This window comes from Sorex araneus, chromosome 4 (genome assembly GCF_027595985.1).
Source record: "Sorex araneus isolate mSorAra2 chromosome 4, mSorAra2.pri, whole genome shotgun sequence".
NCBI lineage: Eukaryota > Metazoa > Chordata > Mammalia > Eulipotyphla > Soricidae > Sorex > Sorex araneus.
Genome location: NC_073305.1, coordinates 205,012,821 through 205,131,909, shown reverse-complemented (window position 1 = coordinate 205,131,909; position 119,089 = coordinate 205,012,821). Strand labels below are relative to the sequence as shown.

At 50.5% G+C, this 119,089-nt stretch overlaps 6 protein-coding genes across 18 annotated transcripts; 4 read left to right on the top strand and 2 right to left on the bottom strand.

Moving 5' to 3' along the window:
- Positions 1 to 18,577: 18,577 nt before the first annotated feature.
- On the top strand, positions 18,578 to 63,319 carry SRCAP (Snf2 related CREBBP activator protein). Of its 4 annotated transcripts, none has more exons than XM_055137250.1 (34): positions 18,578 to 18,871; positions 20,290 to 20,360; positions 21,263 to 21,528; positions 22,920 to 23,171; positions 27,170 to 27,355; positions 27,587 to 27,727; positions 28,818 to 29,040; positions 29,156 to 29,430; positions 30,207 to 30,297; positions 30,414 to 30,503; positions 31,354 to 31,566; positions 31,661 to 32,004; positions 32,097 to 32,274; positions 32,893 to 33,029; positions 33,382 to 33,551; positions 33,672 to 33,864; positions 36,519 to 36,655; positions 36,745 to 36,931; positions 40,918 to 41,087; positions 41,462 to 41,727; positions 41,941 to 42,228; positions 42,859 to 43,020; positions 43,296 to 43,481; positions 43,694 to 43,960; positions 44,611 to 46,061; positions 51,615 to 51,880; positions 52,017 to 52,219; positions 56,564 to 56,733; positions 56,877 to 57,073; positions 57,170 to 57,284; positions 57,498 to 57,617; positions 59,748 to 59,942; positions 60,064 to 60,147; positions 60,256 to 63,319. In XM_055137250.1, exons 3-34 carry the CDS (start codon positions 21,475 to 21,477, stop codon positions 62,920 to 62,922), a joined length of 9,678 nt encoding a protein of 3,225 aa, XP_054993225.1. In that variant the 5' UTR covers positions 18,578 to 18,871; positions 20,290 to 20,360; positions 21,263 to 21,474; the 3' UTR covers positions 62,923 to 63,319. The 4 variants fall into 4 exon arrangements, with proteins under 4 accessions (XP_054993225.1, XP_004615939.2, XP_054993226.1 ...); XM_004615882.2 differs by having other exon boundaries at positions 42,856 to 43,020; XM_055137249.1 differs by lacking the exon at positions 18,578 to 18,871 and adding an exon at positions 18,984 to 19,154 and having other exon boundaries at positions 42,856 to 43,020.
- Positions 63,320 to 63,365: 46 nt separating this feature from the next.
- TMEM265 (transmembrane protein 265) lies at positions 63,366 to 68,265 on the top strand. 2 transcript variants are annotated; one of them, XM_004615883.2, is made up of 3 exons: positions 63,366 to 63,889; positions 64,865 to 65,035; positions 66,357 to 68,265. In XM_004615883.2, exons 2-3 carry the CDS (start codon positions 64,868 to 64,870, stop codon positions 66,516 to 66,518), a joined length of 330 nt encoding a protein of 109 aa, XP_004615940.1. In that variant the 5' UTR covers positions 63,366 to 63,889; positions 64,865 to 64,867; the 3' UTR covers positions 66,519 to 68,265. The 2 variants fall into 2 exon arrangements, with proteins under 2 accessions (XP_004615940.1, XP_054993228.1); XM_055137253.1 differs by lacking the exon at positions 63,366 to 63,889 and having other exon boundaries at positions 63,902 to 65,035.
- A 6,686-nt stretch (positions 68,266 to 74,951) lies between these two features.
- On the top strand, positions 74,952 to 85,935 carry PHKG2 (phosphorylase kinase catalytic subunit gamma 2). 3 transcript variants are annotated; one of them, XM_004615955.2, is made up of 10 exons: positions 74,952 to 75,084; positions 75,410 to 75,522; positions 77,851 to 78,026; positions 78,296 to 78,350; positions 81,658 to 81,723; positions 81,799 to 81,962; positions 84,689 to 84,779; positions 84,876 to 85,029; positions 85,102 to 85,227; positions 85,325 to 85,935. In XM_004615955.2, the coding sequence occupies exons 2-10, from the start codon at positions 75,428 to 75,430 to the stop codon at positions 85,613 to 85,615; spliced, it is 1,218 nt and encodes a 405-aa protein (XP_004616012.1). In that variant the 5' UTR covers positions 74,952 to 75,084; positions 75,410 to 75,427; the 3' UTR covers positions 85,616 to 85,935. The 3 variants fall into 3 exon arrangements, with proteins under 3 accessions (XP_004616012.1, XP_054991791.1, XP_054991792.1); XM_055135817.1 differs by having other exon boundaries at positions 75,067 to 75,084; positions 77,765 to 78,026; XM_055135816.1 differs by lacking the exon at positions 81,658 to 81,723.
- A 23-nt stretch (positions 85,936 to 85,958) lies between these two features.
- On the bottom strand, positions 85,959 to 89,978 carry CFAP119 (cilia and flagella associated protein 119). Its single transcript, XM_004615884.2, has 9 exons — positions 89,650 to 89,978; positions 89,402 to 89,433; positions 88,609 to 88,674; positions 88,315 to 88,484; positions 87,337 to 87,407; positions 87,091 to 87,207; positions 86,928 to 86,997; positions 86,612 to 86,698; positions 85,959 to 86,149 (listed from the first exon to the last, which is right to left on the bottom strand). Exons 1-9 carry the CDS (start codon positions 89,848 to 89,850, stop codon positions 85,971 to 85,973), a joined length of 993 nt encoding a protein of 330 aa, XP_004615941.1. The 5' UTR covers positions 89,851 to 89,978; the 3' UTR covers positions 85,959 to 85,970.
- A 305-nt stretch (positions 89,979 to 90,283) lies between these two features.
- RNF40 (ring finger protein 40) lies at positions 90,284 to 102,697 on the top strand. The gene is made up of 20 exons (XM_004615885.2): positions 90,284 to 90,356; positions 90,465 to 90,666; positions 91,414 to 91,581; positions 91,708 to 91,849; positions 92,418 to 92,624; positions 93,148 to 93,269; positions 93,513 to 93,659; positions 93,745 to 93,819; positions 94,877 to 94,996; positions 95,220 to 95,399; positions 95,550 to 95,685; positions 96,535 to 96,656; positions 96,741 to 97,168; positions 97,252 to 97,369; positions 97,464 to 97,613; positions 97,790 to 98,002; positions 98,082 to 98,207; positions 99,229 to 99,369; positions 99,473 to 99,574; positions 101,495 to 102,697. The coding sequence occupies exons 2-20, from the start codon at positions 90,538 to 90,540 to the stop codon at positions 101,669 to 101,671; spliced, it is 3,003 nt and encodes a 1,000-aa protein (XP_004615942.1). The 5' UTR covers positions 90,284 to 90,356; positions 90,465 to 90,537; the 3' UTR covers positions 101,672 to 102,697.
- Positions 102,698 to 105,985: 3,288 nt separating this feature from the next.
- On the bottom strand, positions 105,986 to 114,134 carry ZNF629 (zinc finger protein 629). 7 transcript variants are annotated; one of them, XM_055136206.1, is made up of 4 exons: positions 113,592 to 113,766; positions 111,873 to 111,997; positions 111,271 to 111,378; positions 105,986 to 111,159 (listed from the first exon to the last, which is right to left on the bottom strand). In XM_055136206.1, exons 3-4 carry the CDS (start codon positions 111,341 to 111,343, stop codon positions 108,659 to 108,661), a joined length of 2,574 nt encoding a protein of 857 aa, XP_054992181.1. In that variant the 5' UTR covers positions 111,344 to 111,378; positions 111,873 to 111,997; positions 113,592 to 113,766; the 3' UTR covers positions 105,986 to 108,658. The 7 variants fall into 7 exon arrangements, with proteins under 7 accessions (XP_054992181.1, XP_054992183.1, XP_054992184.1 ...); XM_055136208.1 differs by having other exon boundaries at positions 111,873 to 111,993; XM_055136209.1 differs by having other exon boundaries at positions 113,617 to 113,751.
- Positions 114,135 to 119,089: the final 4,955 nt, after the last annotated feature.

Below are 119,089 nucleotides of genomic sequence, written 5' to 3'. Positions count from 1 at the left end.
GGTATGCCTAATTTGTGTGTGTGTGTGCATATGTGTGTGTGTGTGTGTGTGTTTAATGTTGAGTGTGTTGGGGTCAAAGAAATAGTACTGGGGTTAAGGTACTCACTTTACATATGGCTGACCCAGTTTGATCCCTGGCACCACATCTGGTTGCTAAATGCCATCAGGAGTGATCCCTGAGTGTAGAGCTAGGAGTAAGCCCTGAGCACCACCAGGCATGCTCAAAAACACAAAAAAGATTTTGTTTTGTTTTGTTTTTTGGTTCACACCTGGTAAAGCGCAGGGGTTACTCCTGGCTCTGCACTCAGGAATTACTCCTGGTGGTGCTCGGAGGACCCTATGGGATGCTGGAAATTGAACCTGGGTCGGCCGCGTGCGAGGCAAACGCCCTCCCCACTGTACTATCACTCCAGCCCCATGAATAAATTTTAAAATAAGAAAAAGTGACTTCGCTAAGGATGCCAGTGAGGAGAAGGATGAACCAGGGGGTTGCTGGAGGGAGATCTGGAGTTGGAGCATTGAATGCCCAAAAGTCTGCTATTAGAGTCTTGTGAGAGCCAGGATAATGCCTGAAATGAGTCTGCCCAAGTTCAATTTCTGGTATCACATGGTCCCCCCACCCCAGCATCACCAGGTGCAGCCCTGAACGCCCCTGAGTATTTCTGGGTGTGGCCCTGGAGATCCCCCAATCACTGACAATTGGCCTGGGTATCCCGAGCACCACAAAGCCCAGCACCCCATAAGGTTCCCCCAGCCTGGAGTAAACCCTGAGCTCTGCCGGGTGTGGCCCCCAAACCAAAACCGAAAGAACTCACCTTAACACGGTTATGAAGGAGCACTTTGGGGAAGAGTATTCGGTGTTGAAACGTGGTATGTATACATGAACCCTAGCATTCACTGGACTGCAAATCATGGTGCTAAAAAAAGAAAACAAAAAAAAAGTTAAAACAATAAAAATTAAAATGGCCACGATGAGCCTCCAGCTCTGGCTTGCTGGGTTGGCTCTTCCCTAGGAGCTATGGAACGCTCGCCACCCTGCACGCAGCTGAGTCTGGGCTCCCCCACTTTGGACTTAGCACCCTGAGGCAAAAGATAAAAAGAGAGACATCTAAAGACAAAAAAATTCAAAACGGGCAGAATGCAGGGTCAGACAAAACCTGGGTCACATCCCTGAGTCACTGGCTAGTTAATTCTCCTCTCAAAAAATGGACAGTCAAGGGGCTGGAGCAATAGCACAGCGGGTAGGGCGTTTGCCTTGCACGCAGCCGACCCGGGTTCGATTCCCAGCATTCCATATGGTCCCCTGAGCACCGCCAGGGGTGATTCCTGAGTGCAGAGCCAGGAGTAACCTCTGTGCACTGCCGGGTATGACCCAAAAAGCAAAAAAAAAAAAAAAAAAAAAAAAGAAGAAGAAGAAGAAGGAAAAAAAAATGGACATGGACAGTCAAATAGAACATAAAACAAACCAAAAATCCAAAGGGGCCCAGTCTTGGACCTCACAGGGCTCTGACTAAGAAGCTGGAGCAGGAGAAAAAAAGTCTCCCGAAGGGCTTAGTGACCGTGCGGCGGGTGTCTAAGAGATTGAGGTGATTGTTGTGTAAATGTTCTGAACTCTAAACCGAGGAAAGGCTAACCCCGGGCTCACCCACACCTACCCCAGGGGGTCAGACAAGCGAGAGACTGTGTCTCTCCCTAATGTCAGTCTAGGGCCTCCCAAGCCCCCGAAGTACTGAGGTGCGAGTCCTTCAGTCATGCAAATAGATGTTGACTTTTTTCCTCTAGCAAGATAATGAAGTGCTAAATCGGAGAGAGATGAGAGGATGAGAGAGAGAGAGAGAGAGAGAGAGAGAGAGAGAGAAAGCAGAAAAATGTTTGTTTGTTTGTTATAAACATAGCATTTTCTACATGTCAATAAACATTTCCTTATTTTTTTAAGTTTTGCTTTGTCTTCTTTGGTGGTCCCAGGAACTGAGCCCAGGGTTCACATGTGCCCCCCTGCTGCGCACCGTCCGGGCTCCTTTCCCAAGGCCCGCAGGACCATCCCCAGGGGGACTGTATGTAACCGGGGGCCTCACGCTGTTTCTGCAGAAAGCGGGAACAAAAGAGGATGCTAATCTCAGGACCCCAGCTGGCACTGATGAATAGTGGGTAGGTACCTCTCAGAAATCAAGCAATTGCTCTGACCCGCAGAAAGAAGTTCATTTTACCCCGAACCTCTCCACCTGTTCCTTGGCTCGAGAGAAGAGGTTGGAGACTCCATGTGAACCCCAATACTAAAGGTGAGAGACCCAGCCAGTCTCCCAGAGAGGACGCCGGAGAAGACACCGAGAGCCACAGAATAGAAGGGTTAAGTCAGTAGAGCAAGAAGCAGGCCCGGGTTCGATCCTCAGCATCCCTTATGGTTTCCCAAGCACCACCAGGAGCGATTCCTGACTGCAGAGCCTGGAGTAAGCCCTGATGCCAGGTGTGGCCCAAAAGCCAAAACCAGTCAACCAAACAACAGCACAGAGCCTGGGGAGAGCACACAGCAGAGACGCTCCTTGCACGCATGAGGCTGAGAGGTTGGGCCCCAATTTCTCCCACTGGTGCCAAGCACAGGCATGGAGCCTCTACTGCTGGGGACTTCTGAATTTTTTTTTCTTTTTGGGTTACACCCGGCGATGCACAGGGGTTACTCCTGGCTCTGCACTCAGGAATTACTCCTGGCGGTGCTCAGGGGACCATATGGGATGCTGGGAATCGAACCTGGGTTGGCTGCATGCAAGGCAAACGCCAATTTTGTATCAGTAAATATGATACAAAACTTTTATCATCCTGGGGGCTGGAGCCATAGCACAGGGGGGAGGGTGTTTGCCATGCACGCGGCCAACCTGGGTTCAATTCCCAGCATCCCATATGGTCCCCCGAGCACTGCCAGGAGTAACTCCTGAGTGCAGAACAAGGAATGGCCCCTGTTTATCGCCGGTGTGACACAAACATTTAGACAAATAAATAAAACTTTTTATCATTCCATATGGTCCCGCAAGTACTGCCAGGAGTAAATCCTGAGTGCAGAGCCAGGAGGAACCCCTAAGCATTGCTGGGTGTGCCCCCCAAAACAAACAATTTTTAAAAGTTCAAAATTTAAAACTGTCACTGTCACTGTCATCTCGTTGCTCATCGATTTGTTCGAGCGGGCACCAGTAATGTCTCTCATCATGAGATTTATTGTCTTTGGCATATCCAATACACCACGGGTAGCTTGCCAGGCTCTGCCATGCGGGCTAGATACTCTCGGTAGCTTGCCGGGCTCTCTGAGAGGGGCGGAAGAATCGAACACGTGTCGGCCGAGTGAAAGGCAAATGCCCTACCGCTGTGCTATCGCTCCAGCCCAATTTAAAACAATAAATAATTAAACTTCAAAAAGAATAAGGAGGGTTGGGCAGATGGCTCAGAGGACTAGGGTGCATATGGTAGGTCTGTGTTCAGACTGCTTGGAGCCTAGTATCTTCAGAAGCAATTCCTGCTGAATTCTGCTGGGTGTGAGCCAAAATCTGAGTCGGAGACAAAACAGAAAGAGGGAGAGAGGGAAAAGAAGAGTGCCTGAGGGAACAGTACAGTGGCTTGGAGCCTTCAACTTTATCTGTTGAGCTGGAGCTATGTTAATGGATAGGGCACTTGCCTAGCATGTGGCCAATTTGGGATGGATCCCCGCACCATAAATTCCGGTGCCCACCAGGAATAAGGAGTAAGTCCTGAACACTGCCAAGTGTGGCAAAAAATAAAAACAACCACGTTTTACACCCATGGATTGGGCCTGTTCTTCACACCAGCCCATGGACGGGCAGTTATAACCACTGTGATCGGCCCCTGACTTTCAATCTTGCCAGCCTGGAAAGTGGATGATCTCAAGTTCAAATCCTCGGTGTCCCACATGTGCCAAGCTGGATTCCATCTGCTCTGGTGGCTTTGATCTGCAGGTGCTGCCAGTGATTTCCAGCCACATTACAGCCAAGTATGTGGAAGGAAGCAGGTGTGTGTAAGCAAGTTGTTTCAAAGGCCTGGAGAGCATGACTGGTATGCAGTAGCCCCAGGCTGTCCCCGGGACCAAATGATCTCCTGAGCATGGGCTGGGGATCCCCTGAAGAGATAGCTCAGTGGGCTGGAGCTCGTGCGTTGCCAGCAGGAGGCCTGAGTTTGATCCCAGGCAGCTCTGCCAAGAGTAATTCCCAAGCACTAAATTAGGAGTAGCCCTGGAGAACTCCTGGTTACGGCCTCCAAAATGAACTCAATGGAAGCCTGAAGATCAATAAGGGACAATAAACCATTAGAAAACTAGGGACAGGATGCAAGCAAATTAGTTTTAAAAGGCTTAAATGCGTATTTCAAAGAAGGAAACGGGATTTAAAATCTCCTGAAGAGGGGCTGGAGCAATAGCACAGCGGGTAGGGCATTTGCCTTGCATGCGGCCAACCCGGGTTCGATTCCCAGCATTCCATATGGTCCCCTGAGCAACGCCAAGAGTAGTTCCTGAGTGCATGAGCCAGGAGTAACCCTTGTGCATCGCCAGGTGTGACCCACAAAGCAAAAAAAAAAAAAAAAAAAATCTCCTGAAGAGGGCCAGAGAGCTAGTACAGTGGGTAAAGTGCTTGCTTTGCATACAGCTGACCCACGCTCAATCCCAGCCCCATTAATGGTCCCCTGAGCACCACCAGCTGGGAGTCAGCTCCGACCTCAGAGCCTGGAGTAAGCCCGGAGTACTGCCATGTGTGGTCCACAAAACAAAAGAAATATAAATCAGAAGGGGCTGTAAAGATAGCTCAAAGCAGGGCCAAGTATAGCAGGCAGGGCACTTGCCTTGCATGCAGGTGACCCGGGTTCATTTCCGGGCACCCCATATGCTCCCCTGAGCACTGTCTGGAGTGATCTCTGAGCACAGAGTTAGAAGTAAGTCCTAACATACAGACACACACACACACACACACACACACACACACACACGATAATTCAAAGGACTGAGTGCATGCTTTACATGTCAGAGACCCAGGTTCAGGCCCTAGCACAGCTGGTCCTCTGAGCACTGCTAGGAGTGATCCCCGAGCACTTATTTGGGAGTAATTTCTGAGCCTGCTGGGTGTAACCCCAAAACAGAAAGAACATAAAATCTGCTGAGGGCCTAATCAGGGATGGGGGGGAGAGATAGCCCCTGGATTTTAGCAGCGCCACATCCCTGCCCCCACCCCATGGTAAGCTGTTAGTCTGGTTAGATGGATGAGAATTGTGGGGAGGGCTCCTGACTTCCTGAGCACTGCTGGGGGATGTTCAAGTGTGGGACCACATGTCTCCCAGGCCCAGGCCCCGAGCTCATCCTCCGCTCTGCATACTCGCCCTCCAGCTTGGTGATCCTCAAGCGTCACCAGGAATGATCCCTAAGCACAGCTGAGTGTATTCAATAACGAAGAATAACATGAGGTACTGGAGAAGAAAAACCGATCTTCTCTGTCTGTGGAGAACACTCAAGACTGGAATATATGCTTTCCACGTAGGAGACCTGGGTTTGATCTCTGCCACAGCATGATCCTCTGAGCAGTGTTGGGAGAAACCCCAAGTCAGAAGCAGCCACCAAGCTGCATCCCTCCCCCTAAAATCGATCTTCTCTACATTGTTGGCCAGAAAATGTCATTTTTTTGTTCATTTGTTTTGTATTCCGGTCAATGTTCAGGGGTCACTCCTGGCTCTGCACTCAGGAATTACTCCTGGTGGTGCAGTGGGGGTGGGGGCAGGGGGCATATGGGATGCTGGGGGTGGAACCTGTGTCGGCCATGTACACGGCAAGCACCCTGCGTGCTGTACTATTGCTCCAGCTCCACGTATGTCCTTACAGGCATTTTGAAAGAGTATTTATCGGGGGCTGGAGCGATAGCACAGCGGGTAGGGCGTTTGCCTTGCATGCGGCCGACCCGGGTTCTAATCCCAGCATCCCATATGGTCCCCTGAGCACCGCCAGGGGTAATTCCTGAGTGAAAGAGCCAGGAGTAACCCCTGTGCATCGCCGGGTGTGACCCAAAAACAAAAACAAACAAGAAAGAGTATTTATCATTTTCTTATAAAATTTAACATTTACATTACTTAAAACCAACTGCTGAGACCAGAGTACAGCAGGTAGGGCACTTGCCTTACATACAGCCCACTCAAATTCAATCCCCGGCATCCCCTATGGTCCCCCACCAGGAGTGATCCCTGAGTGCAGAACCAGGAGTAAGCCCTGATCTGGGTGTGGCCCAAAAACTTAAACAAAACCAAAAAAAAAAAAAAAAACCCAAAACCTTACTGTGCTGATTTTGGGAAAATCTTGCAAGTCTGAAAACAAAACAATCACATGTAACAGTATGGATGATTTTTATTAATATCAATTGAGTGTTAAAAAAAAACTAGACTTGAGGATATGGCTTGATGGGTAAAGCATGTAACATGTGGAAGAGGAGAAGAGAGACAGTGGCAGACAGGAAGAGAAAAGAGGCCTGGAGAGATAATATAGTGGGTGGGGTACTTGGCTCACACGTGGCTGCCCTGGGTTCAGGTCCCTGCCTCCATCCTTGAGAACTGCTAGGAGTAAGCCCTGAGCACAGCTGGGTGTGGCCCCGAAGCAAAAAAAGAAATGAGAAAGAAAGAAAGAGAAAATGAAAGAAAGATAAAACAATATCCAGAGAACTGCCTTTATCATGATTCTTTTCCAAAGATCATAAACAACTCGAACTAATAAATTGCTTAACCTTTATATAGAGGACAAAACTATAAAAAACTAAGGAAGAAAATAATAAAGTGGCTTTCTGATTTGGAGAGAAGTAACTTGAATGACAGAGGTAGAGCTCATCATAATATATGAATTATTGTCAAATTGCTGTACTATAATGATAGTGCTATTAGTAAGTAAATAAACAAATGGATAAACCAAGATAAATGACAAGCAAATATATAGAAGATTGTGAATTTAAAATAACAGATTAAAGGTTTTTAATTAGTGGGGCTGGAGAGATAGCACAGTGGGTAGGGCATTTGCCTTGCACACCACCGACCCGGGTTTGATTCCCAGCATCCCATATAGTCCCCTGAGCACCACCAGGGGTAATTCCTGAGTGCAGAGCCAGGAGTGGCCCCTGTGCATTGCCAGGTGTGACCTAAAAAAGCAAACGCAAATAAATAAATAAATAAATAAATAAAAAGCATTTTAATTAGTCTTGTTCTTTGTATTGGAGTCCTTTCTAATATGAGCGCGTACCAGGGCCGGAGCGATAGCACAGCGGGTAGGGCGTTTGCCTTGCACGCGGCCGACCTGGGTTCGATCCCCGGCATCCCATATGGTCCCCCAGGCACTGCCAAGAGTAATTCCTGAGTTCAAAGCCAGGAGTAACCCCTGAGCATCGGTGGGTGTGATCCAAAAAGCAAATAAATAAATAAATTAATTAATTTAAAAAATAATAAAATAAAATGAGCACGTACCATTTGATTCTAGTTATGGAGACATTCGTGTAAGTTAAGGTGCTTTCTTGCACGCATCCGGTTCTCTCCAGGGCACTCCACACAGACCCTGAGCACAGCTAGAAGTGACCCTAAGTATAGCCAGGGGTGGCTCCTTAAGTCCTAAAACCAAACCAACTGACAAAAAGGTTTTTTTTGTTTGTTTTTTGTTTTGTTTTGTTTTTGATTTTTGGGTCACACCCGGCGATGGACAGGGGTTACTCAGGAATTACTCCTGGTGGTGCTCAGAGGACCATATGGGATGCTGGGAATCAAACCCGGGTTGCTGCATGTGCAAGGCAAACTCCCTACCCGCTGTGCTATTGCTCCAGCCCCACCAACTGACAAAAAGAACAAAAAAGCAAGGATTTATCTTATATAAAGAGAGAAGGGAAGGTGTGGTGAGGTGTGGGGCGATGTATGATGGGTAGGGCACTTGTCCTGCATATAGCTAACCCGGGTTCAATCCCCAGCATCCTAAGGTCTCCCAAGCCCCACTAGAAGCGACTGTCAGGGTTTCTTTAACAAAGTTTTCCCTGACTGCTAAGTCTTGTTCAACTGCCAGTCTAGAATGGCATCTTGCTCGCCTTTTCACCTGCTTTCTCATCCGAGCCCTCATTGATCCCTGACTCTCTCTGATGCTTGGCTGGTTTACTCCCATTGGAATGGGTTCCCGTGTGAGTGGGGACTATGGGGAAGTTGAAAGACTGGCCACAGGCAGACTGACTTAGAGGCTGCTGCTGCAGATGCCCTAGTTCTGAAGTTTTTATTCAGCAGGACTATAGGAGCAGCTGTCTGGCTGTTAGCACAGGAGGTGGCTTGAGGACTTGACTCAGCTTGAAGCTTAATTTGCATAGCATTTTACATAAGACTGAGAAAACAGCAATTGCCCATATCAAAGAATGAGGTGCAGAGGCAGAAGAGCTAATGTTAGTGAGGAGGACCAAAGTCCCCAATCCCGGCAATCCTCAAGGGGCAAGGGTGTGGGACTCTAGAGAGAGGGATAAAATGAATGAAAGAGGAAGTTCAATTTTAGAAATTTTTTTTTCCTTTTTGGGTCACACCCAGTGATGCACAGGGGTTACTCCTGGCTCATGCACTCAGGAATTACTCCTGGCGGTGCTCAGGGGACCATATGGGATGCTGGGAATCGAACCCGGGTCGGCTGCGTGCAAGACAAACGCCCTACCCGCTGTACTATCGCTCCAGCCCCAATTTCAGAAATATTTAAGATGGAAAAATAAGAAGAAATATTTAAGCTGTAACTTCGCACTCTATTCTGGAGTCACCCACTTCCAGGTTTGGAGTGTATAATTTATCCTCCTTTCCTTTATAGTTCTCTTTCCCATCCTGTCCTCTTCCCCCTCATTTTTTCCTCTCTCCCTTTACCTCTTTTTCTAAATAATACTATTTACTTTAGTAGTAAAATGAAAAGAAGACTGGATAGTACAGTGGTTAGGTGTTTGCCTCGCACACAGCCAATCTGGGCTTGATCCCTGGCACCACATATGGTCCCCTGAGCACCATGAGGAGTGATCCATGGGAGCACAGAGCGAGGAGTAAGCCCTGAGCACCACTGGATGCAGCCCCCAAAAAATGGAGGAGAGAAGGAGGAGGAGGAGGAGGCAGAGAAGGAGGAGGAGGTGGTGGTGGTGGTGTAGAAAAAGTGCTTGTTTTGCATGTAGCTAACCCTGGTTTGATTCCTAGATTCCTCAGCACCACATATGATCTCCCTGACCACTGCCAGATGTGCCCTGCCCCCGACCCAATGTAGTGCATAAGACTTGGTGGCCAGATGTGATGGGAAGGAATGGGGATGGTATTATTTTTCTCCACTGCTCTGGAGAATATTTTGTGGCTCAGCTCAAGTACATGAGTTTCAGGTATATGACTTTCAGGTATGTGGGACGCCTTCAGGAGAAATCAGGAGTTAGACAGCCTGGTCTGAGGCTACCATTCAAGTCTTCAACTTAAGACATGGTAACTGGAATGTACAATGACGTCATGCCAAACTACTGGAGCCTTAGGAAGTAACACCTTATTTTTCCTTAAGCAATTGAGAGATGAATTCTGAGGAAATGCTTTCAAATGATGGATAAGTCTAGAAGTGCCTGTAAGGGAAGTGGATCACAGATTTGGAAAGGCTGGCTTCACACAAGGTAAGAGGAATGGCTATTTAGAGGCTCATTTCCTTATCTCTAGCAATCAACTGCCACCAAGTTATCTTAATTTTGCCTCTGCAATATAACTATCTCCACTGCCACCTGCTGGCCATTAACTCCTATTGCAAGTGATATTCTCACTGGCCTTACGCACCATCTTTAGACCCACACTATAAGTCCTTTTAAGATCATACTTCGGGAAGTAGAGACAAGAGGATACCAACCCTTGTTCTCCAGTTTTTTTTTTTGCTTTTTTTGGGGGGTCACACCCGGTGTTGCACAGGGGTTACTCCTGGCTCATGCACTCAGGAATCACTCCTGGCAGTGCTCAGGGGATCATACGGGATGCTGGGATTAGAACCCGGGTCAGCCGCGTGCAAGGCAAATGCCCTACCCGCTGTGCTATTGCTCCAGCCCCTGTTCTCCAATTTTCAGTTTTTTTTTTGGGGGGGGTCACACCTGGCGATGCACAGGGGTTACTCCTCTGGCTCTTCACTCAGGAATTACCCCTGGCAGTGCTCAGGGGATCATACGGGATGCTGGGATTAGAACCCGGGTCAGCCGCGTGCAAGGCAAACGCCCTTCCCGCTGTGCTATCGCTCCAGCCCCAGTTCTCCAATTTTCAATAGCTCTCTTGTACCTTCAAATATTCGGGTATACCAAAGAGGAATCTAAAGAGTTATGCTTGGAGTATCATGTTTCACTCAAGTGAGAGAAGGAATTCGGAGTTCCGACCTCTATTGACGACCAAGAGTCAGGGACTCTGTCTTGTTTGCCAAGGTGTCGAGAATCAGATGGGTCGGACACATAATTCGATTCAGAGGCGACCACTGGACTAGAGCTGTTATGAACTGGATTCCACGGGACGTCAAAAGACCGAGTGGCCGCCCACTACGAGATGGTCAGACTTCTCTGTCAAGACCCTGAATGAACAGTTTGAGGCTCTTCGTGTTCCTGGAGCAAGCAGATGCCATTGGGCTACACTAGCACTCAACAGGGACGAGTGGAGATGTTACTGGCGCCGACTCGAACAAATTGCTGAACAACGGGATGACAAGTGATACAAGTGATACCTTCAAATACCCAACTACTTAGTCTGCAGTGCTGAGCCTTTGGCTCCCTGGCTCTGGGTGACGGTCCTTCATAGAAAAGCTGATCTATTTCAGAGTCCCTTCAGTTCTCAACCTTGTGAAGACTGTGTCATCTTCTTGAAGTGTCTATCCTGTATGCTTCCGTTGTTTACTTGTTTTTGAGTTATACCTGGCAGTGCTCAGGGTTTAAGACCGATTCCTTGCTGAGCTCTCAGTTTCTTGCTCAGGGAAGAAATTCAGTGCCAGGTATTAAACCTAGGGCTCCTGAGTGCAAAGTCTATGCTACAGGCCAGTAAGCCATCTTCCTGGACCTCTGCTCTGAGTTTTTGGGGTGGGAGGTTGGGTCACATTTGGCAGTGCTCAGGGGCTTACTCCTGGTTCTGTGCTCAGGTATCATTCTTGGTGGTGCTCAGAAGACTATAAGTAGTGCCAGGGATGGAACTTAGTTCTGTACAAACACTCTTCCCACTATACTGTCTCTTCAGTCCCTGCACGGATTTTCTTTTTTCATGTTTGTTTTATGAGTCATGCCTGGAAGTGCTCAGGGGTGCACACCTGGCTCAGCACTCAGAAGTCACTCCTGACAGGGCTTGGGGGGACCATACGAGGTGCTGAGGACTGAATCCAGGTTGGCCACATGCAAGGTGAGCCCTGCCCATTGTACTAACTCTCCGGCGCCCTTACCCTGATTTTTAACCAGGTTAACATCTCCTAAGACTAAACTAATTTTTTTGCAGATCTGGGGATTGAACATAGGTCTCACAAACATAAGGTGTGATTTTTACCACTGAGCCACAATAGTAAATGAACATTCTTTTGTAAACTAAACTTTTTGGGGGGTTGTGTGTGGTATTGAATCTGGCGGTGTCTGGAGGCTATTCCTGGCTCTATGTTGAGGGGTCATTATCAAAAGCACCGGGGTTTAACCCGGGCCATCTGCCTGCAAAACATGTGGTCACCCTGTTGAGCTATTTATTCTTGCCTAAAAAAACAATAACAATGAAATTTGTTCTAAGAGACCTATGCCATCTTCCCTCTGTTGCTCCCAGTTCACCCAGTCCTGGGACTGACCCAGTGGGTAGAATAAATCCAAGCTGAGAATGCTACTACTTTCGTACACTAACGCTCGTTAAGTAGGAACAACAGTTCACAAATTCAACTGCCTTCAGGAGTCAGACAGATAGGTAAGACAAATGTGTGAACTTCCCCTAGTGCAAGTCAATTAAAATGGTGGGGTTTGCGGCAAGTAGGGACCTTTATGCTGCTACCTTAAGTATTATAACTACTCAAAACTTTAAGTCACTATGATAAACACTTTGTTGTTGTTCTTGTTTTAGGGCTACACCAGGAAATGCTCAGAAGATACTCCCAGCTTGGGGGTCACCCCTGGGTCTCACACATGCAAAGTATGAACTCTGAGAGCTCTCTGACCTCACCCCAATGTAAAGCATTCTGAAAGTGAAAGTTTGGAGGGGGCGCCCCCAAACACTGCCAGCGCTGGAGGCTCAGGGCTCACTCTTGGTGAAGCTCGGCTAACTGGGCCTGCAGGGTTCCACACACTGATGGGAGGCCACGTGGCACTGGGGACCAAACCTGGTAGGCTGCAGGCTAGGCTTGCACCCAAACTCCTGTACTAGCACCTGGTCCCTGAAGATGATTCATTCGAGCCACTGACCTAGATATCCAGAATACAAACTGCTTTAAGGAACTAACTACTACCATAGGTTGTATTTAATACAATCAGATTCTGGCTTCTCCTCCCTTCTGTGGGTGATGAGAAAAAAAAAGATCTTAAAAATGGACATAATTTACTTTACTAATAAACTAGTAAGGGGGCTGTGGCTTATAAAGAGAAGGCTTATAAAGTGCTGGAATCTATGCTTTGCATGCGGGAGGTCCAGATGGAGGCGCCTCATGGTCCCACAAACACTGCCAGGAGCGACCTCAAATAATGAGCTGAGAGTAGCTTTGAACTCTGCCAGGTGTGACCAAAAGAAAAAAAAATAGAGGATGTGGGGCTGGAGCAATAGTACAGAGGGTAGGGCGTTTGCCTTGCACGCGGCCGACCCGGGTTCGATTCCCAGCATCCCATATGGTCCCCTGAGCACCGCCAGGAGTAATTCCTGAGTGCAAAGCCAGGAGGTAACCCCTGTGCAATGCCAGGTGTGACCCAAAAAGCAAAAAAAAAAAAAAAAAAAAAGGATGTTTTTGTGGGGAGTAAGGGTGTTTGGGTCACACATCACACTTGATATTGTTCAGGGCTCACTCCTGTATTTAGGAATCACTCCTCGTTCTGCGTGGGGAACTATATGTGGTACCAGCATGGAACCCAAATAAGACTTGTACCAGCTCTATGCCCAAGGTATTTCTTGTGGCAGTTTTAGATTCACAGCATTATCTGGAAGGCCAGATAATTCATTCTTCCTGTCCTCACCCAAGCATAGCTTCTCTCAACAACACACCCCTCAGAGGGCCAGAGACTATCACTATTACAGCATGTAGGGCACTTGTCTACCCGGGTTCAAGACCTCAGCATCCCTGAGTCCTGCAGGAGTGAACCCTGAGTGCAAGGTCAGGAGTAAGCCCTGAGCACTTACCAGGGTGGCCCCCAAACCAAAACCCAAAACCAAACACAATAAAGCAAAGAGAAAAAGAGAACCTAACATTCTCCAGGAGAAGAATAAATTTGTTTACATTATGGCTCATTCTTGAGGTACCTAGTCTGGAGACAAATGTATAAAGACACACATCTACAATTATAGTATCAAGGCATTAAAAATTATATTTGCTTGCCCCACCCTAATTCCCAGCAAGCACAGTTCTTTTTGGCTCTTTCGGTGCCTCCCTGTGGTGCTGGGAAACACCAGGCTACACCCAGCTGTGCTAAGGAGGCCACACTGTGCTAAGGACTGAACACAGGCCTGTGCAGGCCAGGCCTTCCATAGTTCCAAATCTCTGAGCTATCTCCCAGCACCTACTACTGGTCTTTCTTGGGGAGTGGTATGTTTGGAATACACCTAGCAGTGCTCAGGGGCTAGTCCTACCTCTCCACTCAGGAAATTATATATGGGTGGCCAGGGACTCAAAGCAGGGTTGTAGCCACTTGCAGCCACATGCAAGGCAAGTGCCTTATCTCCTAGTGCTATCTCTCTGCCTCTGATCATTAATACTTTTTTTTTAATTGTCTTCATGTTCTGTAGTGTGTGTGTGTGTGTGTGTGTGTGTGTGTGTGTGTGTGTGTGTGTGGTGCCAAGAGACTGATTCTAGGATCTCAAATATCACATACAAAACAAAAACTCTGCTGGTTTTGCCTTTTCCAGGCTATCATAACCTTGGAATCACCAGGCATATTCCTTTAAGGATTTTTTCACTTAGTGTTAGGCACTGAAGTTTTCTCCGTATTTTTGTGTCTTGAGATCACATTTTATTGGGGGAGACCACATCCAGCAGTGCACAGGGGTTACTTCTGGCTCTGTGCTCAGTAATCACTCCTGGCAGCGGCCAAGGGACCATATGGGATGCTGGAGATCGAATTCAGGTCGGGAGTGTACAATGCGAGCACTCTACCTGCTGAATGACCACTCTGGCCCCCAGATCACTTGTTTTTAATGTTTCATTGCTGAGAGTGGTCCTGTGTCCCCGAAGCTGCTATAAACATCCACGTGCAGCTTTTTGTGTGGACATCATGTTTCAACTCCTTGGGCCCTACAGAAGATTTGGTGCTTGCCTTGCACCTGGCTGACCCAGGCTTGATTCCTAGCACCCCATCCGGTCCCCTGAGCCTACCAGTAATAATCTCCGCGCACGTTGTCAAGAGTAAGCTCTGAGCATGGCTGGGTGTGGCCCCCAAACCAAAAAGTATCAACTCTCTTGGGAGCTGAAATAAAGCATTATTGCTGATTTATATGAAAAGACTGTTTTCGTCAGAAACCTCAAAGATGTATGTACTACTTTGCATTTCCACTAGCAACACTTTCATTGTTCCACATTCTTATCGTTTGATGAATACTCATCGGTATTCTGGATTTGGGCCACTCTAGTAGATGTAGAGTAGTATTCATTTTCTTTATTTTTGTTTTGTTTTTTTTTTGGGGTCACACCTGGCAATGCACAGGGGTTACTGCTGGCTCTGCACTCAGGAATTACTCCTGGCGGTGCTCAGGGTACCATATGGGATGCTGGGATTTGAACCCGGGTCGGCCGCATGCAAGGCAAACGCCCTACCCGCCATGCTATCACTCCAGCCCTTCATTTTCTTTATTTACATTAATTGTATCATACTGGTAATGCTCGGGTTACTCCTGGTTCTGCACTCAGGAATCACTCCTGGTGGACTCAGGGGACCATATGGAATGCTGGGGATCGAACCTGGTTTGGCCTCATGGAAAGCAAGCACTCTACATGCTGTACTATCTCTCTGGTCTCACACTTATTTCTGTGATCACACCCAGCAGTACTCAGGGGCTATTCCTAGCTCAGTGCTCAGGAGTTACTCTGAATAGTACTTTGTGGACTATGTGGTGGCAGGTATTGAACCTGGGGCTCCTGTATAATGCTTTGCCACTGAGATACATCTTCCGCCCTCAATAGATCTTAATTTTTGGATTTTTGGGCCACATCTGGGGACGCTCAGGGATTATTTCTGGCACGGTTCAGTGAAACTTGCTGTGCCAGGTATTGAACAGAGGTCAGCTGCATGAGAGTCAAGTGCCTTAACTTGGCCTCTTTGGCCAGTATCTCATTTTTTTAAACGAATCACTGAGTTACAGTAACAGATTTACAAACTTTTCTGATTATATTTCAGTCATACAATGATCGAGTACCCATCCCTCCACCAGTGCCTATTCTCCACCACCTACATTCCCAGTATCCCTCCTGCCATCCCCCTTAACTCCCCCTGCCTTCGTGGCAGCACATTCCCTTTTACTCTCTCTCTCCTTCTGGGTGTTACGGTTTGCAATATGGGTGCTAAGTGGTCATCATGTTCAGTCTATAATCTACTTTCAGCACACATCTCCATCTTGAGCGAGCCCTCCAAGCATCATTTACTTGGTGGTCCCTTCTCTATCTCAGCTGCCTTTTCCCCCAGCATGTGAGGCCGGCTTCCAAGCCATGGAACCAGTATCTCATTTTAATTTGCATTTCCCTGATAATTTGTAAGGTGGAACATAATAGTTTTTCGTGTGTTTATTTGACATCTTTGGCGAGTTGTTTGTTTAGGTTTTTGGCCCTTTTTAAAATTAAAAAAAAATTTTTTATTATACCTGGTAATGCTGGGTTGAGAGGGTAGTGCTATTTTAACCCAGGTGGCATTTTTTGTTTTGGGGCCACACATGGGGATGCTCAGGGATTACTTCTGGCTCTGTGCTCAGGATACTTCTGATAGTGCTCTGAAGACCATATGGGATGCAGGGATTAAACCTGGGTCTGCTGCATTCAAGGTTAAGTGCCCTACCTGCCATACTATGGCTCTAGCCCCTCTCTCTGGCCCTTTTTTGAAATAGGTTTTCTTACTGTTGGAGGGTTTTTAGGTTTCCTGTTTTGTTTTTGGGTCATGTCCAGTGATGTTGGATGCATGGAGGCTCAGATTCCAGCTCCTTCAGTCATTTCCATGGTTCTTTTTTTTCCCTCCCATTTTTATTGAGATACCATGATTTATAATACTGTCACTGGTAGTTTCACTAACAGTTGCTCCAATACCACCTCCCAGTGCACACTTTCTTCTACCAAAGCCCCAAAACTCCCTCCCTTCTCCCACTGTTTTATTTTTTGGCTTTGGGGCATGCCTGGTGGGATGCTCAGGAATCATTCTTGGAGGGCTTTCGGGACCACTTGGGGAGCAGGGGATTTAACCCCTGTGAGTCACACACACTATACTACCTCTTCATCCCCTTATTGTTGAGTTTTAAGGGTTCTTTGTGTATTTTGGATAACAGTCCTTCATATGATCCATCATTTCCAAATAATGCCTCCTGATCTCTGGCTTGTCTTTTCAGTCTCTTAAATGTCTTCCCCAGAACAGAACTTTGTTATTTTCATTTTTTTGTTTTTTGTGTGTCACACCAGTAGATCTTAGAGATCGATGCCTGGCAGGGTTAAGTAAACCATTTGTGGTGCCTGGAATCAAACCTTTGTAAAATGCCTTGCCTGCTATACTATCTCTCCAACTTCTAACTTTATTATTATTGGTTTGGGGGGGAGCCACATCCAGCAATGTTGAGGGGCTACTTCTGGCAGTGGTAGGAACTATGTGGGATGCCAGGGGTCAAATCCAGGTCAGCTGCATGCAAAGCAAATGCTGTAACCACTGTACTACTGCTCCAACTCCTATTACTATTTTCGTGCCACATCCGGTAGGTTCTTGTGTTGCTCTGGGTAGTTCCTGGATTACCATGCATTCCCGGGATGGGGTAGGGGGAATCAAACTGGGTTGACTACAAGCAAGGACAGTGCCTTCATCTCTGTAATATCTCTCTGGTCCAAGAAGTTAAAGAAAAACGTGGTTTTGGGAAAGAAACTCAGGGCCTCATAACATTCAAGGCACATGGAGTAAGCACATTAAGTGCGCAAATAAGTGAATATTTGTGTATATTCTCAAAGATGTGATTTCACCTAGATCAAGATATAGAATGGGTCAGCAAACTTTTTGTACAGTTCCAGAGAGAAAGCCGTTTATTTAGGTTTTGGAGTTTCTATTGCAAGTACTTACTCATCTCCCAGGCCCCTGCTATCTCCTCCCCTTTTTATTTATTTATTTTTTGCTTTTTCGGGTCACACCCGGCAATGCACAGGTGTTACTCCTGGCTCTGCACTCAGGAATTACCCCTGGTGGTGCTCAGGGGTAATTCCTGAGATTTATGGGATGCTGGGAATCGAACCCGGGTCGGCCACGTGCCAGGCAAACGCCCTACCCTCTGTGCTATCGCTCCAGCCCCTATCTCCTCCCCTTAATGTAAGAAAAATAGAACTTTAAATCAACAACACAGGGGATAGATCATTAACTCTTTGACGAACAGAGGGAAGTGCTAAACTCTATGGACGAGGAGAGTAAACTGAAGGAGAAAGCACCCTAGCATGGACTCCCAGGGAGGTCTTTCAGTGGCAAGTTTTCTCTGTACATCCTTTGTGTCTCTGATCTCCTGGCTATGCAACTCAGCTTACTGGTGGTTAATCTGATACTCAATTCCTTTGTAAAATGAAGTATTGTTGGGATTAAAAGATTATGCACAGGGGCTGAAGAATGGGGTAAAGGTACGTGCCCCCGCCCCCCAGGTTCAATCCGGGCACCACATATAGTTCCCTGAGCCCGGCCAGGGGCCCACCTTTAGCACCTGCTGGGTGGGCCTCCTCCTCTCCCCCCCCCCCCCCCCCCGCTAAGATAACCCACGAAGCGGCATCACTAGAAGGTAGCTGCTGTTATCCTATTCGAGTGTAAATACCAGATTACTGATCTAGAAAGTAGGCAAACAGAGATGGCAGAGACGCTAGGAGACCCACTGGGAATACGACCACCCTTGTGTAACACTGAGGAGCCCGTAGACAAGAGGACGGCCAAGGGAACTTGCTGCGGATACCTAACAATCTGCCCCAGCTCTGGGCGCCGGGAAGCGGTCTATAAAGAAGGGGAGCACCGGTCCCGGCTGGCAGCCGCAATGCAGCTCCGGAGGCGGCTTCTCGGGCGGAGGGGGAAAGGCTCCGTCGGGGAGCCGGCGCAGGCTCCGGGCCGACTACATTTCCCAGCCTGCTGCGCGCTCGGCGGCGCCTGACGTTAGTACGCGAGCCTCCGCGCTCCCCCAACCTCGTTCCTGCCTCTCGCGAGAGGACGGGCCGCGCTGGCGGTAGCGATAGCGAGCTGTGGTAGTGCTGGTGGTTGTGGTGGCGGCCGAGGCGGCGGCGGCCATTTTGGTGAGGCCTCAGAAGCGGCGGTTCTCTGGGAGTAGCTTCTCCCGTTCTTCCCACCCACCGCCCCCGTCTCTGCTAGGAGAGGAGACTGTGGAGACCAGGCGGGGGCCGCGGCCGCTAGTCTCGGGGGGACCTACAGACCGCGCGGGCGGCGGCCAAGAGGGGGCCATCCCCCCTCCTGGAAGGGAGGGGGCGGCGTGCACGCCCCCGAGGACGCAGGTAAGGAGAGGGAGACAAGATGGCGGACGCCCCTCCGTCCCCCGCCCCTGCCGGTGACTGCGCGCGCATCTCGCCGCCGCCGCCTCCCCTCCCACCTTCCCGGGGTGCTGCGCGCGCACCTTCGGCCGGGGCCCCGGGGCCGGTGCGCGAGGCGGTCGGCGCGCGCCCATAGAGACAGGCGGAGGGGGGCCCGGCCGGCCGGCACCGAGCCCGGGGGCAGCGCGTCTCCCCGCCTGCGCACGCGTGCTTGAGCGAGCGAGGGAGCCCGAGAGGACGGACCCAGGTGGGCGCCCGCCCGCCCGCTACCCCGAGCCCCCCTCGGGCCGCGCGGGAAGAGGAAGAGGGGCGTGGGACGGGTAGTCGGGGCGCGCGCCCAGCAATTCCAGTCAGGCACCAGGACGTGGCGGCACGAACCCTGTCTTATTCGGCCTTTGGCGGTCTGGTGACGGTGGTAGGGGGGCTCTCCCCGACAGGCCGGGCGGAGAGGCGCGCCAGCCCGGCGACCCCGGTGTGCGTGGGCTCGGGTTCCGGCGGGAGCCCCCGGGCGGTGCGCGCTGCCGGCTCCCTCCGCCTCCGGCCGCGCACGCGCGGGCCCCTCCCCCCGCCGGCCGCGCACGTTGGGTGGGGTGGGAGCCCGGGGGGGCGGGGCTCGCTGGGACAGAGGTCGGGGGTCACGACGGGTCAGCAGGTGGGAGGGGTTAGAGACCAACGAAACCAGGGGTCAAGAGTTCAGGCCGCGGGAATTCTGCCTAGCCCGCGGGTCCTGCGTGGCTGTAGAGGAGGGCGTGATTCAAAGGCAGCTCCGTGGTTCAGGGATTTCCTTCAAGTCTGGGAAACACTTCCGGGCCTTGTGTGCGTTCCCCCTGCCGGTTTCCGGGGCATGGTTGGCGCCGGGCCTTCCTCCCATCCGACGGCTCCTCTGATGTGGCCGGTGCTAGTGTTTGGGGCAGTGTCTCCGGGCACAGGTATAGGTGTCGCAGGGCTCTTCCCGGAGGAAGGGTGGATTCTGTGACCATGATCAGCTTTTACCAGAAAAGCCAGCAAGCAGCCTGTGAGGACAGCAGCACCGTTTTGAGTTTCTGAATGTCACAGCTCTTTTTGTCCCTCCCCCTCTTTTTTTTTTTTTTTGGTTGTTTGTGTTTTCTGTTCCTTGGTCGGAGCCTTTTCAACTTCAGCATTTACTGTTTTTCTTCTCTTCCCGACTCCTCCCTCCAGCCAGAGTCTGATGCCTGTAGGGAATTCTGTTTTCACAAAACATGGTTTGCTTTCATTTTTCTAAAATGTGAGCGTTTCACACAGCTGCAACCCTTCAACTTTCAAAAGCATTTGGGTATATTTGAAAACTCTCAAAAGCTGGTGTAAAGAAGGCATTGGTGAATGTAGACTGCTTCCTCACTGCTGTTTCTCTTCTCTTTCAGGTGTGATTCTCATTACGGCGGCACCGTGGAAGTACAGACTTTCACAGGAGTTGTGGTCTCAGCTCACACAGGTGAGACTTCAAATACCGTCGTGTGAACTGGTGCTAATGGAAGACATGTTTGAGAAAATGAGAAAAATTATTGGTCAGTGTTGGCATTAAGGATTGAGAAAGATCTGATCACCTTGGATCTTCTAAGGAGAGTCACATGTTTTTTGTGGATTTGGCATTAGACTACCTAGCTTTAAGTCCTTATCACTTCCTGTGTGATCTCCTGTAAGGCATGTGGTCTTTGTCCTGGTTTCCTAACATAAAATGAGATTAGTAAAATGTTAGGTCACTAATCTTGCCTGCATGATTCTGTTTTCAGTAAATGGAACGAAGACATTTTGTGGAGTAAAAAACTTGGTTAATAAGATTAATGTGAAGACTATCGGACACATCTAGCAAGAACATGTAAAGCAGATGTGTATTTTGCGTGGGGGAGGGGGGCTGTCACACCTGGCTGTGCTCAGGGCTTGCTTTTGGCTCAGTACTCCAGGGTCACTTCCTGGTGCTCAGGGGATTGTATATGGTGCTGCTGATCAAACTGGGCTGGAATATGCCAGGCAAGTGATAATTCCCATATTATCACTTCAGATCCCATAGTAATGTGTGTGATACACATAGAAGTTTAAGAAATGTTGATTCAAGCCTGGAGGGAGCTCTGCTCATCATCTGAGCATATGCTGAGTAAGGAGGCAGACCTGGTTTGATCATTGGCTCCACATGGTCCCCTAGCACCACTGAGTGATTCCTGAGCATAGAAAGGATAGTTCTCAAGCACTGCTTGGTGTGATCAAAAACCTAAAGGTAGAGTACAGTGACTGCAATAATCTTTTTAAATGTTTCTCTCGTATTGTGTTTTTAAAAGATTATTAAACATTCCCCTCCTCCCCCCCTTTTATTTTTCACTCTATTCCACCATATTTTAGGTGCTTCAGAGACCCGTGGACCTGAGCGGAGGCTGGGACGCCCTAGTGGGCCCCGGGCCCTGGAAGGCGGGTCCCGGTGGCCGGTGGCCCAGAATGAGGCCAGCTCCCAGCATGCCCTGCAGCCGGACACCGCCAGCCCCTCTGCCAGTAGCAGTGGTGACAACGACCCAGTCATTCTTCAGGCATCCAAAGAGGAGCCTGGGAGTGGGACCATGCAGAGCAGTCCCTCCCCTGCTCACCCTCAGCTCCCAATCCTACAGACACAGGTTTGAAAGCAGAGAGGTTCCCGTTCTGTGAACTGTTGGTTCTGAGACAAAATAAACATAGGTTTTAGCTACATTTCTTTGATTATTATTACCTGTATAGCAGAGTTTGGAGAGTTTTTGGTGTTTAAATGTATGGTCAAGCTTATTGGGCATTCTTTTTGTTGTTGTTGGGTATTGGTATACTCGATCATAGTATTATATCTCAAGGTTTTTAAACTCCTTGTTAGGATACTTTGGAAATAGAGTTTTGGACCAGGTGTTTTAAGAATAGCTCAAGGTTGTTGTGTGTGGATTTTTTTTTTTTCCTGGATGGATATGAAATAAGCTCTGTGGTGGGTGTGGTATTATTCTTTTCTCATATCAAGGAAATTCAGGGAGTGAAAGAAATTGTTTTTGGGCCATACCGGGTGGCACTCAGGGTATATGCCTGACTCTGCACTCAGAGAGTTCGGGGGGCCATATGGAGTGCCGGGGATAGAACCTGGGTTGACCCCATACAAGGCAAGTGTCATACTGTTCTATCCCTCCAGCCTAGAAAAGTTTTGAAACTAAACAGATGTAGGTTTACTTAGGTAGGCATTTGATAGGTATTGATTTGGTATTTGTAGTTTTTCTAAGTAGGTGGGAGAATTTGTGATGTTCTCTGCTGTGAGGCATACTATGTGACATTACTGTGTTTATTTATTATCAGCATTCAAGTAGAACTTTGTTCTCCACTTAATGGATTGTGTAGTTAGTATCTTGTAAAGTGGTGAGTGAGTGTTTAAAGACAATGTTTGCCCTACTTTCCCATTGAATAAAACTACCTAGACTGGTCATGAATGTAGAGAAATTTAAGTTATTTTGAGATTTATGTGTTTGTGTGATGAATTGGGTAGTAATGGAGATTTATTTATAGCAATTAATTTCCCATGCTTTGAAAAAGAGGGAAAGGTAAGAATTTATGTGAATGAAATCTTTGTGATTTTGAAAGGGTCATTGAAATTTGGGCTTGTGTTTTAAATGTTAGGCTGAGTCCTGAGTCCTGTTGAATGCAAGCTTGGTTCTGTGATCTTGAACACCTTACTAAGACTTGATTATAAATGCTGTGTGCATTAAAACTAGGTTGATGCCTTATTACAGAGATTTTATTGGGAAAGAACCAATGTATTTAAGATTATTGGTGCAGGGGCTGGAGTGATAACATAGCAAGTAGGGCGTTTGCCTTGCACGCGGCCGACCTGGGTTTGATTCCCAGCATCCCATATGGTCCCCTGAGCACCATCAGGGGTAATTCCTGAGTGCAGAGCCAGGAGTGACCCCTGAGCATCGCTGGGTGTGACCCAAAAAGAAAAAAAAAAGATTGTTGGTGCAGTGCTAAGCATTTATATTACATATCTTCCATTTTCTAGATGGTGTCGGACGGCATGACAGGCAGCAATCCAGTGTCCCCTGCCTCATCTAGTTCTCCAGCCTCTAGTGGGGCAGGTGGCATTTCCCCCCAGCATATAGCTCAAGATTCCTCTCTGGATGGACCTCCAGGCCCCCCCGATGGTGCCACCGTGCCCTTGGAGGGGCTCAGTCTACCCCAAGCTGCTGACTTGGCCAACAGAGGTCCCAAATGGGAGAAGAGCCATGCTGAGATTGCAGAGCAGGCCAAACATGTATGTATTGGGATGGCCTGTGAAGATATTTTCTTCCTTAAACTTCTGTGTTCCGTGGTGATATTTTCTTTCCTTGGCACAAGTTTAGTTTTTAAATTAAAGACATTGATTTGGGGCCCACCTAACAGTGCTCAGGACTACTCCTGGTGCTGTTCTTGTGCTCGGGCACCATATGTGGAGCTAGGGATCAAACTTGGATAGGCTGCATGCTAGGCAAGTAAATTACTCCCTGTACCCTATGCCCAACCCAAGTAGGCAGATGTGACTTATTTATTTTATTTCTGGGTCATATCCACAATGCTTAGTACAGTACTCCTGAGTCTGTATTTGAGGATTGCCAGCGTGGTGATGGTTTACTTATCAATAGGTTTATAGAGTTTCCCAACTTAGCTTAAAGTCCCCTTTTTGGGAAAAGATTTACTTAGCATACTCCATAGCGTATTTGATATGCCAAAACAGTAACAAGTCTCACAATGGAGACGTTACTGGTGCCTGCTTGAGCAAATCGATGAACAACGGGATGACAGTGCTACAGTGCTACTCCTTCCTCATACCACTAGAAATCTGCCTGCTTGTTTGCTTTCTTTTCCTTTTCAAAGAAAGTTTTTATTGAATGAAACTTGCTTAGGAAAATGTGAGAGGGGCTGGAGAGATAATATGGCAGATACGGTTCTTGTTTGCATGCGAACAACAGGGGTTTGATCCCCAGCATCCCCTGTGGTCTCCTGAGCACCACCAGGAATGATTCCTTAGTCAGGAGTAACCCCCTAGGCATTGTTGGGCGTGACCTCAAAACCAAAGAGGAAAAAAGATATGAGAGAAAAGAGGGGATATATGTCTTTAAGAGAGAGCATTCTCCAAGAAGCAAAGAGACATGCAAGGTAACATGTTCCAGGGAGAACAGGGGCTTGAAGAGCAAGCCTTCTTTATTACTTATTATTTTTATTCTTGGGTCACACCCAGCGATACCCGGGGGTCTCGTGCAAGGCAAACGCCTAACCTGCTGTGCTATCACTCCAGCCCCAGCAAGCCTTCTTGAAATGAACAAAGTAGCCCTCACTTGCATCTGAGGCTGCTACCGCTCCCAGCTCCCCGACTCTACCAGCACTGGCTGGGGGGAGCCAGCTTCTCCCACTTTGGGAAACTGATTTAGTCCCTTAATCTTTTGGTTGCTCGTGTAACTGGGTGTCACCAAAAAGAAAAATTATTTTGTGGGGAGGTAAGGGATTGGGTTTTGGATTTGGGTCCATATTCGGCGGTGCTCTTACTCCTGACTCAGCACTCAGGGATTACTCTTGGTGGGTTTGGGGAATCAAATGGGGTACTAGGGATCAAGCCCAGGTTGGCCATGCTGTACCAGCTCTCTGACCCCACAAAAATATTTATTTGTATTATACCTGGTGTTGCTTGGAGGATCATGTATTACCTGACGTCAAACATGGGCTTTCAGTAATGCAAAGTGTGTGCTCTAGCCTATTGAGTTCTCTCTCTGACCCTACAAAAAAGCTTAAAATTATTTTTTAGGGGTCAGAGAGAAAGTATACGAGGTAAGGCCCTTGCTTTTCATGCAGCCAACACTGGTTTGGTCCCCAGCACCTGCTATGGTTCCAGGGCTCACTTCTGAGCAGAGATTAGAATAGCCTCTAGGTACTACTAGGCATGACCCAACTCGCCCCACTTGTCCAAATTAGTCTTAGGGGCCAGGGAGATAGTATAGGGATAAGGCAAGGCATTTGTGTTCACTCAGTTCTTCTTTGATCCCTGGAATCATCAGGGTTCACTTCTGAGTACAGAACCAGGAGTAGCCTCTGAGTGCCACTGGGTGTGGCCCAGACTCCTCTCCCCAAACTAGTTTTAAAGATCAGTTTTCTTCATGATTCATTGTCAGCAAATGTTTGATTTGTATGCTTTTATGTTGGTGTTTGGGAGGGGCTCTGCTGGTGATTTTTGGCCAGTTGGGCTAGCATTTTAATACAAGGGCCCCCTAGCATGTATGATCTTGAATAAGTCACTTGAATTTCAAAACTCGGATCCTAAGAATGGGTATAATATTGTAAGATTTAAATTTTAGGAGGAAATATGTGTTTTAAGTAATATGTGTAAAGATTAAGACTCATTTACTGGTTTCTATCCCAGAGCCTGTAAAAGTTCTTGAACCATGAGCATCACATTAAAAATACAAATACTGGGCCAGAGAGATAATACAGTGGGTAAGGCGCCTGCCTTGCATATGGTGGACCCAGGTTTAATCCCTGGCATCCCGTATGGTCCATCAAGTACTGCCAGGAGTGATCCTGAGTACAGAGCCAGGAGTAACCAGGTGTGACCTGAGTATAGCCAGGTGTGACCCAAAAAGGTCCTACCATCCCCTGCCCCCAGTGCTTAGGATATTCAAGATTGAGTTCAGTTGTCGTGTCCCCCCACACACACACACATTCCAACACAGACACATTGTCAGATGACTCCCAGCTCTGCTGGACAGAACTTCATTACCAGGCCAAGCACCAAACAGCAGCTTGCGCAGGTTGAGGACCAATGGAATTGGCCTCAGGACCCAAGCTCCACTGGGTGTGGCCCAAAACAAAATAGAAACTGTCTTCCCACTTGCAAAATACATATCCTATATTTCAGTGCTATCTCCTTGACCCTGTCATGAGTTTTTTATTTCTTTTGAGGGGGCCCACATCTGACTGTGCTTAGGTCAGGGCTTACTCCTGGCTTTGCACTCAGGAATCACACCTGGTGGGTTGGGAAGACCACATGGGGTGCCAGAGATCTAACCTTCATTAGATGCATGCAAGGCAAGGCAAGCCCTTTCCCCTCTGTCCTATCTCTCTCTGGTTTTGGTTGGCCCACCCCCCAACCCCCCCACCCCCAGTTTTTATGCCACATACGGCAGTGCTCAGGGTTTACTCCTGGTTCTGCATTCCGGGATCCCTCCTGGAGTGCTTGGGTGACCGTGGGATTTCAGGGATCAAACCTGGAGTTTTGAATTCATCGGCAAGCAAGGCAAGCACTCTACTTGTTGTATTTTTGCTCCAGCCTTGTGAATATGCTCTTTGAATAATGAAGGATGAAGGTCCTCTGTAAGTAGAGTATATAAGGAAGCATGTGCTCCTTGCTTCTCTAAGAAGCACTTCTTTGGAAATGTTTTCCTAAGTCTTTTTTATGTACTTCACGTGGAGATTGTGGGAAATAATAAAAAGTGTTGACTGTTATTTGGAGTCATTAGATCTATTTATAATTCCTACCTCTTATCATTTCCATACTGACATACCTGGCTTTGGTGCTTGCACATTTAGTTGTGCTCGTATTGGGGGCAGGGAGAGATTATTGCACATAAGACAGTGGTGCTTGCATATTTGACTGGTTACATTGCTTGCTTATTTTTAATTTGTTAATTTATTGTTTTTGAACTACACCCTGTGTGTCATTCCTGGTAGTTTTGGGGGGGACCAAGCAATGCCGGGGATTGAACCCAGGCATCTCACATGAAAGTATAAACTTAGACCTTTTGAGTTCAGTACCAAAGAATTAACAAATATACATGAGGACTTTCCTTATTTATTTACATTTTAGTGTCAGGTCAAATAAGAGCCTCAAACGTGGTAGAAAGGGTCTATCTTTGAGCTATATGCCCAGCCCTGGGTCATTTTTTTAAATTCACTTTGTAATACTTAGAGTATCAGGATGTGGACATAAAACTAGTTTAGTGGGGCTGGAGAGATAGCACAGCGGGTAGGGCGTTTGCCTTGCATGCAGCCGACCCGGGTTCAAATCCCAGCATCCCATATGGTCCCCTGAGCATGGCCAGGGGTAATTCCTGAGTGCAGAGCCAGGAGTAACCCCTGTGCATCGCCAGGTGTGACCCAAAAAGCAAAAAAAAAAAAAAAGAAAAGAAAACTAGTTTAGTTAGTATCAATATATAGTCAGTCAATGCTTATAAATTCATCCTGGCCTGGTAGAGTAATTTGATTTACTTCACTTTCTTTCGTTAGGAGGCTGAAATTGAGACTCGAATTGCTGAACTACGGAAGGAGGGTTTCTGGTCGCTGAAGAGGCTGCCTAAAGTGCCAGAGCCTCCCCGCCCCAAGGGCCACTGGGACTATCTGTGTGAGGAGATGCAGTGGCTCTCTGCTGACTTTGCACAGGAGCGCCGTTGGAAACGGGGTGTGGCCCGTAAGGTAAGCAAGCCCTTCACTTTCCTTAAGCCTACCTTCTGTTTTTCGGTTTGCTTTTCCCCTTTATGGATGGTTGGTTACAAAGTACAAGGTTGCTGTAGTACTGGCTGTAGTCTCGAGAGGCAAGCTCTGGCTTCCTACGTTTCTTGACCGTGATTATTTTCTTTGCTTTGGGCTTAGGGAAGTCACAGGGTTCTGACCTTGTGTTTTCGTGCTGGTTGCTCATTTCTGCAGGTGGTGCGCATGGTGATTCGACACCATGAGGAGCAACGACAGAAAGAAGAACGGGCTCGGAGGGAGGAGCAGGCCAAGTTGCGTCGAATCGCTTCCACCATGGCTAAAGATGTTAGGCAGTTCTGGAGCAATGTGGAGAAGGTAGGAAGCAGGGACTGGAAGTGGAGATACTTAGGATTTGGTTGGCAAATAGTATGATAAAATGAATGATTAAAACTTATATGTGTAGGAGTGAATGTCGTAGCTTTAACAATTCTATTATTTAACAGCTTTAATTTTTATTATGAGTTAGGCCTTTGAAGCACTATTATGAAGAAGAAAGGAATACAGTGGAAAACAAATACAGTGGACACTGCCTTTGGGAATTGTGTATTAGACTACTTGACACCTGCCTGACCCCACAGTCTTCTGTCTCTTTTTCCTTAGTTGTTTTTGGTTTTGGGCCACACCTGGAGGTGCTCAAGGTTTGTTCTTGGCTCTACATTTAGGGATACTCCTGGTGGTACCCTTTGTGGTACTGGGGATCAAATGTGGGTCAGTTGTGTGGAAGGAAAATGTCCCTCTTGCTGTTCCACTTCTCCAGCCCCTGTTACACTTTTTCTAAAACTTATCTAAGCTATTTACTTGTTTAAATGTTACCAGATTTTCTTTTAACTTAAAATTGTTTCTCAAACTTCTGTCTATATTTTCTTCTTTTTATTTTTCTGCCTATATTTTATCTCCTACCAGTTTGTCCTTCTCTTTTCCACTTTGGATATTTTATCTTTAGTACATGTATTGCTATTTACCATATGTACATACTGTACATACTTTTCCTGATCTAGAAATGCTATTCTTATTTCCACATAAAGAACACGTACTTATTCTTTAAATTAAGACAGATTCAGAGGGTGCAGAGATCACTCAGTGGATTAGAGCATATAATTTGCATGCAAAAGCCAGGTTTGATTCCTTCTAGTGCTGCCAGACGTAGTTCAAAATCAGAAAAACAACCCTCCACCCTGCATTAAAAAAGATTCAGATTCAAGTGTATTTCTTATGTACTCATTTCCCTCTACTGGAAGCTCACTTACTTGTTCTCTCACATGTATTCCCTTTTGAATTATGTCAGAAGAACCTTTAATTATATCCAGTTCTTTATCCAGAAAGGCCAGCTTAGGGCCTTCCTCCTCTAAATGAGAGGCAAATAAGTACATGAATAAACACTATTTTGGTTTCTTGCTTGTGGCAGGTGGTGCAATTTAAGCAACAGTCTCGGCTTGAAGAAAAGCGCAAAAAAGCTCTGGATCTGCATCTAGACTTCATTGTGGGGCAAACTGAGAAGTACTCAGACCTTCTATCTCAGAGCCTCAACCAGCCTCTAGCCTCCAGCAAAGCTGGGTCTTCTCCTTGCCTTGGCTCTTCCTCAGCTGCCTCTAGTCCTCCGCCCCCTGTTTCCCGACTGGATGATGAAGGTGTGTGTCCTCTTTGGCTCTGTTACTCTTCCTCGTGTACCCTTTCCAGAGCTGAAAACCCACCCTGTGGCTTGCAGGGCCCCGTGGACTTTGTGACCTTGTTCTCCTGCTATAGATGGGGACTTCCAGCCCCAGGAGGAGGAGGAAGAGGATGATGAGGAGACGATTGAGGTTGAAGAACAACAGGAAGGCAATGATGCAGAGACCCAGAGGCGTGAGATTGAGCTACTTCGACATGAGGGAGAACTGCCATTGGAGGAGCTACTCCGTTCCCTCCCCCCACAGCTTCTAGGAGGGCCTTCCAGTCCCTCAAGGACCCCGTCATCTCATGATAGTGATACTCGAGATGGGCCTGAAGAAACTGAAGAAGATTCCTCTCAGGTGTTGAAGGTATGGGCAGAAAGGTGTGGAGGGAAGGCTCAGAATAGGAGCAGAGAGGAGAGGTTTAAGGACTGAATTGTGGTCTTTAGTGTTGGAGGTAATAATTTGGGGATGGAATCGCAAGAATCAGGGTTTGGGGAAAATTGTAGGCGGAGATGGCAGTTTCTCATACAACAGTGGATGAACATACAGAACTCTTGAAAAATCTCTATTTGACGTTGAAAAATTATTCTGGGACTGGAGAGACACTATAGTGGGTAAGGTGCTTGCCTTGCAAGCAAACACCCAACCTGGGTTCGATCCCTGGGGTATCCTTTGAGCACCATCAGAAATGAACACAGACAGGAAGTCTGAGCCCAGCTGTGTGTCTGCCAAAAGACAGGAAGGGAAAAGAAAAAATTACTTTGGTGTTGACTGCTCTGTGAATGATGGTAATAATCTTTTAGGAGTAGTTTTGGAGGTTTGTGGCTAAGATGGTAAGTTAACTTGAAAGTTTCTTCGGCATCCAGTTCGTCTGTTCTCCACATGGTGGTGGTGGAATTTTGCGGGGGGGAAAGGAAGGGTGTCGTGCTCTGTGTTAAGCAGCACAGGTTCTCTCCGAGGTAGGCTAGGATTTGATAGTGCTAAGAGAAAAACCCTTGATTGAAACCTTGCCCTGGGATTGTGCTGTGCAGCTGTCACTCAGTGGGAGAGAGAGATTGTTCTTTGCTGTCTTACTCAGCAGCATGCTTTTCTTGTGCTGTTGAAACCTTAGGCCCTTTCCGTTCTTATACTTTGTCATACAGGTTAAAAAAACCCCGTCTGTCACCCAGTGCAATAAGCGGCCTTGGCAACCAGATGAAGATGACGAAGAATTTACCGCCAATGAGGATGAAGGTCAGGCCTATTCTCTTGATCCTGTTGCCCTGTAGCCCTTGAGTTATCTAAATACTCTTCCTTTTGCTCAGTCTTGTTCCTCTGTCTCTGTTGATTGTCTTCATTCTTTTTGCTAGCGGAGGATGAAGAAGATACGATAGCAGCTGAAGAGCAATTGGAAGGGGATGTTGATCATGCCATGGAGCTGAGCGAGTTGGCTCGAGAAGGTGACATTTACTAGATACTTTACTGAGCACATCTGTTAGGTATTTTTTTTTTCTATGTAGAATGCCAGGGATAAAACGATGAATAAGGTAATAAGGTATTGGGGTTGGGGGGGGAGAATTGAGGGAGAATTGCCAATTTTTGGTTGTTGACTCAGTGCATGGACCTGAAGATGCTGCTTAGGCCCTGCAATGCTGGGATACCTGGGAAACTGGTGGTGCTGGAGTCCTCTAGGGTAGCACCCAGCAGTGCTTTGGGGCATCCTGTGCTGGGATTGAACCCAGGTCAGGCACACGTAAGCCCTGTTCCCTAACTGCTATGTTAGAATAGGATACTTTTATCACTCCTGAAAGAACTCTAGGTATAATGATAAATGGATTAATTATAAATAGAGTGTGTGGGGCTGGAGTGATAGCACAGCGGGTAGGGCGTTTGCCTTGCACGCGGCCGACCCGGGTTCGATTCCCAGCATCCCATATGGTCCCCTGAGCACCGCCAGGGGTAATTCCTGAGTGCAGAGCCAGGAGTGACCCTTGTGCATCGCCAGGTGTGACCCAAAAAGCAAAAAAAAAAAAAAAAATAGAATGTGTGTGATGTGGTGTGAGACTTCAGTGGAGAAGTTGGTTTGTCAGTTTGGTCATGTCCTTTCTAGCAGAATGCAGTCCACTTATAGTTAGAGCACACTTAACTTAGGGGACTTGACTTTATTGACTGGTACTGAGAGTAAACTGTAGGCCTACCTTCAGACCATGACCTGGTAGTGTCTGGAGGGAAGCAAAGTCAAATGAACTGGCATGATTCGGGCCTCCTCTTCTGAACAACCAAAAAGCATGTCCATTATTTCTGCTCCAGGTGAACTGTCTATGGAGGAGCTGCTGCAGCAGTATGCCGGAGCTTACGCTTCTGATGCCTCTGTCCCAGATTCTGGGAGTAGTGACGATGATGATGAGGAGGAGGAGGAGGAGGAAGAGGAGGAGGAGGTTGAGGCTAACAGCTTTGACTGTGATCCAGAAGGGACTATAGAAGCTGAAGAAGCTCCTCAAGAGGATAGTAGCAGTCAGTCAGGTGACTAAGTAGCTGGGAAGGTGATGGGGGGCTGGGAGGGGCAGCCACTGGACCAAGTATGGTGAGCATCCAACTTTCGGTTGTTTCGTTTCAGATTCTGGTGAGGAACCAAGTGAGGATGAAGAAGATGAGCATTCAGAGGATGATGAAACAAGTAGTTCACCATCAGAGGAGTCTGAGTCTGATGAATCTGAGGAGTCGCAGTCACAGAGCTCAGCAGATGAAGAAGAAGAAGAAGATGATGATGATGATGATGATGACGACTGTGGGGTTGAGTACTTGCTTGCCCGTGATGAAGAGCAGAGTGAAGCAGATGGGGGCAGTGGTCCTCCTACCCCAGGACCCCCCAGTTCTCTAGGCCCTAAGAAAGAAATTACTGACATCGCTGCTGCAGCTGAAAGTCTTCAGCCTAAGGGTTACACTTTGGCAACTACCCAGGTATTTCTGTGTCCCAAATTCTAGTTTCTCATATCTTTCTTGTTTCTCAGTGACACATTTCAGTTCCATCATAATACCTCTCCTTCTGCCAGGTAAAGACGCCTATTCCTCTCCTCTTGCGAGGCCAGCTTCGGGAGTACCAACACATTGGGTTGGATTGGCTGGTTACCATGTATGAGAAGAAGCTTAATGGCATTCTTGCTGATGAAATGGGGTTAGGCAAGACGATTCAGACCATCTCCCTGCTTGCCCACTTGGCCTGTGAGAAAGGTAACTAGACCAAACACTTACTTTTGGGCTTTCTTGGCTACGCCTTGGGAAAGTGTTTTTAAATTTTGAGCAACATTGGGGCTGGAGTGATAGCACAGCGGGGAGGGTGTTTGCCTAGCACGCGGCCGACCCGGGTTCGATTCCCAGCATCCCATATGGTCCCCTGAGCACCGCCAGGGATAATTCCTGAGTGCAGAGCCAGGAGTGACCCCTGTGCATTGCCAGGTCTGACCTAAAAAGCAAAAAAAAAAAAAAAAAAAAATTGAGCAACATCCAGTGATACTTTGGGGACCACTGGTTGGTTCTGGGGGAACATACGCTACTGGGGGCGAAATTCAGAATTTCCACCTGCAAAGCCACATGTAATCTACCCTTTGAGCTATCTTCTTGGGCCCTGGGTAGCTGTTTAATGGTAACTTAATGTGGTGAAACACTTAAGTGGTAACTGCAATGTGGCAAAACACTTTCTTTGCTGTCTCAGTAGCTTTGTTGATATAGGACCTGTATAGAGACAGTATAGGATTTGAAGACAAACCATTAAGACACAGTGGTCAGAGTTACTTCTGAGCCTCCATAACCCCAAATTTTATGTTTCCTTTTCATTTTCTTGCTGAACAGGTAACTGGGGTCCTCATTTGATCATTGTCCCCACCAGTGTGATGTTGAACTGGGAGATGGAGCTGAAACGTTGGTGTCCCAGCTTTAAAATCCTCACTTACTATGGAGCTCAGAAGGAGAGGAAACTCAAGCGGCAGGTTTGCTCCTCCAAGTGATTACATCTCAAGCCCCTCTTTTAAAAATGTCCTTTCTGGGTTGGAGCAATAGTACAGCAGGTAGGCCCTTGCCTTGCAGTGGCCGACCTGTGTTCTATCCTCAGCATCCCATCTGGTCCCCTGTGCACTGCCAGGAGTAATTCCTGAGCACAGCCAGATGTGGCCCAGAATTTAAAAAAGAAAAGTCCTTTCAATTAACTTCCTGTTGGCTTCATTCTGCTCTTGTGAATTTTTTTTTCCCTTTCAACCTGCTGCTTGTGTCTTGAGGACTTTTGCACATCTCTCCTTGGCCCTGCCTTTCTTTTCATTTCTGCTATTTTCTCTTGATACTCAGGGCTGGACCAAGCCCAATGCCTTCCATGTGTGTATCACATCTTACAAGTTGGTGCTGCAGGACCACCAGGCCTTTCGTCGAAAGAACTGGCGCTATCTTATTCTGGATGAGGCTCAAAACATTAAGAATTTCAAGTCACAACGCTGGCAATCACTGCTCAACTTCAACAGGTAAAGACGGAGATGTGGATTATGGAAGATGATGGAAGAATCAACTTGATTTGGAGGGTGGGTTCCTAGAAAGGTTGGGGACTTACATTGACCATCTTTCCTAATTTCCTCCACTTACAGCCAGAGGCGCCTGCTCCTAACAGGAACTCCGTTGCAGAACAGCCTCATGGAGCTGTGGTCCCTGATGCATTTTTTGATGCCCCATGTCTTCCAGTCTCATCGCGAGTTCAAAGAATGGTTCTCTAACCCCCTAACTGGCATGATTGAAGGCAGCCAAGAGTATAATGAAGGTTTAGTCAAACGCCTCCACAAGGTAGGGCTTATATCAGTTTTTCAAGGCAGTTTGGATTGGAGGAAGTAAAAGGGGCTATACCCAAAAATCCTAGGGAAAGGAAACTCCATGATAGGTTGAATGTGCTGAGTTGTAAGGCTGTTGTATTATAATACCCAGCCTGTTGCCAAATCGATGCATCTTAGTCATCATTTTACATGTTCTCTGAATAGATGAACGCTATTTTTTGTTGTTGTTGTTTGTTTCCCAGCCATACCTGGCAGTGCTTGGGGTTTAATCCAGGATTCCTGTTTCAGAGATCACTCCTGTTGGGGCTCAGGGGACCATATGGGGTGCTGGGGATTGAACCAGGTCACATGGAAAGCAAGTGTCCTGCCCACTGGCTCCTACTTCCTTATTATATTTTTCTAATGTGGAGTGTTTTATGAATTTGTGGTCCATGTACAGTAGCTGTGCTACTCTTTGCTTTTAGTTTTAGTATATAGGTGCTACCCTAGAATGATTATTCTCTACTTTGATTTCTCTTTACCTGTGGCATCTTGTTTTTTGATCCTTTTGTTTAGCTTTTATTTATATTCCCTCATCCCCAAAAGTAATATCCTGCATTCTGATCTTTATTTTTTAAAAAGGTATTTAATTTATTTCGGTTTATGGGGCCATATTTAAGGGTTCTCAGGACTTTGTCTTGGCACTGAGCTTAGGGATCACTTCTGACAGGGCTCAGGGAACCGTATGAGGTACACGGGATTAAATCCAGTTGGCCTTGTACAAGGCAAGCACCTTTACCTGCTGTACTATCACTCTCACTCCTATTGTTTTTGTGTATGTGTGTATTGGGGCCACATCCAGCAGTGCTCAAGGGTCACTCATGGCTCTACATTCAAGAATTTCTCCAGGTGGTATTTGGGGAACTATATCAGATGCCAGGGATGGAATCCGGGTTGACCATATGCAAGGCAAGCGCTCTACCTGATGCACTATTCCTCTGGCCTTTTGGCCCCTATTTTTTATTTTTCAATTTCTAAATAATTGTACATCACTACCCAGCAGTGCTTGGGAGTGATTCCTGGTGGTGGTGCTTGGATCGAACCCAGGCCTCTTGCTTGCAAAACATATACTCCAGCTCTGGACCTGATTTATACCTTTTTTTGTCACTCGATTTATGTATTTTAGGCTTACATAGCTCAGAACCTTAAGATGTTGATTCCTGTCCATGTCTCTCCCACCCCCCCTATCAAACCCAGGGCCTCACATATGCAAAGTGCCCTACCACTGAGTTATCCCTGGCCCTGTGGTGATTTTTATAATGTAGTCAAATATTGTGAATAAACAGTCTTTGAGTTTTCTTTTTGTAGTTGTTTCTGGGTCATACCTGACAGTGCTTTGGTGAGGCGGCTACTTTTGGTGGTGCTTGGGCAACCTTGCTGTACTGGGAATTAAAGCTTGGGCTTGAACTCCAGGACTTGCGCCAGCCCTTTGAGCCAATTTCTTCAACCCTTACATATATTTTAAATCTCTTGGTTGGATTTTTTTGTTTGTTTTGTTTTGGAGACACATTTGCCAGTGCTCAAGGGCTACTCTAGGCTTGGTGCTTGGGACTCCCAACAATGTGTCCTGGCCATGTGTGTCATGAAGTGCTGATGATTAAACTGGATTTCTGCATGGAAAGCATACACTCTGATTGACCTATATATCTATCTATAGTCTTATTTGATATATATATATGTGTATGTGTGTATATGTACACATATGTATATAGCATTATCTCAGATTTCTTCTTTTTTTTATTTAATAGTTTTTTATTTTCATTATTGAAGTTGTCTTGAATTGTGAACACTGAAAGCAATTTTCCCCCCTGTAATGTATTCCATGGAGTGGGCTGGAGAGATAGTACAATGACTAAGATACTTGCCTTGCAAACAACTGACCCTATCTCAGAGATTTCTTAAACTTTTCCACTTGCTTGTTTGTGGCTTGTGTTTGCCTGAGAAGTCCAACATAGGAGAGTCCTATCCCCTCTATTGTTTCTTTGGCTTCTTTTTTCTTCATTTTATCTCCCATCTTTCATTATTTTCTTGTCAGCTTGCTAACTTCAGATTTTACCTTCTGAGGTCTCAGATTAGCCTTTTACTTTTTGTGGTGCTGTTATTGCAGTGGTTTTTGTTTTCAGTTTCTATTGATTTTATGTTAGTAATCTCATGTTCAGGTCTTTCTCCAGGCTCTGAACTCAGGGGTCACTCCTGGTGGTCCTCTGGGAACCATATTGGGGTGCCAGGGATCGAACTTGGGTTGTCTGCATGCAAGTCAAGCACTCCACTCACTATGCTAATATTCTGGTCCCAATCTTAGTAAACTTGAAGCTTGAAATGTGGTTCAAGTTATCTCTTCTGCATAGTTGCTCTGACTTCAGTGCTTCATCACTTCCTCTGGTATCATCCTTTTGTCTTTGGTCTTCAGAAGACAGTAAATGCCTTGAAAAGGATGGCTTATATCTTACTAATCTTTGTGTGATTAGTTCCTGAGGTGCTACATGGCTCCATAAGTAGTGACTAAATGGGCTAAACCAGTGCTTAGTTCACCTTGGGACTAAGGCCCAATCTAAGGGTCTAATGTATAGCGTTTGTGTTAGATCTACCCCATTCCCCACTGTCAGCCTCCTGCTTATTTACTTTTAGGTTTTGCGGCCTTTTTTGCTCCGGAGAGTTAAGGTGGATGTTGAGAAACAGATGCCTAAAAAGTATGAACATGTTATACGCTGTCGCCTCTCCAAGCGCCAACGCTGTCTTTATGATGACTTCATGGCACAGACCACGTAAGGAAGGACTGAGGGTGGGTTGGCCCTGGGGCACTCAAGATGGGAGTACAAGTCTGGTTACCCCATTTATTTTTCCTTTCTCCCAGAACAAAGGAGACGCTAGCCACTGGCCATTTCATGAGTGTCATCAACATTTTGATGCAGCTCCGAAAAGTCTGCAATCATCCAAACTTGTTTGACCCTCGACCTGTTACTTCCCCTTTCATCACCCCAGGCATCTGCTTTAGCACCGCCTCTCTGGTGCTAAGGGCCACGGATGTCCACCCGCTTCAGGTAAGTGAGTCACCTGCAAGGTTATTGGCGTAAGTCTAATCCTCTGTCTCCTTTAGACTAGGGTCTTTCCTTTTGCATTCTCATTTGTCTTACTTCTTTTTTACTTTTTTTTTTTTTTTTGCTTTTTTGGGTCACACCTGGTGATGCACAGGGGTTACTCCTGGCTCTGCACTCAGGAATCACCCCTGGCCGTGCTCAGAGGACCATATGGGGTGCTGGGATTTGAACCCGGGTCGGCCGCGTGCAAGGCAAACACCCTACCCGCTGTGCTATCTCTCCAGCCCCAACATTCTCATTTGTCTTTATAACAGCACTATCCTTACTTTGTGGATATCTAGCCAAGTTAATTATTATTCGCTGATCCTGAGTTTGCATACCCTTAAACATAAAGTTTATAAGACCTTCTATAGTATGTGAGAATTAATTAATTTTGGAAATGCCTGGCATGTTAAAAATACTTGAGAGCTGAAAAGATAGTTCAGTGGGCTGTGCAAAGCATGTGGCTGAAGGCCTGGGTTCAATTCCTGGTACCTCATGGTTTCCTTATTACCACCAGGAGTGTCCCCACTGCAGTAGCTTAGAACAGCCCTCTGAGTATTGCCTGGTGTGACTCAAAAACCAAAAAAAAAAAAAAAAAAAACCAAACAAAAAAACTATTATTATGTTTTTCATATTCCCAGGTTTTGGTCCCAAATTACTGTTTTTATTATAGCAAATACCCATAACAAATGTTTTATGTATAAACATATATGTATTTATTATGATGAGTATCTATAACAAATGTTGTATGTATATATAGCTATATATATAAGGGTACAGGGCCCACATCTGGTGGTGCTCAGGGCTTATTCTTGGCATTGTACTCGGGGATCTCTCCTGGAGGTGCTTAGGGGACCACGTGGGATGCCAAGGAATCAAACCTAGGGCGGCCACAGTGAGCTCCCTACCTGCTGTACTCTCTCTAACCCATTCAGGACTTTTTTTATATTAACAGACTCAAACTCCATAACCATTCACTGTATCACTGTCATCCCGTTGCTCATCGATTTGCTCGAGTGGGCATCAGTAATATCTCCATTGTGAGACTTGTTGTTACTGTTCTTGGCGTATCGAATACACCACGGGTAGCTTGCCGGGCTCTGCTGTGCGGGTGAGATACTCTAGGTAGCTTGCCGGGCTCTCTGAGAGGGGCAGAGGAATTGAATTTCGGTTGGTTGCGTGCAAGGCAAACACCCTACCTGCTGTGCTATCACTGCAGCCCCCATAACCATTAACTCCTAACTATTGGGAAGTAGAGATTGTACAGTGGGTAGGATGCTTGTTTTGTACATGGCCAACTGGGTTTGATCCCCAAGACTTAGGCACCAGTAGGATTGATCTTGGAACACAGAGCCCTGAGCACCAACTGGTATGGCCCCAAAACAAATATAAAAAATTACTAACTCTCCATTCTCATTCCCAGCCCTTGATGGCCACTATACTTACTACTTTTTTCTCTTTATATTTACAAGGCAGAATTTTTCTCTCAAATCTATATTCAGGGCCAGGGAGGTAACATTGTGGATAGGATGCTTGCCTCACATGCGGCAGACTGCGGTTCGTTGTAGACTCTGGTTCACTTCCTGGCATCCTTTTATGGTCCTCTGAGCACCACCAGGAATGCTTCCTGAGTGCAGAGCCAGTATTAACCCTTGAGCATTGTTGGGTGTAACCCAAAATAACCAGGTAGTACTCTACTCAGTTTAACGTCTTTAAGATTCATCCATGTTAAGAATTTTTTTACTGGGGCTGGAGCGATAGCACAGCGGATAGGGCGTTTGCCTTGCATGCGGCCAACCCGGGTTCGAATCCCAGCATCCCACATGGTCCCCTGAGCACCGCCAGGGGTAATTCCTGAGTGCATGAGCCAGGAATGACCCCTCTGCATTGCCAGGTGTGACCCAAAAAGCAAAAAAAAAAAAAAGAATTTTCTTACTATATCTCAATGATAGTCATTTATACTATAACTTATGTACATTACAAATGTATGGTTGACTCACTTATACATGGATGTTTTTCAGCGGGTTCTGTATGGTGGGTTCACTCATGAATATATATAGAACCCACAGATATGAAGGACAGACCTAAAGATACTTGAGCATTTGAATTTTCTCAGGGATGGGGATCCTGAAGCCAGTTCCCCAAGATATCGGGGGTGACTAGTTTTGTTTTTATTTTGGTCTGAATTATTAACTGGCTCAGTGCTTAGAGGACCATGAGGTGTTGAGGATCGAATTTGGGATTCCTGCTTGAAAAACATGGTGAGATAGCTCTTTGAGTTGTCTTTTCAGACCCTGTTATTAGGTTTGGAGGGAGTTAAATGTTATTAAAGTTACTCGTGTGGGGGTGGGAGGGTGCTATACCTTGTGGTGCTCAATATAGCACCTGGCTTCTTCCTAGCTCTGCGTTCAGGGATCACTCCTGGTAGGGACCATGTGGCACACTTGGGATTGAACCTTGGGTCACTTGGGTCACCTGCACACTAGGCAAATGCCTTATCTGCCATACTTATACTCTGGCCTCCTTGAGGTACTTTGTAAGCTGGTTTTTTTTTTTTTTTTTTTTTTTTTTGAGACAGAATGACCACTTCAGGTTGTACCTTGCCAACTGGATCATGCAGTTCTTTTTTTTTTTTTTTTCCTTTTTGGGTCACACCCAGCGATGCACAGGGGTTACTCCTGATTGTACACTCAGGATTTATTCCTGGCAATGCTCAGGGGAGCATACAGGATGCTGGGAATCGAACCCAGGTTGGCCACGTGCAAGGCAAATGCCCTACCCGCTGTGCTATTGCTCCAGCCCTATGAGTCATGCAGTTCTTGCTAAGACCTGTGGAGCCTGAGGATGTGAAGTTATCTGTGCCTAGTGGTGCTCTCAGGTTCTCCTAGCAGTGCTCTGGGGTCATGCGGTACTGGCATTTGAACTCAGGTCCTTGCTGATAAAGACCATACACCCCTCTCCCTGACCCCCACACTATGTATTTGAACCACACCCAGTGGTTCTTGATTACTCACAGTTCAGTATTTTTTCCCTATTTGGGTCACACCCGGCAATGCACAGGGGTTACTCTTGGATCATGCACTCAGGAATTACTCCTGGCAGTGCTCGGGGGACCATCTGGAATGCTGGGAACACTGGTCGGCTGTGTGCAAGGCAAATGCCCTACCCTCTGTGCTGTCGCTCCAGCCCCACAGCTCAGTATTCTGGGCTCACTCCTGATGGTACTTAGTATTTTGTTTTGGACCATACCCAGCAGTACTAAGGGTTTACTTCTGACTGCTCTCAGGGATCACTTCTAGGGGGCTTAGGGGACCGTGTGGGGTGCTGATCCTGGGTTGTGTACAAGGCCATTGCTCAACCCACTATAATGTTGCTCTGGCCCCAACTCCCAGTGGTACTTCAAACTCAGGACAATTGCATGTAAAACTGTACTCCAACCCCTTGTACTGTTTCCCCAGCCCCTCACACTTTTCTTCCTGAATTGATAGTCCCAAGGGATTAAACCCAAGGTGTTGTGATGGGAGAGATGCTTTCTATTCACTGAACCACATCTCTCGCCCCTGTACTTTTTGAGGGATCCATATACTACAGTTCTTTGAGAACTTTATGGTATTGAGGATTAAACCTGGAGCTCTTGCATGCCAAACCTGCGCTCTGACCTGTAGAGCTATCTTTCTTGCCCCTTGCCTGCCTAAAGTTGGGTTATTTTGTTGTTGAGTTGGAGGAGTTATTTTTATGCTGGATGCTTAATACTATAGCATATACATACATCATTTGTAAATGCTGCCCTATCCTGTGGTTTACATATTTTATATGTAACAATTTTCTTTGGTATTTTACTGTTTTTTCTATCTACCCAAGAAGTAATCACATTGATACTTTTATTACTCACTGAACCATGTCTTAGCCCCTGTACTTACGGTGTATGTGTTTTCCTCTTGTTACAGCGAATAGACATGGGTCAGTTTGATCTTATTGGCCTAGAGGGTCGTGTCTCTAGGTATGAGGCAGACACATTTCTGCCCCGGCACCGCCTCTCCCGCCGGGTACTATTAGAAGTCGCTACTGCTCCTGACCCCCCACCCCGGCCCAAGCCAGTCAAGATGAAAGTCAACAGGTAACAAGGCTAAAAAATTAGGGGTGGGTTCCTAGATAATGAAGCTATAGTGTATTGATAGGACTTGGGGTGGAAAATAAAGAATTGAAATAAGGCTGATGTTTATATGAGTTAAATGTGTGGCACTGCGAAGGGATTGGGGGACAGAATACTCAGAAAATGGGGGGGTGGAGCAAGTAGACATTATTTCTCCTTTCTCTTTGGTGCTGTTGGTTACCAAATTTTTCCCCCTCTTTGGGTATTTCACTTTTCCCCCTTTGCTTTTATAATCTGTCTTCCTGCCTCATCTTCCCCATTCTTGATCTTTTTTCACTCCTACTCCCTATTTTTGCTGCCTCTCAAACCACCCCTCCTGCCTTGTTTTTTCCTCAAAGGATGCTGCAGCCAGTGCCCAAGCAAGAAGGCCGGACAGTAGTGGTGGTGAACAGCCCACGAACTGCTGTGGGCCCTGTACCAGTCCGACCTCCTCCAGGCCCTGAGCTCTCAGCCCAACCCACCCCTGGCCCAACTCCTCCAGTACTGCCAGCACCACTGATGGTGTCGGCTTCGCCTATTGGGCCCCCACTTATTCCGGCATCCCGGCCCCCTGGCCCAGTTCTATTACCCCCACTGCAGCCAAACAGTGGATCTTTACCCCAGGGTGAGTTGCAAGGGAGCTAAGATACTGAGGGTGGGGGGGGCACGAGGCATATTTTTTAGGTTGGGAATTAATAATTACTGAAATAGAAGTGTTGAAGGAACTGGAATGAAGATGAATGTGGTGTTGGAGTTGCTGGAAGGGAGGGTGGATGCTTTTGAGAACAGACTAAGGCTCTAGTTGGATGTTTGACAGGTGTTTGTTTTGTGTCCACAGTGTTGCCATCCCCTCTAGGGGTCTTGAGTGGGACCTCACGACCTCCCACACCAACCTTGTCCCTGAAACCCGCCCCACCCGCCCCTGTTCGTTTGAGCCCTGCCCCGCCCCCGGGCTCCTCTAGCCTATTGAAACCCCTGACAGTGCCACCAGGATACACCTTCCCAGCTGCCCCTGCCACTACCACATCTACCACCACAGTCACGGCACCCAGCACGGCAGTGCCAGCTCCAGGTCCTGCACCTCAGCGCCTCATCCTGTCTCCTGATATGCAAGCTCGCCTCCCCTGTGAGTCCCCGGGGGTCTGTGAGGGTTTGGGAATTGAAATTGAGAAATTTAAGCCGCAGAGCTGGAGAAAAAGTTGGAGAATGTGACTATATTAATACAAGCAACTCGCATCTATTAGCTATTTTATCATACATTGGTAGTTCATAATCAACTAATAGCTCTCATGAAGTTCAGTCTCGGGGAGGTAACAGATGAGTGGTAAGTCTGATGGTAGAAATTGGGGTGAAAGGATAGTCTAGAAGAGTTGGTGATTATGGTGCCAGACTCTTCTCAGGATGTAAAGGAGTTTGCCAAGTACACAGTGGATAGCATGCCAAAAGGTCAAGATTGAGTGTGTTTGGGCTGGAGCGATAGCACAGCGGGTAGGGCGTTTGCCTTGCATGCGGCCGACCTGGGTTCGATTCCCAGCATCCCATATGGTCCCCCAGCACTGCCAGGAGTAATTCCTGAGTGCAGAGCCAGGAGTAACCCCTGTGCGCTGCTGGGTGTGACCCAAAGAGGAAAAAAAAAAAAAAGATTGAGAGTGTTCACGCCAGGTAAACTGGGAGGAAGTTACGGAAGAAAAGAGATTTGTGGCATTTAGCAGAATGAATCATGAGTCCTTTTACATGAGTCCTTTCTTTGTAGCAGGTGAAGTGGTCAGCATCGGGCAGTTGGCCTCACTGGCACAACGTCCAGTGGCTAGTGCAGGGGGAAGCAAACCTCTCACCTTCCAAATCCAGGGCAACAAGCTGACTTTGACTGGTGCCCAGGTGCGCCAGCTTGCTGTGGGGCAACCCCGCCCGCTGCAAAGTAGGTAAAACCCACCCCCTGTCCTGCCTTTTTCCTCCTCTTCCTCAGTCCCTTGTTTTGTGGCTTTTTTCAGATGTCAGCTTTTATGTTTCTTTTCCTAGCTTTGGGTGGGTGGGGCCAAGGGGAAAAATTGGATGGGTTCTTTATAAAAATAGCATTTTAGGCATTTAGAGAAGTCATCCCCTCTGTTTCTTTACCTTTTCTCTTGCCTTTGCCTCTGTCCTCCTTCGGCTGATAGCTGCTTCTTTCTCTCTCTCTCTCTTTCCTTAACTCAGGGAATGTGGTGCACCTGGTGTCAGCAGGGGGGCAGCACCACCTCATCAGCCAGCCTGCCCATGTGGCCCTCATCCAGGCCGTGGCCCCGACCCCTGGCCCTACCCCTGTCTCTGTGCTGCCTTCTTCGACCCCCAGCACCACCCCTGCCCCTACTGGCCTCAACCTTCCGCTTGCTGCTAACCAGGGTGAGGCTCTTGGCCTTCCTACTTAGTCTTTGCTGGCCTTGGTCCTTCAGGCATGCTCTGGGCTGCTATCTGTCTAGCCTTCCCTCTGTTGTTTTCCCTTGCCAATTATCTCTAGTATTTGTCTGCTACCCTCTCCTGCCCCTGGACTTCTTCCATCCTTTGGGTCTCTTGTTTCTTTTCTACCTTTCCCTCAATGTAGCTTCCTCTTGCAGTGCCACCAACCATGGTGAATAATACAGGCGTGGTGAAGATTGTTGTGAGACAGGCCCCTCGGGACGGACTGACTCCTGTTCCTCCTTTGGCTCCAGCACCTCGGCCTTCAGGTTCTGGGCTTCCAGCTGTGTTGACTCCACGGCCCACGTTAACCCCTGGTCGGCTACCCACACCCACTGTGGGTGCTGCCCGGGCTTCCATACCCACGTCCACTCTGGTGAGGCCCCTTCTCAAGTTGGTTCACAGTCCTTCGCCTGAAGTCAGTGGTGAGTCCAGTCGGCTAAGGCCAGAAATTACTTCGAGGAATGGAGATAGGGTCACGCCAAGGGCTTCTTAGCCATAATGTCATTAATTAACATACTGACTGATTTTATAGCAGACCCCAGAGCAGAACTGCCTGAGCTCTAACCTAACAACAAAAGAGATATGGGGGGCCCTGGGAGATAGTACAGGATTATAGTGTTTCTCTTGTACTTGGCTGACCTGGGTTTGATCTCCAGCATTGCCAGATGTGATCCCTGTGCACCACCTGGTGTGACCCAAAGGAAACAAAACCAAACAAAATAGAGTTATTGGCAGTTGGGTAGGAAAGACAATATCAGATTCTTTGAATCTTTGACATGATGGGAGTAAAAGTTTTCTGGGTAGGGGCTGGAGCAGTAGCACAGTGGGTAGGGCATTTGCCTTGCATGTAGCCAACCCAGGTTTGATTCCCAGCATCCTGTATGGTCCCCCAAGCACCACCAGGAATAATTCCTGAGTTCATGAGCCAGGAATAACCCCTGTGCATCGCCGGGTGTGACCCTCCCAAATTTTTTTTTTCTGGGTAATAGTTTGGGAGTAAGGGAAAGAGTGGGATAATGAAATAAAAGGAGTGAAAAAATTCTTTGGCTAATTCCTTGTTTGTTTTCCACAGTTTCAGCACCTGGAGCTGCTCCCTTGACGATCTCGTCTCCTCTACCTGGGCCAGCCTCTTCTCCAATGCCAGTTCCCAATTCTTCTCCCCTGGCCAGTCCTGTGTCCTCAGTTCCAGTGTCATCTTCACTTCCCATCTCTGTCCCCACCACACATCCTGCCCCAGCCTCAGCTCCACTCACCATCCCCATCTCATCCCCCTTACCTGTTTCGGCTTCTGGGCCAACCCTGTTGACCAGTGTGACTCCAACACTGGCACCTGTTGTATCAGCATCTCCTGGACCTTCTTTGGCACCAGTTGGAGCTTCCCCGTCAGCATCAACCTTGGCTCTTGGTTTGGCCACAACTCCTTCCATATCCCCGTCTCAGGCTTCGGCTCATCCTTTATTGTTGGCTCCAGCTTCTTCACATGTTCCAGGATTGAATTCAGCCGTGGCCACAGCGTGTTCACCTGTCCTGGTGCCAGCCTCAGCTTTGGCCAGTCCTTTTCCTGCAGCTCCAACTCCTGCTCCAGCTCAGACTTCCCTTCTGACTTCAACACCCTCAGCGTCTCAGGCCTTAGCCACCTCTCTGGCTCCCATGGCTGCTCCACCAACAGCAATCCTGGCTTCTCCAGCTCCTACTCTGACTCCTCTTTCAGTTTTGGCTCCACCGCAGACTTCAGTTCCGGTTTTGGCTTCCTCATCTACACCAGGGACTCCTTTAGCCTCAGCTTCTTCGCTAGTTCCAGCCCCGACTCCTCCTTTGTTGGCTCCATCATCAACTCAAACTATGGTACCGGCCCCTGTTCCATCAGCTATTTCGAGCCCTGCTTCAACACAGACACTGACCTTGGCCCCAGCTTTAACATCCCCTCTTGGCAGTTCGTCTCCGTCTCAGACACACTCATTGGGAACAGGGACCCCCCAGGGACCCTTTTCAGCTCAGACCCTGTCATTGACTCCAGCATCATCCCTAGTACCAACTCCAGCTCAGACGTTGTCTTTGGCCCCAGGACCACCACTTGGTCCCACTCAGACGCTGTCTCTGGCTTCCCCACCCCCTCTGGCTCCAGCTTCTCCAATGGGCTCAGCGCCAGCTCACACACTGACTTTGGCTCCAGTATCATCATCATCATCTTCGCTCATGGCTCCAGCTTCAGTGCAGACACTGACCTTGAGCCCTGCTCCAGTTTCGATGCCTACCTTGGGCCCAGCTGCAGCTCAGACTCTAGCACTGGCTCCAGTCTCAACACAGGTCCCAGCTTCCCAGGCATCTTCCCTTGCGGTTTCGGCTTCTGGAGCAGCTCCCTTGCCTGTCACCATGGTATCTCGGCTGACTGTTCCCAAGGATGAGCCTGAAACACTGACATTGCGCTCTGGTCCCCCCAGCCCGCCTGCCACTGCTACCTCGTTCAGTGGTCCCCGGCCTCGACGCCAGCCCCCACCACCACCTCGTTCCCCTTTCTATCTGGTAAGTTTTACTCTCACAAAAGATTGGGATCAGGGGCTGGAGCAATATAGCACAGCGGGTAGGGCGTTTGCCTTGCACGCGACCGACCCGGGTTCGATTCCCAGCATCCCATATGGTCCCCTGAGCACCGCCAGGGATAATTCCTGAGTGCAGAGCCAGGAGTAACTCCTGTGCAGAGCCAGGTGTGACCCAAAAAGCAAAAAAAAAAAAAAAAAAAGATTGGGATCAGGATGTAGAATTATTTTGGTGTGTTTGTAGAGTTTGTAGAGTTACAGGTATAGAATATAATGTCAGTTTGCTTTGGTAAAGAATAAAGCCTAGTTTTCTGACCCTACTACTTCAGCACCATTCAACAAATTCTCCTCATTAGGTTTGTACTCTTGATTTTTTTGTGGGGAGCAGCGGGGGGAATCACTCTGGGAAGTGGTTTGGGGGCCATTTGGGATGCTAAGTATCAAACCTGGGTCGTCTGTGTACAAGGCAAACACACTGCCCTCTGTACCCTACCCCTAGGCTTATGTTCTTGTACTTATAAAATAGGCGTAATTCATGTTCTTCATTTTTCAAGGGGTAATTTAGTATCTTGTGTACCTTCCCCCCATCCCCATCTTGAGTGTTGTGGGGGTGCTCAGGGGGCTACACCCAACTCAGTGCTGGGATCACTCGACATTGTGCTATGCCAAGGACTAAACTTAAGCCACCAACATGCAAAGCAAAAGCTCTAGTCTTTTAACTGTCTCTCCAGCCTCCTAATATAATTTTACTTTTTTTGCAGGGGGTGGGGGGCTAAGGGGGCTCAGGAGGCCTAGGGGCACCTCCTGGTAGTTCTTGGCTAGCTTGGCCAGTAGTTCAGTGCAAGAGCCCTGTGATGCATGGAATCAAACCAGGGCTGGTTGCATGCAAGGCGGTGGCATATGCCTGAACTCCTGCATTGACGTGTGCTTTTGAAAAATTGTTAATTAAGTACCTTGTTAGGATCTCCTGAGCACTGGAGCCATAGCACAGTAGGCAGGGCGTTTGCCTTGCATGCAGCTAACCTGGGTTTGATTCCTCCGTCCCTCTCGGAGAGCCCAGCAAGCTACCGAGAGTATCCCGCCAGCACGGCAGAGCCTGGCAAGCTACCCGTGGTGTATTCGATATGCCAAAAACAGTAACAACAAGTCTCACAATGGAGACATTACTGGTGCCTGCTTGAGCAAATCAAGGAACAGTGGGATGATAGTGCTACAGTTACGGATCTCCTGATTTTTCTTTTGAATTTCTCTATTTTACAGATCACTAAGTGTTAGAAAGGCTACACACAACTTAGAACACAGATGTGCTGATTTCTTTGTTTGCTCCCCCTCCCACCCCCCCCGCCCCCACACACAAGAAGCAGTTCTCAGAGGCAAGAAGACCTTACACTTAAACAATCACTCAAGAAATATTTGAGTCTAAGAGAAGGATTGACTGTATGGATTATAGTTCCCTAAGAAATTTGAGGCTCAGCTGAAGAGAGAGTACAGGGCTTAAGATACTTGCCTTTGTGGGGCTGGAGTGATAGCACAACAGATGGGGCACTTGCCTTGCATGTGGCCAACCTGGCTTTGATTCCCAGCACTCCAAATGACCCCCTGAGCCCATAAGGAATGATCCTTGAGCCCCACTGGGTGTGACCCAAAAGCAAACAAAAATTGCCATCATGACTTTGTATTTCATGGTGATTCAATTTAAAAAATAAAAATGAAAATGCTTGCCGTAAATACAGCTAACGCTGGTGGTACCACAGATCCTTGAACACTGCTGAGTTTGACCCTAATCACTCCTATTCCCTCAAAAAGGTCATGAGTTCTCTTACTTGGATAGTTAGTTAATTATCTTTTATTTTTTCCCTTAACTCCAAGGAAATAAAAATTCTGTTCCATGTCCATTCATTTTTGCAGTCTCTCCCCTCCCCCCTATATATATATAGTCGTGTAACTCAGATTAAATCCAGGAGCAATAAATCGGCAAAATTACTAGTAAGTAGGATCTAGTGAGGCTCAACCATCTTATCTTTCTTACTGTCACTGTTAAATCCATTACACTTAGTTCAATTTGGTCTTTTAATAACTGGTTGGTCTGACTTGTTAAAATTAAAGAATACCCGGGGCTGGAACAATAGCACCGTGGATAGGGCGTTTACCTTGCACATGGCCGACCCGGGTTCGATTCCCAGCATCCCTGAGCACCACCAGGGGTAATTCCTGAGTGCAGAGCTAGGAGTAAGCCTTGAGCATCACCAGGTGTGACAGAGGGAGAGGGAGAATACTCTGCTAAAGCTTTATTGTCTTGTCAATAAAGTAAGAGCTATGTGGCAAATGATTTTGTAATTTTATACTTCAGGTTTGGGGCCACCCCGGCTGTGTTCACTACCTACTCTGTTCTCTCAGGCGTTGGGGGTTCGTATGTTATGCTGGGAATCGAACCTAGGTTGGCATCGTGCAAGGGAAGTGACTTCCCTGCTATGATACCCCTTTGGCCGAACACTTCACTTTTTTTCTTAGTAGTTTGAGATATAAGTGACATACCACACAGTTCACCCATTTAAAGTGAACAATTTTGTGACTTTTACTGTGTTCACTGAGTTGTGCATCACAACTGTTTAAGAATATGACATGCCTTCCAAAAAAACCTCATTCCCAAAGTCATTCTCCATTTCTTCCATCCCTCTAGTTCTAGGCTGCCTCTGGCAACACTTTGTCTCTATAGATTTTCCTATGGTGTCATATATGTATGGTCTTTTGGGAGCTGGATTGATAGTACAGATGTTAGGCCTCTTGCCTTACATGTGGCCAACCCAGTTTCAATCCTTGGTATCCCATATGATTTGAGCACCACCAGGAGCAATTACTGAATGCAGAGCCAGGAATAAGCCTTGCGTATCAATGAGTATGACCCAAAAGTATTAAATTTATTTTTTTTAGTAATTTTTTTTGTTTTGTTTTTGGGTCACACCCAGCGATGCACAGGAGTTACTCCTGGCTCTGCACTCAGGAATTACTCCTGGCGGTGCTTGGGGGACCCTATGGGATGCTGGGATTCGAACTCGGGTTGGCCGAGTGCAAGGCAAACGCCCGTAGGGTATGACCCAAAAACGAAAAAAAAAAAAGTGTGTGTGTGGTCTTTTGTAATTGACTTTTTGGAAGTTCATGTTATGTATCAGTAATATCGCTATTGAATGATGCATTGCATTGATATACCACATTAGTTTTTTATGGGGTGGAAGTATTCAGGGGCCCACCAGAGCTATACTTGATCTAGGGGATTGAACCCAGAACTTCACACGTGCAAAACAAGTGCTGTACCTTGTGTGTCACATCCTCAGTCTATTACTTGCATTAGATATATTTATCCGTTGTTTGGGGACATTTGACTTAGTCCTACTTCATGGCTGTTATGAATAATGTTGATATGAATTTATAAAAATTTATGTTTATTATTTATAGCAGTTGTATAAACTAGGTATGAAATTCCTCGAGGTTATACATTGTACATATAATGATTGTGTTTTAACCATTTAAGGTACTATTAGACTTTAAGTGACTTTCATTTTTACATTCTCACTTTCTTGTGATTACAGGTTATCTACATTTATTCTACCTTGTTAAATTGGCTTTTTATTATAGCTATCCTATCAGATGTGAAGTAGTATTTGATCATGGTGTTTTTTGTTTTGGTTTTTGGGCCACAACCAGCTGTGTTCCAGGGCTTCTCCTGACTGTGCTCAGGGATAATTTCCCAGCAGGGCTTATTTCTGTAATCTCACTGGCTCTTCTCATTTTTTTTTTTTTTTATAGTCCTCCCTAATAGTTGGGGTCCATCAGGGATACACCTAGAGGTCCTCAGAAGGCTTTGTGGTACAATGTATGTACTCTATCTCTGTGGTCCTATCATCTTGTTTGATTTTTAACAATTTGTCCTGATTGTTAATAACATGGAATTTCTTTTCTGTGGTTGCTGCTATTTTGTATTTTTTAAAAAGATAAGTCTGGGGGCTGGAGCGATAGCACAGAGGGTAGGGCGTTTGCCTTGCACTCGGCCGACCCAGGTTCGATTCCCAGCATCCCATATGGTCCCCTGAGCACCGCCAGGAGTAATTCCTGAGTGCAGAGCCAGGAGTTACCCCTGTGCATTGCCAGGTGTGATCCAAAAAGCAAAAAAAAAAAAAAAAAATCTGTTTATATCCTTTTCTCTTTAGTTCAGCTTTTTTTTTTTTTTTTCCTTGCTTTTTGGGTCACACCTGGCGATGCACAGGGGTCACTCCTGGCTCTGCACTCAGGAATTACTCCTGGCGGTGCTCAGGGGACCATATGGGATGCTGGGAATCGAACCTGGGTCGGCCGCGTACAAGGCAAACGCCCTACCAGCTGTGCTATCGCTCCAGCCCCTAGTCCAGCTTTTTAATTTTAAAATTTCTGGTGGGTTTTTTTTTTTTTCTTTTTGGGTCACACCCAGCGATGCACAGGGTCACTCCTGGCTCATGCACTCAGGAATCACCCTTGGTGGTGCTCAGGGGACCATATGGGATGCTGGGATTCGAACCCGGGTCGGCTGCGTGCAAGGCAAACGCCTTACCTGCTGTGCTATCACTCCAGCCCCTTTTTTCCTTTTTTTAAAAATGTATTTTGGATACTAGTTGCTTTCCAGATACTTGATTTGGAAAACTTTTCTCCATGGTACTATTTTTACAAGCTGATCTATATTGATTATTCCCTTTGTTAGAATTCTTCCTTCCTCACTTAGATCACCAGGAGCCAAGAAGTCAGGCTAAGGTAGCAGCCAAGAAAGATTTTCAGTTACTAGTGTTTGTCAGGACCATCCCCTGGTACCCGCTGTACTATTGCTCCAGCCCCTCCATATTTTTTTTTTAACATTGAGCACCTACTTTGCCAGATGCTGAGTATATACTGGGTGATTTTAGTGAACAAGAACAGATATGGCTTATAGAGTTCTCAGTTTAGCAAGAGGACTATCAGAGTCACAAAGATGTAAAAGTACCTATATGCTAATTACTGTAATGAAAAGTTCTTTTTTGTCTGTGAAACTAGAAGTACAAATGGAAAAGGATTGTGTCATAATCATAGATTTTAGTTTTCCAGGATATTCCCTTCTCATTCTGGTTAGATAGTCAGATTCTGCTTCATTCCAAACTGAACTCTGTATTTGATTAGCCACTCCGAATCAGGTTCTGTGGTTTGAGGAGGCTTTTAAATAATTGTTAAAAGATAAATCAGCTTGAAAGTTGTGGAATTAAATATTATTTAGGAAAATTTTCTCAAGTCATATATCAGCATGTTGGGTATGTGGATCTTAATTTGAATAGTTAGGTACTCTAGTTTGAGAAAAGTCAGCTTTCTCTTAGAAGTTTTTTCAGTTAATATTTCGTAAAAGAAATAACTCCCACTAACTACTAAACGCATAGAATTACAATTTTGTGGTTTGCTTAGATTTTTGGAGGAACTGTCAGGTTTTCTGTAAGAAGACTGATTGTGGTGGTGTTTTTTTATTCCCCCCCCATCCTTTTATCCCCAGGACTCTCTGGAGGAAAAGCGGAAGCGACAGCGGTCTGAACGCCTGGAACGGATTTTCCAACTTAGCGAGGCTCATGGGGCCCTATCACCCATGTATGGGACTGAAGTCCTGGATTTCTGTACCCTGCCCCAACCTGTTGCCAGTCCCATCGGCCCTCGTTCTCCTGGCCCCAGCCACCCCACCTTTTGGACTTACACTGAAGCTGCCCGTCAGGCTGTCCTGTTTCCCCAGCAACGACTAGACCAGCTGTCAGAAATCATTGAGAGGTTGGCAGGGCTAAGTACTAATGGGAAGTGGGGCTTGGGACCTCAGTGGATATAGTAGTTAGGGCTGGGGAAGGTGCTACCTTTTGGAAACTTGCAGAATTTTCTTTTTCATATGTTTTCCCTTTTCCTTTTGCAGGTTCATCTTTGTCATGCCTCCTGTGGAGGCACCTCCCCCTTCCCTGCATGCCTGCCACCCACCTCCTTGGCTGGCCCCACGTCAGGCAGCCTTCCAGGAGCAATTGGCTTGTGAGCTCTGGCCCCGGGCTCGTCCTTTGCACCGTATTGTGTGTAATATGCGCACCCAGTTTCCTGACTTGAGGCTTATCCAGTATGATTGTGGTGAGTTCAGTGACCAATAAGGGTATCTTAATCTCCTTTTCTTGTATTATGGATTTCACTAAATATTAGATTTTTACATTATACTTAACTTTTAAGATGGACAAATGCAGGCCATATGGTGGATCCATGGTATTCATAAATTTCATTTTGATAAAAATTGGAAATGAGTGCTGCTAACTTATTTATTCAGTGACTTATTTTATGACCATCTGTTATATTTTGTTAATAATTTGGAATGTACTGGCAAATGAAATAACAAAGCATAGAGCTTTCATATCTATGCGGAGAGGTGTATGTTGTACATGACTACACTGGTAATAAGTTGTGGAGGAAGACAAGAATACTTGTTAAGATATATTATCTGCAGGTAACAAGAAACCAATAGACAAGAGCATTTATTTTTACTTAATAGCAAATTCTGGGAATTTTTTTTTCTTTTTGTGTCACACTCGGTGATACTTGGGGGTTACTTCTGGCTCTGCACTCAGGAATCATTCCTTGGGGGTGTTGTGGCAGGGCTCAGGGGACCATATGGGATGCCAGGAATCAAACCCGGGTCAGTATGTGCAAGGCAAACAAACACCCTACCTGGTGTATTATTGCTCTGGCTCCCAGGAATGATGATTTTTAGCTGATCCAGTAGCTTAGATAAGGTGTCTTCTCATGAATTCAGTAACTTTAGGTTTTTCTACCTTGTCTTCTCCCTAACTTTTATCTTTTGTGTTAATAATGCTTATTTCTGAGGCTGGAACGGTACACAGAAGGGATAAGGCACTTGCTTTGCATGTAGCCAACCCAGCTTCTCCCCCACAAAACAACAGTAACAAATAACAATAACTTCTGTGTGTTTTAATTTTTTTATGGGGTACACCAGATGATTCAGTGCTAGGGTCAAAGAATATGTACCTGTTCAGGTCAGGAACTAATTCTGGTACATGAAAAGCTGGGGACCACCATGGTCACCCTGACATAGTGCACATGGGCCTCCAGGGCTATACTCAGTGGTGTTAGTTGGGGGCTGTTGTACCAGGGCTCAAAATTGGATCCTGGCACATGCAAAGCATGCAAACCTGCATCCTAACCCATGTAAAGCATACAAACCTGATTGTTCCCACGTCCTTTTTCTTTCTTTCTTTCTTTCTTTCTTTTTTTTTTTTTTTTTTTTTTTTTTTTTTTTTTTTTGCTTTTTGGGTCACACCCGGCGATACACAGGGGTTACTCCTGGCTCTGCACTCAGGAATCACCCCTGGCGGTGCTCAGGGGGCCATATGGGATGCTGGGAATCAACCCGGGTTGGCCGCATGCAAGGCAAACGCCCTACCCGCTGTGCTATTGCTCCAGCCCCCCACCTCCTTTTTCTGTGTGGTTTTAAGATGACTGTCTAGAGCTAGAGATAGCCCAGGGCAAGGCTCTTGCTTTGCATGAAGCTGATCCAGGCTCAATCCCTGATAACACATAGGTGCTCGCTCGCATGCGCACGCACTGAATCTATAGCCAGAAATAGGCCCCAGGTGTCAGTTATCCAGTGATCCCTTTCCCCCCCAAAACAAAAAGATGTCCTAACACCAATTTTTAAAATTTTTTTAAATTGATGGGGCTGGAGCAATCGCACAGCAGGTAGGCATTTGCCTTGCACGAGGCTGACCCGGGTTCGATTCCCAGCATCCCATATGGTCCCCTGAGCACCGCCAGGAGTAGTTCCTGAGTGCAGAGCCAGGAGTAACCCCTGTGCATCGCTGGGTGTGACCCAAAATGCCAAAAAAAAAAAAACCCTAAACTAAAAAAAATTTTAAATTGAATCACTGTGAGATGCACAGTTGCAAAGTTGTTCAGTTATACAAGTGTTCCAACATACATCCCTTCACCAATGTACATTTTGTACCACCAGTCCTCGGTTTCCCTCCTGCTTCCTTACCTCCACCCCTGCTTCTGTGGCAGACACTTTTCTTTCTCTTATAGGGACTGGTGACGCCAGTATTTTTTACTATGGAAGCAAGGGACTGAGACAAAATACCCCAAACAATTTTTATTTCAGAAAGAAAGTCCTCTTCATTGGCTTTATATCATGGTTCAGTCACTCAGAATAGGCCATATGCCCGTCTCTTGAACAGTCATTGACAAAGGAGAATGACAAAAAGAACTATGGCTTACTTACTGGTTTTTTCTTAGGTTTTTGAGCCACTCCTGGTGGTGCTCAGGGGTTACTCCTGGCTCTGCACTCAGGAATCACTTCTGGTGGGCTTGGGCCATTGCCAGGGATTAAATCTGAGTCATGTTCAAGGCAAGCGCCCTACCCGCTTAGTACCTGGATAGTACCCACTATACTAACTATTGCCAAACTACGGCTTATTTATTTTTATCTTTATTATTATTATTATTATTTTTAATCACCGTGAGATACATAGTTACAAAGGTTTTTCTGATTGGATTTCAGCCATACAATGTTCCAACACCAGTCCCTTGGACATTTCCTGCACCAATGTCCCCAGTTTCCCTCCTACTCCCCTCCCCCACCTACCTTTAATGCTGGCACTTTTCTCCTCCCTCTCTCTTTCTTTTCCCCCTCTCCTGCCCCCTCCCCCCCATTTTCTTCCCTTTCCCCTTCCCTAATCCCTTCCCCCCGCCCATTTTGGGACTTATGGTTTGCTATACAGATACTGAAAGTGGTCCTTCTTTATCCTTACTACACACCACACACACACACACACACAGAGCAAGCTTCCAACTGTGGACCAGTTTTCATGGATTCTGTTTATCCCGCCCGCACGGCAGAGCCTGGCAAGCTACCTGTGGCATATTCATTATTCCAAAAACAGTAACAAGAAATCTCACAATGGAGACGTTACTGGTGCCCGCTCAAGCAAATCGATGAACAACAGGACTACAGTGCTACTATGGGTTGTTGTTTTTTTTTTTTCTATATCCCACAAATGAGTGCAGTCATTCTATGTCTCTCCGTCTTCTGACTCATTTCAGTCTGCATGATACTCTTTGTGTTCATCCATTTATAAGCAGATATCATGACTTTCATTTTTCTTGTGTAGATGTAAAACTGAGGCCTATTTAGAGCACCCTTGATTCTGGGGGTTGAGTTAGAGCCTGCCTTCTCTGGGATTGTGGGATCTCTGTAGGTATCCACAGTGGCAAGCAGGTTCACTTTACTAAGAATGACTGTTGGATAGTATTGAGTAGTTTTTGCCACTACTTCAAAACATGTTTGGAGATTTTTTGAATGTTTGAGAATTTTAATTAACGGGTATTCTGGGGCTGGAGTGATAGCACAGTGGGCCATTTGCCTTGCACGCTGCCGACCCGGGTTCAAATCCCAGCATCCCATATGGTCCCCTGAGCACCGCCAGTAGTAGTTCCTGAGTGCAGAGCCAGGAGTAGCCCCTGTGCATCGCCCGGTGTGATCCAAAAAAAGCATCATCAGGGGCCGGAGCGATAGCACAGCGGGTAGGGCGTTTGCCTTGCACGCGGCCGACCCAGGTTCGATCCCCGGCATCCCATATGGTCCCCCAAGCACTGCCAGGAGTAATTCCTGAGTGCAAAGCCAGGAGTAACCCCTGAGCATCTCTGGGTGTGACCCAAAAAGCAAAAAAAAAAAAAAAAAAAAAGCATCATCATCATAAGTATTCAGTAGCTGTTTTAATAAAGTAATATTGACACTTGAAATCAGAGTAGATAGAATTCAGTCTTTTTTAAAAAGTTTATAATTACTTAACGAAAAGTACTATAGAAGTTACTTCTGTTTGATAGGAGGTTGAATTAGATAACCTCTGAAGATCCTGATCTGTGTCCTAAGTCTGTGTTCATAAGTCATGATCACAGATTTGTTGATATAATTTATAAATTTGTCCTGCTTTTCAACTGATATAACTAAATGCTCTTAAAAGAGTGTTTTTGGGGCTGGAGTGATAGCACAGCAGGTAGGACGTTTGCCTTGTACACAGCCAACCCGAGTTGGATTCCCAGCATTCCACATGGTCCCCTGAGCACCGCCAGGAGTGGTTCCTGAGTGTAGAGCCAGGAGTAACCTCTGTGCATCACCAGGTGTTACCCAAAAAGAAAAAAAAAACCTTTTTGTTTTTGTTTCGGGGCCACACCCAAAACGGTGCTGGGGCTTACCTAATGGCTCTGCACTCAAGAATTACTGAGGGACTATATAGGATGCTGGGGATCAAACTTAATTAGTTCAGCTGTGTAAAAGGCGAACTCTATCAGCTGTACTATCTTGAGGTGGTGGGGCATGTATTTTTTTTTTTAACTGAGCCTTTCCAGTGCTATGTGTTCTACTCATTTTGATTTCTAGCTAGCTCCTTTTATCTTTTCATATCTCTCCAGGAAAGTTGCAGACGTTGGCAGTATTGTTGCGACAGCTCAAGGCAGAGGGCCACCGGGTGCTCATATTTACCCAAATGACACGAATGCTGGATGTATTGGAGCAGTTTCTCACCTATCATGGCCACCTCTACTTGCGTCTGGATGGATCTACTAGAGTTGAACAGAGACAGGTAACTCAAGCATCTGTAGTCCTCATCTCAGCTTCTGTCTTCTTATCCCAGGCCATGGGAATCCCAGGAGGGCCCATTAAGCCTTGGGTCTTTGGGGGGAATGTGTCTCCCAATACTATCTTTTTTTCCCCCTTTCCTTCCAGGCTTTGATGGAACGGTTCAATGCAGACAAACGCATATTCTGCTTCATCCTTTCCACTCGGAGTGGGGGTGTGGGTGTGAACCTGACAGGAGCAGATACTGTTGTTTTTTATGACAGCGACTGGAATCCCACCATGGATGCACAGGCCCAGGATCGCTGTCACCGAATAGGCCAGACCCGAGATGTTCACATTTATAGGTATTGCCTAGTCTCACCTCACCATGTTGCATATTTGCTTTGTTGGGTTTTATTGATCTATTTAGCTGTTTACATATGGCCTTCATCACCTGGTAGGCTTATCAGTGAACGGACAGTGGAAGAAAACATCCTGAAAAAGGCAAATCAGAAGAGAATGTTGGGTGACATGGCCATTGAGGGAGGCAACTTTACCACTGCTTATTTTAAACAGGTACCAAGACTTTTTTAGCCTTGATAGACAGGAGAGAAATGTTATCTGTAGGAATTTCTTCTTATTAAAGAATGTACCTTGACCTCCATAGACTGCCTATTCAATTATTACTGCACTTTTAATAATTCTGTGAACTGTCAGCACCTCGGCTACATTATCTGGGTCCAGCAGTGCAGTGACGCTGACACTTTTCTCCTCTATTTTATCCAATAGCAGACCATTCGTGAGTTGTTTGATATGCCCCTAGAAGAGCCATCTGGCTCCTCTGTACCTTCTGCCTCTGAAGATGATGAAGAGACTGTGGCCAGCAAGCAGACCCATATCTTGGAACAGGTGAAAAATCAGTGAGGGGGGTTTAAGAATAGAGCTATAGTTCTAGTCTCTGTTGGGTTTTTTGTTTGCTTCTGCGCCACACCAAGTAATGCTCGGGATTACTCCTGCTGTTGCACAGGAGACTGTACAGGATGCTGGGGATTGAACCTGGGTTGGCTACCTACAGGAACTAGCTCTTGGGCCCATCTAGTCTCTGTTAAGCTTGGGAGTTGGGGAGAACTTTTTCTGCCTGCCTGTTAGCTTATAAATTGACCTTTAATACCTGTAAGTAGACTATGTATGATCTTGTGTGGTTTTATAGAAGACAGTGTTTAGAATTCTTGGTTTGAGGTTTGTTCACCAACAATGCTTCTTACAGTATTCCTTAGCCAAGTCTATTAAGTAGTCTTCTGAGCCTTGCTTTCCATTTCCATTTCCATTTCTCTGTAATGCTAATGAGAAGGCAGTAACTGAGGATTCAATGGCATAGTGTATGTATAAGAACTTGGCGTAGGAGCTGGAGTGATAGGTACAGGGGTAGGGCGTTTGCCTTGCACACGGCCAACCTGGGTCCCCGAGCACCACCAGGAGTAATTTCTGAGTGCAGGAGTTAACCCCTGTGCATCACCGGGTGTGACACACCCCTCCCCCCCAAAAAAAAACTTGGTGTAAAGGTTTTTTCTAAACATTGATGCATAATAAAATTATGCAATAAGAAATAAGTAAAATAAAAATAAAACCATGCATTTAAAAGAATGCTTTTATTATGCTTTTAAATGGACTGTAAAACCCCTGTCTCAGAATATATTGAACTAAAAATTTTGGTGAGAGGTCTGAGTATTTGTGTTTTCTCAAAGCCTTTAAAAAACATTTTGGAACTGTATGAGCAGGTTACTTTCAGTGGCTTCTGAAGGTTTCTGGGTGCTCATCTCAAGGAAAAGATTAGATGCGATTAGTCTATTGTCATGAGGCATTTCTGAGGCATCTTACGAAAATAAAACTGCTGAGTCGTCCGTTGTCATGCACCCTTCCCCTCCCGTCCCCCCATTTTCTGGGACTTGTAATTTTGTTGTATTTTTGGGTATTTTGGGGGAGTTCTCCCAAGAAGTGCTCAGGAGGCTCTCCCTTGATTTCTGGTCAGCTGGACCAGCGATTTAATGTAGTGCCAGAGGATGTGATGGTGCTGGGTCTACCCAGCCCACCCCTGCTGCGCTGGCCATGTCCAGCAGCATACCTGGTGGGGCTTAGGTTTCCCTATTTTGGGAATTATTTTCTTGGTATTTTTGTTTGGGGGCTGTATTTGACAATGTTCGTGTTTATTCCTGGCTGGCACTTGGGCATTTCTTCTAGTGGTACTCAGCGGATCAGATATGCTGGGGATCAAACTTAGGTCAGCCACATGCAAGGCTAGCACCCTACCTGCTTTGCTCTTTCTCCAGCCCTTGCGTTGGGAATTCAACCTGGGCGTGCACTCTGACATCTGTACTGTCTCCTGGTCCCTTGAGAATGCTTTTTACACAAGCTCTGAAAAAAGAAAGACCAGAGAAAATAGCTCGGTGGGCTAAGAGCACTTTCTGCAGCAGATCTGACTTAATCCCCTTCATAGCCCCACCACATGGTCCCTCAGCATGGAGCCAGGTGTTGTCCTTGGCCATTGATGGGTACAACCTCAAAACAAAAATAACAAGAAATAGACTCTTTTTTTTCCTTTTACCTTTTCTTTTCTTTTCTTTTTTAATTTTTTTTAGTGAATCACTGTGAGGTACAGTTACAAACTTATGAACATTCATGTTTGCATTTCAGTCATACAGTGACCGTTTACATCCCTTCCCCAATGCCCATTCTCCTCCACCAGTGTTCCCAGTATCCCTCCCAGTCCCCACCACCACACCCTGCCTCTGTGGCAGGGCATTCCCTTTTGTTCTCTCTCCTTTTAAGAAATAGACTCTTAAGGAGTCTATTTTCAAAAAACTCTTAAAGAGTTCTTTTGTTCCTGGTGGGATTCTTGCTCACATTTATTATACCTTTTGTGGACCTCTCTGTTGCTTTGGTGACTCAGAAAGCCCAGAAGAAAGTGGAGTTTTGGTGTAAACTTGACCTTAAAGTATATACAGCATTATTTATAGTTTTCTCTTTTCTATATCTTTGCAGGCATTGTGTCGGGCAGAGGATGAAGAAGATATCCGTGCGGCCACCCAGGCCAAAGCAGAACAGGTGGCTGAGCTTGCAGAATTCAATGAGAATGAAGGCTTTCCTTCTGGTGAGGGAGAGGAGGCCAGCCGCCCCGGGGCTGAGGATGAGGAGGTATCCCGCGCTGAACAGGAGATTGCCGCCCTTGTAGAACAGGTCAGTGTTGGGTCCACTCTCAGTCTCGCCTTTCATAGTTTTTTGGTCTAGACTATTTTCCATGATGATGATTGATGGACACCAATTTCCTGTGTTTCTTATTGTTGATCTCCCCCCACAGTTAACTCCCATTGAGCGCTATGCCATGAAATTCTTGGAAGCCTCACTGGAGGAGGTGAGCCGAGAGGAGCTCAAACAAGCAGAAGTGAGTATATCTGGGGGAGGGGGAAACAAGCAGAAAGCTGCTGCTTTCTATTCACTCCCCACTCTCCTTGCTCCTGTCCAACCACCCCGTGGGCTCTGTTGTTGGTAGGAACAAGTGGAAGCTGCCCGCAAGGACCTGGATCAAGCCAAGGAAGAGGTGTTTCGCCTGCCCCAAGAGGAGGAGGAGGGCCCAGGGGCTGGGGATGAGGTTTCCAGTGGGACTGGTGGAGGCAGCCATCGGCGCAGTAAGAAGGCCAAGGCCCCTGAAAGGCCGGGGACTCGCGTCAGTGAGCGTCTTCGTGGAGCCCGGGCTGAGAACCAAGGGGCAAACCACACTCCTGTCACATCCACCCATCATGCCCGCAGCACCTCCATACCCCCTCGCTGTAGCCCTGCCAGGGAAAGAGTTCCCCGACCAACACCTAGGCCTCGACCCACTCCAGCTCCAGCTCCTGCTGCAGTTCCTGCCCCAACTCCCGTCCCTGTCCCAATCCCCATTTCAGCCCCCAATCCAGTAACCATGCTTCCCATCCATATCTTGCCTTCTCCCCCTCTTCCTCCACAGATTCCTCCCTCTTGTTCTTCTGCTTGTACCCCTCCTCCTGCCTGTACCCCTCCACCAGCTCATACCCCACCTCCAACCCAAACCTCTCTCTTAACCCCTTCTTCCCCACTCCTTCTTGGTTTACCCTCTATACCTCTCTCTCCCCCGGTTACCAACCTCTCCTTAGGCTTGGGGCCTGAGGCAGAGCTGCGTGTGCAAGCCCTGGCATCTACTGAGTCACTGGTTGAGACAGCCAGTTCCGAGACTTCCCCACTTACTCTCGTGCCCCCTAAAGATCTGTTGCCAGTTGCTGTTGAGATCCTGCCCGTGTCAGAGAAGAACCTTTCTCTTACTTCTTCTGCACCTAGCCCAACCCTGGAGACTGGCAGTGTCCCCAACGGTCAAGAGCAGGAAGTGCCAGAGCCTGCTGAGGGGACTGTCCTCACAGTGCTGCCTGATGGTGAGGAGATGCCCAGATGTCTGAGTGAGAGCAATGGGCTGGAACTCCCACCCTCTGCAGCATCTGATGAGCAACTTCAGGAGCCGTTGGAGGCTGACAAGAGTGCAGAAGAAGTGGTAGAGGCCCAGACCCCTTCCTCCAGTCCAGAGAAGCCACAGGAACTCATTGCAGCTGAGGTCACAGCCGCATCAACCTCAACCTCAGCCACCTCCTCACCTGAGGGTCCTTCGCCTGTCCGGCCCCCTCGACGTCGCACCAGTGCTGATGTAGAAATCAGGGGTCAGGGGGCTGGCCGGCCAGGGCAGCCTCCAGGCCCTAAAGTGCTTCGGAAGCTCCCGGGACGACTGGTGACTGTGGTGGAGGAAAAGGAACTGGTGAGGAGACGGAGACAGCAGCGAGGAACTGCCAGCACTCTGGTGCCTGGCGTCTCTGAGACTGGTGCCAGCCCGGGAAGCCCATCTACCCACAGCATGTCGGGGACAGAATCCTCACCCCCCACCAGTGGGCCCTGTGAAGCTGCTCCCCCCTCCACTTTGCCTTCCCCAACCCAGCAACCCTTCATAGCTCGCCGTCGCATTGAGCTGGGGGTGACTGGTGGGGGCAGTCCAGAGAATGGAGAAGGGGCATTGCTTGCCATCACTCCTCCTGCTGTGAAACGTCGGCGGGGGAGGCCCCCCAAGAAGAACAGGTCTCCAGCAGATGCGGGGCGAGGGGTGGATGAGGCACCTTCTTCCACCTCTAAGGGAAAGACCAACGGGGCTGATCCGGTTCCAGGGGCAGAGACCCTTATCGTTGCGGACCCTGTCCTGGGACCCCAGCTTATTCCTGAGTCCCAACCTCTTGGACCCCAGCCCCTTCATAGACCCGAGCCCATCATCCTGTCACCTGTGGAGAAGAGAAGGCGTGGGCGGCCCCCTAAGGCACGCGATTTGCCCATTCCTGGGACCATTTCGTCTCCAGGGGATGGCAACTTAGAGAGCCGGACACAGCCTCTCCCGCTGCCACCACCCCTGCCACCACTCCTAGCCTGTCCCACTGCTACTGTCGCCAACACTGTCACCACTCTCACCATTTCAACATCCCCACCCAAGCGGAAGCGGGGCCGGCCTCCCAAGAATCCACCATCACCTCGGCCCAGCCAGCTCCCTGTCTTGGACCGTGACAGCTCCTCTGTCCTTGAGAGCTGTGGAATGGGGAGGCGGCGGCACCCCCAGGGCCAGGGGGAGAGTGAGGGTAGTTCCTCTGATGAGGACGGAAGCCGCCCTCTCACCCGCCTGGCCCGCTTACGGCTTGAAGCAGAGGGTATGCGGGGACGAAAGAGTGAAGGGTCCATGGTAGTGGCTGTAATTCAGGATGACTTGGATATAGCAGAGAGCGGGCCAGGGGGGTTAGAATTGACACCACCTGTGGCTTCACTGGCTCCGAAGCTGCGTTCGACCCGGCTGCGTCCAGGGTCTCTAGTCCCCCCGCTAGAGACTGAGAAGGTGCCTCGCAAACGGGCAGGGGCCCCAGTTGGGGGAGGAACTGGGCTGGCAAAGCGGGGTCGTCTGCAGCCCCCTAGTCCTCTGGCACCTGAGGGCTCAGTAGAGGAGTCGGAGGCAGAAGCCTCAGGTGAGGATGAGGAAGGGGATGGAATCCCACGTCGCCGACCTGCCCCCCGGAGGCTTGGTGGGGCCACCAACCAAGGGGACCAGCGCATCCTGCGCAGCAGTGCCCCGCCCCACCTGACTGGCCCTACCGTTAGTCACAGAGGCCGCAAGGCCAAAACGTGAATGGGCAGCCCCCCCACCCAGGCTTTCCGCCGTGGCCCCTCTCCGTCCACAACCAGGCCTGACTCTGTTAACCACTACTTGAAGTCTTTTGAGGGGGAAAGCCTCCAGGGAGACATAGGGGCCTTCCCCCTTCTTTCCACCAAAGTAGGGGGTAGGCAACTGGTTGTCATGGAAATGGGGCTCTTCACATATCCCCTTCCCTTCCACCCCACATGGCTGGGCAGTGTTAAGGGTGGCAAGATAGTCTCTGTCCCCACCCCCTTGTACTTGATTCCCCAGCTATCTTTCATAGCCCCCCCACCCTTAGGGGAAGGGGGAGGGGCTTCTCTACAATGAGTTTTTTCTTTTTTTTTTTTTTAAGAAGAAAAAAATAATAAACTTAGTTTCTGTATGAGCATCCGCGTAAGGAGGCTTCTGATTTTCTGGTCTGGTGGAGGGTTGGGTGGGAACTTTGGGCATTTTTCTCCTCCCTCTTGCTCTTCCAAAGACCCCACTACCTGATCTCTAACCCAGAATTAATACATCTTTGAAGAGGCAGAACTCAACCCAAGAGGGAATTGGCAAACCGTTCTCTGATAGGGTTCATTACCCTGAAGTTGGTTTTCAGTTACATATTTTCCCTCTCTGGTTCCCTCAACTCCTGGTCTTTTCCTCAGAACTCTGATGCCTTTGGCGTTTCCCTCCTCTTGTCCTTCTTGCTCAGGTACTTTCACTCCTTTTCCAGAAGGCAGACATCTTACCTCCAGTTAATCCATCCTTTGCCCTCCCTTTCATTCCTCCATCTAGCCAAACTGGTTTGAGTCAGCCACACCCCTTTCCAAGCTCCTGGGGTTCTTCAGGTGGTGGCAGGCTACCCAACCCCACCCCTGGGTTTGGCTTGGAGCCCTGAGTCTGCTCCATCTCCACCCAAGCCAAATCAAACCTGAGGCAGGAGCCGAAACTCACAGTCCCTCAAGGCTATCGGCAGGTAAGAGCACCTGTTCATTTTTTTTTTTTTTTTTACTTTTTCTTTGAGCTCAACTTCCTTGAAAGTACTACCTTTGTACCTTTGTTCTTCCTCTGGTGACTATGTTTGCCTCTTCTAAGTTCTTTCCTGTGTTCTGAAGCTTCTTTCCTCTGCTTATCTGCCCCACCCCCCTTTTTAACCCTTTCTAGCCTTTGTTGTATTTAGAGAACTGCAGGATGGTTTGGGGGTTTTTGTGTAGTATATATGGGAATGATTGGAAATGAGGGTAGAATGGAGATTGGATGAGGTGAGCTAGAACTCAGGACATGAGGAACGTTTAAGGCATCATTATGCAGGTTTCTGTGGGTAATGAGATCATTCAGACTGTGTTAATGAGTTGTGTGGTCTGGATTAAACTGGAGAGGATGTGCAGAGAGCACAGTAAAGAAGACCTCGATTCAGGTAAGGAAGACCTTTCTGAGTTGATTTCTTCAGTTTTAAAGAAGAAACAAATGGGTATCTCTTCCTTTTACCCCATCCCCAGAACTATATTTTCATATGAAATGACTACTTCGGGAAGGGTTATAGGGTGCTAGTCTTCAATCCTCCTTTAATATTTAGGGACAGTGTAGGAAACTTTAGGGCCCTTGGCAGTATAGTTTTTAAAAATCACTCATTTACATAGATTCCTAGCAGCTTTGGAAATTGTGTTTCTCCTATTTTTTTTCCAATCTGCATTTTATAATTTGCTTTTCCCCCACTTAGTAGATAATACTCTATTCATACTGTCTCTTACTTAAAGGCTCAAAATCTTAGGCTGAGGGAAAAGGATTCTAGCTTCACACTCTTGATCTCTGAGTCACTTGGTAAATTCTCCAGTAAGGCAGCATTCCTGAAGAATTGGGCTAGGCATGGTCAGAGAAAGGGGTGGAGTCTGAGCAAGGTAGGTCAAGGGCTCAGTTGGGCTTACAGGTTCCTTGACTATATCGCCCACAGGTGATGGAGGACGAGGAGAAGGCAGTGGAGAGCTTGGTGTGCAAAACGGAAGCTTCTCATTCTCCATCCCCCATCCGCTGCTGCTGGCTCCGCCTCCGCTACTTGGCAGTTACTAGCATTATCTGTGGCTGCTCTTGCCTGGGAGTTGTGGCCCTTGTTTTTGCCATCAAGGTGAGGAATATAATTCCTATGGGAGCAGGAGGTGGGATGGGTACAGTAAGGTAGTGGTTTTGCACTATCTGTATTATCTATAGGTAATTGATCAGCTTCTAAGTACCTGGCAGACCTTATCTCTGACCTTGTGCCAGAAATAATAAGATTCCTGCTGTAAGAGCATCCAATAGAAGCATTAGCTTTCTGGGAGCCAGGGAGAAGTATGTGTGTATAGTGAAGTAGGTGACAGGAGAGGAACTTTAAAAGATGAGTGAGAGGAAAGAGGGGGAAAAACATGAGTAAATTCTACGTCAAGGCAGCAGTGTATGGAAGCCTGGTCAGTTCAGCATACTGGTGAGTTAGTGAGAAGTGGAGATCAAGAGCCAGGGCCAAAGCTCAGGAGTAGAGCACTTGCCATGTATGTGTGAGGCCCTGGGTTTGGTCCTGGGCACTGCAAAGAAAAAGAAAAATCAGAGGGCCCAAATGTGTATGAGTGTCAAAGGTGCGCTTTATCTTGGAAATACTGGGGAGTCATTGAAGGGTTTTTGCAGAGAGTGACCTCATCAGATTTGTGTTTCAGTAAGACCCACTCTAAAGGCCTCCATGGAAGATGAATTGGAAGGGACAAGACTGAAGGCAACAAGCAGTGATTAGAGCAATCTCTAGGAATCTGGAAGAAGCTGTAGGGTTTTGAGACGGTGCCATCGTATTAAAATAGAAAACTATGTGTGTACCTTTTAAAAAGTCACATAATCTAACAAACATCATGCTGGAATTTTCTCAGTTCTAAATGTATTTTAACACTCAGAAATTATACCTATGCTGAGAATTTCTGGGTTTCAGGTGTGCAGATTTTTAAAAAGAATGTTTAACGATGAGAAAGATAAGACCTGTTAGGCTAGTGAGAATGGCATGTTTGTTGACTGGGCAGGAGTAAAGTACTTCAAGTTGTCTTATTTCTTGCCAGGAATTCCAAATTTTGAATGAATCGGGATGAGTCGATCAGGAGAGGAAATGAAAAGATTGAAGTGGTTTCCCTGGGGCTGGGTGTGTAGCTTGGTAGAATGTATCCTTCATACGAATGAGCCTCTGGGTTTGACCTCTGCACCAAAAACAAAACAACAAACCTTTTCCCCTAAGATTCCTTGTGAACTGAGGCCATTCTGGAAGGCGGCAGGGCATAGCAGGTAACATATTTGACAGCTGTGTCATGAACAGTAGATGAAGTGTTAGTCGAGGATATGAGTATAAAGTTTTGAGGATGGAGGAGTGGAGTGGGGCAGTGGGCACTTGGGGACAGAAGCAGGGGGAAAACCTAACCAAACACCTGCCCCCACAGGCGGAAGAGCGGCATAAGGCAGGCCGATCCGAGGAGGCAGAGCACTGGGGGGCCCGGGCCCGGAGGTTCATCCTGGCCAGCTTTGTCGTCTGGCTTACAGTCCTCATTCTGGGCCCCCTGCTGCTGTGGCTGCTCTCCTACGCCATCGCCCAGGCCGAGTGACCCTGGGTAGCCTCTGCTGAGAGTCAGCTAGACCTGGATCCTGCGGTGTGGAATTGCTAGGGTCCACTACCAGCAGTGGTCTTTCTTGGCTGGAAGGATGGTGCCTCTCAAGGGGCTTTGGAAGAGAACTTCTAGCCCTTTCTCTGAGGAGGCGGAGCTGAGACTGATGAGGGGGAAGTCAGCTTGCTCTCTTCTTTCAGTGCCCTCCACCCCAATGCCCCCCAACCCTACCCCATCCTATGGATCTCTATTCAAAGGTGGGGTTGAAGACCAGGCCTACTTTTATTAGAATCTGTTTTGTAATAAAGACCTTTTTTAGTGGTGAAATCCTGTCTAATTGTTCTTCCCCTGCTTTCCCTGGGCCCTTAACGAGAGCCAGACTTTAATATATGTCCAGTGTAGAAATCTGCTTTACCCTGGGAGCGCCAAGAGAACAAAAATCTTTTGTTTCTGTACTTTTATTATACTGGGAGTTTTCCTTTGAAAAGCTTCCAGCTTCTCCCTCACTCAACAAAGAGCCTGAAGACATAGAGGAAGGGTAATAATGACAGCTATTTACTGAGTTACTATATTCAAGGCTGTGTTCTAAATACTTTCTATTTTTCAGCATACCACTGTTCTTGTTTTATAGTTGAGACATCAGGCACAGATTACCCAAAATCATCATAGTGACATAACTCAGACTGAACCCAGATATTTTGGTTCCAGAGTTGAGAGGACTGGAAAGATTGGATTACAGCAATAGACCGCTGTATATCAATCACAGGGTTATGTGATAACATACGTATACTTGGGAGAAGGGGATGTTGACTGCACTTCTTGGTGCTCAGGATCACTCCCAGCAGTGCTTGGAGGATCATGCACTGCCGGTGATTGAACCAGGTTTGGCTGCATGCAAGGCAAGTGCCTTAACCCCTGTATACTCTCTTCCCCCTTTTTTTGGGGGGGTGTCAGGGGTGATGTATTTTGGGTCACACACAACTGTGCTCAAGGCTTACTCCTGGCTCTGCTCAGGGATCACTCCTGGCAAGTTCGGGGGACCATATATAGTGCCAGGAATAGAAGCCTAGTTGCATGCAGGGCAGCACCTTACCTGCTGTACTATCTCGACAGCTGTCATGATAATGTTTTTGAAGTTGAAGCACATCACATAAGGAAAATAATCCAAAATAAGTAAACAGCAGAACAAGGTTTTTGTTTGTTTTTTAATTTATTTTTCTTTACGATGAGGCTGTGGCATACCTGGTGGTGCTCAAGGCTTTCTCCTGGCTCTATTATTGAGGGGCTCATATGTGCCAGGAATCAAACCCGGGTCAGCTGTGTGCAAGGCAGGTGCTTTACCTGCTATACTATCTCTCCAGCCTACAGCTAAATAACGTAAAGCAAACATCTGTGAAAACCATTCAGTCCAGAAATTGAGTATTACCAATATTCAAAAGTTTCTTATGTAAATGGTCTCAATCACTATTCTCATTTCTCCTGTAGTTAACTACCCTTCTTACAAGTATTTTAGTCTGGCCAGCATTTGAACATTATATAAATAGAATCACGTATTTTCATTATGTTTTACTTCTTTTATTTACAATTGTGAGACTTATTGATATTTGGTATAGCTATAGTTTTTATTGCTGTCTTACAGATTTTATTTATATCCCATTATACAAGTATACTGCAATTTATCCATTTCTGTTATTGAATTCTTGGGTGTTTCGTTTGGGGATATTATAAAGAAGCATGCTACTGTGGTCATCCTGTACACATCTCTTCGAGTACATGTGCCTTGGGAATGGAATTATTACTTTGCAATTCAGAAACCTGCAGACCATGTAAAGCAATTAAAAATGTGCACACACTAAAGAGAGATTAAAGGGGAAGAAGAATGTGGTGGTTGTCTTAAGTGTTCCAAAAGGAAAAATGAAGAAGTTCTTTGTTGGTTCCAAAGGTAAGAGTTAATCATGGGTAAAGGCCATGTAGAGGGCAGTGGTTCTCCAATTTGGCTTCATAATGAACCAAGCAAAAAATTACTTACACTATAACTGGAAAGATGAGCTTCTGCACTGTTTGGAGGCCAGTCAAGAGACATGATGGCTGAGAAAGCTTTATTGGCAACAAGACCGCAAGGAGGAAGATGATGGATTCATGTCTTCACAGTAAAGAGGTTTGATAGGGAAGCACCTATTAGAACGGGTATGTTGTAGGCAGGGTGACCCTAGAGTGAACAATTAATTCTGTGGGGGACTGGTCCCTTGATATACACTGCAAACTTAAAGGCTTGGTTAGATGAAGGTAATTATCCTTTTTAGGCAATGAGGTTTTTTGTTTTTTTTGTATTTGAGGGAAAGCATACCTGGCTGTACTCAGGGCTTACTCCTGTTGGTACTAAAGGTTAAACTGAGTGCCAGGAATTGAACTGGGGCCCAGCCACCTGCAAGGCAAGCATCTTATCCACTGTACTACGTCTTTAGCCTCCTTTCTAGTTTGTTTGGTTCTTTTTCTTGGTTTGCTGGATGTGGCCCACAACCAAAAACAGTGCTCAGAGCTTGCTCCTGGTGGGGCTCTGGGAACAATATAAAGTGCCAGGGATTGTGCTCAGTTCAACTGTATGCAAGGCAAGGGCCATACCTACTGTACTATCTCTCTGTCCCATTTTCTAGATCCTTTCCTGGCACATTCTCTGCTGTCTGCATCACAACTTGCGATGTGGCTTGTATTTTCTCTGTCTCTCTCTCTGACACTCCTTATAGTTGTCTAATTAAAAAAAATTTTTTTCCTTTTTGGGTCACACCCGGCGATGCACAGGGGTTACTCCTGACTCTGCACTCAGGAATCACCCCTGGCGATGCTCAGGGGACCATATGGGATGCTGGGAATCAAACCTGAGTCGGCCGCGTGCAAGGCAAACGCCTTACTCGCTGTGCTATTGCTCCAGCCCCTAATTAAAACTATTTTTTAAAAATAAAATAAAACTGGGGCTGGAGTGATAGTACAGCGGGTAGGGCGTTTGCCTTGCACGCGGCCGACCCGGGTTCGATTCCCAGCATCCCATATGGTCCTCTGAGCACCGCCAGGGGTGATTCCTGAGTGCAGAGCCAGGAGTGACCCCTGTGCATCGCCGGGTGTGACCCAAAAAGCAAAAAAAAAAATAAAATAAAAATAAAAATAAAATAAAACTATTAAAGAGGGAAGGGGCTGTAGATAGTGCAGTGGGTAGAGTGCTTGCCTTCCACATGACCAACCTTGGTTTGATCCCCACATATCCCAGTGGTCCTCCAAACACTGCCAGGAATAATTCCTGAGTGAATAGCCAGGAGTAACCCCTAAGCATCGCTGGGTGCAGTCCAAACACATATATACACACACAAAGAAGAAGGAATGTGGGGATTGGAGATAATGTAGAGGTAAGGTCCTTGCTTTGAACGCAGCCAACTCTGATTCAACCTAGCATTGCATATGGTCCTCCAAGAACCACTCACTGGAGTCATCTACAACCACAACTTTGGGTGGATTTTAATGCCTGCCTTTTACCCCTGGGAATTCTGATTTAATTGTGTGGGGTGCTGGTAGGCATCAGGACAACAAATATTAAGAGCTTTTTGTATTTTTGGTCTGCACCCTGCTGCTCAGGGGGACCATATGTGGTACCTGGAATTTGAACTGTTGGCAGCATATAGGGCAAGTGCTTTACATCCTGTATTATCTCTGAGGATTTTTTTTCTACCTGTAGAGTTTCGGGCCACACCTGGCAGTGCTGGGGTGGGGATGGGATCAGGGCAGGACTATTTCCCCACACTGTGCTCCTGGCCAGTGTTCAGGGGACCATGAACCATGGATCAAATCTGATCTGCAATAAAGTGCTCAGTTTATTGAGCTCCTACCATAGTAGGTTTTTTTTCAGACTTTACAGGAAAAAGAAATGTTTAGTGAACAAGTCTTCATTAAACAAACTAGCTAAACAATTTACAATCTATAAATCTCACTGAAGTCTTAAATTACTGTCATCTTAGCAAGGAAAGGTTAAACCCGAATTTTAGAGTCACTTGGTGTACCACAGAGATTTGGAAAATAAGACACAACTTCAGAATCCTTTTAACTTGCTTTAAAACCCAGGGTGGTGGCTTCAGCTCTGTCAGGTGGAATTTTAATTCTGTCAGCTTGAAATCTAATTGCCTGAAATAACCTTCTTGATTAATTAAGTAAATTTTTTTTGTTTTGAGGTCTCATTAAAGTTTTTTTGTTTGGTGGCCACACCTGGTGGTGCTCTAGGGATATATACAGTTTGGGGAGAAAATGAGTGGGGAAGAACATAGATAAAACTGTAGCCTGTGCGCTTTCTTCAACCCAGGTAAAACCCAATCCCCCAACCTACACATTCCTTTTACATTTACATGGGGTCCTGTAACAAAATTTCGTCTTTCCCATTTATCCATTATCCTTTTTGCCCCCTTTCTTGGCTTTTGGGACACACCCAGTGATGCTCAGGGCTAACTCCTGGTTCTGCGCAGACATCACTCTTAGAGGCACTTGAGGTGTGTGGATCAAACCCGGGTTGGCCTTGTGCAAGACAAGTCCCTTAACTCCTGTGTTATCTCTGGCCCATTACCTTTCTTAAGACCCATCTATACTCTTGACAGACTTACAACTCCTCGTTTGGGCCTGAGAGTGGGTAGCACACATGCTTGCTTCACATGTGGCCTATTCTGGTTTAATCCTTGGTATCACCTAGTCCCTTGAGTGCCACTAGGAGTGATCCCTGAGTGCAGGGTCAGGAATAAGCCCTGAGCTCCACCAGGTGTGACCCCAAAGCTAAATAAAACTAGTTTCAAGTGTCAGTATTGGTTTAAAAAAAAGGGGGGGGGGTACAACAGGTAAGGCACTTGCCTTGCATGTAGCAGTTTCAGGTTCAACCCCCAACGTCCCTATGCACTGCTCGGAGTAACCCTGAGCATCACTGGGTGTGGCGCAAATGCCGAAGAAGTGGGGAGGATGGCTGACTCAGGGAATGGATGTTTTCTCTGGTAAAACAGCTTTATCAGATGCCTTAAAAGTTTCTGTAAATAAGGTCAGGGATGTAGTACAAGGATAGGACACTTGCCTTGCATATAGCTTACCCGGGTTTGATCCTCAGCACATGTGGGTTCCCCCAAGCTCTGCAAGGAGTGATTCCTGAGCACAGCTGGGAAACCTTCCCCACAAAAAAAGCTGTAAATAGGGTGGGGAGAGCACTTGCTTTTCATGCATGCAGCCAACTAGATTAAATCCCTAGTACTGCACATGGTCCCCCACATAGAGTGATCCCTGAAGTACCACCAAGCACCACCCAGTACCCAAAGCCTAATTCTTTTTTTTTTTAATGAATCACCATGAGATAGACTTACAAACTTTCGTGTTTGTTTCGGTCAGACAATGATCGAGTACCCATTGCTCCACCAGTGCCCATTCTCCACCACCAATGTCCCCAGTATCCCTCCCCCCATCCCCACCCTCACCCCCGCCTCTGTGGTGGGCAGATTTCCTTTTACTCTCTCTTTCCTTTAGGGTTTTGTGGTCTGCAATGCAGGTATTCTGTGGCTATCAAGTTTGGTCCATAATCTACTTTCGGTACTCATCTCCCATCCCGAGTGGTCCCTTCTCTATCTGAGCTGCCTTTATCCCCAGCATGTGAGGCCGGTTTCAAAGTGGAGCAATCCTCCTGGTCCTTATCTCTACTATTCTTGGTAAATATTAGAGTATTCTTAGTCTCATTTTGTTACTTTATGTCTGTCCCTCTCTTTCTCACTCATTTCACTCAGCATGATACTCTCCTTGTTAATCCACTATATGCAAATTTCATGACTTCATCTTTTCTAACAGCTGCATAGTATTCCATTGTGTAGATGTACCAAAGTTTCTTTAGCCAGTTATCTGTTTTCAGGCACTTGGGAAAAAACCTAATTCTTTTTTTTTTTTTAAGTAAATAGATTTTATTTGGAGGTTTTTTAAGGTGTTGGAGGGGGAAAGAGTGAGAAAGAGAGTAACACACTCAAGAGAGAACACAGGCTTCTTCTCCAAGGGCAGAGAGAGTCCCTGCACACATCCTGGCACTAGACACAAAAGCATGAAAGTATACGTTTCAAGAGGGAAGATGCAGGCAACACATACTCAGGCACCACATGCTCAGGCACCACATGGGCTCGGCCACCTAGGCACAAGCAACACAGGGTCTCAAGCAGGATATGCGTGCCCTTCCTTCATTCAAGGTGGCCTTTATAGGGTTTCTCCAAACTGCCCCCATGTGGGGCTTCTTCCCAGGTAAAAGTCCGTTGCTAAGGAGGTTACCAGGGAAGTTGGGTGTGGTGATGGTCTTCTTCGGGCTGAATTAATCAGATTGAGGGAGCAGTCCAACGGAATTCGAGGAATTTCCTTCATGGGGAGGGGTCCAATCTCCTCAGGGTCCACTGCTCAAGGTCTTATCCATATCCACAAAGTGGATCAGCCTTGGAATTTTCCTCCCAGAACTTTTGCTGACCTGTTACATTGTCCAGAGCTTTTCCCTGTCTACCTGCCTACATCATATTACCCCTAGAGATCTCACCACCTTAAATTTCTTTAATTAATTAATGTTTTTAATTCTTTAGTGAGTCACCATGAGGGTACAGATACAGATTTACACATTTTCGAGCTCGTTTTTCCCTCATACAATGTTCGCGAACCCATCCCTCCACCAGTGCCCATTCTCCACCACCAATAAACCCAGTATTCACCACCTTAAATCTTTAAGGGGAAAATGGTCGGTGGTCCATTTTCTGAAGCTGCTCCATGTTGACAGAGGGGCGCAGACCCTGCCTACATAAGGGGTGAAACCTCATGCTACCTTATGGGCCCAGGCAACGATGTGGTTGGGTTCCTGAAGTTATCTGAAAGAAAATATCAGATCAGTTAGACTGAGGTATGTCACTTTGAAATTATTAGACCCTGGGGGGAGTAGAAGGTCCTTTCTGACCTAGTAAGGACAGAATAGTTTGCTGTCTTAGAAAACATAAGAGTTAGGGCCGGAGCGATAGCACAGCGGGTAGGGCGTTTGCCTTGCACAGGGCTGACCCGGGTTCGATCCCCGGCATCCCATAGGGTCCCCCAAGCACCGCCAGGAGTAATTCCTGAGTGCAAAGCCAGGAGTAACCCCTGAGCATCACTGGGTGTGACCCAAAAAGCAAAAAAAAAAAAAAAAAAGAAAAGAAAACATAAGAGTTAAAGCAACAGAAACCAAAGCAACGCAATGCCATACCCATTTCTATCATAAAAACAATCAAAGCCTAATTCTTAAGTGAACTGGATCTTGGTATGTAAGGTAAACCCTTGATCAAGTGATCAAGGCCAGTTTTTTATCAACCAAAAGCAAATACAAAAACACTTGCAGTCTAATCTCATGACTTTGCCTTCCTGAAGGTCACCAAAGATGAATTTCAGTGCAAAGGCAATCGCTGATACTTGACTGAGATGGCTTCTCAACTTTCTGTGATTCTTGGCCATCTACAAGAGGCTTGATGCTGGTAATTAAACCTAGGTTGCACCATGAACGCTACCGCTGTACCCGCTCCTTCCCTGTCCCCTATTTACAGGAACTTTTTTTTTAAGATGTTTGATAATCATCTCCCTTTTACTAGAGTGAATATCCTATTCCCTCCATCTATTCTTTCAAAAACTATCTTGAATTCAGATCTATAGAAAATGCTTTCAAGCTGTAAACACTCCCTTTCTCTTGCCCACCCCTCCCCTGGCCTCCGGCAAGACAACACCATTATCATTGAACCACATCTTTGGCTCTAATTTTTTTTTTTTGTTTTGTTTTTAAATAGGGCCCACAGGGACTTGAGCAGTAATAGTACAGCCCATAGGGCCACTTGCCTTGCACGTGGGTTTGATCCCCAGCTACATCTGAACCTGTGTGGTATTAAGAGAGGGCCAGGTGCCAGACAGAGCTCTCAGCTTTGCATTTGCTAGGCATGTCACTTACTAGATGGGCCATTTCCTTGGTTCTTGACATCGCAGTTAACTATCACCTAAGAGATATTGAAGGGGCCTCCTAACAGTTTCAAAACTGGAAACAATGTCAGGTCCACATCAAGTTCTAAACATCTTAGGGGATGCGATCTGCCCAAGACAAGTGCTTTGAACCTAATCACTAAAAGCCGAAATTAAATGGGGTGCCAGGAGGAGATTGCACAAGGAGCCTGAGTGGCTGCCCGAATCCCGCATCCTGGTTACCTAGAGGTCATGCTTCCAGTAATAACTTCCGGGTCCCAGCCCGGGCCTTCTACTCGAGACTTCGGACATCCCGCCCCAGATGCTGGAGACTGATTGGTCTATCTGGGGGCCCGCCCAGCCCTCGGGTTTCTATTGGGCTGCCAGTATCCAATCGGAAAGGTTCTTGAACCTTGGTCTGCTGGCGGCACCGGCTATTGGTAAACAAGGTGGAGGCGTGGTTTGAGACGACCGCGGGCGCCTTCCGGACCTGGACTAAGGGACGAGAAGCGAACGCTACGGTAGAGCTGGCTCCCGCCAACCCTGGCTTTTCTCTCCGCCCCTGAGGGTGAGCCTGCGCGAGACCCCGCGCCCCTCCCGGAGCCGACGGAGTGCGCCTGCGCAGCAACAGCCGCCCCCTCGAGTGACCCTGCCCTCTTCCTCCACACCTTCCCTTCCCTTCCCCCCGCCTCCCCTCCCAGCCCTGCCACCTATCCCATTCCCTAGACCCTTCTGCAGGGTCTCCCTAGCCCTAGTCCTTCCCCACCCCGTCCCCATCCCCTAGGACCCTGGCGCCCCAGCCGCAGGGGCTGCGACATCGCGAGCCACAATGTGCGTCCACGCAGAGCTTGTGGTCCTCCCTCCCCTCACAATCCTCCATTTCCTCCACACAGGCCAGCTCCTCTTTCAGAATGACGCTGGACGTGGGGCCGGAGGATGATCTGCCCGACTGGGCTGCTGCCAAGGAATTTTACCAGAAGTATGACCCTAAGGACGTCATTGGCAGGTGAGGCCACACGACCAGGGAGCCGCAGCTGCTGAGACGCCTCCTGGGCTTAGCAAGGATCTCTAATTCCCTTCAGGGACTCAGTCCTCGCCAGGATTACAGTTACACCGAAAGGATCAGTAGCTATCAAATGTGTAGGATCAAGTGGTTAGTGGATGAATTTATGGTGACTAGATTCCTATTATTCAGTCCCTTTTTTTTTTTTTAAACTACGTTCAGAAACATAGTTGAAGCACCTGTACACCATATTCAAAGTGAAACACAGGGTAGAAAATATGCCAGTGCCCTGAAGCTACTCCCAAGTGACATAAGAGCACTGAAAAAAACTTTGGACACTGTTAGAAAACTGGGATGGGAGTGTTTCAAGTTTGGTCCATGGCACTGCATGGTTCTTTTAGCATCAAATCTGCCCATACCTCCAGCTAGCCCTGATGCCCCTCTGTACTGCTTACAGAGATAGCGATGATACGGGGTCGGGTAGCTTAATTTAGAATGAAGACTCTTGGGTGCAGAAGTAGTCAGTGGCTCCTTGACTGTGAAGTCCTGGTTTGTCCCTGGTACTGCACACATGCACATTCTTACAGGGAAAATGCTGTGAAACACCAGGGAAGATAATGCTCACTTAATAGAGGATACCCAGAAATGTGGTGGTCCATTTACTTTGGACCTGAAAGCAGGTCTTCTTCGCCAGATGACTTTAGGGAGATTTTGAAACCCCTAAAATTGTGAAAGTATATTAGAAGATTCTGTTATTAAAAGATGAGTAACAATTGAGAACATAGCTCAGTGGGTTGGAGAGAATGCCTTGTTTGCTCGGGAGTTTGATCCTTGGCACCCCGTGGCATCCCTGAATGCTGCTGCTAGTTGACCTTAGCACTCCCACAGAGCACCACGTTGCTGAGTGCAAGCATCTCTTAGTCTGGCAGTGCAGGGCTGGCTCTCAGCTGGAATGCTTCCTGGCCCCCTCAAGTAAGAGTGATGATTAGACCAGGAGCTTCACACTCAAATGTCCTTAGTGGTTGGGCAAGAAAAAAAATCTGCGAGTGGCTAAGAGGAAGACAGTATGGTGTGATCTGTGAATACCTTTGTAGAGAGTGTTGCACGACATGTCTGTGGGCTTGGCTGGCTAGAGGGTCAACAGTAGTCTGTGTCACTTGGTTGGATTGGAGGTGTGAGTAATGACCATTCCGAGCAGAGGGAGTTATTGGAGGACGTTGAGGCCAGGCAAGTACAGGCATAAGGGTGTGTGAGGGCAAAGAGTGGAATCCAAGGGGTCTTTTATATTTTTCCCCTATTTTTTATTTTTTATTTTTATTTTTTATTTTTATTTTTTTTTTGCTTTTTGGGTCACACCTGGCGATGCACAGGGGTTACTCCTGGCTCTGCACTCAGGAATTACCCCTGGCGGTGCTCAGGGGACCATATGGGATGCTGGGATTCGAACCCGGGTTGGCCGCGTGCAAGGCAAACGCCCTACCCGCTGTGCTATCACTCCAGCCCCTCCCCTATTTTTTAAAAAAAATTTTATTAATGAATCACTGTGAGGTACAGTTATAAACTTATGAACTTTCATGTTTGCACTTCAGTCATACAGTGATCGTTTACCCATCTCTCCACCAGTGCCCATTCTCCTCCACCAATGTTCCCAGTATCCCTCCCACCACCCCCACTCCATCCCCCACCACCCCACCCTGCCTCTGCAGCAGGGCATTTCCTTTGGTTCTCTCTCCTCAGAGGGTCTTTTAGACCCTTACAAAATGTGGTCTGAGGCCAGATCCTGGGGATATGGATATCTTAGCTTAGGCACTCATGGAGTAACACAAAACCAGACAAGGAAATCTTTATCTGGGACGTTCTTTATGACAGCGAGCAGGGGTACCTCGAGGCCTTCCATCATTCTGTCCAGAGCAGGTGAAGTCCAAGTTGAGACTTTGCCAGGAGATTGTTTGGAGGTTAATTAGTGGCAGATCTGGCTCATGAAGACAGGTCTTACTAAAGTTCAATGTCGGTCTCCATTCATTGACCAGAAATATTGTAAGGGAGCTCTGGGCTTGGGACTGGGTGAGTGTGAGTACTGCCTCGAGGTGCAGGGCCAGTGGCTGGGACCCTGTGTGCAAATGACTGGCTTTGGTCACCGTGGGAGGCTGGGTGGGACTGGAGTTGGTGATACAAATCACACTGGCACCCAGTTGCTCACTGGGGTTACCGTGGGCCGGGGTGAGCACTCGAGTCCGTCGCCCAGTTTTCCAGATGGTCCTTCTGCGTCTGACGGAGCGGGTGTGAGGAGCGAGAGGCGGCGGCCCTGACTCTGCTCCCCGGCTCTGACAGAGGAGTGAGCTCCGTGGTTCGCCGCTGCGTCCATCGAGCCACCGGCCAGGAATTTGCCGTGAAGATCATGGAAGTGACCGCTGAGCGACTGAGTCCTGAGCAGCTGGAGGAGGTGCGGGAAGCCACTCGGCGAGAGACACATATCCTTCGCCAGGTCGCCGGCCACCCCCACATCAGTGAGGCTACATTCCCCACTCCCGTTAGCTGACAGTCATCTCCTGCTGTCTCTCCCCAGAGTCCATTTCCCCCATTGCTCTCATGCTTCTGTCCCCTTCCTCCTGGCTCTGCTCCGCCCCAGAGCGTGGCCGGCCTTTGGGTCCCCGCAGCCTCCTTCGGTTCTCCACCCCTCCCAGTAACAGCCCACGGCTGCCTCCGGGTGGAACGCCCCTTTCATAGGCACCCACTCCTTTCCATCTCCTCTCTGCCTCTCTGCCTCTTTCCCCAGTCACTCTCATCGATTCCTACGAGTCTTCTAGCTTCATGTTCCTGGTGTTTGACCTGTGAGTATCTCCCTTCCCCCTTCTCAGACGCCACCGCCGCCTCCTCACTTCCCAGTGCGGAGAAAGTGGGCCCGCCCACCCATTCCTCTCCTGGCTGGCGCCAGGCCTGCGGGCCTGTAGCTCTGGCTCCTTTCCCTAAATGCCCAGTTTGAGGCAAGTTCTCCCAGCGTAGTATTTGTGAGTCATAGCCAAGGACCTGAATACCTCAGTCCTCTGGGTTTGTTCGGTTAGCAGAGAAGAGTAACCCAGATTCTCAGTCATTAGTCGAATGACGGGTGCTTTGGAAACAAATTGCAAAGGTACTCAAAAGAGAACGATTTGAATACAAACTACTTAAGAGAGGCCCCTTGGGGTAGGGGGAAGTGGTCTTAAATACAGAAATGACTCCACAGGAGCCTGTGAGTTAGCTTACAGGTGGTAGAGCACATGCCTGGCATGTGCTAGGCCCTAAGTTTTCTCCAGCCAGGTACCAGCCCCGCTAGACACGGGCCCGGTGGCACCTGATCACATACAGGCGGGTGTGCCCTTTAAAGAAAGGGAAGGGTTGGAGCGATAGTATGGCACTTGCCTTGCGAGTGGCTGACCCTGGTTTGCTCCCCAGCACCCCATATGGTTCCCCAAGCACGGCCAGGAGTGGTCCCTAAGTGCAGAGCCAGGAGTAAGCCCTGAGCACCACCAGGTATGGCCCCTCAAATGAATAATAAATAAAAGGTCAGAGAATTAGTCCAGAAGGCGAGGTGCTTGCCTTGCATACAGCTGATTCAGGTTTAATTCCTGATATCCTAAGGGCTTACCAGGAGTGATTCCTGAGCACAAGCCAGGAGTAAAGTCCTGTACACTTCCAGCTTAAAAACCAACAAGAGAAAGGGAGGTGACTGGAATCATAGAAACTAACAGTGGGAGTATATGGTGCTGGTGTCATGTCATACAGGAGCTAACAGGGGAAGTGTATGGCCATGGTGTATCCTCAAGGAGTGATCCCTAAGTGCAGAGCCAGGAGTTCAAATCCCAGTGTCCCATATACACCACGCACAGTCCTGGTAGACCAGCTCTCTGCTATCCTAAAAACCTCAAGTGTTTCCCAGCCATTCTGCCCCCAACTCTGTGTAAGCACCACAGAAAGGAATGTGATCCCCAGCTGGAGCTGCCGCTAAAAAGATGTGCGTGCACCATAGCCTGGAGGGGGCAAGCGCATATGTGACCACAACCTCAGGGAGCATGTGTGCAAGCACCACAAATAAAGAAGTACAAACCTCGGTGAGCACTTGTGGCGAGCACTTGTGTGACCCCCAGTGAGCATCCCAGCAGGCGTGTATATAGCCTGTCCAGGACAAGGACAGCATGGGGGAGGGGAGTGAAAATAAACTGAGGAGAGATGGTTCAAAGAGTTATATATGCCTTGCGTGCATGAGGTCCTGAATTCTATCCCTGGCACCTCATGGCCCCCTCTGCAATGCTGGAGGCCCTTTTTACCAGGGAGATTGAAAAAATAATTTAAGAACAATTGAGGCCAGAGAGATAGCACGGAGATTAAGGTGCTTGCCTTGCAGCCAATCTCGGTTTGATTCCTGGCACTGTGTATGGTTCCTCTAGCATCACCAGAGGTGACCCCTGGGTACAGCCAGGAATCCTAAGCACTACTGAGTATGCCCCTCCCCCCAAGCAAAAATTATAATTGAAAAAAAAAAATCATGTAAGTCAAAGCAGTAGCAGTAAGTATCTTTACACGCCACCATTTTACTTTATAGAAGTTACTCTCCCCTGGCGGTACCTATCCGGTTTGGTTTGGTTCTGTAGGGGACAGTCCTGGCAGAAGTTGGCTCTCACTGCCCAGGAGCCACTAGCGCTATTCTTTAATCTGTTTTAGGGGACTCAGGGGTGACTCATCATGCAGCCAGAGTGGGCTGGTGATCAAGTCCTTCAGTACTGTGCTGCTTTGGGCCCAGAATTGCTGGGGACCTTCAGGGCCATTCCTGGCTGCACCCACTGGGGCAGGGGCGGCAGCTGTAGCCCATTAGCTATATTTCCTTGGTCCTCTAATCTTTTAAATTTTTGAATTAAATGTCTTTCATTTGGGACATTGTTTTGGGCCACACCTGGTAGCACTCAGGGGACTGTGTGTGGTGGTCAGAACAGAACCTGAGTTGACCACTTGCAAAGCAAGTGCTTTGCTTCCTGTACTATTTCTATGGTACCTGTAACCTTTTTTTTTTTTTTACTTTTTTTTTTTTTTTTTTGCTTTTTGGGTCACACCCGGCGATGCACAGGGGTCACTCCTGGCTCATGCACTCAGGAATCACCCCTGGCGGTGCTCAGGGGACCATATGGGATGCTGGGATTTGAACCCGGGTCGGCCGCGTGCAAGGCAAACGCCCTACCCGCTGTGCTATCACTCCAGCCCCTTTTTTTACTTTTTAAGTACAAAATAGGGAGGTGGTTCAGGAGATGGAGCAGCATATGAGGCGCATGCCTGAAACCCAGCTCTGATTTCTGGTACCCGGGGCACTGCCGAGTCTCCCTGCAGTCTCCCGAGTACTGCCAGACTAGCCTGGGTGGCCCCTATTACCACAGGACCTGAGCAGAACATGTCCTTAGCCCTTGCATTTGAGCCTCTGGCTCAGGTGGCTGTTACCTAGCATGGCTCCCAGGACCCCTGAGCACTGCTTTGGAGGCCCTACAATAAAAGGAGCATTGAAAACAAAATTCTGTTGAATTTTTTTTGCCGCTCTGTAGAATTTGTCCTGTGACCTAAATATATTCTCTACAAAGGCTTTTATGAGAGGCCAAGGCTTGCATGTATGTGGAGACTCATAAGTGGGTTTGATCCTTGCCACCCCACAACGTTGGTGCTATTCTCAGATAGCAAGTTATTCTCCTGTTAAGTATTATGAAGGCATTTGCTCTTGACAGCACAGCTCAGCTGCCGGCCGGCCGGCCGCAAGCATCCGGCACATGCTTGAAATTCTCAGTCTTGAGAACCCTTCATCTGTCTAGAGCAGTATCCCAGAGTGCGGGCATACTGGAACAGTTTGGGGGTGCAGAGCACAGAGCCAGGAGCAATTCCTGAGCACACAGCCAGTGTGGCATAAGAGCCAAAAACATTAAAAAGGTAGATTTCTAGGATGGTGCCGAGTAAACTATTTTTGTTCGGTTTTCTGAAAGTGGGTGGTAGGCCAGGTAATCTTGGAGCCTCTGGTCTAGAGGAATTTCTCTTTACTGGCCTCATCCTTGGGATTTTCTATGAGCACTGGCTTATTTTCTCAGCCTTGGTGTGGTGTGCACCTACCTCCCAACTCCTGTCCCTTAGGATGCGGAAGGGAGAGCTCTTTGACTATCTCACGGAGAAGGTGGCCCTCTCAGAAAAGGAAACCAGGTAATGCTCGGGCTTGAGCTCGGGGTCAGGGGTCGGGGTGGGCGGGAGAAGCAGAGGAGACTCCGCCCTCTGCAGGTCCATCATGAGGTCTCTGCTGGAAGCCGTGAGCTTTCTCCATGCCAACAACATCGTGCACCGAGACCTGAAGCCCGAGAATATCCTCCTAGATGACAATCTGCAGATCCGCCTTTCAGACTTTGGGTTCTCCTGCCACTTGGAACCTGGCGAGAAGCTTCGAGGTGAGAGGTTCTATGCCCGAGGCTTGAGGTTGCCTGTCTGAGTCCCAGGTTCCAAGGAAAGGGAGAAGTTAGAAGGCACTTGGAGGTACTCTCTGGTGCTTCCTGACTGGGGAGGACGCAACAGACAAGTGAGCAGCTAGTGGATAAGCCTGCGAGGGTGTGTACCGAGGCTGCCAGGGAAAGAGTTCAGCTGGAAGACAGTGGTCACGTGGTGGAGGGGATGGAGGGGGCTCTAGAACTGGGCCTTGGAAGGCCAGACTTGTCCCAGGAATAGAGGGGTTGGTGGAGCTGCCTTTGTAGGGTGCTCGCCTGGTGTGTGGCTGATCCCTGGTACCTCTCAGGGTCCCTGAGCCCCCACCAGGACAGCGTCAGTAGTAACCTGAGTGCCGCCTGGCCCAAAGATCCCCTGAAAGAAAAAGAAAAATGTGTTGGAGTAAATGCTGATAGTGCAAATGAGAGATTGAAGTTCCAGGTATGGGAGTGATCATGTTGCTGGGACTTAAGCAGTCTGTCCAGAGCTCGTGCTCCTTGTCTGGTGACACAGATTCTTGGGTTTCTGCTTTCACCTTTCCCTGCCTTTGTGACCCCCACTGTCCCTCCTTCCCTCTCCTGGCTCTCCTGTCTCACCTGTCGCCTGTCTCCATTTAGGATTTGGGGGCCACACTGGGGTATGCTCAGGGTCTCCTCCAGGCTCTATGCTCAGGCATCAGTATACCAAATTCTTTAGAGCTGTAATTTAGGAAAGATAGTTCAGGAGGTAAAGCCTTGCATCTGGTTGCTTTGGTCTATCCTAGTTTGATCCCTGGCACCATATATGGTACCCTGACACTGTTAGATGTGGTCCCAGCCCGCCCCCAAATAAGTAAATCATTGTAAAGCTTTAAAGATTGAGGTCATGCTGTAGTTTGGGTGGGGTTTTGGTTCCTATATATTCCTTTAAAACAGAACTTACTGTGTGAGTTGCTTGCTTTGTGGTAAATTAATTGTTCAGGCACATCTAACATCTGCACAGAATGGATGTTCCGGAAACACATGACAGAGGAATGAATTTTCCAAGTGGGTCATTTTTTTTTTAGGTCCTTTTTGGGCCACACCAGCAAATGGTGCTCAGGACTTACTCCCGGATTTGCACTGAGGGATCGCTCCTGATGGGGCTAAGGGGACCGTATGGGTACTGAAGATGAAACCCAGATTGGTCGCACACAAGACATGCTCCCTATCCACTGTACTATTTTAGGCCTTTTAAGACCTCATTTGTGCCATGGCAGTTTGGGAATTGTTGGGATGAAAAGAGCTGATATCAGAACTAATGGAAACTAAGAGGCTTAAAATCAAGTCCTGGGAGGACTGGAGAGATGGCAAAGCAGGTAGGCCCTTGCACATGGCCAAACTGGGTTTGATGCCGGCATCCCATATGGTCCCTTCACCCCCATCCCAGGCATGCCAGGAGTAATTCCTGAGTGCATAGTTAGAAGCCCCCAGCATTGCCAGGTGTGCCTCCCCTCCCCTCCACCCCACTGCATCCACCCATGGGAAAAAGAAAAATCAAGTCGTGGAGAACCCTGTGCTTAGTCTAGACTTGCTCCTGAGGCCCTGATGGGGAAAAACCAGTACAATGTTTTAACAATGGTTGTGTCCAGTATGTGCTTAAAGAACTCTCACAGGTGTGTTAGAGTTACAGCATGTAACGCACTTGCCTTGCATGTGGCCAACCCAAGTTTAATCCCTGGTGTCACATATGGTCCCCTGAGCACTGCCAGGAGTGATCCCTCAGTGCACATCCAGGAGTGATCCCTGAGCCCAGAGCAAGGAGTAAGCCCTGAGCATAGCTGGTGTGGCCAAAACAAACCTTTAAGAAAGAAAAATGCTGGGCTAAAGCAATAGTACAGTGGGTAGGGCATTTGCCTTGCACCTGGCCAACCCAGGTTCAACTCCCAGCATCGCATATGGTCCCCTGAGCACTGCCTGGACTAATTCCTGAGTGCATGAGCCAGGAGTGACCCCTGTGCATCACCGGGTGTGAACCAGAAAGCAAAAAAAAAAAGAAAAATGCCTGTATCCCACTTGTATTTCTGTATTTGGTGGTTCTGCTAATCAGAGTAGACTGTAGGAAGAGACTTGACAGAAAGACTGGAACTCAGAGAAGATTCAAGTGTGACCTCTCATATGCCTTAGGTGTGTAAAAATATAACAAGTGATGCAATGGGTGGGCAGACAGGTCAGACTTCAGCTGGAACAGAGGCACTTTATGTGTGCATTTAAAGAAGGTACAATTCTAGGGGGGCACCCAAGTAATTTTATTTTGGGCCGCACAGTGCTCAGGGTTTTTCCTGGCTCTACACTCATTCCTGGCAGTGCATGGGGACCACATCAAACCCAGATTGGTCATATCCAAGGCAAGTGCATCGCACTACTGCTCCAGCCAACCCACTAATTTTTTTTTTTTTTTTTTTAATGAAAGGAGGTGTTCAGTATTCCATAACTGAGGTGGAACCTTGAAGTCAACCCAAAAAATCAGATTTTTCCCAGGAAGGCCACTGGGAGTGTTGGTGGGAGCTTAGCAGGCATAGGGTCTCCTATACCGAGACTCCACCCCTGACCTTGCCAGGTCGGTCCACACTGGGTTCTGGCTCTGAAGGGCTATGGAGGAGGGTAAGGCGGCAGCAGCAGGGGGCTGCAGGTCTGGGCCCCAGAGACATCTCAGCAATCTTCGCCTTCTTTTCCAGAGTTGTGTGGGACACCAGGATATCTAGCACCAGAGATCCTGAAATGCTCCATGGATGAAACCCACCCTGGCTACAGCAGGGAGGTTGATCTGTGAGTTTCTGCTCTCCCTCTTCCTTCTCCCTCATGTATTATCTTTCGGTTTGTTGCTTATCATTGAGTCATGTCTAACTCAGGCCTCATTCCCAGCTGGGCCTGTGGGGTGATTTTGTTCACACTCCTGGCTGGCTCGCCACCGTTCTGGCACCGGCGCCAGATCCTCATGCTGCGCATGATCATGGAGGGCCAGTACCAGTTCACTTCGCCCGAGTGGGACGACCGTTCAAATACCGTCAAGGACCTGGTAAGCTGGGGCCAAGAGAAGGGGAGGTGGGAAGCCTGAGAGCCGCCCCTCACACTCTGGGGTGTCTGCTAGATCTCGAGGCTGTTGCAAGTGGATCCTGAGAAGCGCCTGACAGCTGAGCAAGCTTTACAGCATCCCTTCTTTGAGCGCTGTGAAGGCAGCCAGCCCTGGATGCTTACCCCCCGCCAGCGGTTCCGGGTAAGCCGGAGGGTGTCAGGGTCCAGGACAATGCCTCTGTCCTCTGATGATCTTCGCTGGTGGATGGCCTAATGGCACTTACACTGCCCCTTCCCAGGTGGCAGTTTGGACGATACTGGCGGCTGGACGAGTGGCCTTAAGCACCCACCGTGTTCGGCCCCTGACCAAGAGCGCACTGTTGAGGGATCCTTACGCGCTGCGGCCCGTACGGCGCCTCATCGACAGCTGTGCCTTCCGACTCTACGGGCACTGGGTGAAGAAGGGCGAGCAGCAGAATCGGGCGGCCCTCTTCCAGCACCTGCCCCCTCGGCCTTTCCCCATCAGGGGTCCTGAAGAGGAGGAAGGCTCGGCTTCTGTCAGCGATGAGGCGATGCTGGAGCAAGGCTAGCACCACAGTGCTGGGGAAGCCCGCAAAGCTTCTCGACATTCCAGTCCCTCCGGGCTCTCTAAGCCACGCTGCCTGCCATGGCAGCCCGTGTGATCCAAGCCCAGCCCTGCACACCTGTCGCCACTGGCCAGGGCTTTGCCATCAGAGCCAAGGGATGAGGGAGTCACTCAGGTAGCCCCACCTGGCCTAGAGAGTTCTGCCTGTGCCACCGCCAATGCAATAAAAGCTGCTCTGCCAGGAAAGCCAGTGCCCTATGTCTGGTGTCCGGCTTCCACCGGGAAGCCCGGCAGGTGTTCAGCAGGGGGACAGGGATGTGGCCACTCAGGCCCAGACTTTTATTGGGGAAAACCCTGAGTCACTTGGTCTTGCTCTTCCCTTTGCTTGGAGGAAGCTGGAAGGGCCGCTCCAGTGTGACCAACTTGCTGTTGAGCCTCTCCTCGCTGGCCTTGAGCTGGTCTTCCACCAGCTGTTTGAGCTGCTCCAGCTCCTTGTTCAGCTGAGTCCTGATGTAAGCTCGGAGGAAAGAGACGTGACCTGCAGGACCAGGGAAGGAGAGACACTGGGGCCAAAAGGATCGCCCCTGGCTGGGCTAACCATCACCAAGGTGCCTCGGGGCTTGCTACCAAGCAGCAGTGGGACCTCTGGCAGGTTATTTAACCTTTCCATAGCCCAGTCTCCCGTGTAAAAAGGTAGCAGTGACACCTAGCATCTATGATGAAAGCTCAATGAAATGAGTTAATAAACGTGAAAACAGGGCTCGCCTGGCACATGGTATTGACAAACGTGTGCTGGCTACTTTTGTCATCAGTTTCACATACTCATTCTTGTCTAGAGCTTCTGCCTCACCGCAGGCTGCTGTGTTTTATCTAGCCGTCATTTTAATCTTTGGCAACCTTAGACACTGTGACACTAAAAGCAGCCTGAAGCCCTGATGTTCCTTTTCCACCTCCCTGCAGTCACAGGGGAACCCCAGCACCCCCGGCCCCGGCTCCTCACTTGACTCTTGCTCTGGCTCGGCTTCTGTTTCTACTTCCTCCTCTAGGATGACGGACTGCTTTTCCACTGCTGCCTCCCCTTCTTTCTCTGCAATTAAGAGGCAAGAGCCAGGGCTGGATTGTATAGCTCTTGCCTTGCATGCAGCCAACCTGTACCACATACTATCCCCTGAGCACGGAGCCAGGAGTAAACCCCAAGTGCCACCCAGTGTGGCCCCAAATACCACCACCACCACCACCACCAGGGCTTCAGCCTCGGTGCCATCCTGGCCCTTCACCCACCTCAACCCCAGCCCAGCCTCCACCTGCTCCCTCACCTGTCTCACCCTCTGGAGAGAGAGTGTGGGCCTGTAGGCCCATGTAAGTTAAAGACAGATCAAGTCGCACCTGGGAAGAGGAAAGAGGCTAGGTCAGAGAAGGCGAGCACCTTCACTGAGGTTAAGGAAAAGGTGAGGGTTGTCAGCACTCCTGGCCCAGTACCTGGGGTGTGAAGACATATTTGTAGAGCTTAAAGTGGCGGAAGTAGGTGTTCACCACATAATCTGCAAAGGCCAGCAGCTGTTCCTCCTTAAAGAGATCGATGCTGAAGGGGGGCCTCTGCGGGGATAATGGGAGTTAGGAGGACTGGAAGGAGCATGGAGAGCCCAGGTGATCCGTGTGACAGACAGGAGGAGATGAGGTTAGAACTGAAGGAGAGGGCAGACCCCCCAATGCAAGAACACTGACCCTGACTCCATGGCAAAAAAGAGCGCTGGTGAAGTAGCGGTAACATTCCTCCACATTGCCCAAAGGGGTTGCTGGGAGGGAAATCAATATGTGCTGGTTACTCTTCAGTTTCTTCCTGAGAAACTGATCGCAAACATTTGAAGCACAGATGCAGGTTCATTTAAATTTTTTAATTAAATTCCTGTTATCAAATCACCCTGAGGTACACATGTACTGTTTTAGGCATGGAACAAGACCCAGGGCACCAACCCTTATGAAGCTCAGATTATAGTGCATGCACCAAACCAAGAAAAAACTAATCCAATCCTGTTACACATTCGGAAGGAAACCAGTTCTAGAAATGGAATAAGGAAGGAGCTTGCAGAACTTGTCCCCTATTAATTTTCCTTGGGATAGTCTTAGAAAGTTAGCTTCTTTTATAACTGTCACTGTCATCCCGTTGCTCATTGATTTGTTCAAGCAGGCACCAGTAATGTCTCTCATTGTGAGACTTGTTACTGTTTTTGACATATCGAATATGCCACGGGTAGTTTGCCACGCTCTCTGAGGGGCGGAGGAATCAAACATGGGTCGGCTGCATGAAAAGTGTACGCCTTACCGCTATGCTATCACTCCAGCCCCCTTTTTTTTTTTTTTTTTGCTTTTTGGGTCACACCTGGCGATGCACAGGGGTTACTCCTGGCTATGCACTCAGGAATCACCCCTGGCCGTGCTCAGGGGACCATATGGGATGCTGGGATTTGAACCCGGGTCGGCCGCGTGCAAGGCAAACGCCCTACCCGCTGTGCTATCTCTCCAGCCCCCACTCCAGCCCCTTTTATAACTGGAATATTTCGAAGGTTAAATACATGTTCGTGAGAGTACTGCTAGTGATAGGACAAAACATGACTAGATGAGTTTCATTTCTACTTCTAAGGTCACCTGAGCATTCCCAGTCTCCCCTTCCCTGGCTCCAGCCCACCAGCTGCTCCCTCTTACCGACACAGGCCTTGTGAAGATCCTGGAGCAGGGCACACGCTGCAGATGTCTGTTCCCGTGAGAAGCCCTGCTGGCGGCAGAAGATGAGCGCATGAGCAAAGAGGTCCAGTGTGATGGCTTCTCGGAGGCTCTGCTCAGGATAGCTGAGGTCCAGCAGCTCTGCCAACACCCTGTGGGGACAGAGGGAGGAAGAGTGGCAGTAGGGGTCTGCTGTCACCATCCCATGCTTTGGATCCAGGCATTCCTCATACCTTCCCAGTGCTCTTTCCCTGCTGATCACCCCCGCCCCCATACTTCCTCATCTCCTCAGTGTTGGCTGTCTTCTCCAGCCTGTGCATGGAATGGATGTCCAGGTACTTCCTGTCAGAGGGAAAAAAAGAGAGATGTGAGTGGGCAGTATGGCTCAGTGCCATAAGATGATGACGGATAACATTGGGCTGGAAGCCAGGAGATGGAGTTTGAGTTCTGACCCTCCCACTAACTGGCTCTGTGGCCTGAAGCAAGCGCCTTCCCCTCTCGGTCTCTTTCTCCACTGGTCTGGGTGAATGCCTCTAGCGCTCTGCATTTACAGAGCCTAAAGTTAGGGAATGAGCTCTTTCCACTCTGCCTATCCCTTGCAGTCCCTAACAAGGGGCATTTTAAAACACAGAGGCCCACCAGCGATTCTTGCCCCTGAGGTATAGGCCTGTCAGGGGCTTGCTCCAAGTGCTATGGAAACACCAGGGCTACAGCCAGCAGTGCTGGGAGAGGTGGGCAGGGGCATGATCTAGTGCCAGGGACGAAACTTGGGCACAAACCAGGCCCTGTTCTTAATTCCCCAGCCCAGCGAGCCTTCGTGTTCAGATGGTGTCCATAGAAACGGGCATTCCACTTACACCCTCAGCCTCCGGCTCCCTTCCCGTGACCGTGACCTACTGCTCAACTAGGGAGGGAGGAAAGCTGCCTCCCGGGCATCTGGATATCGCATCTCGGCCCCAGTCTCCTCTTCTGTAAAACGGTGGTGGTGTGGGGAGGGGGGCTGGCTACTCGGTACTAAAGTAACGCAAGTGGGAAGCGTTATCTTTTCCCCAAGGTTCTTCACACTCACCACATGCAGATCCGGGGCTGGGGTAAGGGTGGCTGCGGAGAGAAAGCAGACCGGGGAAGGCTGAGCTGTGCTGCTCCCCGCCCGGACGCGCCAGCTTGCCCTCTCGAGTCCAGAAAGCCCGCGCAAAGCTAGCGGGCTAGGCTCCGGCAATCGCTACAGTGCTATTCATGAGCAAACAGCCTTTTCACTGAGGCGGCCAGGGCAACCTTTTGAACGTTAGTAATCGGAGACTGTGGATGCGCCCTCACCGGAAACAAGCTGGCGGCGGGATCGTCGTCTGCTGCCGCCGAAGACAGGGTCTCCGATTCTGTCTTCACGCAAGTCCCCGTCCGCCTGCGCAACTCGGCCGAGCTGGGGCAACTGGCAGGTTCCCGCAGCAGCTCGGAGGGCTGTTCAGACTCGGACCGCGTTCTAAGTCCCAAGGACTGCCTGGACTTCTGACGGATCATGTCGTCTCGCCTATCTGTCGCGGGTGACCAAAAGGCTCGGTTCCACCACTCTGGAGACCGTCGGTTCTCCGGGCAGCGACGGCCAGTTTGTGGCAGGCCAGTGGGTCTCAACGGTGAGCGTTGCTAAGGGGGCGTACGCGGAAGGGAAGCAGAGGGCAGCTGCCAATCAGAGAGGGGGAAACGCGCATGCGTAACCGGCAGCAGGCCCCTCCCTCCCGTCCCTCGCTTCCAAGTTGCGAGCAGGAAGCGGGCGGCGTCAGCAAGGCTGGAAAGTGTAGCTGGGTTACCATGGGAACTGCCTTCTGGCCAATCACGGAGGGGAAAGGGGGCACATGAAGAAAAAGCCAGACGGAACTTCAGAGGCGGGACAAAGCGCAACCAATCGAAACAGGAAATGCAGGGGTTTCGCCACTTCCGGCTCCGTCCCTGGCGCCTGCGCGTTGCACCGCGGGCCGGTGACGTCCGGTGGGGCCCAAGATGGCGGCGCTGGGCTGACTCTGCCGCGGGTGAGGGTCCCAGGGCTGATGCGGGCGAGACCCTGCAGGGTGGTGCGGTGGCGCTTTGGGGCCACGGAGCACCGCCTGCTCTTCATTTCTGCTTTCTGTCTTCTGCAGGTGACGGAAGTGCCGCCGCCGCCGCCTTCCTGACGTCTCAGGAGACCCTGCACAGTTTCTGTCCGCTTCGGCCATGTCTGGGTTCAGCAACAAACGCGCCGCCGGCGATGGGGGCTCGGGTCCCCCAGAGAAGCTGAGCCGCGAGGAGAAGACCACAACCACCCTTATAGAACCCATTCGTCTCGGAGGCATCTCCTCCACGGTTCGTGGGCTCCCGAAGCACCCGCGTTTGCCAGGCTCCCATCACTGTTGTCCGCTCAAGTCGTCCACAGCCTTATTCCCTGCGCCCAGCTTATCGGGATCCACTTTACAGCACACTGTGTTGAAAGAAGCCGAGACCACGCCTGACTTCCCCTTACAGATAGGGATACAGGTTCCCAGAGCGCGTGTGGCTTGTCAAAGACCAAGAGGAGGAGGCAGAAACGGACCGTGACCCTGTCACAGCCAAGTGGCTGCCTCTGCGGGGGGTTGGGGCTTCATTAAATCGTGTTATCGGACCGGAGAGATAGTACAGGGGTTACAGCGCTTACATTGCATGCAGCCGACCTCAGTTCAATCCCTGGCACTGCATTTGTTCCCCAGAGTACTGTCAAGGGTGACCCCTGACCACGGAGCACCTGGACACAGCTGGTGTGGACCAAAACCAAATCGTGTCAGCAGTTAGCCTAGGGAAACTCCCCTTTCCCATACATTCCACTCGCTCTCCTCTGTGATTGGTTGTTTTTTTATTTAGTTTGATTGGGTTTGAGGGGCCACACCGGTATTGTTCAGGACTTACACAAGAATCATCCCTGGCCATGCCCAGGGGATCATATGGGGTGCCTGGGATTAAACCTCAGACAGCAGCTGCAGGGCAGGCGTCTTACTGTACTGTCACTTCAGCTCCTGTGATTGATTTTTGGAGGGTCGCCTTTGACCCTTTCCCTGGCCTCCTTTTGTTCCTTGGTAGGAGGAGATGGACTTAAAAGTTCTGCAATTCAAGAACAAGAAACTCGCAGAGCGCTTGGAGCAGCGACAAGCTTGTGAAGATGAGCTCCGAGAACGAATTGAGAAGCTGGAGAAGCGGCAGGCGACCGATGACGCCACACTCCTCATTGTCAATCGCTACTGGGCCCAGGTGGAGACCTCTGCTTTCCTGCTGCCAGCCTGCACCCAGCTGCCGGTCCTCAGATTACTCTGCTGGGAAAGACCTGGGGGAAGGCACTGAGGAATCAGTAACATTGTTGATGCTTTTTCTCTTCAGCTAGATGAAACTGTGGAAACCCTTCTCCGACACCATGAGAACCAGGGAGAGCTGTCTTCAGGGACAGAGGTGCCTGGAACACAGGAGGGGCCAATGCATGATGAAACTCCTCTCCCAGAGCCAGGGACGTCGGAATTGCGGGGTAGGACCAGAGTTCCTTTTGTGTTTGGGTAGTGGAGGAAGAACTCAGGTTTTGGAATTCGAGTGGCTGTGTGTGTAGTGTAATTCATGTTTTAACACTTGTCTCGATTTTGGAAAGTACTCATATTGTTGATTATGTACCTGGCACTGGTCTGCCCTTCAAGTAAAAGAGAAGTCAAAAGAAATTCTGCCATCAGGAAGGAAATGATTATCCTCTCCGGGTTTGGGGGTTGGCAAGGGAGGTATGCGGCTCAGCAATAGAACACTGGTCTTGCATATGCGAGATTGTGGCTTTTCCCTCTGACGCTGCCCCCCAAAAATGTAGGGAATCCTTGAGAGGAAATGCAGTTTAAATAGGAAGGCAGATACAACTTATAGGAGGCTTTATTCTGGCACCTCTGTGGCCATGAGGAAATTAACCCCTCCCCTCAGATGTTTCTTTTTCAAAATAGGGATAATAGCAGCCGTGGTGTAGATGGAGCAGATCCGTTAGTGTTGAAGGATCCTGTCTGGAGCAGTTGTGGGCACCGTTGCTTTTGCTCTTATGAGACTCTGTCCCTTCCTCCCAGATCCCCTGCCTGTGCAGCTGCGGCCCCCACTCAGTGAGCCAGCATTGGCTTTCGTGGTGGCCTTGGGTGCCAGCAGTAGCGAGGAGGTAGAGCTGCAGCTGCAGGGCCGCATGGAGTTCTCCAAGGCAGCGGTGTCCCGTGTCGTAGAGGCCTCAGACTGCCTGCAGCGCCGGGTGGAGGAACTGTGTCAGCGAGTGTACAGCCGAGGTTAGTTCTTCATTCCGTCCCCGGAGAGGCCCATTTCCATTTGCCACTTTGCTGGTCTGGTCAGCCCAGGACCCCCAGTATGTCAGCCACATTCTCAGGAAAAGGGTTAAGTTGAGGTGGGCTCTGTGATTCCTGAAGTTTCCCAGAGCGATGAGTGGAAGAAGTTGTTGGTGTGGTCCAGATGGACCCACCATCTTTTTGCTGGTGACCACGTCGAAGCACTTGGCACAAATGTCAGTGGCAACTGCTGCTCTTCTTTGGGGCACAGCAGCAGTGCTCGGGTCTTCCTGCTGACTGACAGGCTTCTCTTAGCCTTAATTCTGTCAGTCTAAGCCGCGCACTCTGGACACGTGGCTTTCCTCCCAGCTGTTTTCCTTCTTTGTATGAAGGATCAGGACTCCCGCCTTTGTCCTGGGAAACTGAGCAGAGAGCTAGTGGGTCCTGCTGGGTACGCAGTTACTTCCTGGGTCATTCCTGCTTTGTCCCATTGCTCTGAGGGTAACTTAACCTACACCATTCCCAGGGGACAACGAACCTCCTGGTGAGGGGGCTCGGACACGCACCCGTGAGCTGGGCCGAGAGAACCGACGACTGCAGGACCTGGCCACCCAGCTACAGGAGAAGCACCACCGCATCTCATTGGAGGTATGAGCTCCTATTTCAAGGGATGAGAATAGTAGCAGGATAGGGACCTGGCGAAGGTACAGGAAGTAAGGCATTTGTATTGTGGGTGACTGATTCTGGTCAGATCCCTGGCATGGCAAAGGGTCCCCCAGGCACTGCCAGGGATCACAGTAGCTTGGAGCCCTAAGCCCCCCAACCCACCTGAGATAAATGGGGCAGGAAAAGGTCCCTCGTCTGAGTGTCTGCCCCTTTGATTGTGCCTAGTACTCGGAGCTCCAGGACAAGGTAACGTCATCCGAAACGAAGGTGCTGGAGATGGAGACCACGGTAGAGGACCTGCAGTGGGACATCGAGAAGCTGCGCAAGCGTGAGCAGAAGCTCAATAAGCACCTGGCAGAAGCCTTGGAGCAGGTGGGCAGGGTGCGAGGTCAGGTGGAGCCTGACTCGAGTTCTGCCTTCACTCCTCCATGTCGTCCTATATACATTTTCTCCACAGCTCAACTCCGGCTACTATGTGTCTGGGAGCTCCTCGGGCTTCCAGGGAGGCCAGATCACACTCAGCATGCAGAAGGTAAGGAGGCCCCTGCTTCCCGCCCCGCCTTTATTCCTTGGAGATTCCCTTCCAATTAAAGGACATACTCGAGACTCTTCACTGTCAGCTGTGCTGCTCTGTCCATATAATCGGTCACTGTTGGACACTACCAAGTCCTAAGCACTGTGCTAAGAAGCAGATTTGGGGGACAAAGTGGGTAAAAATGAGAATTTCCATGAGAGTTCTGGCCGAGGAAACAGGGAAGATATGAGTAAACGTGTCTATCGGTGGATGATGCCACAAGGGAAAGTGTGGGAGGCAGTGGTGGAGCTGTGTTGGCTTTGGTTGGCATCTCAGCCGGGTGCAGGCGGGCCTCACCATAGGGTGCCTCTCATCATACCTTGTTGCTCGTTCCGCGTTTGTTCTCTCATTTCTTGGTCACTGCATGTCATTGATGCTGTGCCCCCATGACACAAGTGAGCCACAGGGATGGGAGCCTGGCAAGTCGTGAGGACTGAGACAGGTGTCCCCAGCCATGGAGGCAAAGCCTCCACACAAAGCCGCGATGCTTCAGCCTGCTACCAAGGCTTCCACCACGGGCCCCCACCGCCTTCTCAGTCACCAGCCCTGGTTCCAGTATTGAGTGTGCAGAGTTGAATTTTCTCCCACTTACCCAGGAACCAGGAGAGTGCTGGGTGGGACTCGAGAATTCATTGTCCTGTGGGGTTTTGGTTTTGGTTTGTTTTGGTTTGGGGGCTGACTCCTGGCTCTGCCCTTAGGGATCATCCCTGGCAGGCTTGGAGACTATACGGGACACCAAGGTTGCCTGCTTGCAGGGGAAGCACCCTGTCATCTGACTCTCCTCCAGAGGGCCCTTTCTGGGGGTTGGGTGGGGGGAGGAGTTATTTTGGTAATGCCGGAGATCAGACCTCAGGGACTCACACCTGTAAGGCAGGTGCCCTCGCCAGAGCCCCGTCCCTGCCCTCATTGTTGTCCTATGTGGAGAAACTGGGTGGAGTAAATCATAACTCGGAAGGTGTGAGGGAGCATGTGTCCTCTCCTGTCCCTGTCTCCCATGACCTTTCCCACTCCATAGTTTGAGATGCTGAATGCAGAGTTGGAAGAAAACCAGGAATTGGCCAACAGCCGCATGGCGGAGCTGGAGAAGTTGCAGGCCGAGCTCCAGGGCGCTGTGCGGACTAATGAGCGTCTCAAGGTGGGCTGGGAGGGCCTGAGTCTGTCCCACCAGTTTCAGCTTCAGCCCTGTGTCCTCTTGCTGATCTCTTTAGGGGGGTGCTTTGTTTTGCTTTCTGGTTGGCCGGGGTGGGTAGTGCCACTCCCACAGTGCTTGGGGAATGAGGTGGTGCTGGGGACAGGGACAGGGCTCCTGCTAACAAAGCCTGGTCCCCAGATTGCTGATCACATTTGGGCGTCACCAGGTGGCCCTTCGGAGCCTTCCCGAGGAGGTGGTTCGGGAGACGGGGGAGTACCGCATGCTGCAGGCCCAGTTCTCGCTTCTCTACAACGAGTCTCTGCAAGTGAAGACCCAGCTGGACGAGGCCCGGGGGCTGCTGCTGGCCACCAAGAATTCCCACCTGCGGCACATCGAGCACATGGAGGTGTGACCTGGGACTGGGTGGTGGCTTCAGAGGCCCTGCTTGCCTGCCAGGATCCCTTGGGGCTAGTCTTCCCTAGTCCCTGAGCCTCCCTGGGGGACAGGAGGAGGAATTGGGGCGTGCGGCATGAGCCCTTAATGCGTCACCCCGCAGAGCGATGAGCTGGGGCTACAGAAGAAGCTGCGCACGGAGGTTATCCAGCTGGAGGATACACTGGCCCAGGTACGCAAGGAGTATGAGATGCTGCGCATCGAGTTTGAACAGAACCTGGCAGCCAATGAGCAGGCAGGTATGTCTGAAGAAGGGCCGAAGCTGGGCCTTACCTGGGACTGCCGGGCGCTGAGTGGGATGGTCACTTGTCAGATTGAGAGGTCCTGGTGCCTCATTGCCCTGTCGAGAACGGGACCTCAGAACCCAGCTCAGAGACACACAATGGTCACTGCCTGTTGTGGCAGCAAATGCAGGCTCAGCCCGGTCAGCCGGGTGTCGCCCCCACCTGGGGTTCTCTGGCATCCTAGGGTCTCTGAGATACTTCACAAGAGCTCCCCACCCCCTCCCCGCAAGCAGGCCCTGCCTTGTGCTTTGGGATTAAACTGGTGAATGAGCACAACCTTGACTGGCAGAGCGAAGTAGGAAGTAGGAGTAGAGGAGGTAGAGGAGCGTGCAGAAGTTTGAAACACCAACAGACCAGTAAAGCAGGGAAGGAAAATAGGATTAGGAGAAAGGATGTTGTGATATTGGATTAGGAGCCAGGAGCTAGTTTAAATGACTTTTATGTTTTGGATTTTGGGCCACACCCAGTGGTGCTCAGGGCTTTTTCCTGGCTTGGGGTTCAGGGGACCAAAGGAATAAGGATCATACCTGGGTCCGTCTGCATGCAAGGCAAGCGCCCTTCCCACTGTACTAGCAGAAGGAGACTTAACTTGTGTGTATGTTAATTATGTGCGTTGGAGGCAGCTGAGAAATACTTAAGAAATCTACGGTAACAGAAATGACAGTCAAGTTTCTTTTAAGTGAATTGCTTTCAAGCCTCAGTTTCCCTCTGTAGTCAGAGAAGGCTCTGATTGTTCTCTTTCCCCGCTGAAGGGTCGGGCCAAGCTAGAGGCCGGCCAGCCCCCTAATTCCCGGTCCTCCCCAGGGCCCATCAACCGGGAGATGCGTCACCTGATCAGTAGTCTCCAAAACCACAACCATCAGCTGAAGGGGGACGCCCAGCGCTACAAGCGGAAGCTTCGGGAAGTCCAGGCTGAGATCGGCAAAGTGAGAAAGGGCTGCTCGGGAAGGCCTTCACTGGACTCCAGTGACACCGCCTCACCCAGCCCTGTTCTCTCTCTGTCTTTGCAGCTCCGGGCCCAGGCCAGCGGCTCAGCCCACTCCGTCCCCAATGTGGTCCCCCCAGATGACTCTGCACTCAGTACCCCAACTCCAGGGAAAGAAGAGGGTGGGCCAAGCCCAGTGGGTGCCACCGACAACAGGAAGGAGTTGGCGGCCATGCCTCCTGTTGCCACTGCTACCTCATCTGTGAAGAAGGAGGAGCTGCCTCCTCCTGAGGAAGACCCCCAGGCCGTCACCCCTGGCCCCCAGGGACCCTCCTCACGGCCCCGAGAACCTGAGGCCAGGCCCAAGCGGGAGCTTCGGGAGCGGGAAGGGCCCAGCCTGGGAGCCCCGCCAGCAGTGCCAGCCCTGTCACGAGCTGATCGGGAGAAGGCCAAGATGGAGGAGGCCAAGAGGAAGGAGTCGGAACTCCTCAAGGGCCTCCGAGCAGAGCTCAAGTGAGACCCGAGTCCCGTCTTCCCGCCCCTGCCAGGCCTCCCCCAGCTCCGCTCACCACGCCCTCCTCTGTGCCTGCCCCCAGGAAGGCCCAGGAAAGCCAGAAGGAGATGAAACTGCTGCTAGACATGTACAAGTCAGCGCCCAAAGAGCAGCGGGACAAGGTGCAGCTCATGGCGGCTGAACGCAAGGCCAAGGCTGAGGTGAGGCCAGGTAGGGCCCAGGGGCAGAGGTTGCCTCAGAGGTTAGCCCCCAGGCGGCCGGGAGCAGTGACGGGGAGCTTCACCACTGCCGCAGGTGGATGAACTGCGGGGCCGCATCCGGGAGCTGGAGGAGAGGGATCGAAGGGAGAGCAAGAAGATCGCCGACGAGGACGCCCTGCGGCGCATCCGGCAGGCGGAGGAGCAGATCGAACACCTGCAGCGGAAGCTGGGGGCCACCAAGCAGGTGCCGGCCCCCTTCCATCCCCTTCCTTCCAAGTGAGGGGTCCCTGCAGTTCCCTCTGGGCGCTTCCGGCCAGTGGTCCAGGGCCCACCTGTGGCTCAGCCATGTTTGCCCCCGCCACCCCCCCAGGGTCAGCCCGTTCCCTGACCACAGTGCCCGTCTCTGCACACCTGCTGCAGGAGGAAGAGGCTCTGCTCTCGGAGATGGACGTGACCGGGCAGGCTTTTGAGGACATGCAGGAGCAGAACGGGCGGCTCCTGCAGCAGTTGCGGGAGAAGGATGATGCCAACTTCAAGCTGATGTCGGAGAGGATCAAGGCCAACCAGATCCACAAGCTGTTGCGCGAGGAGAAGGACGAGCTGGGAGAGCAGGTTCTGGGCCTCAAGTCCCAGGTACGGCCGCTGTGGGCTCGCAGGGGTGAGCTGGGGAGGGGCAGAGCCACCCCTGCACTGAGTCCCGCCCTGTCCTCAGGTGGATGCCCAGCTGCTGACTGTGCAGAAGCTGGAGGAGAAAGAGCGGGCCTTGCAGGGCAGCCTCGGCGGGGTGGAGAAGGAGCTGACCCTGCGCAGCCAGGCCCTGGAGCTCAACAAGAGGAAGGTGAGGCCCAGGGTGGCTCCTCGGGGAATACGCAGCAGGTTACACTGCTCTGTCCCCGTCCCCATGCTGAGGGCCACGTTTGTGCTGTTCCCGGTTCAGTCTCGTCATAATCTTAGGATGGCTTTCATAAATGAGAAAACAGCTTAAAGGGGGCCATTTGATTTTCTTCGAGGAAGAGCAAAGTGGGTTTTGGGGTCAAGTCTCCTTGGCTCCCTTATCCTGATCACCACACTGATTAGCTGTAAAATGGGGGTTGGTCTCCGTCACAGAGTTAGTTAAACCCAAGAAGTGTGGGGCCAGAGATGGCACAGCAGACAAAACACTGACTTGCACGATGCCAGGCCAGGTTCATTTTCCAGCATTGCTAGAGGTCACTGCACCCCACCAGGAAAAGAAGAAACAAGAAATACCCTGCTCATGGTGAAGGCTCAGGGTTACCACTGATTTCCATCTTTCCCTTATTTGTTCCTGAAGCCAGTCCATCATGGCCTGGTAGTGTGGCAGGGACACCTGGGAAACCCCTGGGAACATGAAGGCCCCACTAGGAGTTGGAACTGCCAATTTTAAGGAGCTGAGTGAAGTGCTATTCCTTTATTATTATTTTTTTAACTTTTTTGACTTTTTGGGTCACACCCCGCGATGCTCGGGTTACTCCTGACTCAGGAATTACTCCTGGCAGTGCTTGGGGGACCTTGGGGTGCTGGGGATCAAACCTGGGTCGGCCGCGTGCAAGGCAAACACGCTACCACTATACTGTCGCTCCAGTCCCAAAATGCTATTACTGTTGTCTCCTGAAGGAAGGAGAATAGAAGCTCTGTCAGGAGGGGACACTGGCGGTGTCCTGAGAGGACTGCAGGGGGCAGTATATGAAGTGAGCTGCAGGGGGCCGCGCAGGACTCGGCACATCAGTAGCCAGCAGGGCCCTGAGCCCCTGAAAACTTGGCTCACTGGACTGTTGGGTGAGGCCTGCAGCCCGGCTCCGGCTCAGGGGACTCCCGCCCTCCCACTCCCACCGCCACAGGCTGTGGAAGCCGCGCAGCTGGCGGAGGACCTGAAGGTGCAGCTGGAGCACGTGCAGACGCGGCTGCGGGAGATCCAGCCTTGCCTGGCGGAGAGCAGGGCGGCCCGGGAGAAGGAGAGCTTCAACCTCAAGAGGGCCCAGGTGCGTGGTGCGGGCAGGCGCGGGCTCCGGGTCCCTGTGAGGCTGGGGAGCAGCTGGGGCGCGGGCATGTCCCTGCACTCAGCCGCGTCCCCTCTGGCCGCAGGAGGACATCTCACGGCTACGGCGCAAGCTGGAGAAGCAGAGGAAGGTAGAGGTTTACGCAGATGCCGACGAAATCCTCCAGGAAGAGATCAAGGAGTACAAGGTGGGGCGTCTGACTGAGTCGTGTCCCGTCAACGTAGGACTCTTAGGGGCTAGTGAGAATCTTGGTGGGTAGTCTGGGGACCCTTCGGGTGCAATAGCAGGGACTGGGCAGAACCCTGGCTGTGGAGAGTCAGCTAACCGAGCGTGCTGCGCACCACAGGCTAGCCACAGGGCCTAGCCAGGCGTGTGAGGCATCTCAGCCTGGCCCGGCGCTCTTGAAACTGTTGACAGAGGCAGCCATGTCCTCCCTCTGTTATTGGTGGGCAGCGGATGACAGAAGGGCAGCGTTGCTGTGGGAGCTCGGCTGGCCCTTCATCCAGGCCTAGGCTTAGCAAGCTTTCTGGAAGCAGCAGCCCTATGAAGAATGGGGGTCCAAGGCAGAGGGGACAGAGAGCGGCACAGCAGAGAGCTGGGTGCCAGTGAGTGGACAGCACGGTTTTCATGGCCTACGGCACGCGGGGGGTAGGGGAGGAGTTATTAAAAGTTGCCTGGCTGTTCTGTAGGGGCGGATTCCAGCCAGACTGTGGCCTGGGCTGGAGGAAGACTACAGGCTGGGAGGTGCGTTAGGCTCCTGGTCGTAGAAACCAAAAACCAGGCCGGGGTGTCGGAGATAGTCCATGTGCACAGGGGAATTCTAGGAGCAGAACTGCTTGGGCTCGGGGACCAACGGAATGTGTGGCAGGAAGGAAACACTGAGAACTGGATTCCTAGTGTGAGTCCGTGACAGTGACAGGAGGACTGAGACTTTCCAGGAGGTGGGGGAGGAGGGGCGTAAGGTTCTGTGGGAAGCTGGCTGGGAAGGCACTCTAATGAAAGGACTATTGCGGGGGCAGAAACCACACACACACAAACCATATTCCGGGGGCGGGGGTAGAAACTACAACTCACTGCGCACAGATACACCGACTCCCCCCCACTTCTTCCCCCACTCCATGCATGCATGCATGCACACACATATTCCAGGGTCGGGGGTAGAAACTATAGCTCACTGTGCGAGCGCGCGCACACGCACGCTCTGGGGCTCACTGCACACACACGCGCACGCGCTCTGGGGCTTGAGAAAGGGACAGGAAATCGTTCTCCTTCAGCACACTTGGTGAATGAAGCCTAGTGAACGGAAGCGAGCAGAAGGGCCAGAGAACGGTGGAGGGAGATGATGCGGTGGAGGGGCGAGTTTTAAGAAGGTGCGAGCTGAGGCAGCTGCAGAGGCATCACCTGGGTTCTGGGACAGCCGTGGGAGTGCAGGTGTGGTTCCGGGGTTGGATCCAGCAGCACCCACCTGGTACATTGAGGCCCTCTGAAGCCTTTTAGCATTAGCGAGGCAGAGGCAGCCGTGGGGGTACAGGAGAGTTTGCAGAGACCTTTGGAGCCTGTCAGGTGCTCTGAGATCTTGGGGGTGACTTGATTCTGGATGCTGACAAGGCCGTCGGCTGAGATTTCAGGCAGATTTAGGGCCAAGGGGGGATATTGGGCAATGCTGAAGTGAAGTCCTATTTGGAGGTGAGGTTGCCAACAGCAGACCGTAGGTGGCACTGCACACCCAGCCGTGACTGGGCAGGTGGGGAGGTCAGCCAGGAGTGGGTTTTTGTCAGGGTAGCAAAATGAAGCCCCACAGCAGAGCAGCTCCAGCCGAGCCCAGGTCAGGAAGCTGGCAAGGAACCCAGTTACCTAGCACTCTGGCAAGGAACCCAGTTACCCAGCACTCCAGGGTGACATTCCTGACTGCCATTCTCTTGTTCTGAGACCTCGGCTCTGCACCTCCTATTTCCTCCCTTGGAGCGTGCTGGGACACTCCCCAGGGTTCATATGAGTCTTGGAGGCAGTTTGCTGTGTGATAAGCTTAGGCTGGACCTCCTGCTGTCATTGCGGGGTGTGGGCCCTGTCGCGATTGTCGCCCAGCTGATGCCTTTGCCCGGCCCAGGCGCGGCTGACCTGCCCCTGCTGTAACACCCGCAAGAAGGATGCAGTCCTTACCAAGTGCTTCCACGTTTTCTGCTTCGAGTGCGTTCGGGGCCGCTATGAGGCCCGCCAGAGGAAGTGCCCCAAGTGCAACGCAGCGTTTGGTGCCCACGACTTCCACCGAGTCTACATCAGCTGAAGCTGGAACCTGGAGGCAGTGCCCCCAGCCCCTCCATTCTGGACCCTGTGGGCCCTGTCCCCCTACCCCCACCTACTTGGTATGGGGGATCCAGTGCATGCTTCTGGGAGTGGACTCAGCTGGGCCCAGTTCATCGTTTCCTCATGGCCATAGTGACAGTCTGGGTGGCTCCCACCCCGCAGAAAAGTTGGCCGTGAGAGGTCTGAGGGCCACGGAACACTCAACTGAGCCTCCTGGGAGCTGCTCTCAACCCGGCGCTAGGGGGGAGTTCCCTGGACTTTGACACCTCCCCCACTGCAGTGTCCCATTTCCCCCCTCCCCCCCAACACGCACACAGACTTACAAACTCCTGAGGAGGACCTGGGTCCTCGTTCCTGCCTGAGACAGTCCTGTGTCCTGGGGAGACGCCCTTCCTCCCAGCTCAGGCAGGGCTGCCCTCCCGTGGGGTTCCTGTGCACTGCAGTGAGCCTTGGATGCTGAGAGCTGAAAGAGGTGCTCGGTTGGTGGTGGCACCGTCCTCTCTCTGGACCACTCTGGCTGCTGCAGACACTTGCTTTCTCATCTTGGGAGCGCCAGGCCAGGAATGAGTTTATTGGGGTCAGCCCCCTCCCAGTCTCTCTCAGGCCCACTTGCCTTCCTGGTGAATCCCATTGTGCCACTGGGTCCTCAGCCCTGACTCCTTTCATCCTGGTGGCCTTAACTGCAGTGGAGGCAGAACTTCCCAGAAGGGGAAGGCACAGAGTAGCGCTGGGCCAACTTCCGATCATTCCAGGTAGAAGAGCTTCATCCAATGCCCTGTGACCAGCATGTGCCAATGAAGCTTCCTGTGCAGGCCTGCCCAGGCCAACTCTGGCTTGTGGAAGCAGCACCCAGGGCCTGAGAAGTGGAGCTGCTGATGGTGCAAGATCCCTTTGGATCACAGCTCCTGCTCCAGCGATGTCTTGTAAAGGCTGTTAAATGTTACAATAAACACCCAACCCTCAGCCTGCTATCCTGGTAGCCAGGCTTCCTACCTCTAAACAGACAAGTGCACTGGCCAGTTTGATTTGTGAACTGGAGAGCCTGCTCAGAAAAGATGATAGTCCGGGGGCCACAGCGATAGGTCAGTGGGCAGGTCTGTCGATCCGGATTATTCCATCCTCTGATCCCAAAGGTCCTCCTAGCACAGCCAGGTCTAATTCCTGAGTGCAGAACCATGAAGTAACACCCTCGCCCCCAGCATTGCCAGGTGTGACACCCCCGTCCCCGCCCCCCCAGCAGATACACCAGCCCACTACCAACCCCCTAGTTACGCCTAAACTTAGTGGTCATCAGGGACGGGGCCAGGGCCGGCCAGTTGGGATAGACTGTAGAGGAATAGGCCTGTCCAGCTCTCAGGTGCACCTGGTCCATCCTGTCCCACCTGGAAGGGCCCTCGCGCCTGGGTCTCCCTGCGTGGGTTACCACGCCCCTCGCTGTCATGGGACGCTGGGACGCCTCGAGCTGCATCTTGGGAAATGTGGTCCCTTGTTTGCGCTGGGGGCCCCTGGAGCGGGCGGAGAAAGTGGTTCTCCCGGTTGTGCGCGCCGATCTAGTCCCTCCCCCTCGGATGGAGCGATTGAGGCACGTTAAGGGGCGGCTTCAGTACAACAGGTTTTGGCGGCTGGCACGTCCCCAGGCAGTGCGACCGCGCGCTAGAGGGCCCTTAGATGGCAGCCTTCACCGTGGCTGTGCGGGGCCGCGGGTGTGAGCTCAGGTCGGGGCCGTGGCGAAGACGTCAGCCAGACCCCTCATTCCCGGCAGCTGCGGCGCCTTCGCGAGAGCTCGCGGCCTTGTCCGCCGCCCGCGGGGGCTCCCCGGGGCTGCCGTGGCCCGACCAGGTCGGAGTGGACGAGGAGACGCGGGCGACGGTCACTTCCTGCCCGGGGCCGGCGGCGGGCGCGCTCGCCGAGGCACGCGCAGTGGCGGGGGATGGCATGGGGTGGCCGAGGACGCGCCCGGCCAGCGAGCCCCGTGGGAACTCCTGGTACTGCGTCATAGAGCGCAGCCCCGCGCAGGTGGGGGTCAGCCCTCCGCCCTGCGGGACACACTGGGCTTCCCTGGCTGCGGGCAGAAAAGTATCCCTCACACTCGGAGGGAGGAGTGGGCAGTGGGGGGGCAGATATGTTGGCAGTGACCTGTCCAGGGCCGGAGGATGTACTTTGAGAGCTGGTCAGGCCCTTTGACCAAGAGGATAGTTTTGATTTTAATTTGGTTTTGGTTTGGGGGCCACAGCCGGGGTTGCTTAGGGATCACTCCTGGGTGGGCTCGACGACCATATGGGGTAACAGGAATGGAACCCAGGTCAGCCATGTGCAGGGCAAAGGCCCTTCCTGTTTCCAGTCACTCTGACCCCTCGAGCGGAAGGTTTGACACCCCCCTAAGGCTCAGTAGCCCCAGTACCTCCTGGCGGTGACTCCCAGTCCACTTTGGTCCGCCACCCAGGAGCAAGCTAAAGCTCCGGACCAGCCGCCGGGGGAGGGGGGGAGGGGAGAGGGGAGCTGGACTGGGGCAGATGCAGATGTTGGCGATGGAAAGGCCTGTTTCCGCCAGAACTCAGGCTGACAACACAGTGCCCGGCAGAGCACTGGGCATCGATGCTCCATTTGACACTTCCCTTGCGTCCACTGACACTGTGGCACACACGTAGCGTGTTTGGGCTCCCTCCCCTGTCCTGCTGGGTTCATCCTGGTGAACCTTTGAGCCCACCCTCCCCTGAGCCCTGCTGTGACCCCTGTTCAAAACAACAGCAAAGGGGCTGGAGCTATAGCACAGTGGGTAGGGCGTTTGCCTTGCACGCGGCTGACCCGGGTTCAATTCCCAGCATCCCATATGGTCCCTTGAGCACCGCCAGGAGTAATTCCTGAGTGCAGAGCCAGGAGTGACCCCTGTGCATCGCCGGGTGTGACCCAAAAAGCAAAAAAAAAAAAAAAAAAAAAAACCTCCTCGGTCCCTGTGGTGCCACATTCCTGGGCACCCCCTCGTGTTCGGTGTGCCCCTTCCTCCACCCTAAAGCTGGACCTTTCTCCTACCACTCTCCCTGGCTGTTTGTCCCAGCCGCTGAGCTAACACCCTCTTCCTGCCCAATCCCCCTATTTTTTTTCTTTTTTTGGGTCACACCCGGCAATGCACAGGGGTTACTCCTGGCTCTGCACTCAGGAATTACTCCTGGCGGTGCTCAGGGGACCATATGGGATGCTGGGCATCAAACCTGGGTTGGCCTCGTGCAAGGCAAATGCTCTACCCGCTGTGCCATTGCTCCAGCCCCCTGCCCAATTTCTTCTTAGTGCCCACCTTAATATTCCACATGATGCCCTCCCACTGAACGCCCCCACTAAGGTGTGTCACGCGCTGGCCTTGGCCTCAGTCCCTCACCCGCCTCACTGCACCACTCCACTCGGCCCCTCTGCTTACTGTCTCTCGGGTCACTTCCGCCTGCCGTTTTCTGGCCCCTCGGATCCAATCACTGTGCCCCGGGCCTGTATTCCTCTCTACAGGATGCCGCCTCCTGTGTTGGGAGAAGTCCTGACGCTCCTCGAAGCCCCCAGGACTGGGAGCAGGGATGCTCTTCACTCATCCCACACTCCCTGAAGGCACGACGGAGACTGTCCTGGGAGTGAGGGTCAGACAGTTGCCTGGCTGAGGCACGACTCCCCAGCAATGGGACGAGAATGGGCACCAGATTAGAGCAAGGGCTGACCTCAAGCAGCCATGCGAGATCCTAGGCCCGGCTGCGAAAGACCAGCGCTGAGCGGAGCGGCCCCGCCTGACCCAGACATCGTGGAGCTCAGGCAGGCCCAGGCAGGCCCAGTGATGGGGGAGGAGTAGGTCCTACAGAGCCAGCTTGCCGGGGATTCTTGGCCAGGGCCGCCCTGAGCTTCCCCTGCGAGGGGATAACAGGCCAGAGTTCTACTAGCTTCTCCTCAGGGTCTTGGAGGCTCTGCTTCGGAGGACACGCCAAGGCCAGCTGAGGAATCAGAAGTCAGCTTCTAGGAGGAGGTGACAGCGACTTTCCCCGGTGGCAGTGTGGGGAGGGTGAGGACATGAGCACCCGCTGGGCCTGAGCAGCAGGGCGAGAATCACCAAATGGTCAGTTCTGGTACCCAAACCTGAACTGCTCGGCGTGCCACCCTCTCTCCCCTGGTCTCCCAGGTCCCTGGGTTCCCCTTGGGTGCCCACCAGCAAGCACTGGCTGGGAAGTTTAGAACTGAGAGGGTCCTGCGGCCTGGACCTGACCAGGTCATGCCAGGTCTTCCCGCGTGCCCTGGGCTTGAGAGAGAAGACGAAACACGTGGGGAATCTTATTCCCTTTATTCTCTTCAACTAATCAACATGACCACCAGTGACACAACACTGTTATTGACACACGACACTCAAAGCGGGGCCTCTCTTCGCTCTAGGGGGCAACTCAGGTCAGTGGGGTTTCCTTCATGGGAAGTGGAGAACAGCTCAAGGCAGCCCGCTCAGCTGTGATGGTTTGAAGTCCCCAGCCCGTTCGGGCTTCATGCTCGTCTTTGTGTCCCCATGACACTGTTACCTAAGCTCAGGTCTGCTTCCAGCCTCCCCAGTGCTGTCTCCAACACTCCGTGACCGTATCTATCGGGCCTCTCCCTGGGAGCACGTGGGCAGAGTCTGGAATCTGCACGGACAAGAGGTTTTGCCTTGCAAGCTCTGGTTGCCAGTGCCAAGACCTCTGGCCCCACCTGAGCTGGTCAGAAGGAACCTCCGTTATGTCCAGTCCCAGCCAGTGATGCCGGTCTTCGCTCTTCCTGAGATGTGCTCCCTTTGGGAGTGAGAACTGGCTCAAGGAGTTAGGGGGAGGTGGGCAACAGAGCGAGTCACATACCCCCACCCCAACTCGAGTCCACATCATGCATCCAATCCCAGAGCCGAAACCCTGGGTCACTCACCCCTACCACATGCGAGCATCCTACTACATTTGCTACAGCCTAGTCCTCGAGGCCTCACTCGGCCACACCTACCACTGCGGATCCCTCAGAGGCTGATGGCCAAGACTCTTCCAGAGCCGTTTTCCAGAACTTTCTGAGGGGGTCTGCATCTAGCTTTCTGTGGCTTGTCTCTACAGCTCGAGTTCCTCTCTACCACCATCTGAGAGAACTCTGCTCGGACTCGAAGGATTGTCTCCTCCTCTATCTCATAGGGACCCTTTGCTGCCTGCAGACATGGCGACAGGCTGCCCCCCCTTCAGCAACACGCTCCGCCTGGGCCCTTTGCTGAGGGGGGCTAGCTTGATGCAGAGGTTGGCAAGGATCTCCCTGCAATCATACAAGTCCTGCTGCTTCTGCCCAGCGGGCCTGGGTCCTTCCTCCAAGGGTCCCTACCTTGGGGGATATATGGAGGTGGAAGACCCTTTGCACTTGCCAGTGTAGAATTCGGGTTCTCTGCTACGGCTCGATGGGAACCGTCTGTGGAATCCGCAGGCATTTCCTGTGGACTCAGCACTGGATATTGTCCTCTCCCCTAAGGGGCTCCGGGGTCAGAGGTGGGGTTCTTGTTTCAGGAGCTTTCTCCATCATTAGGGGAACAATCTTCCCTCTGCTGCGGGGCCTCGCTAATGACAGTGTGGGTGGGGGGTGTGGTGTGAGGACCTGGCCCCGCAGAGCGCTTCCCTCATCCTCCCTTCCCCACTGCAGGGTCGTGGCTGAGGAGTCAGCCGGGGAGCGGGGAGCCTCGCCAGGTCAGGCCAGGAGCCCGAGCCCAGTGTGGGAAGCCTGTACTGACCAGATCCCTGCGGGCTTGGCTCACCCTGCTAGCAGCCGCGCTCCAAGGCTGCTTAGAGGAGCGTGGTGGGCACCGCTGGGTTCCCCCTCCCCCCACCCCATTCTACTGCTCACCGTCCCGCGTGGGCCTGGTGAGAAGCCGCCGCAGGGCCGAACCATACACAGGCCCCAGGCTCTGTAGGGCTTTATTCTTTGGAGGTCAACTAGTGACGTTTCTTCTGCATTGAGGACAGGATGCAAGGAAACGGTCCCCACTGTCGCAAGGCTGGTGGCGGTGAGACCTGAGAACACGGCGGGGGACACTCCGCGCCTGGAGGCCTCTGAATAGAATTGGGGCATTCTGACGGGCGCAGAGGACCCTGGACATCTGACCTGGGGCTGCTGGCCCTTGAATTAGCTTCAGGAAGTGGAAGGATTTGGGGGGCGGGGGGGCCTGGGCTTTGCTGGATTCCAGCTGAAGTTTTTCCACCTATTTGTTTTCCTTAAAGCACATAACAGAAACTCGTCGTTTCCCCTAATTTTTGTGGTTATCAGTATTCGTACACACTTCAGCCTTAAAAAAGCCTGCCGTCATTTTTTTCCTTCCCCATTTTTGGGTTCTTTCTGATACGAAATCCCATGGGCCTCTTCCTCCCCCCCATTCACAACTCACTGCAAGGTGCCCTTATGCCCCAAGCACCCTAATGCAATGAGCTCGGCTCTCCCCCAGTTCCTGGGGGGACTGAGGGTAACCTCACCACTCCCTGTCCCAGGGCTGAGCCTTCTCTGTCCCTTGGCTGAGCACTTTTCTCAGCAACTGTTAATTGTCCAAGATTTCTGGATGCTGCCCCGTGGGGGCCGCCCGGGCCATGCCAGCCTGCGCGTCCACCTACAGTGTCACGTGGATTCCAGACGGCTTATAGGGTTGCCTAGAGACAAACTGGGGCCTCGTCCTACAATTAATAGGGCTTTTATCCACTATGGTTTATCGGGATTTTTGGCTACAGACTTAAAGGACTTTTTTTATTTTTCCTACATAGAGGGTTTCTAACCCAAGAGTTTTTCTCTACTGCCTTGTTCCCACCAACAATTTCATATGGGTTTTCATCACTGATGTGAAAACACTATTTTTATCCGGGATTCTTTATCCTCCATTTCCCTACAAGCTGCTAGAGTTTTTCTCCTTCCCCCATATGATTTCTGGGATGATCCAGTGTTCCTCTCAGGATAGAAAGGTGCCCAAACCTGCTCAGAGGGGCACCCCGGGGTGACAGCTTCTGTGGAGGAGGAGGGCTGCGACTTCTGAGAAGCCGTCGCCACACTCGGGGCAGAGATAGGGCTTTTCTTCCAACAAGGTTTTGGGGGTTTCCCCTTTCCCATGGCTGCTGCTCCCTGTGGGGGTAGGGGACTTGCCCTCGCCCTCTGGACTGGTGGGCCTAGGGGCTGGCTCTGGAACGGGGTCCTCTTGCCGGGGGGGCTTTCCTGGCATGTGGGCCTCCTGGTGGCGGATGAGGGCCAGGCGATCGAGGAAGGAGGCCCCGCAGTCGGCGCAGCTATAGGGCCTGGCCCCCAGCGGGCTCCGGAGGTGCTCCAGGAGGACGGATGAGCTCTTTCCCACCTCGGCGCTTTTCGAGGCCTTCCCCCCAGCGTGCACTTTCTGGTGTAGCAGCAGCTCCGAGCTGAGTGCGAAGCTTTTTTTGCATTCGGGGCATTTAAAGGGCTTCCCACCTAGGAAGGGGCTGGGGCCTGCCCCTTCCCGGAGGCCGGTCCTACCCTCGGGAAAGTGAAAGGGCTTCTCGTTGCCGTGGGTGATCTGGTGCTGGAGGAACACGGCCCGATCCTGAAAGCTCTCCCCGCAGTGCGAGCAAATGTAGGACTTGGCAGCGGGCGGCGCCGGCCTCTCCTGCCCGTCAGGGTTTTTTAAGGGCTGTCCTGGGGGGTCGGCCCTGCCCTCTGAAGCACCTGCATAGGAATTCCCCCCAAATGGAAGCCGGGGGGGACGCAACTGGGGAGGTTTGGGGGCTGGCTGTGCCCCGAGGCCGTCGGCGTTCTTGTAGGGGTTTTCTCCGATGTGGATCCGCTGGTGCTGCAGGAAGATGCCCTCGTCGTTGAAGCCCTTGCCGCACACGAGGCATTTGTGTGGCTTGGCGCCAGGGGGTGGGGTGAGCAGGGCGGGGTCCCCGAGCCCCAGCAGAGTCTCCCCCTGAGCTCGCCGCGCGGGGGTCTTCCCGCGCTCATGGACCACCCGGTGCTGCTCCAGCTCGTGCGCCTCCAGGAAGGCCTTCCCGCAGTCGGAGCACACGAAGAGGTTCTCATCCATGTGCGTGCGCACGTGCGTGATGAGGTTGGAGCTCTGGCTGAAGCTCTTGCCGCACTCGGGGCACTTGTAGGGCTTCTCGCCCGTGTGCGTGCGCCGGTGCTGGATGAGGTGCGAGCTGCGGATGAAGCTCTTGCCGCAGTCGGAGCACTTGTAGGGCTTCTCGCCCGTGTGGATGCGCTGGTGGCGGATGAGGGTGGAGCTCATGATGAAGCTCTTGCCGCAGTCGGCGCAGATGTACGGCCGCTCGCCGCGGTGGATGCGCTGGTGGTTGATGAGGTTGGAGCTGACGCTGAAGCTCTTGCCGCACTCCGGGCACTTGTAGGGCCGCTCGCCCGTGTGCGTGCGCTGGTGCCGCAGCAGCGTGGCGCTCAGCGTGAAGGTCTTGCCGCACACGGGGCACTTGAAGGGGTCCTCGCGCAAGTGAGTCCGCTGGTGCTTGATGAGGGTGGAGCTGTGGCCGAAGCTCTTGCCGCACTCCAGACACTCGTAGGGCTTCTCGCCCGTGTGCGTGCGCTGGTGCTGGGTGAGCTCCGAGCTCTGGATGAAGCTCTTGCCGCACTCGGTGCAGCGGTACGGCTTCTCGCCCGCGTGGATCTTCTGGTGCTTGAGGAGGTTGTGGTTCTGGCCGAAGCGCTTGCCGCACTCGGGGCACTTGTAGGGCTTCTCGCCCGTGTGCGTGGCCTGGTGCTGGATGAGGTCGGAGCTGCGGTAGAAGGCGCGCCGGCACTCGCCGCACTTGTAGGGCTTCTCGCCCGTGTGCGAGCGCTGGTGCTTGATGAGGTTGGTGCTCTGCGTGAAGGCCTTCTCGCACTCGGTGCACTTGTAGGGCTTCTCGCCCGTGTGCGTGCGCTGGTGCTGCACCAGGTTGGAGCTCCAGCTGAAGCACTTGCCGCAATCAGGGCACTTGTAGGGCTTCTCGCCCGTGTGCGTGCGCTGGTGCTGCACCAGGTGCGAGCTCTGTGTGAAGCTCTTGCCGCACTCGGAGCAGGTGTTGGGCCGCTCGCCCGTGTGGATGCGCTGGTGCCGCAAGAGCTTGGACCACTGGCTGAAGCTCTTGCCACACTCGTTGCAGATGTAGGGCTTCTCGGCCCCCGCCGGCCGGCCCTGCACCAGCTCGCGGAGGCTGGGCTCGCTGGCCGTCACGGCCGCGCTGTTCCAGGTGGTCAGAGTCCCCCACTGCCAGCTGGCCTCACAGGCCTTGGTCCAGTCAGAGGGGGAGGGGACGACCTCAGGGGTAGGGGAGTCCAAGGGCCTGGGGTGACCCCCTGGGGTGGGGGAGTCCGGAGGGCCTGAGGGGTCCTCGGAGGGTCTCTCCAAGGGCATCTCTTGCGGGTCCTTGAATTCTGGACTCTGATCTGGATCTCCCAAGATGACCTCCTCCCCAGAACTTTCCCTCTGGGGGCTCTCCTCTTCGTTCCCACTGTCGGTACCTACAGAAAGAAAGGGAGTCTCCAGCCCCCATCTCCTCCCAGACACGGGGTCAGCTCTCTCTTCCCTCCCCTGGGTCTCCCTCCCCGGACTGGGCCACGGGGGTCCCTCACCTCTGTGAGCAGTGCTGGGGCTCTGTTCCGGATCCTGCAGGTCTGGGCCCCATAGCACGGTCTCGGGCTCCATCCCAGAGCTCAGGGCTGCCCCGCCTCCCAGGGACCCTGCAGGAGAGAGAAATGTGTGCCCAGTGGGAGCTGACCTCTGTCCTCTATCCTCTGCCCACCTGTGCTCGCTGGGCATCCCTGCTTACTCCTTTCCTGCCACTTTCCCTTTCACCCCCTTCCAGCCTACCCCATGGGCCTGCTTCCCGCTCCAGGAGTTAAGATCACAAGCAAGTAGGGAAATTTAAGAGTGTAATTAAAATCTCATCAGTCATAACCATTTGAACTCGGAGTGAAGGCTGGAGAGGTATCTGACAGCCACAGAAGGCAGCTTTCACCCCCACACCTCTAATGCCCAGAGGCGGGGAAACCTGTTATTTTGCTAATCAGAGGAAGCTCATTAAGACTCTAATTTTCCTCCTTAATAGGGCTGCTAATTGGGACTAATAAACTTCCCTTCTGAGCCCCACAGAGAACTGACACTCTGACACTGCATGGAACACTTAAAGAGTTAAAAAAATTAATAAATAAAAAAGACAAAAGACAAAACCCACCCCATTCCCTGAGGGGTCAGGGCCCCCCAGGACGACTGGACTGGGCAATCCCCGTTATCCAAGCACAGAAAGGTCTGGGAAGGGGGGGGCAGTTAGAAGTCATCAGGGGCTTCTGCAGGAACTACCTTGAGAGGAAAATGCAAAGGAAAAGAGACCAGTGGGCAGAGCACACAGGACCCGCCATGTGTCCTTATGAGCTCACCCAACCCTCCCACAACCCCACCAGCTGACCCCGGGGCTGGACTGTCCATTTTACAGAAACACCAGGAAGATTTCGTCAAGGTCATAGACTGCCAAGTGGCAGGACTAACACAAGAACTGCAAGATTCTGTCTGGCTCGCCTCTGCCTCTCGGAGAGGGAGATGACCTTGGAGATCACGTGAAACTCAAATGAGGGTAGTTGGCGGGAGACAGGTCATGAGGACAGCTCAGACAAGAGCCTGTGGTCAAGAAAATGGGATGGAGAAATTCCTGGGACCAAGACGTTTCCTTGGCTGGAAGGGGACTCGGTCGGCTGTCAGCCTCTCTAAATTTTCCCATCACGGGGCCCTTTCTGCAGCTCTGCTGCCACTGTATCCAACCCGAGAACTGTTCCTAACACTTAACCGCCGTTCAACAAATGTCCAGTGATCAAAAGCTGAAGGAACAAGACGGCCCGAGGCCCGGGAAGACTGTCTGGCCCAGTGCTTTCAAGGCCAGTTTGCGAAGGAGCCAGAGTTCAGAGTGGCTCCCTGGTGAGACACGGCCAGCTGTCATTCCACAAAGGATGGGCAAGGGGACAGGGCCACAGCAGCTAAGTGCTCGGAGAAGAGCGTCCCATAAGGGCCTTCAGAGACCCTGGGTCCTCCAAAGGGCCCAGGATTGGTGTGGCCTGTGGGTGGCCACTGGTGGCCGTAAGATAAGGTTGGGGAGTAGCGTTCTGGAGGTAATTGGAGTGGGGCCCGTGCAGCCTGCAAATGCAGGAGAATGTGAATGAATCTGTCACCCCTGCAGGCCCTCTGACTAGGAGAACACCCCCTCCTGCCTGTGTCTCTGGAGAGACGGGAGCAAGGGGGGGTCTGTCAGCTCGGGGACTTGCCGGGTGGGTGCCCTGCGGGGACAGATTCGCGCCCTGTCCCTGGTGGACTAGCTGGCAGCGTGCAGAGGTGGGAAGGGGTTAACGAGAAGGCCGGCAAGGAGGAGTGTGGACGCCGCCGAGGCCAGGCCACTGCAGCACCCCCTCCCCGGCCCGGGCCCTGAACCCCCTGGGTTCTCCTGGGACCTCCCGCTGCAGAGGGCGGGCGGAGTGGGGCGGCCCAGGGTGACCCTGACTTGCAGGCGGCTGCGGGAAGGCGCCGGCCGCCCCCCAGCCCGCACCAGCCCGGCCCAGGCTCCTGGGCTCCGGGCAGCTCCCCGCGACCCCCTCAGACGCTCCAGCCAAGCCCCGCATCCGCGCCCGCCGGAGCCCCCGGCCACCCGCTGTCCGGCCCTCCCGCTGGCGCCGGCCGCCCGCCAGGCTCCCCCTTCCCAGAATGCCCCCGCCTCGCCCCCCCGCGACCCCCGCTTCCCAGAATCCCCGGGCCCGCGCCGCCCCGCGCCGCCCCCACTCGGGCCCCGGTGAGCGCGGGGGAGGGGGTGCAGGCCGGGCGCGCCCCGCCGCCCGCGCCCCATTGTTCCCCCGCGGCCGGCCTGGGCCCTCCGGGCCCCCTCCCCGCGGGCACCCCGGCGCCCCCCACTCACGGCTCTGGGGTCTGGAAACACCCACAGGCGGACTCCAGCCCCCGGGGCCTTAACCCCTTCACCGCCCTTCCTCGGGGGCGGGCTGGACGCCGAGGACTCCGGGGTCCTTCTCAAGGGGTGATCCCAGGCTGAGGACCCGGGGACCAGTTCAGGGTGACTGGGACGGAGCAGGAAGTGACCCCAGCTTCCCGGGCCCCTCTAGCCTGGAGTCAGAGCATCAGCTCTATGGGATTTAACCCTTTGGCTCCCACAGCCTGGAAGGAAAAAAAAAAAGAGGACGAGAAAACTGGAAGGTAGAGGAGACCCTGCCCCCTCCCTCTTTCCGATGGGAGCAGGTTGTCGGGAGTGGGGGTGGGGACCCAGAGGCCAGTAAGGGTCTCGGAATCCCTGGCTGCTTTCACCTAGCAGGGGCTGGGTCAGATGTCTGGGGTGCAGGCACCTGACCTTGGCTGGACTCGGACGCGACGGGGGTCGATGCCTGTGTTGTGGAGTGAGAGCCCAGGATGGGGACCATGCACAGGAACAACCTCCCGCCTGCAAACGCTTCAGGGAAATACTTGGTCGCGGCAGCATCAGCGGCTGAGGGAGCAGGCTGCAGAGAGCACGCACAGCAGAGCTCCAGCCCTCTTCCCAGGCTGACCCCTCTTCCCAGCGGGCTCCTGAGGGAGGCAGCAGGCCCTGGAGGGAAGTCAGCAGGGCCCCCTGACCCTTTTCTCGCAGCTCAGGGGCGCCCAGCTCATTTATTTTATGTTTGGGGGTCACACCAGGCTGTGCTCAGGGCTCATTTCTGGCTCTGAACTCAGGGGACACTCACGGTGGTGCTTGGGGTCCTATATCAGGTGCTGAGGATTGAACCCAAGCTAGGCGTGTGCCAGGCAAGTGCCTTACCTACTGTACTAAAGGATAAACATTTTTGTTTGTTTGTGGACCACACTCAGAAATCACTCCTGACAGGCTGGGGAGTAGGGGGGGGGGCATATGAGGTGGCAGGGATTGAACCAGCAAGGCATGGTTACTATTGCTCCAGCCCTCCAAGGCATGGTTACTATTGCTCCAGCCCCCAAGGACAAATTTTTTACATCCCATGAATGGGGCCCGGAAGAGAGTTCAATGGGCCGAGCACCTGCCCTGCTTACAGGAGACCTGATCTGACCCCAGGCACTCGGGGTCCCCTGAGCAGCACGGGGATGTGCTCTGCCCCCGTTCAAAATAGCAGCGACATCCAGAGATCGCCAGGACCCAGACAACATTGGGCCCCAATTTCAGAATTTTTTGTGGGGTGGGGAGTGAGTGTCAGGGCGATACTAAGGGGTTACTACTGGCTCTGCATCCAAGAATCACTCCTGGCGATTCTCAGGAGTGATTGGGGTGCCAGAGCCCAGGATGGAGGAACCATGCACATCCTCCTGCCTGCAAACGCTTCAGGGAAATACTTGGTCGAGGCCATATGGGGTGCCAGAGAGCGAACCCGGGTCAGCCACTTGCAAAGCAAACACCTTACGGCCCCCAGCTTCAGAAGCTTTATCTTTTATTCCCACAATCCACTGAAGGGGGCCTATATATTATCAATTTTTGTGGCAAGAAAACCATGTGAGAGAAATGAGACTGAAGGCGGCAGGTAGATGGGGCGAGGGGGCTGGCAATGAGCTCTTAGGATGTAATGAGACCAAGATGGGATTTGAAGTAGCTACTCTGTCACTGGCTCTAAAAACATTATAACTGGATAGGGGCTGGAGCAATAACACAGTGGATAGGGCATTTGCCTTGCATGCAGCTGACCTCGGTTCGATTCCCAGCATCCCATGTGGTCCCCTGAGCACCGCCCACTGTGCTATCTCGCCAGCCTACCCGCTGTGCTATCGTGCCAGCCCCTTACATTCTCTCTTGAATGCTCGATTCTCTCTCTCCTTCCTCATAATCTTGAAAGAAAACTTTTACTTCACTATTCATCTCCTGAAATTTTTTTTTTCTGAGGGGCCGGAGCGATAGCACAGTGGGTAGGGCATTTGCCTTGCATGCGGCCAACCCGGGTTCGATCCCCGGCATCCCATATGGTCCCCCAAGCACCACCAGGAGTAATTCCTGAATGCAAAGCCAGGAATAACCCCTGAACATCGCTGGGTGTGACAAAAAAAAAAAAAGCAAAAAAAAATTTGTTTTCTCTGAGGGAAAGCAACAAACCTAGAAAATCCTGGGTAAGACTGAGGGCTGACTTTCCTGCAAAGAGCAGTTCCTCTGTCCAGCCTGAGTCTACGGCTCCGTGAGAAATTGGGTGGATCATCTCCCACAACGTGTGGAACAAGTGGATTTTGGGCACAGTTTTTTATTTTTTTATTATTTTATTTTATTTTATTTTTTTTGCTTTTTGGGTCACACCCGGCTACGCACAGGGGTTCCTCCTGGCTCTGCACTCAGGAATTACTCCTGGCAGTGCTCGGGACCATATGGGATGCTGGGAGTCAAACCTGGGTCAGCCACGTGCAAGGCAAACGCCCTACCCGCTGTGCTATTGCTCCAGCCCCTGGGTGCAGTGTTTTCTTTTGTTGTTGTTGTTGTTTTTGTTTTTTTTTGTTTTTGGGTCACACCCGGCGATGAACAGGGGTTACTCCTGGCTCTTCACTCAGGAATTACCCCTGGCTGGTGCTCAGGGGACCATATGGGATGCTGGGATTAGAACCGGGGTCGGCCGACTGCAAGGCGAACGCCCTACCCGCTGTGCTATCGCTCCAGCTCCTGGGTGCAGTTTTGACAGCTGCCTCGTGGGGCTGGTGAGACTCGGGCATCTGTGCCATGCATGGGCTCATCATCAGCGCTAGATTTCCTGCGCGCCTCCTGGGTGACCAGGGTGGATAGAGAGAGGTGGGGGCTCCCTTCTCAAGGCTGCCACCTCTCTCTCCTCTCCACTTCATCTAAGCCACCTGCAACAGAAGGCTGCATCGTTGTTTAGATTGAGCACGTCTGTACTCTGATGTCTGTGACTCCTAAGCACTGCATGGACATAGACGAGGGGAGAGCAAAGCTCCCTGCCCTTGAGAAGTTTGATTGTGTGTGTTGTAGACACACACATTACATACAGGACAATGTTCAGAGGCTCGCCTGTCCAGAGACATGGGGAAAGCAGGGTGGAAGCCAGCATAAGACAGAAATTGCTAGATGAGCCGGACCAATAGAAGAAGAGCAGGCAGGGCCAACCCCAGTTCAATCCCATATGGTCCCCTGAGCACCACCAGGAGTGATTCCTGAGTGCAGAGACAGGAGAAACCCCTGAGCACCGCCGGGTATGGCCTCCAAAACAAACAAACAAAATTGCTAAGAGGCTGTGGTTGGTTCCTCCATGCCTGCCCTGGGGTTCTGAGTGCGCTAACCAGGGGGACCCCTCTGCTCGTTACTTGGCTCCAACTCCCTTCACTGCCTTCCCCTCCCTGGCACACCTCTCATCTTTGACTGATCACTCTGACCTCAGCGCCTTCCCCACTCTGATTGGACAGAACCCAGAGTCTTTTCCTGGATACCTGCCTCTGTCAGCCCCTTGGGGTCCCCCACACATTCCAGTAGCTTCACTGGGGTGGGACGTGGCCTTTTGTGCTCACTGCTGTCCCCTAGTACTTAATAGAGACTCGTGTCATTCAGTGTTGACACAAAGTCGCCCTCCTGCCCCTTTATCAAGCGCCAGCCGGACAGGTGAGGCCTGGTTGGGTTGAATCAAAGCTCACTCAGACGGTCACACTCATTCACAAATGCTGCCGCCCTCACAAGCCTGACTTGGGAGCCAGGAGACTTTTGATTTTCTTTTTTTGGCATTGCTCAGGGGTAATTCCTGGCCATGCTCAGGGGACCATATGGGATGTGGGGATTGAACCTGGGTCATTCATATGCAAGGCAAATGTTCTCCCCCAGCTGTACTATCACTCCGGAAGCCTGGAGACTTGGGTGTGCTAATCCAGCTGCCCGCTTCTGCCTGCCAGGAACTGTTAAAGCCTGATGTGACTGAGCCCTGGGCTTGAACCCGCAAGCCAGGCTGTGCCCCCATGACTCGGAGCAGAGGAAAGTGTTTTATTTTGGCTTGGGTTTTTGGTCTCATTTTAAAGAGAATCAGTCAACATATTCAGCGACCGGCGCCCTAGAGGGGAGGGCACTTATCTTACACATGGCTGATCCAGGTTTGATCCCCGGCACCCCATATGGTCCCCGGACTACTGCCAGGAGTGGTCCCTGAGTGTAAAGCCCTGAGCACACCTGGTGTGGCCCCAAAAGCAAAACATATAATAAAATAAAGACAAACCCTCGAGGTGGCTGCTGAGAGCGGTGAGGCCCTGCAGGGAGACAAGCCCCGACATTCTCTGCCCCCCGCCCCCCCCACAGGTGTGGGTTAGCACCATCCCTTTGCTCTTGGAGATGCAGTTTCCTTTTCTTTGCAAAGAGGCTAAGTCTTGGCCCGCAGAGGACAGGAGGCTAAAGTGAGATAAGGCAGGAATCTGGAGCTGGCCAGCTCTCCAGCTGTCTCACAGAATATGCATTACTGGGCCCGAGCGATAGTACAGCTGGTAGGGCACTTGCCTTGCATGCAACTGACCTGGGTTTGAGCCCTGGCATCCTATATGGTCCCCTGAGCGCAGAGCCAAGAGTGAGCCCTGAGCACTGCCAGGTGTGGCTAAATAAATAAATAAATAAATAAAAACACAGGAAAAAAAGTCAAAGGTCTATATGATTCGATTACATTATTTGGGGGCCAGAGAGCTAGTACAGAGGATAGTGTTTGCTTTGCCTGTGGTCAACCAGGTTTCACTCCTGGCACCCCATAGGGTCCCCAAGCCTGCCAGGAGTAATCCCTGAACGCAGAGCCTGGACTAAGCCCTGGAGGCGTGACCCAAATACAAAACAAAACTAAGAGACAAAAGGAAGGAAGGAAGGAAAAAAGGAAGGAAGGAAAAGGAAGGAAGGAAGGAAGGAAGGAAGGAAGGAAGGAAGGAAGGAAGGAAGGAAGGAAAGAAAAGGAAAAGGAGAGAGAGAGAGAGAGAGAGAGAGAGGCCCTGTCTCCTCTAGAATACACCTTCCACCTTCCCCTCCTGCCCCCTCCTTCCTCACCCTCCCCCCTCCCCTCCAAAGTGTCTCCTTTCTCTCCTCCCTCCTCCCGCTGCTCCTCCTCTCTTCTCTCCTCAGAGCCAGGGTTGTCTGTCTGAGGTTGGGGCCTGGGGGGGTCTCCTGTTAAAGGCCCCCCTGCTCCCTAGGCCCAGCCAGGCTCCAGTCACCTGAAGTCCTGTGTCTCTTGCTACATTGTCATCCTCAAGGCTCCAGACAGGTCACAGAACCTTCTGGGGCTGAGCACAGCTGGGAGATCTGAGGATCCCAGAGGTGGTATTTTCTGACTCCAGGTTTGGGGATTCCCCCCCTCTTTCAAAGTCCCCTTTCTTTCCTAACTGAAAACCTCCCGGGAAACCCCTCACCAAGGTTCCTAAATTCTTACCAGCTCCGCCACACGTGGGTGACCTCTGTACTGT

Bases quoted from the DNA above. Each gene is read 5' to 3' on its own strand.
- SRCAP (XM_004615882.2), top strand. From the start codon at position 21,475: ATGCAGAGCAGTCCCTCCCCTGCTCACCCTCAGCTCCCAATCCTACAG. The intron at 29,431-30,206 runs GTATGGGCAGAA...TTTGTCATACAG, and splicing joins ATTCCTCTCAGGTGTTGAAG to GTTAAAAAAACCCCGTCTGT. The intron at 32,275-32,892 runs GTAACTAGACCA...CTTGCTGAACAG, and splicing joins CCACTTGGCCTGTGAGAAAG to GTAACTGGGGTCCTCATTTG.
- TMEM265 (XM_004615883.2), top strand. From the start codon at position 64,868: ATGGAGGACGAGGAGAAGGCAGTGGAGAGCTTGGTGTGCAAAACGGAA. The intron at 65,036-66,356 runs GTGAGGAATATA...CTGCCCCCACAG, and splicing joins CCCTTGTTTTTGCCATCAAG to GCGGAAGAGCGGCATAAGGC.
- PHKG2 (XM_004615955.2), top strand. From the start codon at position 75,428: ATGACGCTGGACGTGGGGCCGGAGGATGATCTGCCCGACTGGGCTGCT. The intron at 75,523-77,850 runs GTGAGGCCACAC...CGGCTCTGACAG, and splicing joins CCTAAGGACGTCATTGGCAG to AGGAGTGAGCTCCGTGGTTC. The intron at 85,030-85,101 runs GTAAGCTGGGGC...GGTGTCTGCTAG, and splicing joins CAAATACCGTCAAGGACCTG to ATCTCGAGGCTGTTGCAAGT.
- CFAP119 (XM_004615884.2), bottom strand. From the start codon at position 89,850: ATGATCCGTCAGAAGTCCAGGCAGTCCTTGGGACTTAGAACGCGGTCC. The intron at 88,485-88,608 runs GTATGGGGGCGG...CTGTCCCCACAG, and splicing joins AACACTGAGGAGATGAGGAA to GGTGTTGGCAGAGCTGCTGG. The intron at 87,208-87,336 runs GTCAGTGTTCTT...TTATCCCCGCAG, and splicing joins TTTTTTGCCATGGAGTCAGG to AGGCCCCCCTTCAGCATCGA.
- RNF40 (XM_004615885.2), top strand. From the start codon at position 90,538: ATGTCTGGGTTCAGCAACAAACGCGCCGCCGGCGATGGGGGCTCGGGT. The intron at 90,667-91,413 runs GTTCGTGGGCTC...GTTCCTTGGTAG, and splicing joins TCGGAGGCATCTCCTCCACG to GAGGAGATGGACTTAAAAGT. The intron at 97,370-97,463 runs GTGAGGCCAGGT...CCACTGCCGCAG, and splicing joins AACGCAAGGCCAAGGCTGAG to GTGGATGAACTGCGGGGCCG.
- ZNF629 (XM_055136204.1), bottom strand. From the start codon at position 111,457: ATGCCCAGCGAGCACAGGTGGGCAGAGGATAGAGGACAGAGGTCAGCT. The intron at 111,160-111,270 runs GTGAGGGACCCC...TTCTTTCTGTAG, and splicing joins CCCCAGCACTGCTCACAGAG to GTACCGACAGTGGGAACGAA.